Genomic DNA, 144,179 nt, shown 5'->3' with positions numbered 1-144,179 from the left:
TCAGAGTGATGCACTCATCATTTTATGCACCTTTTATGGAGTTGCAAAGAAATGAGCTCATGCTGCTCAGTGGCATTTGGAATAAAAGCAAGCCAAAAACAAAAATAAACATATTTACTGCCCACAGGATATTTCACATTTTTGAAAGAAGATGCTTATTTTGAATTTGTTTGATTAATATTCATTTTAAATTCAAATGTAGAAGTATTAGGGAATGTGTTTACTAAATTGTACGCATCTAAATAGCTTTTTTGTGACTGCCCAAGTAATACCAGTGATATATTGATTTCTTTAAATAAATGTTGTATGCCTGGAAATACAATTTGGCAGGCACAAGTGTATGGATTACTTGCTGTCCAGAGAGCAAACCCATGGGTCAAATGAGGTGTGTTGCAGAGAATAGCAAGACATGCTATACTGTAAATATGCCCATTATGCTGAGCAATAAGCTAAATAATATATATATGATGATCTGTATAAAAGCCTATAATAAATTGATCCTTTTTGGGCATAGTCTTCCCTGATCCTGAAATGAAAGTAGATTCAAAATAGGAATAGAAGAATGGATGAATGTTGCCAAAAGTTAAGAATAAGCACCATTCAATAAGTATATCACAAGTATATCACTGTGGCCTGTGGTGTATGCTCAGCTCACATACTTATTCACATATGTCTTAAGGTTACTATATAGCAGTAGAGCTGATACAGGAGAAAGTAGGATGAAATGACACCTTTTATTGGCTAACTAAATAGATTACAAATGCAAGCTTTCGAGGCAGCTAAGGGCTCTTCATCAGGCAAGGTGTAACAAAGAAACTGAAAAATATATGCTTATATTGGGACAGCAAAGTGATTTTTTCTTTCATCTTAACAACCTTTTTGTTCAAATGTTAGCAAAATGAATACACCTGAGATGAATTAACCCTGAAAGAAGAGAACAATGAACTAATAAAATGTAGTGATAAGATAACCATCACTAGAGAAAGTCCTGTAAGTTTTTTTGAGTGCATTGTCTGTAAGTCAGCTTGTCAATCACTCTGTTAGTCCACATATCTGCTCATAAAACTCTTGTCTATATTAAGACCATTTCGTAGAGTGTTGAATTTAAGTATAAGTTTGTATTCCCATTCTCTCCTCTCCTTTTGAGTCTTGAAATTACCCATAAGCACAGTGACCCTCAGTTCCTTTATGCTGTGGCCATTACTGTTAAAGTGTGCTGCCACCGGAAGATCAACAATGTTCTGATTTATATGAAATCTATATGACTTCATTCGCTGGCGCAGTGTCTGACCAGTTTCCCCTACGTACAGTCCAGTGTTGGGGCACCTTATGCACATGATTAGGTAGGAAGACCACATTAGTAAATTTGCATGTGAACAGACCCTTTATTTTATGCTCCTGCTGGCAATGTGGTATAACTATCTGATCTGTTGTGTAGATATGTGCACAAGTACCACACCTGTTCTGTAGGCAGGGAGATGTGCCACTTGCTGCCGAGCCACACATAGAGTTTCGGACAATCAGCTGTTTGAGGTTTGGTGGTTGTCTGTATGCAAGGAGGGGAGGCTCTGTGAATATATCCTTCAGTTTACTGTCTTTCTGTACCATGGGTTGAAGCTCTTTCATAATTTTCCGAAGTGTTTCCAGATGTGAATGATAAGTTACAACTAGTGGGACCCGGTTCTTGGTTTCTGCACCTTTGTATTCCAGAAGATTTTCTCTGGGTATAGCTATAGCAGAAACAGCTTCAATCCATGGTACAGAAAGACAATAAACTGAAGGATATATTCCCAGAACCTCCCCTTCTTGCATACAGACAACCACCAAACCTCAAACAACTGATTGTCCGAAACTCTATGTGTGGCCCAGCAGCAAGTGGCACATCTCCTGCATACAGAACAGGTGTGGTCTGGCACATATCTGCATACAGATCAGATAGTTATACCACATTGCCAGCAGGAGCATAAAATAAAGGGTCTGTTCACATGTGTAAATCTTCTAATGTGGTCTACCTAATCATGTGCATAAGGTGCCCCAACACTGGACTGTATGTAGGGGAAACTGGTCAGACACTGCGCCAGCGAATGAAGTCACATAGATTTCATATTAATCAGAACAGTGTTGATCTTCCAGTGGCAGCACACTTTAACAGTAATGGCCACAGCATAAAGGATCTGAGGGTCACTGTGCCTATGGGTAATTTCAAGACCCAACAGGAGCGGAGATAATGGGAATACAAACTTATGCTTAAATTCAATACTCTACAAAATGGTCTGAATAGAGACAAGAGTTTTATGAGCAGATATGTGGACTAACAGACTGACAAGCTGACTTACAGACAATGCACTCAAAAAAACTTACAGGACTTTCTCTAGTGATGGTTATCTTATCACTACATTTTATTAGTTCATTGTTCTCTTCTTTCAGGGTTAATTCATCTAAGGTTTATTAATTTTGCTAACATTTGAACAAAAAGGTTGTTAAGATGAAAGAAAAAAATCACTTTTCTGTCCCAATATAAGCGAGAGTATTTTTCAGTTTCTTTGTTACACCTTGCCTGATGAAGAGCCCTTAGCTGCCTTGAAAGCTTGCATTTGTAATCTATTTAGTTAGCCAATAAAAGGTGTCATTTCACCCTACTTTCTCCTTTAGGTACTATAGTAATAAAAGTGTAAGACAAGACAGCCCAACTATTAGGTGTTACACACAAAAAGCAGCAGGCTGAAGCTGTACATATGCAGAATGGATGAATAACCAGCTGTCTTCTCCCAAAGAGAGAGTGAAGAGGAGTTAGTCTGCATTAGCGTATTATTAATTAAGAAATGTGGCTGTGAGGACGATCAGATTACATACAATTACAATATGTCTGAATGCACGTACTGTGTCGTTATGTCATCTGTGTTTTAGAAGCAACTAGGAGATTCACAACAAACATCACATAGTGTAATAATCTCCGACAGGCTGTGAGTCTTACACTAAGGCCCATAAGAGCTTGCTTTGTTCAAATAATCCTACTACTATGTGATCAGAATAAGTACCTGAGCACGTAGCCAATTTCTTATAACCAGAATATGCACAACAATGTAGAATGTCCGCTAAAGAGCCATGTGTAAAAAAAGTTACACAAACTGCTGCAAAATTACTATAGAAATCTATAAAGAACATCAAGAAGAGAATACAAAGTAAATCTCATCCTCTAAAGTTTTAATTCTGTTTGTGATTTTTCTGATCCTTGGCCAGAAATTGGAAAAAAAACCCTTTATTGCATCCTCTATTCTGAGTTTTCCAGAACGTTCGCACCTCTACAATGAAGCCTAATAAAGATGCCTCTCCTGCATTATACTAAACGTGCCATCTGGAGATTTCCACATTTTCAAACATCTTCATTTATTGGCAGAAACCACAGTCAGAAATCAAATGTCTTTGAGTAAACGCACAGCTGCCAACTATTATATCAAATATCTACGCCATGTAGGTAATGTTACATACCATATACAGAGTCTAATAATATAGCAAAACATAAATAGTCCTTACAGGCTGGAAAACAACAACCTAAATATTATCTGTAAGTGTAACAGATAAACATAAGTAAACATTTTAAGGTTCAATTCAAGAGATTTCAATAATGTTTATTCTTATATACCACATTTCTGTTTAGTAGGACAAGTATTATACATACATATTTTTAAAATAAAATAAATAAATGTTAAGCTGAAACAAAAACATGCATTACTTTTTTTGGTTTACTTTTAGATAGAGCCGGTTTGAAATGGCTCATTCGTTTTCACTTACATTTCCAGGACTTGCTCCTTTCATTTTCCATCTTCTACAGTGGCAGCGCTCAATACTAGACTTTTTGTGTTTGGTTGTTTCTTATTTCTTTTAGAATTTATTGTGTCATAGTTAGGAGAAGGGAGGATGTGAAATTTAGTAATTTTTATTATTCCTATATATATTTATACATAGATGTGGGGAAATTGGGAAAAATTTTTGTGTGTCTGTTTATATTTCACTTACTGTATATTGTAATGGAGGGTATACAGGGATAGGCATGCCTGCCAGGATGGACTCCCTTCTCTTACCTGGCTGGAAGACCCATGTGGCAAGTGAATAGTAAGAATGTCAGGGTGTTCTCTGCCTTAGCAAGCAGGTTGGCAGAAGAACCCAGTGCGGAAATGAGTATGCTGGCATCCCAACAGGAATAATACCTGGCCAGGAGACCAATTGGATAGATGAACGGGGAGACCATCTGTCAGGGCTACATGCTCCCACAACATGCTAAATGGCCAGATCTTTGGGCAGCATAACCAGTGTGGACACCCACAAGGCATGTTGGGAACAGTAGTCCCATGAGGAAACCTTGCTGGGTTTTGTGGGTGCTGCCAGGGTGTGCTGTTGGGATCCATGATTCCTACTTTCTGGCTCTTCCACAAGCTGCTCCCTATAGGCTGAGCCTTGGAAATGAAAGTACTCCTGGGTCTCAGACAAAATGAGTCACTCTGCCTCATTCAGATGAGTTGGAGTTGGGTGGAAGAAGGGCAAAGCTCGCCTGGGATTAGTGGAAGGAGAGAGAAAAGAGAAAAGGAGAAGAATACTTGTGATGTCACTTTCTAAGCCTTTTGTAATGTATTTGTGTGAATAAACTTTTTATTTGAACTTGGGAATTGTGTCAGACAATTAGAGTTCTGCAATGCCACTTAGTGGTTAATATTTACTATATGTGTGTGTGATTATAGATATACGCCCAGCACAAGAGACACTATTATTTTACAGTGGGAAACGTTTCCCAAGTATCCCACCTGCTCAACACAGTATAAAAGCACAGTAAACACAGTCCAAAGCACTTTCTTTTCTTTTCTCTTCTTCTCTTCTCTCTTTTCTGTCACCACTTCTGCTCTGGCAAGCTTCATCCTCTTCTTATTAACTCTGGCCCTCGGAACAGTGGCAGCTGGCTACTTTTAAGCAAGAAACGGGAGCACTCAATGTGGCCCATTAGTATGTTCCGGACAAACTCCCAAGTGAGGCAGAAGTCTGACATAATAGGCCTCTGCAGGCACCACAGCTTCCACTGGTGGCACATACGAAACCGAACAAGACTACCATGAACTCCAACTTTCATCATGCATTGTGTTAATCCGTGGTGCCAAAGCAACCCAGGGAGGACTTTCCTCTAGCCTTCCAGGGGACATAATGCCCTGAGCACAGTCTCTTCCCCAGTCCTCCCATCCACCTGCATTCCCGCCAGGCAGGCCCCCAGCCATCTGTATGAGGGGCCGTTCAGGAAAAAAAGATTGGTTCATAAATAGTGATATATATATCGGTTCAGATATATACATTGGTTTTTGATACAGTGGTAACTTTGTTCACGACCGTAATTCGTTCTAAAACTCTGGATGCGACCCGATTTGGTCACAACCCAAACATAATTTCCCCATAAGTAAATATAACTAATCCGTTCCAGACCATACAAACTGTATGTAGATATATATTTTTAAGCACAAAAATAGTTAATTATACCATAGAATGCACAGTGCAATAGTAAACTAAATGTAAAAACTGTCAGGGATGCCAGGGGCCATGACCCGGCTGGGACGACAGGAAGGACCGGATGTGGGTCTGCACCCACCCTGGATCACGTGGGGGTTGCCTTCCGGGTTGTTTTGGTGTGGCGGAAGTGCTGGGGGGAAGATTTATGACGGCGCCCGGAGAGCAGCCGGGAGGACAGCCGGCACTTCCGCCATGCTGGGGCGTGGCCAGAAGAAGATTGCCGGGAACACCTGGGGCTCATCCGGGTCCTCTATAAAAGGGGCCGTCTCCATTCATTCGAGGCTAGAGTTGGGTGGAAGGAGGACGAGGCAAGAGGAGCTGTGGAGGCGGCCCGAAGACAAGGCATTGTGGCCAGGACTGTGACTGTTTTGGGGTTTGTGCACGTGACTGAGGTCTGAGTGACCATTGGCTGGGGTCTTAGTGACCTATTATTGTAAATATTGTGTTTAATAAACATGTGGTGGTTTTAAACAAAATGTCCGCCTGTCTGTGTCCGGGCAAGGTTCACATCTGGCGTAGTCGGCAGGATGCTCCGCCTATTTCAAGGCGGGGACCTGTATATAACAAATTTGTTGTGGACGGCCCGGCGCAGCAGGGGACCCCACCCACGTACAAGGGTAAAGGAACCCCACGGACCGCCAGGGGTTCCTCAGGAGGGCCGTTATTCCCTGATGCGGGCGGGCGGCGTGCACGGGAGGAGTGCAGCGGGCTCCCACAACCGCGCCGTTGCTGGAGGCGCCTGGGACGGCATGGCGTCCAGAGAGGCCACGCCGAGGACGTTTCCTCGGTTAGACGAGACCTGGGAGGTGAGTTCCCTGCCTATCGGCAGCTGGCCCTTGGGGGCCGGGCGTGTGTTTTGTTTTCCAGGCAGGGACCTCCTGGATCCGCGTCAGTGGCGGGTGCATGCTGGTCTGCGGGGCTCCGGCAGGACGGCGGCAGCAGCGAGGGCTGCGGAGGAAGAGACGCTGCAGCTCGAAAGGTTCCGGCAACAACAAGGCTGCCAGCAAGCACGTCGCCGCCGCAGAAGGGGAGCCAAGATGGCCGCGGACCAGAAGTCCCTCCCCCTGACAGGCACGCGATTGGACGGTGTGTCTTGTGTGCCCACCGATGACTGCAGAGAGGCGGGACCAAGGAATGTCCATCACGGGCAGGGGGGAGACCCGATTGGGCCGGAAGAAAAGGCCCACAGGAAGTGGCCGGCGTTGGAGGCTGACAGACAGGTAGGCTCCGCGTCGGTTAACTTCCTGTCTTTGCCAGCTGCTCTGGCGGAGCTGAGGTGTCCCTTCAGCCCGCAGAGCAGCGTGTTTTACAGATGCTATGTGCCCTCCGGGCTGAGGTGCTGGAACTGGAGAGGAAGGCGCTCGCGGCGCTGAGAATGTTTCGATCAACAACGGGACGGCACGATGCTGGAATCTCCAGCCGGAGAGGTACGGCGGAGACGGTGAGTACAGTCGACTCCGTACAGCATGCGGGAGGGTCTGTTGAAAAAGGCTGTGATGATAACGATCAGTTCCGAGTAAGCAGCCCTCCGACAGGAGGTGCGGCGCCGCGGGCTGTAAGCGTGGCGAGGGGGGAGTCCGAGAGGACGCTGACTGGACACGGGCTGCTAAGTGCCCCGGGTCCTAGCGCCCTCCGCCCCGAGTCTGCTGCAGTCTCGCGCCGCACTATAGGGACGCAGACGGGAAAGAGGCGCCTTCTTTTCCATAAGGAGTCTCAAACCGTCATGGCGTCCCAGAGTGAATGGAGGAATAAGAGGCTGGGTGCCGATTCCTCCGATATGCTGGGACGCGGTGCTGAGTGCATGCGTCCGGGTGCTGGCCGCCCTCTGCGGGGGGCGAGGGAATCCCTGAGGCCGGTGGAGAGAGCGCAGGCGGTGCCGGTGTTTCCATCATTGAGAGGGACACGGAAGCCACGGAGAGGGTGCCGAACAGGCAAGTGCCGGGGTGCCGGTTGGAGGGGGGAACGCTGCCCGTGTGTGGCATGGGAAGGGTGCTTTGGCAGCGGTTCTGCCCCTGTCTTCTCTTTTGTAGGGACGGACCCGGGCGAGCCGTAGGAACCCCTTCATTGGGGACCTGCCCTCGGATGTAGGACCGTCTGCGGAAGGATCTCTCTGCTGGTGTGCGAATGCCGCCAGGGCTGGAGGAGGCTGCAGGGGAGCAAGTGGCTCCAACCAAAGGGGCACAGAGGCCTCGGAGGGGGTGCTGATCGAGGAGGCCCTGGGGTGCCGGTAAGAGGGGGGAGCACAACCTGTGCGAGGCGCAGGGGAGCACCAAATGGTGGTGCTCAGGCCGTGTCTCCGCCCCTGACCCTGCTTGGAGTGCGGGGCCGGACCCCAGCTATCCTAAGGTTGGACCCGCTTCGGGGCTGTGCTGCCCTTGCGGGACGGGCCGCTCTTTCCCCCCAAGTGGTCTTCGCTGGCTGTGGGGCAGTGTCAGGGATGCCAGGGGCCATGACCCGGCCGCGACGACAGGAAGGACCAGATGTGGGTCTGCACCCACCCTGGATCACGTGGGGGTTGCCTTCCGGGTTGTTTTGGGGGCCACGGGTACAGGGCATGGAAGCCCTACCCTGTAGGGGCCCGTGGTCATCGCCAGGAGGCGCGCCAGTGCCTTGGGGACCTGTTACCCCAGCACTTCCGCCACACCAGGAAGTGCTGGGGGGAAGATTTATGACGGCACGCGGGGACAGCCGGCACTTCTGCCACGATGGGGCGTGGCCAGAAGAAGATTGCCGGGAACACCTGGGGCTCATCCGGGTCCTCTATAAAAGGGGCCGTCTCCATTCATTCGAGGCTAGAGTCGGGTGGAAGGAGGATGAGGCAAGAGGAGCTGTGGAGGTGGCCCGAAGACAAGGCATTGTGGCCAGGACTGTGACTGTTCTGAGGGGTTTGTTCACGTGACTGAGGTCTGAGTCACCATTGGTTGGGGTCTTAGTGACCTATTATTGTAAATATTGTGTTTAATAAACGTGTGGTGGTTTTAAACAACATGTCCGCCTGTCTGTGTCCGGGCAAGGTTCACAAAACATTGAATAACACTGAGAAAACCTTGAACAACAGAGAAAACTAACATTGTAAAGTTTGCACTAGACCCTTACGAACCACTCGCTGTAAACACTTTTTTTATGAGTTTTAAGCACAGGGAAAAAATGAAATGACACTTCTCTTGCAAAACTTTTCAAACCATCCTCTACTGGCTTTAAATTCCTGATCTTTGCCACTCGAAGGATTTTATTTCAGCAAATCGCCATGAATCTTCCTGGCTTTCTCGCATATGATCGCCTCACTTACGCTAACCCCTAGAAGTTGCTTCTTGTTCAACCACACTAGCAACAGTTTTTACACCTCTTCCAACCCTTGAGGCTGCTGTTTGGTTAACATTGTAACTCCTTTTGCAACATCACCTGCTTTGTTTGGCCCTGTATGCAAACGAAAGAAAATGGGAATCAGAGAATGGGAAATAATTGGCACATACAAACACTCGTAGGGAAACTGGCCACCTGTGTTTTTGTTCGCCACCAGAGCATGTGGTCGTGAACAGATGCAAAATTTTGGCAAACTTTTTGATCATAACCCGATTTGTACGTGTTCGGAAACGTTTGTGACCAGAGGTTCTACTGTATATATAAATTGGTTTGTATAGATCCTTTCTGATGTATATACATTGTCTAAGTAGATCAGTTTAGATATATACAACAGTTCAGGTACATTCGTTCAGATATATATATTGGTTGAGATACATCCATTTGGATATATAAGTCAATTCAGATATATACGTTGGTTTGAATAGAACAGTTGGAATTTACGGGCAAGCATAGTTTAGCATCTCCCTTTTGCTTCATCATTGCTTTAACATTGTTGTCATAATTTTACATATTTTATGTATTTTATATGTATCTGAACTGATGTATATATCTAAACCAATGTATCCCAACCAATGTGTATATTCAAACCAATTTATCTGAACATATATATATATATATATATATTGTAAGATATGGCCGCCATGTACCCCGGCCAATACCTCCAAGCCCAGGTGGAGCCCTCCTTGCAGCATGGAGGTCCCCAGAAGACCAGCAGGGCATCATGGACAATTGAGTTTTTATGCACCGCCCTGCTGGATGCCATGGGGGCCACGAGAGGGAGCTGCAGGGAGGACCAAAGAGTTCTTCGTGCCCTATGACTCGGAAGTTCGTCATAGGAAGAGCGACGGGCTTCCGGGGTGGGAAAAAGCATTGTTTACCCTGACCCGGAAGGAATAAGGACTTGTAGACTGTTGGATTGGGAACACTTCCGGGTCGGGGGATATAAAAGGACTGTGGGAGCTCCCAGACAGACGAGCTGAGTTGGGAAGCAGGGTGGCTAAGCGTCTGGGAGATTGGAGGATTTGGTTTATTGGTTATTGTTTATTGAGTAGTATTATAATAAATATCATTATTGGACTTTTACCTGTTGTCTGACGTGGTGTCTGAGGGTGCAAGGGTGCGAGCAAGCACTGAAACCGCCACAATATATATATACATATATATATATATATATATTGTGGCAGTAGGGGGCAGTAGTGCACCCTTGAACCCTCAGGTACAACTCCAGACACCAGGTTAAAGTCCACGATCTCTTTTATTTCTTCACACAATGTGCACAAAGCACCCTCCACACTACTCATATACAATATACTAATAATAATAATCAAACACTCCTCCTCGCCCAGACACTCGCTCCTCTACCTCCCAGCTCAGCTCAGTGTCTGGACTGAGGCACGGTCCTTTTATAGCCCCTGACCCGGAGGTGTTCCTGTCCCAGCAATCCACAGTTCCTTATTCCTTCCGGGTCAGGGCAATCAGTCTATTATTTCAACCCGGGAGCACGCCATACCTTCCTGTCACGTGACCGTGACGTACTCCCGGGTCATAAGGCACAACAGAGCCCATAAGTCCCCCACAGCGACTCCTGGTGGCGCCCAAGGTATCCAGCAGGGCTGTGTATAAACACCACAGAGTCCATAAGGCCCTGCTGGACCTCGGGCACGATCCCGCTGTCGGAGAGCTCCTCCTGTCGGCCTGGGGTGCGGCCCGCCTCGAAGCCGGCAGTCTTCCACAATATATATATATATATATATATATCAACCAATTTATATATTTACATACCTATTTTATATATATATGAGGGGCCGCTCAGGAATAAAAAAAAATTAAAGGAATACTTTGAAAATACATTAGATCTCAATGGGAAAAAATCATACTGGATATCTATACTGATAAGGACTGGGTAATGTGTTAGGAATGAAAGGATGCCACATTGTTTGATGGTTATGAAAATTATCAACCTACAGAGGACTGAATTCAAAGACACTGTGAAAATCAAAGTGAAAAAATGATGCAGCAGGCTAGTCCATTTTGCCAAAATTTCATTGCAGCAATTCCAAATTGTACTCAGTAGTTTGTATGGTCTCCATGTGCTTGAATGCATGCCTGACAACATTGGGGCATGAGACGACGAATGGTGTCCTGGGGGATCTCCTCCCAGATCTGGACCAGAGCATCACTGAGCTACTGGACAGACTGAGGTGCAACCAGGAACTGCTTGCATACTCTCCCCACATGAGGCCGGGCATTGTCATGCACCAGGAGGAACCCAGGACCCACTGCACCTCCATAGGTTCTGACAATGGGTCCAAGGAGGAGGAGGTCATTTTGTAGGGCTCGGGGAGTGCTCATCCTGCAGATGGGTTAAGAAACTTCTATGGCCCTGTCCAGCTCTCCTAGAGTAACTGCCTGTCTCCTGGAATCTCCTCCATGCCCTTGAGACTGTGCTGGGAGACACAGCAAACCTTCTGGCAATTGCACATATTGATCTACCATGCTGGAGAAGTTGGACTACCCGTGCAACCTCAGTAGGGTCCAGGTATCACCTCATGCCACCAGTAGTGACACTGACTGTAGCCAAATGCAAAACTAGTGAAAAAACAGTCAGAAAAGATGAGGAGGGTAAAATGTCAGTGGCCTCCACCTGTTAAACCATTCCTGCTTTGGGGGTCATCTCATTGTTGCCCCTCTAGTGCATCTGTTGTTAATTTCATTAACACCACAGCAGCTGAAACTGAGTAACAACCTGCCCCCCTGCTACTTAACTGACCAGATTAATATCCCAGATGTTTCATTGACTTGATGCTATACTCTGATTAAAAAGAGTTCCTTTAATTTTTTGAGCAGTATATATACATAAAAGAATTAAAGAAAAGATGTTACATTAATTGAAAACCTTTAAGTACTTTAACCAATCTGCGGTGGGCTGGCGCCCTGCCTGGGGTTTGTTCCTGCCTTGCGTTCTGTGCTGGCTGGGATTGGCTCCTGCGGACCCCTGTGACCCTGTGCTAGGACATAGCGGGTTGGACAATGACTGAGTGACTGAGTGACTTTAACCAATGGATGGTCCAGTGGTTGGTGCTGCTGCCTCTGAATTCCAGAAAACTGCTCCAGACCCACCGTACCCAGTCACAATATGAACTTTGCCTGTTTTCCCTTTGACTGCATGTGGATTTTTAATGGACTTTTTTCTTGAACTAATCTATTTTATTTCACACGATCCTTTTAAAAATGGATTAGATTTTGACTCCTCTGTCCCTTCTTTCTACCCATGTATTTTAATCTGGAATCTTAGGAGTTAACCAATTGTATTAAGCGTCATTTTCAACACAAACATTTAACAGGCTTTTAAAATACCACACGCACCAACTGGCTACTACCTCTTACTTTAATAGGCACATTCTTAAACTAGCAGTCCTTTCTTCCCATGAAAATATTTTCCGTTGTAATCTGAAAAGATATGCCTTTCACTTTACTCATCCACATGCATCTAGCTTTCCATATTGTTGATTGTAAAAAACAACTTTCATCTATTCCCTTATTTTCACATTCTTTTGTTTCATCCATCTCCTCATTTATGTCCATCTCCGTGAAAAGGGATTGTTTTGATCTTTCTCAAATCTCTTTGGCTACTTTGTATCCCATATACCATGGCACACCAACTTTTTTGAGACGCACACTCCAAAGACTTCATGTACTTTTAAACTTTTTTATTTTACATAGATTTTCTTTATATTTAAGATAATGTTTTTTAGACTTTCATTTAAGGTCTGAAAAGGTTTTTGGCAGTGTTTTTTCCACTATCACTTCCCATATTCTTTTGATTTAGTATTATATCTTCTTTTTACTTAATGATGGAAGACAGCATTTTGCAGGTATTCCAAAGTCCATTTTATTATACATTCCCATATGTTTTCGCAAAGGTCTGGAGCTTCAGACTGATTTAGCTGTTCATTATTGATTTTATACAAGGCAGATCAGATTCTCTCCCATCATATCTCACAACCTCAGCTGCTCTGCCACTTCCTTTCTGTATCAAGTTAATGTAGGTAGCCAAATATTTCAACTTTACTCATATTTTCAGAACTAAGAAATATTTTTGAGGTTTGTTCTTTTATTTATCTTTTTTTTACCTTAAAAACACAGTTCCTCGATTACATTTAAAATGTTCTGTAAAAATACCAATGATGAAAAATAAGTTTGGAATATGACTGATTTTAAAAGCAAATTATTACCTTGGAAATTCAAATGTCTTGGATTTTAAAGAGTTCTTAATTGCTTAACTTTGTTTTTCAGCTCATACCAATATTTCTTGTCTTCCTTTTCCTTCCTTTCCAATAATATATGATTATATAATGTCTTCCATCCACCTTTGTTGTAAATTGCTCTCTATTCTTTTTCATATTTATCTTCCCATCGGCTGCTTTGTAGGATTTTTACACTTTTACCATTTCTGATATACATATATCTTAACAAATTATATTGATTTTAACCATAAAAATGTTAGCTCTTTTACATCTGTTTCTGATACTTTTTAATCCTGTCATATTATGATTCTCCTTAAGCGGCTTTGCAGGTACTTAACAAATAATACGGGTAATATTAATATGATGAATAGGAGACATCTTCATATAATCCCTCCTGGTACTTGTGTTTTTCTACCTTATCCCAGAGATATATGTGTTAGATTAGTTAACAGTTCCAAAGTGCCTTAGCAAGACTGAGTGTGTATGGATGGGTGACAGTAGCTTAGTCATCCATAGCTGCTTTCTGCTTGTTACCACTAGAACAGACTTGAACCCCAACAAAACAGAATTGGATTAAAGGGGGTTTAGAAAATGGAGGCATGGATGATTTAACTTTTCTATTACCAGTGTCCCAAAAAATGTATGCACACTTTGAATGATTATAAATAAAAAATTTATTAAGATGCATTGAAGTTGTATAATTTAAATTAAAGAAGACAAATGTAGAATCAGTTATCATAAGTGTTATCATAAGTGGCTGCTCTGGTCCAGGTACTGCTGATAATGCGGACCAATGATTCGCAAACATCACAGATCTTTTCATTTGGTATTTGGACGCTTTCCTTTCCATTATTGTCAATGTATCGATTGTTGTGGTTTTGTGAAATAAACTGCATCTATCTATCTATCTATCTATCTATCTATCTATCTATCTATCTATCTATCTATCTATCTATCTATCTATCTATCTATGTCATGATCCCATTAAAAAAAAAAAACTCCATTATCATGCAGGTTTGGCTAACTTGTCCCTCCAGATTAGCCCCTTGGGGAGCTTGCCCTTTTTGGGCCATGTGTCTAGTGCTCCTGAGATAACCTGAAATGACATACCTGGATTATAACTCTTTGAAGCAAGACATATAGTCTCCTTATTGATTTGAACTTTCATGGTTGATTCTATCCAATCAAAGAAATTTCTGAGTTTCTGAAGCAAAGAAATCAATTCAAATATAAATGAGTAACTGTTCCAAGGCAGTTTGGCAAACATACCCAATGAATAATAAACCTATTGCCTTCAGATGGCTCAACACTAAAAAAGAATGTAAGAATGTAATCTAAAGACTGAGGAGAGCAACAGTTGTAACAACTGGAAATGATTAAAAGGGATTATTAAAGAGATGCAGGAAGTATTTTGGATTAAAGAAATCTTCAGACAAGGATCTGAAGAAGCCTGGAGAACAATGACAAAAAAAGAAGTTATGAAACGATTAGCAGACCTGGTATTGGAAACAGCACACAAAATTTGAGGAAGGCAGCACTAAATGTCCAAAAACAAAAAGTAAAATTATAGAAGTACTGAACATGTGATAGAAGGTTGTAGATTTGTAAAACATATATGATATATGATATAGGGTGGAGCGGTGGTGCAACGGTAGCGCTGCTGCCTCGCAGTTGGGAGACCTGGGTTCGCTTCCCGGGTCCTTCCTGCGTGGAGTTTGAATGTTCTCCCTGTGGGTTTCCTCCCACAGACGTGCAGGTTAGGTGCATTGGTGATTCTAAATTGTCCCTAGTGTGTGCTTGGTGTGTGTGTGTCCCGTGGTGGGCTGGGTTTGTTTCCTGCCTTGCACGCTGTGTTGGCTGGGATTGGCTCCAGCAGACCCCCGTGACCCTGTAGTTATGATATAGGATGGATGGATGGATGGTATGATATGTTACAATGTGAAGAAAAGCAAATGCAGAAAAAGAATTCATTTCACTTGGGTTTCGGTCTGCTTTTCATAGTGTGGGTTACAGCAGCAAAATGCTGAGTTGGACCAACCAGATCACCATGTCTTTAACAACTTTTTACAGCTCCTTCTTGCCATTTACTAAGCCCTTTGAAATTTTTTGAAAAATATAAATCACTACAGTGTGCCTGGGGACTGATTCTGGGTGTATCCCTGTGATAGGCATGTGGGGACATACGAATTACATGTCTAAACCAAATCAGATGGGTTCCTCTTGAACAGTAGTTCTAATCTGAGGAGTCTAGTCACAATGCATAGGCCATTTTGGCCACCTTCACTGAAGTTAAATTTTTTTTCAGCTGTTTAATGGGCATTTGCCAAAAAACTAAAATATTAAACCAAGCACACAACAATGTAATACAGAGGTAACCCCAAATCTCTTTCTTCTGTATTTTGCAGGGGGCACACCAACCAACCATTGTCTAACCCGCTGAATCCGAATGGGGTCACGGGGGTCTGCTGGAGCCAATCCCAGCCAACACAGGGCACAAGGCAGGAACCAATCCTGGGCAGGGTGCCAACCCACCGCAGGACACACACAAACACCAAGCACACACTAGGGCCAATTTAGAATCACCAATCCACCTAACCTGCATGTTTTTGGAAGGTGGGAAGAAACCGGAGCGCCCGGAGGAAACCCATGCAAACTCCACGCAGGGAGGACCCGGGAAGCGAACCCGGGTCTCCTAACTGCGAGGCAGCAGCGCTACCACTGCGCCACCGTGTCGCCCAGGGGGCACACTCTCTGAAAAATAGGTCGCTTTATCTCATTTTATCACAGGGGGTTTCAAGTTCCATCCTGGGTCTCCTTCTGTGGCTGCAGGGTTTCATCCCATGTAACAATCCATTAATAACAAACTGGCAGTGCTAAATCACAATGGTGGAAGTAAGCATTTATAGTGGACTCAGAACATATGCAAAACCCTTCACTTATTGCACACTTCATTGTGTTGTAGATGTAATTTTAAATGGATACATTTGCCCATAAATCTGAACTCGATAACCTATAATGACAACCTATAATGACATGTTTTCACAAAGGTTTACAAATTTATTAAAAATCAATAACTGAATCTCTCATTTATGTAAGTATTCAGACTGCTTTCTGTGGTACTCCAAATTGTGGTCAGCTGGTGTTTGCTTTAATTATCTTGATGTTTCTAGAATTTGATTGGAGTCCAAAATTAACTGAATGGACATTGTCTGCAAAAGCACACACCTGTGTGTGTAAGGTTTGCACTGTTTGGCATGTCGGGACAAAAACTAAGCCATGAAGTCCAAATAACTCTCTGTGACCTCTGAGACAAAATTGTGGTGAGGCATATATCAAGGAAATGATATAAGAGCACAGTGACTTCAAAAATTCTGAAATGGATGAACATTAGAATCACTAGGACTAGGGCTTTGTTCAGGGAGATGAACATGAGCACAATGTTCACTGTAAGAGACCTCTGCTGAGATAGAAGAACCTGTTGGAAGGAGGACCATCTCAGCAGCACTCCATCAATCAGGTGTTTATAGTAAAGTGACCAGATGAACACCACTATTGAGTAAAAATAATATAACTCGGAGTTTGCTATACAGCATTTAAAGAACACAAGGGAAAAAGATTCTCTGGTCTGCTGAGACAAAAATGTAACTATTTTTGGAGAACTCCAAGCACTAGGCAAAATCCTGGCACCTGTCTAATACAATCCCTACAGTAAAGCATGGTGGTGACAACTTCATGCTATGGGGTTGTTTTTCAGCAGCAAGGATGAGGAAGCAAGTCAGGCTTAAGGGAAGGACTGAGGAGATAGTTTACCATTTAGCACAATGACACAAAGCATTCAGTCAAGACAATACTGGATGGTTTTGGGACACGTCTCTGGCTATCCTTGAGCAGTCCAGCCAGACAAGACTTAAACCCCACATAACATCTGTGGGGAGACCTGAAGATGGCTGTTTATAGATGCTTTCCATTCCAATCTAATGGCACTTGAGAGGATCTGCCAGGAAGAATGGGATCTAGGTTTGCACAACTAGTAGAGTCTTACCCAAGAAGACTTGAAGCTGTAATTCGTGCCAAAGGGGCTTCAACAAAGTACTGAGTTAATGGTCTGGATATGTCCATGAATGAGAAATTCCAGTTTTTGATTTTTAATAAATTTGCAAAAATTTCTGAAAACATATATTTTCACTAGGGTTATTGAAGGTAGATTGATTGACAAAAATGGTGTATGAAATTAAAATAAAATCTACAACACAGTATTCAGTGTCAATTACCTTTGTGTCCGCTCCATCATTATTAATTGTCAGTATTCTGATACAATTTTAAGTAAGCCCACCATGAAAAATCAATAACAAAACAGAGTTAAGCATTTAAAGCTATGGGAAAATTCTTTATTTCCATAAATATAATCTGACATGGCTGTACTGTTTTGAATCCAAAAACAAGAAAAAAGGTCAACTAATTAAGCATTGAGAAATGAAATGTAAAAATGACTCACTGACTGTGAAATTGGTTGAAACAAAATCCCTCAGCCACAGGGGAGCTCCACAGGCTGAACTTTAAAACCCCTGGACAAATATTAACCCTCAAAACTTTTGAATATTGTACAAAAAAATACTACATTTTTTACTTTTTAAAATTAATTAACTTCGTGATTGAACTTCTTGAAATGAACAACCATGAATGTTCAACATCAGCATTTGCAAACAAGAGTATCTGTTGCAATAAGAAGGATAATCAGGTTTGGGCTTTCCATGCTGTGTCCACATGGTTTGTTCAGAGAAAAAAGCCCAAAGGTGGATAGCTTGATGACTTCCAAGAAGACAGCACACCCAAAGACAAAATAGGTAGCACCACTGCTGTGTTTTTGAGGTAGGTTCCTTTGTTGTTCCATACAAATCAGAGGAAAAAACATCCAAAGTTTGTTCAATAATTGGAGGATGGGACGAAGAATCATGAAACAAGATTAAAGCTGAGGACTATATATATTGTGAGCAGGTGGGCTGAGCACACCCCTAGAAGACACAGACGCTCCTCAAAAACCCCCTCTTAAAAAACGCTGTTAGACTACCTTCACATTGCTCCCTTACTTGCTGGGCTTACTTGCGGCTGCTCTGTCGCATGATATGCTTCTTGCGCGACGCTACGTTTACTTAAAAGCCTGAACAGCACCTGTCCTTGTTGGCTGATTCCTTTGTTTCTCTCTCCTCCCCCAGACATCCTCTGCTCCTGTTGGGGGTCCCGCTCTCGTTGTGCTCCCCTATGATGTTTGTCTTTTCTTTAATCAAGAACTAACTGTATACTTAGCTTGTTTACTTCTGAAAGAAACATGTTTGTTTGAAGTGTTTGAATAAAGTTCCTGTCTCTACAATCTCATGTATTTCTGTGCAATTCTGTGACCCAAGTGTGACAATATTTTAACATTAGCTAGGAATAATTGGAAAGAAAAGAAGCTTAAATAAGAAACACGAAGAAGTTAAACATGTATTGTAGTATACCTCACTTGTTTAATGCAGAAATGTCTACTGTAAAATACATCAAACTGCAGTTAAAAACAGTTAAAAAGAGAAGATTTGATTGAGTTCATGCTGCAGTAAAATAGGTTTATTTCTTTAAGGTGAGCATTGATCTCAGTTTTCTCATTTGCAACCTTGAATTCATGTTCCTTGTTTATCACCGGAAGTTGAGGTTTTTGCCAAAAAGGAGAGCTTAGATTCAATTTCAGACAACAGTATAAAGTATGGAACCAGAATAATGTGAACATAATATGATTGTGATATTGCAAATAAATTATTTTATTGCGTTCACAACTGTACTAGTTCAAATACAAGAAAGTCGTCATTTTTTTTTGGTAAGTCGTTTCTAGAAAATCTTAATGTTTAAATACTATGAATAAAATTGCAACATGAGGCACATGAAAGAGGAGTTACAAAAGAAAGCAGTTGTGATTAAAGTAAGGATGGGGAAAACATTCAGTTAATAATAATGATAATACATTTTATTCATATAACACCTTTCCCACACTTAGAACACTTCACAAATATTCAGAAGGGTACAACTGGAATAAAATGCACAGAGAAAGATCATGAAAGGTAATATCCATCCATCGTATGGGAGGCATTTTCTGCAAAATAGGAAATGAAAATTTAAATTATAAAATAAAAATGCAATCTCTCTTTTACAATTTAATTTTCAAAGTCTGCACACAAAAATACTGCAAAAATTAAAATGAAAATGAAATACCCCCATTTGCAATTTCATTTTCAAAGTTTGATTTTCATTTCCTTTTTTGCAGAAGATACCTCCCATACCCATCCATCAATCCATCTTCCAAACCCATTTATCTAGAGCTGGGTCATGAGGAAGCTGGAGCCGAAAAGGATAATATTAAATGTTAAACAGAAACTGAAATTATCATTACAGGAAGCACAAAGCTATGAGACTGAATAACAAAGACTAAACAGGAATAAAAATACAAGATGCCAGAAGACTATGACAAAAATGTGTGTTACTGCGCATCATCATGAAGACTCGAGACAGAGAAAGCGAACTTAAGGAAAAGGTAAGAAAGCAGTGAAATTTAAGAGCCTTCCTGAACAGATGCTTTTTAGGCAGCCTTTACACAAATGAATGTAACAGATCTAAATATTTTGGGGTGCAATAGAGTAGAAGGGTCTGTCTTCCATAGAGGTTAGTTTGAGGCACAATAAGGCATCAGTGGACCAAAATCGGCAAACAGGACGGCGGTGCTATAGGAGGTTACTGATACAGTCTGGTTCAAGACCATTAAAAGCTTTGTAGAGTAGCAATATGATTTTGTATTCAATCCTATAAGATACACAGAGACAGTGAAGACTGCACAGAATAAGCATTATGTGCTCGTAAGTGCAGGTCTGAGTAAAGACTCTTGGAGAAGATTTGCTGGAGTTAAAATAATAGATTAGAAATTACAACTGTCAAGTGAGTTACTGGGATATGATAAAAGTACGGACAAGCTTTTCAGCATTAAAAAAGTATAGCAATAAGCAGTCATGAGAAATGAGGCAAAAGTATGAAATACAATTTGTGTAGGTTAAATAAGAAAAGGAGGAATCAAAAAGACTCCAAGATTTCTTGTAGAAAACAAACATCTTTGTTAAGAGTAATTAAAGGAACTCACATTCTTTAACTGAGCTTGAGTGCCAATTAGTATGATGTGACTTCTTCATTTTTGCAGTTTCATTTGAGAAATCCAGCATCTCATTTCTCCAAGGCAGGTTGTGAAGTGAAAGACATCTGATGAATATTAACTTTAAACACTGAAACAGATCAGAATATCATCTGCATAAATGACAACCCAGTTAAATGCTATGCAAAATATGGTCAAGGGGTAGAATGTGTCCAAGACAGAGTCTTAAGGAACTCCTTGTATAACTGGTGCTGAGCTGGATCTGCTTTTGACAAAGCTGACAAAGTGTTGCCTGTCAGATAGACAAACTACTGGAGAGGGGCGTCAGTGATATCCAGGACTGTGCATGGTAGAATGTTATGAGTAGCATTACCGAATGATGAACTAAGGACTAACAGAATTTACAACTGAAGGGACAAGAGACAAAAATGTAATCAATGCATTTTATGTCACCAAATTATGATCCTGCCAAAGTTTATATAAAGCATCCATGAAGTGGTCAATGCACTGAAGCAGCAGTGGTGCAGGGTCATTAGATACAAACAGGCAGCTAATAACCCTGAAACACAGTCTGCATGGCAAATGAAGAAAATAAGAAATAAAGTACGACTATGCAGTTATGATCGCCAACTTACAGCCCTTCAACTCCGACAACATGTAACAGAAATATTAGATTTTGCTACAGGTCTCTCGTAAAAAGAAAGGATATAACACATTTCTTGTATCAAGCAGAAGAAAAACCAACAGCTTGATATAATTTCCTTTCACACAGACATACATCTGCAACCAAAAACTGGGACTTGCTGCATCTCTGCAGTAGCAGTATAGAAAGTCCAACAGAATCATGTGCAGAGGACAAGAATATAAGCTTCTGATGTTCCAGAAGACAATACTGACATACCCAAAATAACTAAAGAATAGGATGTTATATAAAGAAGGGGAAAAAATGAACATGGTGGTCAGTGATCTCCAAATGGCAATTGACTTTGTCTGCCTCCAGAAATTCAACCATGTTACTCTCAGTCCTTCTCTACTACAGACCATTTAATTCATTTCAGAAACAATCCACAGCTAACAAGTGATGAGGACACCCTCTTATTTATCATAATCTATACACAGAAAAAGTAGTTCCAAACTCTAATCAATGCCATCCCTCTGTTCATTAAACAGATAAAGCTGTGAATCAAGTCAATGAAGACTTATGAGATGTAAATTAAGGTAACACAGCAACAAACCGGAAGAGATGGATAAGAAAACAGCAGCAGGCAATTCAGAGTAACAATGTGGTAGACCTGTAGTACCAGTCAGTTCACCCCTTATCCAAAAGTATAGCAACATGGTTGTCAGAATATAGAAGATCAATTCAATATGAGGTCTATGTAATACACATAAATTGAAATAGTAATTTAAATTAATTCTAAAGAAAAATAATTAACCATCAAAATTGTAATGCAAAACTACCGTCAAACTATGAATAGGAGCATGTTAATAGACTAGAGCCATAAAACATGGCAAACTTCAAAGAAAACTGAGTGCATCAGGACTAGAAGAAGCCAATGACAATAAACTTGCATTTAAGTTAAGTTTGTGGCATTGAGTGAGTACGGCTGTTGACTGAGGTCTCTTGATTTCTGCATTGATGGACCTATTGCCCCGCATGAGCTGCACTGTAAAAGAACTAAAGGGAAATGCAAACCCTTGAGCCTTCAGATCAAATCTCTTAGACTGCTTCATCAGAATAACTGTCAGGGATATCATATTTGTGATAGGTCATTTTATATTTTCCCATTTTTGGATGCTTTACCAGTCATTTATTATTTTTATTGTTTTGACACTTACCTTACCTTGGTGCCAATTTTGTTTTTGTGGTTCGCTGGCATTTTTACTTATATCTATGGCGCCTTTTGTCAGCCACATCCCCTTTCTTCTGACTTCACTGGGTTTTGATGATTCGCTTTGTTATAGTCTTTTGGGGTTTTTACATTTCTGCTTGTCACTGTCTAATAATAATAATAGTACATTTTATCTATTCATAAACACTCAAGGACACCGAACAATAGATAAAACACACATTATAAACAAAACTAAAATACGAAGTTTAAAATCAGACAGAACAATTGTAGTAAAAGAAAAAAATCAGTCTTAAATAAATGAGTTTTAAGTTTAGATTTGAAAAGTGAGAATGATTCAATATTTCTAAGCTCCAGAGCTGGGGAGCAGGGCAACTGAATGCTCTGCTCCCCATAGTGGTAAGATGGACGAAGGGGACAGTCAAGTGGATGGAGGAAGAGGATCCAAGGGTGGGGGAGGTAATGGCAACATGGAGGAGGTCGGACAGATATGAAGGGGCAAGGTTGTGGATAGGCTTAAAAGTCATCAGGAGAATTTAATGCAATACTTAACTGGAAGCCAATGAAGCTGCTGCAAGATGGGAGTGATATGGTGAATAGAGAGGGTTCTAGTAATGATGCAGGCAGCTGAAATCTGGACCAGCTGAAGCTTACAGTTAGGTCCATAAATATTTGGAAAGAGATACATTTTTTTTCTAATTTTGGTTCTGTACATTACCACCATGAATTTTAAATGAAACAACTCAGATGTAGTTGAAGTGCAGACTTTCAGATTTAATTCAGTGGGGTGAACAAAAAGATTGCATAAAAATGTGAGGCAACTAAAGCATTTTTTAACACAATCCCTTCATTTCTGGGGCTCAAAAGTAATTGGACAAATTAAATAACTGGAAATAAAATGTTCATTTCTAATACTTGGTTGAAAATCCTTTGCTGGCAATAACAGCCTGAAGTCTTGAACTCATGGACATCACCAGATGCTGGGTTTCCTCCTTTTTAATGCTCTGCCAGGCATTTACTGCAGCGACTTTCAGTTGCTGTTTGTTTGTGGGCCTTTCTGTCTGAAGTTTAGCCTTCAACAAGTGAAATGCATGCTCAATTGGGTTAAGATCAGGTGACTGACTTGGCCATTAAAGAATTTCCCACTTCTTTGCTTTAATAAACTCCTGAGTTGCTTTGGCTGTATGGTTTGGGTCATTGTCCATCTGTATCATGAAACGCCGCCCAATCAATTTGACTGCATTTAGCTGGATTTGAGCAGACATTATGTCTCTGAACACCTCAGAATTCAGCTGCTTCCGTCCTGTGTCACATCATCAATAAACACTAGTGTCCCAGTGCCACTGGCAGCCATGCACGCCCAAGCCATCACACTGCCTCCACCGTGTTTTACAGATGATGTGGTATGCTTTGGATAATGAGTTGTTCCACACCTTCTCCATACCTTTTTCTTGCCATCATTCTGGTAGAGGATGATCTTGGTTTCATCTGTCCAAAAAATGTTTTTCCAGAACTGTGCTGGCTTTTTTAGATGTTCTTTAGCAAAGTCCAATCTAGCCTTTCTATTCTTGAGGCCTATGAGTGCCTTGCACCTTGCAGTGCACCCTCTGTATTTACTTTCATGCAGTCTTCTCTTTATGGTAGACTTGGATATCGATACGCCTACCCCTGGAGAGTGTTGTTCACTTGGTTGGCTGTTGTGAAGGGGTTTCTCTTCACCATGGAAATGATTCTGCGATCATCCACCACTGTTGTCTTCCGTGGACGTCCAGGTCTTTTTGCGATGCTGAGTTTGCCAGTGCTTGCTTTCTTTCTCAGGATGTACCAAACTGTAGATTTTGCCACTCGTAAAATTGTAGCAATTTCTCGGATGGGTTTTTTCTGTTTTCACAGCTTAAGGATGGCTTCTTTCACCTGCATGGAGAGCTCCTTTGACCGCATGTTGTCTGTTCACAGCAAAATCTTCCACATGCAAGCACCACACCTCAAATCAACTCCAGCCTTTTAACTGCTTAATTGATAATGACATAACGATGGACTTGCCCACACCTGCCCATGAAATAGCCTTTGAGTCAATTGTCCAATTACTTCTGACCCTCTGAAATGAAGGGATTGTGTTAACAAAATGCTTTAGTTGCCTCTCATTTTTATGCAATCTTTTTGTTCAACCCACTGAATTAAAGCTGAAAGTCTGGACTTCAACTGCATCTGAGTTGTTTCATTTAAAATTCATTGTGGTAATGTACAGACAACACATTAGAAAAAAGTTGTCTCTGTCCAAATATTTATGGACCTAACTGTATATACTCCTACTCATTCCTTTCAGCATGTTCATCTCCCATGATCTTTTTTCTCTGCTAATATTCCAAGCTCTTACTGCAAACTGAATCAAAACAGTGATTTGGTGTTCTATGAACATCAATAATTAAATGAGTCAACATTGCTAGCAGGCATCCTGTTTACCTGTGTTATTTCCAGGATGAAGTTTGGAAACAAATCCGGCTCGAAGACTAGCAAGGAAGAAGCTCAGATTATCATCTGCCACTCCTCCTTTGTGTTATGATAATGCCTCAGATGTCAATGGAAACTGTCACAAACCCTGCCACAAACAAAACTGTTAATTATTTATTTTAACCATTGAGAACCTGAACTGGAGCAATAAACCACATAATTAATAGAGAAGGCAAGGAGAATGAAAGTAACAAAAGGTAATAAAAAAACAACAATTAACAATTAAAAACTAATTAGCAAAAATGAAACCACAACAAGAAAAAGAAAAATATAAAGGGAGAAAAACAAAGAAGCAAAAAACAAAATATTAGGGAAAGTCCTGAGTGAAACCTTGACACTTTGAGTTTCACATTTCACAGGTTTTCACAATGAGCACAGGGCTCTTTATCAATGAATTTTGTTGTAAGCTCTGTAAATTCATTCCAGACTATACATCTGAGCCATTGCAAATGGAGTGACATGTACAGAAGATACAGTACGTCCATGTTAATTACTGTCTGTCACCTTCAGAGCATCAGTGTGATCTATCAGAACAGTCCATGTAGTTTCTCAGTAAGAGTATTTGACTCTCAGTAAGAGTATCTGCCATCATCACTTCCATGCTGGAGCACTGAGTCTTCTTCACAGAATTAAAGGTGTTGAATATGATCGGCATCCTCAAGTGGGAATAATTGTTATTGCAATATAAGCAGAAAGCTTGGAGATCCTTATTATGAAGAATGCAGAAGGTTCTTCTAGAAGCAGGGCGAAGGACCTCAATCTTTAAGCATTTATCACCATGTTTGTCACATGCTCTCAGGGCTCCCAATGTTATTTTTGACAGACTACTTTTTACAAATTTATAATAAACTTCATTTAAAATATACAAGGAAAAATGAGAAAGCTGTAAACAAGTGGAAAGTAAGTGGCAAAATAGGATTGAGGAACATTAGCATGATATACAGAACAGGCTTACAAGGAAAGATACCTTTATCACAAACAAAAAGTATATGAATATGAGTCTTTCTTAATAAATTCAGGTTTTTAAAGATCAGTTAATATTTTTAGGTAGAAGAAGAAGATTATTTTTATATTTGTGATTAAAAAAATTAAAAAACAAGCGTTATTAATCATAAAATTGCAAATACAGCTAAAAAGCTACAGTATATTAATCTTATTCCTTTTACTTCCCAGGAGAAAATATTTAAAAGCTGAAATGCAAATATTTAAGTTAGCCTATATATGTATCATTAATAAACACTTAGAGGCAATACTGGATCCTTAATTGCATGAGGAGCAGAGTTCCCTGTGTGTGTGTGTCTAAAGGCTGGTAATAAGTACTCTGAGCATAATGAGAAAATCTGGATATGTTCATTATAAATATAATGATGGTGAACTTAAAGACAATGATATTGTGCCCCTTTAACAACATTAAATACATCTTTCTGCTCGATACCCTGAAAACGTTGTATTGTTATGTCTTTTCAAAGTTGATATGTCCAAAATAGAAGAAGGAAACAAGGGAGTTAAGAGGGCATGGAAATGTGAATGACAAAGGAATAAGCAGTATGGGCTAAGAAGGATAGATACTTGCTTCACCATGACGTCTCCCCTGAACTACCTCATTTAAAAGACAGTAGGGAGGCCACCTTTTTCCTTAACACCTTTCAGTAAGTATATACTTCAATAACATGTGAATGGGACTTGATTTTGTGAAACTCAAAATAAATCCATAATACAAATATGCAAGGGCAGCCCAGCAGCACAGATCCAATGGCCTAGGTGGACTTTGCACACAGCTATATTTTCTGCTCTCTCACATCACTGGAGACATTCAGGTTAGGATAATTAACAATTCTAAATCGGCAAAAAGTGAGTATGGGTGTGTGTGTGAGTTGACCAGGTGATAGGCTTGCGCATTATCCAGAGTTGTTTACTGCGTCATGCCAAGTGCTGACAAGATGGTCTCTGATCCCTGCAGACATTGAACTGGATCAGATGGGACTCAGAATGTAATGTGTTACAATTAATATACAACATAAGGGTGACAGTAATTATTGCACCACAATAGCCCTCAACCAAACAGTTCAAAAAGGAAAAAAATACCTGTAAAGTATTGTATTTCCAGCCAAAAGGCCACATGATGCCATTCTCTGATGCCATGATAAACAAGAATGTATTATAATATAGAACCTCATTTTATTCTATACAAAACACAACTTACCTTACCTGATGTATTACTTACTCCAAATAAAATATCCAGAGAGTGCTTGAAGGACATATAATGACCATATATACATGTTGTGAGGGATTGCCAGCCGTATATCCCGGCCAACAACCCCAAACCGGCAGATGGAGCCATCCCTGCAACATGGAAGGACCCCGAATTCCAGCAGGACATCATGGAACTTGGAGTTTTTCACCACAGCCTTGCTGGATACCATGGGGGCCACCGGAGGACGCTGCAGGGAGGCCTAGAGACTTATACTTTCCTTATAGCCTGGAAGTATTTCACAATCGTGGAAACAGAAGAAATGATATACTTCTGGGCTGAAAAAAAAGAGAAGATTACCCGACCCGGAAGTGTTGGATAATCACATGGACTGAGGGCTCAGAAACACTTCTGGGTTGAGGAGTATAAAGGACTGTGGGAGATCCCAGAAAGACGAGCTGAGTTGGGAGACAGGGTGGCTAAGCGCCTGGGAGTTTGGAGGATTGTTATTGGTTATTGTTTATTTGATTATTGGAGAATTGTGGAGAGGAGCGTGCTTTGTGCACATTATTATTATAATAAATAATTATTTGGACTTTTATCTGGTGTCTGACGAGTGGTCTGAGGGTACAAGGGTGCAAGAAAGCCCTGATCTGTCACAATGTGGAGGACAGAAATGCAATGATTTTAGAAAGAAAACACATGGCTTTCTTCATCCATTTATTGCAAAAATTGCCATGCTAAAACGTGATGGAGAAGATTAAAACACTTTCAGTAGTGGACCCGTAGAAAATGATTATTGCTTCTTCTGATTTCTCAAACATTGTTAACTGTCTCAGAAGGAAAAGACTCTGGTAAACTTTCTTATCCCACCGTTATAGTGCTGAGAAGACTGATGAAGATGAACTTGAACTCCCCTACCATAGTAACCATTATTTTCCTTATATTTAATTACAGATTATTTGAACTTTGAGTTCAAATCTGAGTTATGACATTTATTTATGTAGACCCATCATCATTTACCCTTAAAAACATAACATGTAAGGTACTGCATGTCTCAAAATAGCTACAGCTTCCTGAGCTAGATTAAACATAATAAATAAAAAGATCTGCAAAATTAAACTTATAAGAATGGTTTTATTTGTTAATAATTATTTTTATTTGCATTCATCAACAAAATAAAAAAAGAAAATTAGAATGTTTCCATCATGTGACATTTAAGTACAAAACTGAAAGAAATTGTATTAAAATGCAACAAATGCCCTCACTGAGCAGTTTCTCAGGGCCGCCAAGAGAGAAGGGGAAGAGAATGTTAGCGACAACGCCCCTCTCACCCTGGCAGGTTCTCATACCTCGATCAGGCCTGTGAGGAGATCCTCAAAAAATGTCAGGACTGTTCACACAACCTTCAGAGGCCAAATTCTGAATTAAAAATACAACAAAAAAGAAACTCTCCACTGATCATTCACAAGTAAACTGATCAATAGACTGAGTCACACTGACTTATGTTTGCTCCACTCCAGTGAAGTGTATCATTGGTGTGAGAAGAAAAGGTCTACACATGGGTGCTACCTGCTGTTATGAATCATCACTGTGTTCAGTTCTAGCTATAGTCTGAGCTTATTATTTAATAACATATGTAACTCTTTTGCTTGAAACACTGTAGATTTTAATGTAAGAACATATTAAGCTCAAACCAATATTTACAGTAATTAATTATATTGTGAAAACAAGAAAATAACCTGTAATTGACAGCTAAAGAATGTGTTTTGTGAAAAAAAATGTTATGTGATGGAGAAAGCTTTCATTTTTGATTTCATATAAAAATCACATTAAAAGTTTTTTTCAATGTACAGTACAGAATACCTGTGTAATAAAAGCCTGTTTTGGAATTCTTAGAAACATCCATCCATCCATTATCCAACCCGCGGGTCACGGGGCTCTGCTGGAGCCAGTCCCAGCCAACACAGGGCACAAGGCAGGGCGCCAGCACACCGCAGATTCTTAGAAACAGGACCTGAAATTTATATGAAAAGATATGCGTGTAAAAGACTTCAAATGGACAGGACAGACATTTCTGTATGTGAATTGGTAAAACAGTTAAAAAAAAAGTACCTAGATGGCAAAGCGTTAAAATATTTATCACTGCTTTATTGCCATATTTTGAAACAGGTTGTAATAAACCACGGTTCCTCCAGGTATTAGCAGTGCACAGAGGTAAGCAATCTGTCACACAGAAAAACTCGGCACAAGCCCCAGTCCTCATATTTTGTTACATATTTGCACTGATGGCCCCTCTCTGCAGAATTGGATTCCTTTGCTGCTAATAGGCCTGTGCTGTTGTTATTAGCTCAATCAGTTTAAAGCTATCTCTGGCCATCCCTAACAGAAAAAAGAAATGTATATGTGTGTGTGTGTGTGTGTGTGTGTATGTGTGTGCGCAAAACAAATGTTATAAATTAACAAATCAAAGCACTAAATTACAGCTAAAGATGTGGCTGTTTGGTTTTGAATTGTATGAGAAAAGCCTCTGGTTTAACAAAACTCAGAGGCATATGTTTCTAATTATATAAAAAAAAACTTTCAGTATAGATAATTACAGAACAACTGAAATAAAAAAGAAATACAGAATGTAATAGCAAGCCAAACTCATTGGTGCCACCTTTCTTTGAACATAAGCCATCACTTTCATTTGACGGTCCAGAATGGGTGGGTGGAGCAGAGCCAATCCCAGCAGCACCAGGCACATCGGGCACAGGCCTGATCTTTGATAAACTGCGAGTGCATCAGAGAGCACACTGGTACAAAGTGGGCCAGTTTAATGTCAGCAGTTAATTCAAAACGCACATCACTGAATGAGGTTACCTGGAGTGAAACGCTCAGCACAGACACAGGGAGCACATTACAGAGTGGCCAGGCTGAGATTTACAGTAAACCACTGTGCCTCCATGCCACCTCATTCCCATCTCTAGTCGACGTTAAAAACTCCAGGTGTGCCCTTTATTCATATGACTGTGCACATTATAATAACTGAGCCACAGCTAAACACCAACATTATACAATGCTGGCAGGACAAACAATGGAAATGTCTGTTATGACAGGAGGTAATGGAAGGTGAGGGCATTAATCTCTCCAGCATGCAAAGATAAATGAATTGTTTGTGTAATTAGTTTGGCATGAAAGTGCACTTTCAAAATAAATCAAACAGTCAATTAGTATGTCATAATAGGGAATTACCACACTTTAAGTGTAAATGACTCATTTTCCATGCTCTCCATGTAAATTAGATATGCTAGTCGAGGATGGCGCTTAGATTAGCAAAATTAGAAGCTGGTCATGTGGCACATCATTTTGCCAGCACAGGCAGCGTGGTTTTAGCAGATGTGTGAACATGGAAAGCCGCTCTCAGCGCTGCAGTTGTTTGTTTGCAAAGAATGTGAAAAGGGCCACTGTGCCTGTTTGCTAAGTGATTTTAGCAGGTTTCGTCAGCTGCTGACCTTAAATGACAAAGCTTGCTACAATCTTCATTATATTCACCCATTTGAAGAACTAATGTTGTTGAGTCAGGTTATCATTTTTCTTTTTGTTAATATTTTCAGTTAACCATTCAAGAAAATGACAACATTCCAGATATGCAGTACATTATTGACTATAAGCCATTTTCTGAAAAGGCAGACTGTTATCAGAAGAGTATTAGATGAGTTCATTAATTGAAAGCTCAAGTAAAGTAAAGGTGACACTTAAGAGAGTAAAGACACCTATTTCATGGTCCTATGATTAAGGTGTAATTCGGCGAGTTCTCATTATAAATTTTAGTTTCAGAAAAAAAAATGAACACAGTACAGTGGTTTGTACTCCTGAAACACAACTCATAAGGGGTTCCCATACCAGCCCAATTACTGTCTGTGTGTAGTTTGCTCTTCCTGTGAGTTTTCCACCAGAAGAACCATTTTTCCTCTCAGAGACATATAGTTTAAGTTAATTATCAACCCTGTAATGCCCAGGAATGTGTCAGTATGGCTTTAGTTGTCCTGCCCTGGCCTAATACCCTTTTACAAATTAGTTTTCCTGATTTGTAAATGATGCTGTTAGGATCCAGTTAGAAAAAAAAAACACTGTTAATTCTGAAATAAAAATTCTATATGTGTCTATGGATTGAGTATTATGTCAGCCTTGTCATCACTGACCTATAAGATGACCACTAACTTCAGACTGATTCTGCCCTTCTCTTCGCCCTCATCCACAATCACAAGAAAATAGGCATGAAAAGGATTCCATATTTACTTTGAATATGTTGTAAGACCACTTTGAAAATCCAAAATACTAGGAAGGTGGTGGCCGATTTCACTCACTAATTCCTTCACTTGCAACTTCAGTTAACTACATAACAGATAGATAGATAGATAGATAGATAGATAGATAGATAGATAGATAGATAGATAGATAGATAGATAGATAGATAGATAGATAGATAGATAGATAGATAGAACAAAGCAGGTGAAGTGTGGGAGATGCCCTGTTAAACGTCCCACCAAAAAAGTGCAGTGCACTGGTCATTAAGACAAATAGGCTGTAGGTTTCTATAGTATGGGAACCTGTAGGGGTGGAGACTGAAACTTTGGGGTGTTAGTGACCTCAGGAATTTTCCAGTGGTTTCTCCTCCATTCCAAATAAGGACATCCAGTGTAGCGGTTAAGACTTTGGACTTCAACCCCTGAAGTTATGGGTTTATATCTTGCTAGTAATGCTGTGTGACCCTGAGCAAGTTACTTGATTTGCCTGTGCTCCAATTGGAAAAAAAAAAAATAAAAGAAATTTAACCACTGTATCATAAATGTTGTAAGTTGCCTTGGATAAAGGGATCAACAAAAATGTAAATGGTTACTGGCTTTGCATCACCTATAGTCTCCCCCTCATCCACAGTTATTCCAGTACCCATGTGACAGTCAAAATGCTTGTGCAACTGGCAATATATTATACATATATATATATATATATATATATATATATATATATATATATATATATATATATATATATATATATATATATATATATATATATATATATATATATATATATATATATATACACCTGTATATATACTCTGATGAATTAGAAGATTCCAACACAACAAAAAGTGTTGTGGATCATCCCCGTATAATGTCCAAAGGGTAATAATGAAAAAAGGCCAGAAATTGTGATCAAGATATTATATAGCAATTGACAACTTTACATATGAAAGAATGGCATTTTTATACAAAAAAATATGGAGGACAGAAGTAAGTTGGCAGAAGATGACATTATGGCTGTCAGACGGAAGTGACATCATGTCATTGGGTTGGAACCGGAAGTCACGTTGTGACGAGGGTGCCGGAAGTGGCATTGTCTTTGGGAATCAGAGGAGGATGGTTGCCATCTTGGGAACCCGAAAGTATTGCAGGTATTTTATATTTCTTCTTTTTGTCTGAAGAGAGGGAGAGAGAGAGAAGTTATTACCATGGATCAACCCCTTATCTCCTATTTCACTCACCTTCGGGCTTGTGTGACAAAATATAATATATATATATTGTCACAGGTGGCTGGGTGTGGTCGGCAATCAGCCGCCTATTTAAGGAGCCTCCGCCCTGCAATCAAGGCTGGAGTCGGGTGAGGAGGAAGACAAGGTCGTGGCAGAGGAGGCAAGGAGAGGCCCGAGTGTTTGTGTGTGTGGACAGTGACTTTTTGACTTTGGGGAGACTTGGGGTTTGGTGGCGGTGCACTTGACTTTTGTAAATATATTAAATAAACGTGTGGTGATAGATAAAATGGTGTCCGCCTGTGTGTGTCTGGGCCGTCATATTTCACTATATATATAATTTGTTTAACCAATACAGATCTTTCTCCTAGGAACTCTAGATAGGAAGGTACAGGAAGACCACATTTCAAGTCACGTCTGCAAGAAGTCACCAGAGGTTCATGCAGCTTAACCTCACTGAAAAAGGGCATGGTAGGCACAGAAGGAGCACCTGTTGGGGTCATGCCGCCTAAAGCAGACAGCAATATGTTGCATGTTACATGTGATAATACTACTGTTGTGACTGCTAAAAGAAGTCAAGCACCACAAAGGTAAAGTGGCTTCACTGACAGAACAGTAACATTTAAAGCCGCACATATACAACCCCAGATTACAAAAGTTATAAAAAGGTTAAGTGCACTTATTGTAGAGAACACAATACTGGGCTTGTAAATGAATGTACAGTGGTGTGAAAAACTATTTCCCCCCCTTCCTGATTTCTTATTCTTTTGCATGTTTGTCACACAAAATGTTTCTGATCATCAAACACATTTAACCATTAGTCAAATATAACACAAGTAAACACAAAATGCAGTTTTTAAATGATGGTTTTTATTATTTAGGGAAAAAATCCAAACCTACATGGCCCTGTGTGAAAAAGTAATTGCCCCCTTGTTAAAAAATAACCTAACTGTGATGTATCACACCTGAGTTCAATTTCCGTAGCCACCCCAGGCCTGATTACTGCCACACCTGTTTCAATCAAGAAATCACTTAAATAGGAGCTGCCTGACACAGAGAAGTAGACCAAAAGCACCTCAAAAGCTAGACATCATGCCAAGATCCAAAGAAATTCAGGAACAAATGAGAACAGAAGTAATTGAGATCTATCAGTCTGGTAAAAGTTATAAAGCCATTTCTAAAGCTTTGGGACTCCAGCGAACCACAGTGAGAGCCATTATCCACAAATGGCAAAAACATGGAACAGTGGTGAACCTTCCCAGGAGTGGCCGGCCAACCAAAATTACCCTAAGAGCGCAGAGACGACTCATCTGAGAGGTCACAAAAGACCCCAGGACAACGTCTAAAGAACTGCAGGCCTCACTTGCCTCAATTAAGGTCAGTGTTTATGACTCCACCATAAGAAAGAGACTGGGCAAAAACGGCCTGCATGGCAGATTTCCAAGACGCAAACCACTGTTAAGCAAAAAGAACATTAGGGCTCGTCTCAATTTTGCTAAGAAACATCTCAATGATTGCCAAGACTTTTGGGAAAATACCTTGTGGACTGATGAGACAAAAGTTGAACTTTTTGGAAGACAAATGTCCCGTTAAATCTGGCGTAAAAGGAACACAGCATTTCAGAAAAAGAACATCATACCAACAGCAAAATATGGTGCTGGTAGTGTGATGGGGTTGTTTTGCTGCTTCAGGACCTGGAAGGCTTGCTGTGATAGATGGAACCATGAATTCTACTGTCTACCAAAAAATCCTGAAGAAGAATGTCCGGCCATCTGTTCGTCAACTCAAGCTGAAGCGATCTTGGGTGCTGCAACAGGACAATGACCCAAAACACACCAGCAAATCCACCTCTGAATGGCTGAAGAAAAACAAAATGAAGACTTTGGAGTGGCCTAGTCAAAGTCCTGACCTGAATCCAATTGAGATGTTATGGCATGACCTTAAAAAGGTGGTTCATGCTAGAAAACCCTCAAATAAAGCTGAATTACAACAATTCTGCAAAGATGAGTGGGCCAAAATTTCTCCAGAGCGCTGTAAAAGACTCATTGCAAGTTATCGCAAACGCTTGATTGCAGTTATTGCTGCTAAGGGTGGCCCAACCAGTTATTAGGTTCAGGGGGCAATTACTTACTTACACACAGGGCCATGTAGGTTTGGATTTTTTCTCCCTAAATAATAAAACCATCATTTAAAAACTGCATTTTGTGTTTACTTGTGTTATATTTGACTAATGGTTAAATGTGTTTGATGATCAGAAACATTTTGTGTGACAAACATGCAAAAGAATAAGAAATCAGGAAGGGGGCAAATAGTTTTTCACACCACTGTATATTTTATGAGAATAAATTAATTTGAATTAAGCTGAAAATAAATTAATACATATGTCAGTTACTCTGCTGCATGGTGAATGGAGCAATGTCACTTGGTAAGAAGTAACAGTAAAGTAGGAGATACTTTGTTTATCTTTTTAACAGTCAGTCAATCAATCAATTCCTCTTTCAATAAATCAGTCAGTCCTTCTACTAGTAAATCAATAAAGCAAATAATTGGCAACTAGCATTTTGTGTTGAAACCTCCATAGAAAAAACACTCACATAATGGTCTGCAAAACAACCAAAACTAAAATAAAGATGGTAATATTCATTTTGTAAAATGTACAAAATACATGTTTGCATATTTTTGCTATTTAGTTAAAATAATTCCCAATGAATTGAATACTCGGCACACAGGAGTCAATTGACAGTAAGAAAAAAGCCAGATGGCTGATTAGTTAAGGCTGGTTTAAAAAATTCAAAGCGTGAACAGTCAATCTAAAAAAGTGAAATCTTGTGTTTTCAGCTGAAATTTTAATGTTATGGTTAGAAACAGACCCAAAGAGAGTAAGAAAATCAAGGTGCAGCGTGCAGACACTCCATCTAACCTATTGATATTTTGCCATTAAAAATAGAATGGCAGAGATCCAAGCTGGATGTAATTACGTCTTGGTGTACTCAGAGGAACAGTCCTGTATAGAATGCATTGTTACAATGATAGTCATTATGTTTCAGAGAACTAAAATAAATATAATATTAAGTAGTTTGGACTCTATTCACACATCCGAAATACTAAAAAAAATTACAAAAACATACAATTACTTCTGAATCTCATTAATCATCACTGCATCATGCATATGTTTCTATTGTAGAGATTCACATCGTCAAAGAAACAGGGAATTATTTATTTTTTTGGCGGAGATTCCTGGGTCAGTCTCAGCCTTGGCCCGACCCACACACACTCACAAGCAGAGACAAAAAACAACAGGTAATAAAACAATTAAAGAATGTATTAAACACTAATAAACAAAAAATAACTACACGCTAAATATTCCCACCCCAGTCCCCTTCCGGCGATGTACAATAAACACAAACAAACCACAACAATAAACACTCAAGACAATAACGGGAAACAATCCAGGGCACAATTAACTTTTCAGACAACAAATTGGACAGGATACGCAAAAACACTGATCTCCTTCTGCTTCATCAGTCCTCGCTTTTAAACTTTCCCGCTGGTCCCCAGCAGCCCCTACTACCGTTCTCGCCATCCTATGTGGGTTACCCACTTGGGCTGCTGGTAAGTGAAGTTCTCTCCACTGTAGCACTGCTACACTATGATCTTTCAGCTTGGTCCTTTTTCGCCTTTACTATTAATTAAGAACAAGTATCAGAAAAATGTTGTAATGCTAAATGGTAAACTCTAAAAGGTATTGAACATTAAAACAAATAAGTCTCTCTATTATAAAAAGAAATCCTGTTCTGGAAAGCAAAAGCAAGGCTACGATACGTAATGTTCTCAGAAGACATTTAAAAGACCTGCGAGACGAAAGAGACTTGCCACAGTGCGTCTCACGGCTCCAGGGCTCTAAGTGCATATAAAGTGTATAAGGTCAATACGGTACAAATGAATAGGGTAGAAATTAAATGAATAGGGTAGAAATGAAACATCGACGAATAAACGAGGAAGAAAGAATAGCGCAGAGAAAAAAGACCCATGGCCACAGAGCGTCTCGCCGGGGACCTTAAACATGAGACTTTGTGCCAGGACCGTCTCGCGATAACGTGGAACATGAGATTCTTGCAAGACACACTCTACTGTACTTACAATCAATATCAAATAAGCCAAGAGACAGCAAAACATTCAGTCGTCTAAAGGATTTGAGCACACACAGATTCAGGGCTCTCAGTGTATATAAAGTGTATAAGGACAGTACATTATAAATGAAATGTCGACATCTAAGCGAAGAAGAAAAGAGGCTCAAAAGTGGGAAGAGAGACTCAAAAGTGTTGGAGAGAAAAAAGAGCAAAAAAGAATAATCGATGTGCAAATTCAGAAAATAAGGAAAGTAATTATCAGCCTGGAACAAGTGAAATTGGAAAACAAAGCACGTCCAATCCGGCTCAAAATTAAAAGACAGAGTAAAAGACAAAGTAGAACTTTCATAAAGACGTTAACAAACGTTGGCGCTATACACATGCAGAGTAGGTTAGAGATTATGAAAGCAGTAAAATTATAAAGGCTCAAAAAAACAAAAGTTGGAGCTATACATATGTGGAGAAAGTTAAAGGATATGAAAGTAGGAAAATCAGAAAATATAAAAAAAGAAAGTAAAGATCGCAGTAGCGCAAACAAACTGCCTAATTTAACTATGCACCAGTCTAACTTTGGTTGTGCACAATAATCACTGCACTATTGCACCTTAACACTTAATTATACTTTATTCACATTTAACTTATTTATTATGTTCTACTATACTGTTATCTTTCAATGTAAAAAAAAATGTGTTAATAGATAGATAGATAGATAGATAGATAGATAGATAGATAGATAGATAGATAGATAGATAGATAGATAGATAGATAGATAGATACTTTATTAATCCCAAGGGGAAATTCACATAATCCAGCAGCAGTATACTGATACAAAGAAACAATATTAAAGAGTAATAAAAATGCATGTAAAAGCAGAAAATAACTCTGAGTAATGTTAGCATTTACTCCCCCGGGTGGAATTGAAGAGTCGCATAGTGTGGGGGAGGAACGATCTCCTCAGTCTGTCAGTGGAGCAGGACAGTGACAAAAGTCTGTCACTGAAGCTACTCCTCTGCCTGGAGATGACACTGTTAAGTGGATGCAGTGGATTCTTCATGATTGACAGGAATCTGCTTAGTGCCCGTCTCTCTGCTACAGATGTTAAACTGTCCAGCTTTATTCCTACAATAGAGCCTGCCTTCTTAACAAGTTTGTCCAGGCGTGAGACGTCCTTCTTCTTTATGCTGCCTCCCTAGCACACCACCGCATAGAAGAGGGCACTCGCCACAACCATCTGGTAGAACATCTGCAGCATCTTATTGCAGATGTCGAAGGACGCCAACCTTCTAAGAAAGTATAGCCAGCTCTGACCTTTCTTACACAGAGCATCAGTATTGGCAGTCCAGTCCAATTTTTCATCCAGCTGCACTCCCTGGGATTTATAGGTCTGTACCTTCTGCACGCAGTCTCCTCTGATGATCACGGGGTCCATGAGGGGCCTGGGCCTCCTAAAATCTACCACCAGTTCCTTGGTTTTGCTGGTGTTCAGGTGTTGGTGGTTTAAGTCACACCATTTAACAAAGTCTTTGATTAGTTTCCTGTACTCCTCCTCCTACCCACTCCTGATGCATCCCACAATAGCAGTGTCATCAGCGAACTTTTGCACTGATATTCTTGTAACTTTGCACAGTTTTTGATAAGTGGATCAGGATGCATTTCACTGCGTATTGTCCTGTATAACTATGCATGTGACAAATAAAGAATCTTGAGAATTTCAAAAACGGAGTTTAGTGCACATGCATTTATTAGTTACTTTGTAAAAAAATTATTAACTGCTAATGATGTAGATTGTTTTGTCTGTGCTGAAATTCCAAACAGAGAAACCTATCCTGAATTATAGTACAAAGTCATTAAACACATGTCTCACTGACCTCATTAAAAAGATTCAGCATATTGGGACTCGCAAGATTACAAATATTGTTTTTACAGAAATTCAACGAAAAAAAAATCTTAAAAGTGTGTATTTGGAAAACCAAACACAGGGGTTGGCGAGCAAAGCGAGCAGTGGGCAAAGCCCCCTAGTTGAACAAAACCGAAAGAAAGACTTTTCTAGTTGTATTCACATATTACCTTGCTTGACACAGGGGAGATAAGAATACTGGCTTTCCCTAATGATTTCAGTGACATAAACACATTTTGTTGAAGGAGTGTATACTGTGAGTACATTTTTCATTCACAAGCCTAATATTAGGTTTAAAAGAGACAAAATGGTAAGTTTAATGAGACAGGATTTATATGTGAGATCAGCAGAACAAAGAAAACATTTTTGTTTTAGGGTTTGGCAAGAGGAAAATCAAAGACGTTGCTAAGGTCTGTTACTCTGGTACTCGTTATACCTTTTAACCAACATTAAATTGCTTACCAAAACAGTAAGCAAAACAAAAACAAATCCACAATTGTTTTTCCTTTAAGTTGCTTCAGTACTAGTATCTCACACGTCTCCTTGTTAAGTGGTTTGAAAGTTTGGATGCTTGGTCAGCACAAATGATCGTCTTATATAAAGATATAAAGCTCACTGAAGAAAAAAAAACTAGTCACCCTTGGCTAAATCTTATCTAACAGTGTGTACCTCCTCCATGAGTAGAAAGAACAGCATCAATTCTGTCTGGCATGGACGCCACCAGTTTGAGGACATCAAATTTCATCCACTCTTTCATCATTAAATCCCAGAGTTCAGCGAGATAAGTCTGTGGTGTTTCACTTGTTGCTCCAAATAGTCCCACCGATTTAAAATCTGGGGATTTTGAAGGGCCAGTCGAGATGTGAGAATGCTTCAGAATGTTTTTCACGCCAATCACACATAGTTCTAGGCCTGTGCATGTAACACTTGCCATCTTGAAGACTGGTATGGTCATTCTTTGTTCATTGTGTAGATGAAGTACAATATGTAGCACAATGTGTTCCAAAACTGCTTTTGCACAAACAGAGAGTTTTAGTTGGGACACCTGTAGGAATTATTTTCTGTCACAATGGGTTCCCTATACAGTATGTGAACACCGTCGTTCAGTCGTAGTTCTGGAGTCAATTAGATAGATAGATAGATAGATAGAGCCTGCCTTCTTAACAAGTTTGTCCAGGAGTGAGATGTCCTTCTTCTTTATGCTGCCACCCCAGCACACCACCACGTAGAAGAGGGCACTCGCCACAACCATCTGGTAGAACATCTGCAGCATCAAAGAGGTTGACTGCGACGTACACTACTGCTGGAAGACGTGTACAATAGTATGCTTTGACTCACCTGCAAAGTCGGCAGCTTGAACGCAAAAGTCCCTTTTTGCCAATCATCCACATCTGCTGTGTGACCCACTTTTCATAGAGATAACCACACTCTACAAACCTCATTGCACACGACACAGCTATTTGTTCTAAGTCTGTATCACATCTTACACAGGCAGTGATGAATTTTGTGTCCTGTGGATCTTCTCGTGACCATTATATCAGAGGCCAAATGGTATGTGATCATAAGGTTTCATAGCAACCAGCCATACAAAATGGCAGCATCCATAGGAAACAAATACTCAAAATGGAGATGCAATGATGCCACCATGGTAATGAATAAAAAATTAAGAGAGAGAATAAAAATAAAATTAATTAAACATCCAAAAATAAATAAAAGATGCAAACTGTTACCTAACCATTCCTGACAGAAATAGACATCACTAATGTTCAAGAAACCAAATGTCACTTATATGTTCCTGACACATATTATGTATCTGGTTTTAAAGTGAATTTTATTCTCCAACTGCTCCAAGACTATAAAATACAAGCTGAAATACCAGCTTGCTAATTTCATTGATCTTTTATTGAAAATGATGTATTATATTTTCTAAATCATTTTAAAGTTGTTAATCTTAAAGCAAATATTAACATTAAGCAAAGGCTGTCAATACTTGTTTCACCCAGTCGCTAGTCACAAACTCTTCAGTGGGGGCTGGTGCAGGTCAGAGCAAATGTGCACAAGCCAGCGGTGGGTCCAGTGTCAGACCCCGTAGTATTCTACTATGATTATCATTCATTACCCTGCGTGATTCATTTCAGTAATTTTGTGATGCTAGTATTAAAAAATGCTGTCGTGTTTGAACACAAGTTTTGTATTTTCATTGAATATCCTTTTGTGTTACAAACACAATTAATTAATTTTCTAATTAATGTATAACATGCTAGAAAGTAGAATAGTGGTTTATAAAAATATATTAAAACAAATATATAATTTGTGTACCTGGTGTGTGGCTCCCCCATTTTTTCACTTATTTCTTCTTATACCACTAAAGCACTCTTCCTACTCTCCCTTTACAAGTGTGTCATCTCCTAAGAGTATCTTGTCGACTACAGCTTCTTGCCTGATGTAGTCCCTTCTTTAGATAAGGGGAAACAAGGCTAACACTTTTTGCAGCTATTGGCATCTCCAAGCTCTCAGTAGATCTTAACGGTCAAGGTCTCCTAAGCAGCTTTTTGGCTGCCCATTAACGTAAAGAGAACTGTGAACTGCATACCACCGAGTACTGGTCATATGCTACTCCTCCCTGACTTCTTCCTTAAAATAAGCAACATGGTGGAACTTTTCCCAGGTATCAAAACTGTGCTGCCACTTATCATCGAAGAAACTTTATACCACCATGCAAGCCCTTTATAGCCCCCATGCCCTATAGGATCAACCCCAGTGGTACCTGCTGGATCACCTACCGTCTAACAACCTGGGAGAATATTGTATATTTTGCCTAGTATGCAAATCTGGTCATTTTTTTTCATTTTGTGTGCCTGCAATTCTCTGTCATGTCTTTCTTCCTGCTATTGTGAGTCTCTCTCTCTCCCAAGGTTTCAAGGATTTTACCCTCCCATACGTAATTTTGAAGGTGTCCTTGCCCCAGGCAGCCCCCTGAGCACCTGTTTGCGACTTCTTTGTCTAGTGTCTAGTTTTCACATAGCAGTAGTTTTGCCCAACATATTTATTTTCAGTCACTGACAATCTTTCCTGACACACATTTGGGTAGTTTTTTTGTGTGAGAGGGTTGACAGATATTGCCAGTACTATTTGATTTGTTCACAGAAGACCTGGAATAATATCAATTACAAGAATAGCAGTGACGTTTCTGTCTTGGTAAAAAAAAAAACAGATTTTCTTCTCATTTTAAATCATTAAACATTGCTGGAGGAAATAGGATTGTCAGTTTATGTCACCTTTAAGTGTTTATTGCTCCTTTAAAAAAATAAATTATAGTAACAAAGGGTAACAAACAACATAGACACTAAACAAGACCCCATGTGTAAAATGTACAGGAGTTTGTCTTCTGCATATTTTACCACGTCTTCAATGTGTTTATGTGTTATGTTTTATCATGTCTTTTATAATGTTCTGCATTTGAATTGTGTATGCAAAACATGACTTTTGATTTATTTGACCATGAAAAGAATGACCTTGGTTTTAACTGTGTACATGGCACTCAGACTTGCGTTTCCAAGTTACCTGGTGCTGCTTCTGTTTTTTATTTATTTATACACAAAATATAATAAAACATGTCTCAGTTGGATGGATGAGAGTAAGATATGCTTCATAAATGGTCCATAAAGAACATGGCATTCAATGCTCAAATGACAGAATGTAACGTAAATAAAGAGTGCCATCTAAAACAGATGTTTGTATAGTGTAAGCAGCAAGTGGAATAAAGTCTACTTTAGAATTATATTAATAAGCTCTGGTCAAGTTCTGAATAAGTTTTGAACTGAACCATATAAGTGGAATTTGATGTTTTCCAGTTTACGATAATATAGAATATTGCTTTCTGACTGAGTTATAGAAGGTGGATTAGGATTATTCCAGTGGAGCAAATTAAGTCTTTATGCTGATAGGGTGGTATTAAAACGGAATTACAGTTCAATTACAACTGAAACTTAGTCTCAACCTAAACATCTAAGACAATGCTCCGCTGGTAGCAGTGTTTTTTTGTTTTTTTTTTTGGATTTATTATATTTCTTTACTGTATTATAGATATCCCGGTAAGAAAGCATAGAAATCCAGCCAAAGAGAAAAAATGAATGACCTCAAAGATAAGATCCATAAAGAGCTACTGAAATCCATGTCAGTACCACATTGCAGTCTATCACAGTTTGAGGGTGAGCAGAGTCATAGGCTTCAAACAGTTCAAGTAGTCTGAAACTGGTGGAACATCAATCCTGTGAAGAGAGACTTGTCATGATGGTGCAGATCCTATACAAATCTAAAGTAGTTCTGGGTAACATATACACACTTAATATGGATAACAAGGATTCATGCTTAAGGTATTTACAGTAGTTCCCAGAATGAGCACTAATAAACATTTAATGCCTAGAGATTTTAATTGTGTAATAAATCCAGATATAGAAAGGTTTATGACAAGTGCAACTATATCTGCAGCTGCACACTTTTTATGGATCACAATCTATCTGTCCCCGATTAAAGGGAAAATTATTTCTTCTTGCCAGTACATCTTAATTACTCAAGTACTGATTATTATTTTATCAATAATAATTTACTGCCCCCTATTAAATCTTACAAATATGATGCCACTGCCATCTCTTACCATGATCCCCTCAGTTTGCTCTACAAATTCTACTTATAGCTGGTGACATAACCCATTGTTGCTAGCATTTAAGGACTTAATAAAGTTCATTTCCAGACAAATTAAATTGTTTCCAGTGATCAATGATCCCCTGAGGCTTGTGCAGAAACACTTTGGGACACACTGAAGATGGTTTTAGGAAATAAGAAGTAACACCAGAATAAAACTGTCAAAAAGGGTGATTGATTGATTGATGTCCTTAAGCCCTGCCACCAAATTATGGAGAAGTGCGAAATTATGAATTATGATGTATGAAATTTATGTCCCACCCCCCAAATTATGAAGCTTATGCCCCTACATCTAACACATGTGATATGTGGGGGTATAAATTTCATACATCATAATTTATAATTTGGGGGTGGGGCTTAACACTAGAATTCTCAAAGTCTACGAAAAAACTTTTAATCCTGGTCCACCTTAAATTCCTTCACACTTCTCCGTCAGTGTCTTTTGTGTTGTAAATGTGGCGATCAGCACAAGCAGCAAGCAGCCTGCTATTCCATCCCCCCACCCACCCGGCTGCTCAATTCATAAAGAAGGTTCTCAGTGCTCATTGTTTATCTGGGAGTGAAGTGCCTGGAGTTGTAGAGAGTAAATAATATATCAACATTTGGAATACATGCATTTCATATGTCACTGGTAGGGGCATAAATTTTATACACCGTAATTCAAAATTTGGTGGCAGGGCTTAAGGACATCAATCAATAAATCACCCTTTTTGACAGTTTTATTCTGGTGTTGCTTTTTATTTCCTAAAACCATCTTCAGTGTGTCCCAAAGTGTTTCTGGACAAGACTCAGGGGATCATTGATCACTAGAAACAATTTAATTTGTCTGGATATGAACTTTATTAAGTCCTTAAATGCTAGCAGCAATGGATTTTGTCACCAGCTATAAACTGAGCTGCAATACAGCAGGTTGCTTGCTGCTTGTGCTGATCGATACATTTACAACACAAAAGACGCTGACGGAGAGGTGCAAAGGAATTTAAGGCGGGCCGGGATTACGAGTTTTGTTGTGTCCTTCGAGAATTGTAGTGTTAAGGTAATCAATCAATCAATCAATCACCCTTGTTGGCAGTTTAATTTTGTTGTACTACTGAATCTCATATATCTCACTTAAAAAAAACAAACTGTACACTAGTAATGCATCACAGCTGAATATAACTATGGAGATCACCAGAATTGATATCCAGGATTGTGGAAACTACACAGGGATAAAACTGATGTCACACACAATAAAAATTTGGGAAAGGGTTATAGAGAGAGAGCTTAGGGAACAGATGACCAGAGGTGGATAAGTGGCCTGGTTTTATGTCAGGGAGACGAACAACTGATGCAGTCTTTGCATTGAGACAGCTCATAGAGAAGCATCAAGAAAAACAGAAAGGATTGTATATGGTGTTTATTGATTTGGAGATGGCTTATGATAAAATGCCACATCAAGAGGTATGGAGGTGCATGAGAGAGAAATGAGTACCAAAGAATTATGTGAGGATCATCAAAGATATGTATGAGGGAGTGAAGACTTGGGTTAAAGGAATGTTGGGGTAGCACGCAACATCCCAGTTAAAGTAGTTCTGCACCAGGGATCCTCCTTAAGTATTTGATCTGGTTATGGATTTGTTGAGTCATAGGATAAAAGACCAGTCTCCTGGTGCATGCTTTTTTGCTGATGACATTATGCTGTGCAGTACCAAAAAAGAAGAAGTGGAGAGGAAGTTGGAAGAACTGAGAAGCACTTTGAAAGACAGACGGTTGAAGATACATAGGAAGAAGACAGAATATATGAGGTCTGATGATGATCAGGATTCACAAGTTAACCTGCAGAGAGAACTATTGAAAAGAGTGGATAAGTTAAAATATCTAAGATTACTGATAGCCCAAGATGGAAAATTAGATGCAGAGAAAACCCAAAGAGTGTGATGTGGATGCAAGAATTAGATGATCATGTCAGTAGCATTGTATGATTGAGGAATTAAAGCAATGGTTAAAGAAAAGGTTTTTAAGACAATGGTAAGACCAGCAATGACAAAAGGAGCTGAGAAATGGGCAGTAAAAGGAGAGCAGGAGAAGAAGTTAGATGTGTCAGAAAATAAAATGTTGAGATGGATGTTTGGAGTTATAAAAAAGGACAGAGTAAGAAATGAGACAATCATAGGTACAAGAAAAGTGTGAGAGATATCTCAGAAAGTACAGGAAGTATAGAAATGTAGGTTGAAGTGGTGTGAACATGTGATGAGGAGAGGCAGTGATTACATGAACACAAGAGTCATGGGAATGGAAGTACAGAGGAAGAGAATGTGAAGGAGGCCAAAGTGGAGGTGGATGGATAAAGTAAAAGAAGATTTGAAGGAAAAGGTCTTGACTGGCGAGGAGGTGCAAGACAGAGGTAAATGGTGAAGGCTGATCAAGCACATTGACATAACACAGAAGTTAGAAAACATATAGAAAACGAAGAAGAAGAATCTCTCCAGAACTGACCAAGAATACGCTCTATCACCAAATGAGGTACTCCATAGGAAAGATTGGGTCATCAAATGTAATTTAATCTTTCGACTAAAAGATAAATCTATCATTTTTAAGTTATGTTATTAATGTTATGAACATGGAGAATAGGACAATAATGTCTACGTTCAACAAATACATAAACATGAAGTTTGCAATGCAATAAAGAGAATAACAATGCAGGAGGAAAGATAATTAGGGAGTACTAAGAATAGTTATCAATTTAGGAAATACAGTAAGTCCTTAAATTCTTCTTTATGTAAAGAAGACAAGGCTCAATTCAAGAATTTTTTCAGAAACAGTCTGAAGTACAAGATGCCATAAACTCATTGCTGACCCAGATGGCTATCTAGTAGAATTTTATAAAATGTTTTCATTTAGCAACATTGTTGTTATCAACTGTTGTGAAAACTATACACTAAGCATCTCTTATTAACTTTCCAAAGAATAAGAAAAAAAAAATATTTGGTAGCAGGACAATCATTAATAAATAATGATGAAAAGGAGATGAATGCCGTCATCTTCCATTATCTCCTGTCATAACAAACAGTTAAATTTCCACCATCTTGGATAAATGTGGAATTAAAATAACTTCGAACACCTGAACAACACTATTTGGAGTAACAGTAATCTTGTTAAATGTGTCTTATGAAAAAATAAATGCTACTCCTACAGTGCTCCTTGAAAGGGGACGTTATGCTTAGTTTAAGGTGCATTATGGCATCTTCGTTTACATAATGCTTCAGGGGACAAACTGACCAATTGTAACTATGCCAACACTGTGAGTGGCCAATATTAGTTTTATCCTTGCATATGAAGTAGTAAGATGAGAAAATTAATTTCTTTCAATTCTGAAATCATTTTTGAGAGTGCTAGAAGATGGACAGGGTTCCCATCCATCATGGAAATTTGGGAAAGCCGGAGTAATTGGTGGATGTTTGAGGCAGACATGGGTAGAATGTGTAAACTCCAAATAAACAGTGACCAGGAGCAGGATTCAAGTCCATGATGCTAAAATCATGATGGCCTGCAAAACCAGGCCATCAGAGCAAATAAAATGGCTACGTGTATGTGAATGAGAGAGTGGGAATTAATGTTAGTTTACAACCATTGTTTATAGAGGGCTCTTAATACAAACATTCTGCTTTTCCTGCTGGCCATCTCTTTGACCTGTTAGTATTAAAATAAATGGTATTCAGACGGTATTCAGTTATATGCTTATTATAAAGAGCACACACACACAACTCAACCAGCTCAATTTTATATGTATGAAGGTAACATGTCTCTTATACCTGTAAACTCTTTTAGGAGTTAAATTTTCTAAGACATACTGCTAAAGGTTTTTTTTGTGAGCATTTTTTATTTGAATTTCGCTCTGAGTACTATATTAGGTTAAACTACAGGTTTTTCTATCCCTGGCTCTTCATTACCCCTGTGGGTTTGGATTTCTTTTTTCAATCTTTTTTTTCTTTAATCAGGCACAGAGGTTGCCCTTAATTAAACTCCTTGTGTCATTAGATGGCTTACATTTGTTCTTCATGTATAAAGTCAGCAATGCACTGCAGTGTGCATTTTACTTCTCTAGGAAATGTAGACAGATGTACATTAAGAGCTTTAGTCAAAACAAAAATGATATGTTATCTTCTGTTATTTTCCTCCTTCATCATAATTTACTTGATTCCTCAAGTTTTATCCCATGATTGCTTAAGAATTGCAAAAAATGAAGAAAGAGGTTTAAAAATAATTATATTTTATATTTTTCATCTTGTAATCATGAGCACTGAAATGATATGATAATAAATTATGGAAGAATTCCTAAGCCGGATGGCCTAAGTTATAGTTATTTTCACACTTCTACAACAAGTATAACATTTACTTACTAGGTAAATAACTTAGTACATAAACTTTATCTTTTATGAAATCATATGCCTACCAGAACTGCACCACAGAAAAACTTCAGACTGTTCTACAGCGTCTAACCTTTTTATTCCATTACACATGTAATAATAACACACTGCAAAAGGGCCAACTGACAATATTTTTTCTTATATTTTTGTATATCTTTTTAACGTTCAATTCTAGTTTTAAGTATTATAAGCTTTAATTTGGTACCACTATTATGATGCAATTTTATCTGCAATCAGTTTCGGCAATCAGTTTTTCTCACTTATTCTTTGTGTGTCCACTGAATAAGCGTGTTTCTTAAAAAAAAGACAGAAAGAAAATGTCTAGATGTACTTTTTCAATCTGAGCTAACTGAAAAGCAAAAGGCCCATAAGACCGTTCTGTCTTCTGTTTGGGAGATTTGGCTCATTTGTCATATTTTTAAAATAATAATTGATCTGATCTCCTTCTTTTTCTTCTGGATGATGGTAGTTTGTTATCATGACTAATATCCATTGCTGTCATCTGCTGGATGGAGGGCCTAACTTTATTTAATTAATACAACTATACCTATAGCTATATTTCTTACTTAACTAAAATTTCTGGTAAATCTCTGTATCTTTTACATATTTTATAAAGGCTTCATTCTCAGTTATATTGGTAACTATTTATTTGAAGTTATTAAAGGGGTTATTTCTGTAGGTGTGAAACAACGTGTAGCTATAGCAGTAACTTACGCTTTTCCAGTCCTTGGCATCTCACATTTATCCATTCTGTTGTTGTGCAAATCATACAACGTTTATTTTCCACATGATATATTTCCACATTTATAAAATGACACTTAAGGTAGACACAGTAAGAAAACTGTGTGATTCCATGGCTCTATTAATCCTCTTACAAAAAACAATAATTTCCTATTTCCCATTAACTACCCTGCTCAGCACCCCTTCTTAAAGAAATAATACCCCATTAAACCTGAATCATTATTTACCCCTATTCTTAATGCATTAACTAATCCTGAACCATGAAATAAATTTAACATATCTTCAATTTAAAATAGAAAACTCAGTTCCCACAATTTCAAACACCAGATCATGTAATGCTCTAACATTTCTTTAGTACCACATTGTCCTCATTTCATTGTTTTATGTTTGCCAATATAATAATAGTATTGATTTAAACCAGCATGCCAAAGCCTTAATCTTTTAAAAATAAATTATTCCTTTCAATCTCGAGGAGGACATTTATTCTTAACTCTTACAAGAGGTTTTAACCAAAATAAATGACTTCCTTTTCTCCATGGTTTCAAATGTTTTGTCATTCCCTACAAATGCCCTTTTAAATTACACATTTTAAATTCATATTTTTTTAATAAAGGCCCTGCAGGATCAATTTCAGTCTTATTCAGGGTTTGTTTAGCTAATTTATTCGCCCTTTCATTGCCATACATGTGCAGGAATCCCCAAAAATTCACAAGAACTGGTCTTCTCCTATTTCCTATTTCCATTTAAGTCCCTATGGACCATATGACCAGAAAGGACAATTCACCTTTGGGTCTTTATCGGCTAGGCTGGTTCTCTGGAAACTCCAGTGATCTCTACGAACATGTCTGAACTTTTGGCTTATCCATCTGTTTTGTGAAAAGAAAGCAGAATATGTTTTAAGGGATATAGCACTAGCTCATCACTAACCACAACTCATACCGGACCAGTGTATGGTTGCTGATTAACCTTAATTGCACGTCTTTGGAAGTTGAAAGGGAAAATGGAGTTCAGGTGAAAAATCAAAAGAGGCCAAGGAAGTGCCATATAGACAGTGACTGGGTGTGGAACTGAACCCAGTCTCCTAGATACTCAAATCAGCAACACAACCACTGAGCCCTTCTAAACTGATACTTTCCTTCTCCAATTTCAAATAAGCCGCTCAATGGCTACATTTTAATTGTCTTAGAGTCTTTTATATTTTATGTCTAGCATCGTTATCTTAGCTGGTTAAACAAAATAAAATCAAATTTAAACACAATTCCCAGTATTAAAAGTGTCAGCTGTATTAAATTGCCAGTAAGAACTGTTAATAAAGCAAGAGCCCAGGATACAGTCTCATATCTCAGCACTCCTAAGTAAGATGTCTGTACCTCTGCCCAAAGCCATCTGCAGCTGTATATGGTGCTTCATAAAAGATTCAAGAAGCCTGGAGAGCTGAAGCTATTATTTGCCTAAACTAACGAGATTATCAGAGTGCTGCAAGTTGTGTAAAGTGCCCAGGGGAATTCTAAAAGACAGATTAGCATGTGCTTATTCAAGCAGGCAACAATTAACACAGTTGGTGGAGGCCTTGGTATGTTTATAGGTGAAGGCTGTGGCAGCTAAAAATGATCTGAATTAATGAAATTAGAAAGAATGAATGTGTTTCAAATTGAGCAGTAATTTGCAAGATGAGAAAATAACATAACAATCATGACTGATATATTGTAATAAACACTCTTACCATGTTTGGCAGGGCAGGAGTCAATGTGGGCTAATAAATAACCCCTGATGTAAAGAGGAAAAAACAGTGGGAAGTAAGGAATCAGGGTCACTATGACAGGACATTAATTCCATATTATCTAATGGGGTGACAATAGAAAAGGGAGACACCCCACAGTATACAGATGAAATTCAGAAGGCGTATTTTTGGAAAGGTGTAGGACGTGGGAGATTGCATTTGTGAGACGTCCTTACTGTTTATCTTCTAAATGCAAGAACTAAAACAAAACTTGATGAATATCAATTCCAGTCCAATTATCACATCATGAACAATTAGGAAATGTACACGGTGTGACATTTTATTGGTGTTTGTGGTCTGGTTAAGGGTTTTTAAAGTTGGAATAATTTTAACGTTTATTTACATCTCCAAAAAAAGAGGTATCATAATTTTTTTTAATTGAAACCTAGCCTCAGTATCACTCAAAGGCAGGTAATAGAATCATTTAAATAATTTTCTATCTTAAATATATTTTCTATCTCATATCCTACATATACTATCAGCACCTTTCCTCTACATTAGCATATGTTTGATTCTCACTTCACGGACGCTCCCTTTCTCAAGTGCGTTTCTATAAAGCCTGCTTCTCAGACTGGCATGGCGTCTTTCTCACCTCCGGTTCAGTTTCATACTTTCCATCTTTTAAGGCTGTTGCTGAGTGTGTTTTTACTCCTCCTCGTGCATCTCTCGTTTGCACTTCCTCTTCTGTCACGTCACCAAAGTCAAACTGACCGATCTTATTGGTCAAAGGGACTGGACACACAGACCTTAGTGCCTTATTATACAGTAGATTGTAACAATGACTCATAATCAAAAGTAATAGTGATAGTGGAATGTAATTACATGTGTTAGTAAATTACATATGTTTTTAGTAACATTTTATAGTTATCATATAGTTAAAAAGAGAGCCCAAATAGACTACTGGTCTCTGAAACACCCTTCACAAACAGAGGATTCTAACTCTAGTGATGTAAAAACTTCAATGTTTCTACTATTAATAGTTGTTAGTGGTGGAGGGCATGTGGCAAGTTAAACTTTATATTTCTTAATCATAAAACATTCAAGAATTTTACATGATGCAAAGTTGAAATCTGTTTTGAAGTCTGCTGTTTCATTACTTTGCATTGGGAATTTGTTTTGCCATCAGGTGTGTAATTAAGGAAAATATAAAAACTAAAACAACCTCTTAGAAGCTAAATTGGGCAGAATAAATTAACTAGGAATTGATGTTAAACAGAATGTTTGTATAATTTAAGACAGACAATTTTAAAATTCACCAAAAATCTTTAAACGGGAATTTTTGCAATTTCAGAAATTTGAATGTGGGCTCTATTCAAGATATCTCCACAAAAATTAAACTTTCCTAACAATTTATTTGGAAAATAAGAATATTAAATTGTACACAAATGGAAACAGGTATGCAACAAAGCTTAAGGGGGGGTTTCATTTAAAATACCTAGAGGATAAACAATAAACTTCACAAAATTTTAAGTAATAGATCACAGAACTAATCAGATGCAACAAAGTAAATTTTTTCACTCTTGTAGTTTTCATTTTCACACAAAGATAATGCGGCTGAGGATATCATTTAGCGAGGCTCCTTCATTGCAGCTGTCCATTTAACAGCTAAAAGAATCAGTTTGCTAACATGTCACTGCCAACCACCCAGAGGGCAAAGCACAGCTGTGCCCTGGTCTGGGGGAATCCTCACGTGTCCCCCATCAATCCTGTCTGTCAGCAAGTCTTTCCTGGAAATCTTCTTTTGCACTGTCTGTCAGATATTTTAAAAAATATGTGACTCAGTCTTTGTAAAACCAACTCATTGAGGCCAGTAGGGGGCAAAGAGTCCAAAGAAAAAAAAAATACCACAAGAAAGGGGATCAGACAGACAGAAAGACTGATAGATAGATAGATAGATAGATAGATAGATAGATAGATAGATAGATAGATAGATAGATAGATAGATAGATCATTAATTGTCCCATTTTGTTCTTTACAGAAGTTCACTAAATAGGTACTATAAAATAATAAATATATAACTATTTTAATAAGCAAATACATACAAGAATTGCTGAATAGAAAGAAAACTAAAAAAAAGACAATTTTGACTTGACTAAAGATAAAAAGAGCAGTCACAGTCACACATTATGCAGGTGTATTGCCGTTAGTGCAAAGGAGCCCCAGTAGCATATTTTTCACCTAAATAATAACTTGGCTGAAGGCACTCAGTGCTAGCAAGGATGTGCAGCATTGTTCATAATAGCGCTCAGTTTTGTTTTCATCCTCTCCTTCATTTTTACCTCCAGTAGGTGAAGCCAGGGCTATCTTAACAGCATTATAGGCCCCGGGGAAAAGCAGTGCACTGGAGCCCCTACCTACACAACCACTCAGCAAGTCACAATTTACATAGATTAGCATGGGGCCCCTATGCTCATAGGGCCCCCGGGCAGCTGCCAAGCATGCCCATATGTTAAGATGGCCCTGGGTGGAGCGTGAGTCCCATAACTGAGTCTGCCTTTTTCATCAGCTTCTTAATTCAGTGGACCTCTCTTCAAGAGATGTGGCCTGCCCAGCACACTACAGCAAAGAAAGTCGCAATGACCATCACAGAGTTGTAGAATATGTAAAGGATGTCACTACCCACATGGAAGTGTAGCAGGTCTCTAAAATACAAAGTTTAGTTATTTGAAGCTTCACTAAATTCTGATAATATTCATTATCTTGTATGTGTTCCTGTTATATTTTCCTACTCTGTTTATTGTGTTATGTTACGTCATCAGTGTTACTGTGAGGGGAGGTAAGCACGCTATTATTCTCTGTATAATAGAATTAATTTAATTATTTTAAAGTGCTTATGTTAAATGTTTTTATGTGTGGCAATAATGATAATATGATGTTCTCAGTGTATGGTTGTTGTTTTGAAAAGTTCTGAATGACTTTATATTCATTTGGGTTATGTGTTAATGTTAGCGTTCAATGGCCTTTCCACGTGTTTATTGTATTATTAGCAGAGCTTTTTTATGTTTTCTGTTTGAACATTACTGGTATGTTTGTTTATTTATTTATTTTTCCATTTGTATACTGAGCGGTGCATGAATTTGTACATTGTTGTAAATTAGCATTGCACCTAGTGTTCGTTGTGTTACTATGAAAGAAGGAGGTATTGTATCAGCAGAGCCTGAACAGTGATGTTTTTCTGTTTTCTGTTTTAACGTTTCAGTTCAGCCTATTAATAATAAACATCAAAATATAAAAGAAATCATTGTGGTTGCTTTGCTCCTTCATGGCGGATTGTATGACGTGATTTATTGCAAACCACAATGAAGAAGCTTTGGAGTTTAACCGGATATAAAGCCTGAGCACAGCAGTGTGGCGTATGAAATGTGCACTGGTTACAGAAGGAACACAGTCTCCTAAGAAAACAGAGCCCACTCTGCCCGTTCTTATAAGGTTTCCCTGTGTTACCAGTCCAGCCTCTGTGTTCTTCCCCCAAGTACATGTACTGTAACAGTGCACCACCTCCACATCAACTCCCTGAAGATTGACTGGGTATAGAGGCCCTTTGATGTAGTAAAATCTATATCCAGTTCCTTGGATTTGCTGATAACAAAATGAGGTATAAAACTATACATTAAATAAGCAGAACTAAAACTCTAGCTTCCCCACACAGGTCCAAACAGATCTTGCACACTTACAGTATCTGTCTGGTGAGCTGCTTGGAGTACTTATCCATCTAAAAAGCCTCTCAAACCCTCCTTTTATCCCCTTTCTTACCTTTCTTTTACTTTCTGTGGCCTCTCCTCCTGCTAGTCAAAATCTTGCCTCTTCTAATGCCAACAGCTACATTGTCACAAGGGTCTCTTACACTAAATATGAAGCTGCTTCTGGGCATATTCTGGAGATAACTTCATGAGTCAAAATCAGTCCCAGAAACCCTGAGTCCCAACTCCAACTTGAGGTGCCGGGCAACTGCCCATTCCAGTGGGAAGCAGGAGGCCATATATATCACAGAGAGACACTCCAGTGGTGTAGCTCGAGTTCGTGCTGCTCGGGGCTGGGTGGTGCTTCAATTTGCTGACCTCCAACATATCTGAATATGTTAACCTATTTAAATAGAAAATTAAAATGACGTATAGAGAAAAATTAAGATACAGTTTGCCTAGATTTATTCATATATAGAGAAACAGCAATCATTTATCACATAGCATCAACTAGACAACAATATAGTATAGATGCACTGATAAATCATGTCCTGATTATTAGTTTAATATAATTACTCTGCGAAAACCAGAACCAGTGATAGATAGATAGATAGATAGATAGATAGATAGATAGATAGATAGATAGATAGATAGATAGATAGATAGATAGATAGATAGATAGATAGATAGATAGATACTTTATTAATCCCAAGGGGAAATTCATAAGTGTAGTGCACAAGTGATAGGTGGGGATGTTTTCTGCACAAGAACGTATTCGGTTTGATAACAAAACAAAATTATAAATTGTAAATTAGTTGTTTATCTTCCTAGAAATTATTATCGGTGTAATGTTTGTGTTTTTTCTTTTTTGTTATTGCCTCATACATTTCAACTGCTGTGTCTGATGCCGTCACAGAAGGACAGTCTGAAAATTATTTTTGAAGCATTTGTGGATAAAAATCAGAGAATTTTACTTTTTTTATTCATGAGTGATATTTTTCCGAACCCTGCTGCTTACACACAAATTGTACTGAGCCTTTTGTTCAATAATGCCACCCACCAAAAATGTGGGTGCCCCTAGCTACGTCATTGAGACACTCTTCTGCCATCTATCACACTTAGCAAACAAACCAATGAAATAGTATTGTGGATGGGACATGACACCCGCTAGTAGTGGCAACCTTATATCATTGTCATAGACATAAGTGCTGCTAATGGCAGTGCACTTACCACCAGGGCATCTCATGCTTCAATTCCTTTCTTAAGCAATACTAAACTGCCTGCAGCTCAAGTCCCATCTGGGTCCCCATTCACAACTTTGGTCTAAGAGTTGGGGAACAAATGTGCAATTACTAAATACAATTCAAATGAAAGAAAATCCTTGAAAATCCCATAAACATTAATAGAAGGTTCAATTTGAAAATAACACAGCACACAAAAAAAAACAAGAAAAATGCATTGATTCTTCAAGCCCATAACATGAGTAAATAAGTAGATACCTTCCTACTATATATGCTTCACCCTTTAATTCATACCTTCCTATCAGAATATAGCATAGCCCCTGTCTTGTGGCTTCCTCCATGAACTAAAAACCACAATTTACAACTTACCAGCACTTACCTCTTTCTTAGCTGAGAACGTGACTGAGAAAAGAATTGATATTTGGAGGTAAGAGGGAGAACAAAAAGTACAAAAAGGTATCCATCCTCATTATTTATGCGCAGTGAGACAGAAATACATTCATCCTAACATTCATTTTCTTTCCTGTGAATCGAGTTTAAGGTTGCTGGGAACTAGAACATATCCTGTTCCTATAAGTGCACAATATATAATATGCAAGTTTAAAATGGGACACACTCAAACTTTCCCTACATTTATTTTTCAGAGTAAAAGCACAGCTTCTTGTCAGCCAGCATATTTGTGGCAATGCTCCTCTTTTGTCAGCCTTCAAACAAGCAGTGGATTTAAGAATCAATGCTTTTGTAATGCCACAATAGAAAATGGAAAAAAGTACACAAGGATTTTGAAATGAAAACCAGAAATCATTATTTAAGAAATACAAGCAGGGAGCAAAAGTCAAAATTCCCAGAAGGGATTTGAAATTCTTACAAATTATAATTCACTTTTTTGTCACAAATCCATACATTTTAAAATAGTAAATAGTTCACAGATCATGTTAATTAGAAGTAGCCTGATGATTGTTATGATGCAGCAATATAAAACAGTAAAATAGGGTGCTATAGCCTCAAAAATCACACAGGACTTCACTGATTCTAACCCCAAAATAGGCCTTGCCAAGACAGCCAAACCCCAAACTCCTCACATAGCTCACATAGATCCAAAATGAGGAACTGGTTTATCAAGTTTAAAATGTAGTTTAAATGTTCAGAAATGTCTTCCAAGGGAGAGGAATCCAACAAAGATTTGGCTTGAATGACAGGGCCAGCGAAGAATCATTATAAATGAAGGAATTTATTTTTTTATAAACAAAAAGAAGCACAAAAATAGGGTCAAGCAATGGAAAATACAAAATAATCCCAAAAGGGGATGTCTAAAAAGAACCCCAAGGCAAACTAGTATAGTCCATGATTCAGAAACAATTAAATAAATGCAATAAACCATAAGAAGCAATAGAAAGGTGCATTCCAAAACACTCAATGATACTCTTAAGTCAGGGGTCCCCAACTCCAATCCTGGAGGGCCGCAGTGGCTGCAGGTTTTCATTCTAACCCTTTTCTTAATTAGTGCACTGTTTTTGCTGCTAATTAACTTCTTTTGAATCAATTTCAATGACTGGTTTTTTAAAGATATTTTCCCCTGAATTTCTTCATTTTTCCTCTGAATTGCTTCATTTCTTTCCTTAAACAGAAATGAAATGTGAAGTGAGTAAGCCAACTACGACCAACTAAGTCAGGGCCTCAAACACCAACCAATTTCACACCAACCAGTTGCTTAATTAGGTGCGGATTCTTGTCGTTAATTAAACCCGTACTTTAATTTCATGGCTTGTTGCTGCTCTCATTATGCAAGGGCATACATTTCTGAAATTGTTGATTTTCTTTTTCCTAAGAGCACTGTTAAAATGTTTTGGGGACCTGAGCAGATCAACATCTTTGAGACCTTCATCTTTCTTTATTTTCAGATATTGTATGATGGACACACTTTGTTGGTCATGTTTTGGCTCATTTTATATCTCATTATTGTTTGGCAACTAATTAAGGAAAAAGAAACAATTAAGGGGTCTAATTCTTCGAGAGCAAGTTGATTAAAATGAATTAAAAAAAAGTTAATTATGAGCAAACAGGTCACTAATTAAGAAAAAGGGTTAGAATGAAAACCTGCAGCCACTGGGGCCCCCCAGGACCAGAGTTGGGGACCCCTGCTCTAAGTGAATCCATTTCGTCTACCAGAATATAAAGGTAGAAGGTAGAGAGAAGGGGTCCTTCAGAAGTGATCTCCCAACCTCTTGAGATTCCACCAGCAGAATACAAGAAACATGGCCAACAGCCAAATGCATACAACAGAAAACTATTATAAAGAAAACAATATTAACAAAAATGACATAAAAATATGAAGAAGAAGAATTCCAAAAATACCAACAAAAAGGGAAAATATGCATAAACCAGGAAACAAATCCTGGCTGTAACATAACAGTGACATCATGTGATGTGACTTCTGGTAACCACATGGTGGCAACGGGACCCAAGAACAACAATACTGTGGCCGTCAAAACACACACAAAATGGTGGCATCTGTGCAGAAAAACAATAAACAAAGTGATACAATAATGTAATAAAAATGATGATAAAAGCAAAAGTAAGGTATCATTTAAGTATCAGAATAAATTCAACACCTTTTAAAATATCCACATCATTCAAGCATGTAATTCGTATATTCAGTATGCTGAGACCCAACAGTATGAGACTAGTTTGCAGAGAGATAATGTAAAATTATAATTTTACTGATTCAAGCCGATATCTGTCTTGCCTGCTGCAGTATTTGATCTCGTCTCTGGACCATGTCAATTTAGAAGACTGAAAATCACTGCCCATGTCACATTTAGTGGCTGAGTGCCAACCTTCTAGCACAGTGATGCTTGCCCCTTTTTGTGACAGCAAATGGCATGCTGCCTGGCAAAGCCAGTGCTATAAGAAGGGTTCAGGTATGGTGAGTTCAGCCGCAATCCCAGCTGTTTTTTTCTTTTTTCCATTCTGTCATGGTTTATAAAACATGGAACATCAGACAGACGAGCTGCTCTTCTGTTTGTGAGGTACAAAATACCTTTATTTCTTACTCCTCATCACTTCATTATGTGCATTGTACTTCTGGGTAAGCATTCATTGATCGTCAGATCTCTTGTACACAGAGCCCACCACTATGACTAAAGACAAAATCTCACTTTATCTGAATGAGTCATGGACTACTTGGAGTGAGTTGCTGGGCAAGTCACGTTATGTCACTCAAGGGAGTGCCCCGCAAATGCATCTGACATGCTAAGATTATGTAAATAAAGGCTAAGACCGAAAATCACTGCAAAAGTCGTTTAATGTGACGTCAGTTCTAATCTTAACCACTTTTTAGAATGAAGCAAGTTTCTGAGGTAACACAATGCTGTTTTTTCTATTGTTCTTTTAAGTTCATGCTTAACCCACAAAAATAGACTCATATTCTGGGGTACAAGTATCTATTTAGTAAATGCCTTAAGATATTGTTTCCTGCAACCACTATCAGTTTTAAATTTAATGAAGTTTGAGCAATCGACTGTGGACCAAGGAGCTGCAGTAGCCGTTTTGCTTCAGTGGTCCCTTTCAGAAAACTGGGAAAACCTTCTGACTTTACTACTACTACTGCTGCTACTAGTACTACTACTACTACTCATAATAATAATAATAATAATAATAATAATAATAATACCTTGTATGTATATGGCACCTTTTTTATGCTTACGGCACTTCACAGAGTCTTAACAAGTGGGCATTAGCTCTTTTTTTTTTTAACATCAAGGTATATTTAATATTTGGATACAGATAATATCCTTATAGAACACCAAGAACAGACAAATTCATGATATACAAAGTATTAAATAGAACAAAAGACAATAAACCAGAGTAAAATACTGAATACAATATGAAAACAAAACCCTAAACATATAACACACACACACAAATTGTTCTGAGGATCTGGAGAGAGGGATAAACTGAAAGAAGGTTGTTAAATGTCTTCCTAAATAAACGGGTTTTAAGTTGCTTTTTAAAAGAATTTATTTAGAGAGGTCATTACAAAGTCTGGGTGCTATGGAGCTGAAGGCTCAGTCATCCACAGAGTGCAGGTTAGTTTGGGCACAAGAAGATTGCAAGACACGGTAGACCTTAGTGGGTGAACAAGAGCATTGTGATGGAGGAGGTCATTGATGTAGTTCAGTGCAAGCTTTGTAGGTAATTAATGAATTTTGTGGAGCCGAAGCAGGATGGGAGTAATATGCTCAATGTTGCGGGTCTGTGTTAGGACTCCTGCAGCAGAGGTTTGAATCAGCTTGAGCTTTGATAGAAGGTTAGAAGGGAGCTACAGTAGTCGATGCAGGATGTGATAAAAGCATTCTCAGTGTTAGAAAAGGAGAGGAATGGGCCAGCATGTGATATGTTACAGAGATAGAAGTTACAATGTTTCATAATGTGGTTTATGATCATCATACACTAAGAGTAGTTTTATATAATTATTGTGGAATGTCTGTGTGTGTATTAGATTTTTGTCCCAATCATACGCATTTATGAAAATAATGTCATGGAATGGCTTGACCATGTATACCGTGTGCAATTACTTTAGACAATGCAATGAAATAAACAAGGCAGCCACCAGAAGAACTATACACAGAAGGTGTAAACTCAGAATCAAATTAGGGACTAAGGTCTAAAAGCAGAAGCATTGCTTGTTGTACCATGGTGTAGTTGCAAAGCTTTAACTAAATATCTTACAATTGAATTAATAAAATTTTACTTTTCATACACAAAATGTAACTAAACACTTATCAATTACCCTTCTGATGAATTTGTATTCCATCAGCATTTTGGGTTCTTTTGTTCATCTTTTTTATTGTTTTATAATTACGCTGAATGACTTAATGGGATGCTGTATGAGGAGTGCAGTATATATTTGTTTACATGAGAGTGTAAGTGATTCTCACTCGGAGTCTTTCTGACTCTGCCAGCTGCCTTGGCTTTTCAAACATGTAATTTTCCCGGCTTTTATTGAGTGATCTTCTTCTCAGTCAGTGAGTAGTTTTGTTTTTGGCTTGAAGCTCACTTGTCAACTAGGATGTGGGTTCTTTGATCCCCCTCCTTACACTGTCACATGATCAGTCCTTTGTTGGAAATTACTTCAAAAGCCCTGAGGTGGTTATAAGATGCTTCCACCTGTACTCAAGAAATGGTCAAGCCCAGGCATCATTTTTCACAAATGCGAATGACTGTGGGTTTTCGGGAACTCATAAAAGTCTAGACACCAGATTTTGATCAATTTAAATCTTAATTATGGTAGCTACAAAAACATGTTTTACTTCAGTGACTTCAATAGCCACGGCTCAGCATCTCAAGAGAACAAATAAGCCTAACAGTCAATCTCTCACGGTAGTCCTGGGATTTAGTAAACTTTAATCAATAATGCCTTGTCAGTCTCCAGCTACTCAGGGGTTTGTGATCCTCCTCTGACATTTCAAGACAAAGGTGAATAATGGTCGTAAAGAAGAAGTCCTCAGAGTTTCAAGATAAAAAACACTCTAATGAGGAACAATAGATCTTTCTAAAGGAGTTTGTGTAATTTTAGAAAAGCTCATTTTTGTTCCTTCTCTAGTTTGGCTGATTTATGTGTCTGTGCTGTGCTGGCTGGATACCACTTAAGTGGTATCCAGTCTGTTATTTCTAACAGAATTTATTTGCTTGCCCAAAAAGATGATCCAGGCATTACCATCAGTGTGTCCCAATGCTGATAAAGGATGAGCAGCCTAAGCAGGCCATTGGCCACTTTTCTAGTTCACTTTCTTCTCTTTAGTGTGGGTCTCAGTCACATGTATTAGGGCTAATGCCCACTTGGTAGCTCCTGGTTCCGATTATTGGTTTGACAGTCATCTCCTCTTTGCTTTTTCTGTGCTGGTTTTCTCTTCTTAGACTTCAGTCCGTGCCACAACCCACAGTAATGTCCCCTCTCGGCCCCTCTCTGCTGGTTTAACGGCCATTTTATGAGTTAACATAGAGGGTACACTGGTCCCTCAAACTTTGGGAGTTTTACATCTGGATGATCTTTTTGAAACTGACATGCTTTAGTCATATTTTATGATATACAAGAGGGATGATGAACAAGTGTAACCCCAGGTCCAAGGGATTATAGTAAAGTTTACTGAAACTTAATTCCCAAAGCATTTTCTATAAAATCCCACACATGCTCACTTAGAATCTATAGATAATATAAAATATAAAGTAGGCATCAGTTTTAACATTTTAAGAAAACACTAAATTAATTTAGCTTCAAGACATAAAAAATGTCTGCACAGGACAGTCTGTGGAAGGACCCTTCATATACACACACACACACAATGAGCCAATATCCCAGCAACTTAACATATTTCCCCTTGGGATTAATAAAGTATCTATCTATCTATCTATCTATCTATCTATCTATCTATCTATCTATCTATCTATCTATCTATCTATCTATCTATCTATCTATCTATCTATCTATCTATCTATCTATACATCCCTGAGAAGGTGAAGGAGAAAAACCATACAGAGAACAACCAGGATGCAGAATTCAGACCCAAGGCCTGGTGGTTAAGCCACCATATCAATTTTGTTATTATAAATAGCACTTTCATTAACAGACTCAGAGAGCTGCAGAGACCCACAGTAGAGATCTACAGTTAACTGTACTGGCTCCCTTTCTGTTCACTCTGTACACCTCAGACTTTAGCAATCATCTCATATGCAGAGATTTTCTGATAATAAAAGTTGGATGTATCAGCTGTGGCCAGGAGAATGAATACAGGACACTTGTGAAGGACTTTGTTTGAACATGTTGAATGGTGCAGATTAAACCATCTGCACTTCAGCATCAATGAGACAAAGGAGATAATCAAAGACTTCACGAGGGTCAAGTGACAACTAATGAATAGGATGAGTACCATTAAAGAGGCTGTATACAATGGTCAGAGTCACCTTGTTTTCCTGAGAAGGCTAAGGTCATTTCATGCATGCAGGCCACTCTTCCATGTATTCTACCAGTTTTCCTAAGTGGTAGTGTGCTAGGGAAATGACATTAGTGCAGGTGATGCCAACAAACAAAACCAACTGATTAAAAAGGTTAGTTCAATTTTGGGAGACAGGCTGGACTCATTGGAGGAAGTGGTCACTTTGGAGCTGCTTACTATCCTCGACAATGGCTCTCACACCTGAATGAGGGTTTGGTTAAACAGAAGAGCACATTTAGTAAAAGACTGAGACAACTGGGTTTTTCCAAGCAGCGCTATGCGAGATTATTTCTACTCTCATCCATCAAGCTGTATAATAAATCACCCCTCAGTTGGGCACATGTTGTTCCCCGTATGCTGAATGATACTGAGCTGGTCTAACAGAAATCTTAATAATGAATGACGCTGTGCCCAATATACTGTGACAATGACTGACATACTATGTTGTAAAAATGTAACCTATAAGTTTGTGCATTGACTAGAACATACGTTAGGACTACTGTACACTTGGTGTATTTACTTATAGATTCTTGTTATATGTGTATTTGTACCTTGTTACCATACCTTTTGCATATCATCATGCGTGTGCACTTGGGAGACAGCTTAGGGGCTTTTGTGATGGTAATTACCATCTGAATCAGGTGGTTAGCATTGATTTTTCTGTTCTTCACCCTACAGAACAGAGATGCCACTGATGGCACTTCCATTGTCTGCCCTTTTGGACTCACCCCTTCCTGCCTGAAATCCATATAACATGACGTTTGGCCATTTTCTGTTAGTTCTTCATTTGACTCACATCTGAAAAGTCGTTGCTTCTGTGTTAGGAAAAAGACCAACTTGTTTCAATTTGTTTTACTTTATATGGGGTCCCGGATGTGCCCCAAACCTTTTCCTGTGATGTTTCTCTTTTTTTACAATGTATATTTGTGCATTTTCATAAGCTGCTGAAAAACTGCAATTTCCATAATAAAGTTTCTAATGTCATCATAGAGCTTACACACCCACACTATCTATCTATCTATCTATCTATCTATCTATCTATCTATCTATCTATCTATCTATCTATCAGAACAGTTAAAATGAAATATAAAGTAAATACAATGAAATAAACATGTTATTGACAAAAGTAAAAGTCTGCGATACCAACCTGGTTCCATATATTGTCATCACATTGAAGTAATTTATGTGCAGATCAGGCACTCCTGGTAGCCACCAGTGCTGTCTCCAGTGTCTCTCACTCTTTGGAGAACATCTTTCTTCCTCTGTACTTTCCAGGCTGGCAGGTGTCGGCATAGAAGATGAGGGTCCCTTATAAGTGTTGGAATGGTATTAAGGCTCTTCTGCGCCATTTATGAAACAGAGAGTTAAAACAGGGTTGTTACTCCTCAAATTTTGGGCTCTGCCCCTTTCTGTGCTCTCTCAAACCCAATCCTTATAACAATGGCACAATAATCACAGTCCTGACAATATCTAACAAAACAGTCAGTGTTAATAATTCTTTTCTATATATTTCCATATACCAAGAAAATAGTTCATTATTTTAGAACCAACTGATTTTATCTCTCTTCTATATTATATGGATAAAGGTGCCCTGAATATATCATGCCTGCCTGCCTGCCTGGCTATATCCTATATTTTGTAAAGGAAAAAGTTAAAAGTTATCTCCAATTCTGAAAAGTAAAGAAGATTAAAAGCACAATACTTCAGCTGTATAGCCTTCATCCAGTGTGACTATATTTTATATTTTAGCTTACAGAAAATGGACCCCAGTACTCTATAGTGATAACTATTCAAATCCTTAATTTATTTTAGGTAACGCTTTTCCTAGTGAACTGTATTACAAATCGGTTGCCAAGATGATATATATGATAAACAAAAGGCTTATCTACAATTCAAACATGCAGCCTTTATTGTATGTACAGTAGCCTGTCCTTCAAAAGAAAAAAAAAAGCCGAGCTCTGCCAAGTGTACTTGGATTACCGTTGTCACAGCTACCGTTTACCTAAAGGAGACCAACAAAGCACTTTTGAACATCTCTACCATGGCCCACCCACTGTCACCCTTCATCCTGTCTTTCCATGACAATGAACTGTATCAATTTATGAGTTGCCCCGCTGAATTACACAGCAGGAAATAAAAATAAACTAAAGTAAAGTCAATAAAACAGAAAACCCAAATACAGCTGCTACAAAAAGTCATAAATTCCAAAAACAAAATGGTACAAATTACTGCAATAGGTACTTGATGAGGCCTTTCTCTTTTTCATTGAGACCTCCTTCACAAAAAAGTCAAGCCGCCAGTAACTAATTTTTTTTTTGTTTTAATATATATCAACTCCTTTTTATTGTCTTACACAAGTATATTTAGTAACATTAAAGAAACAGAAATACGTCAAACAGGCTTTAAAAATATGAGGGTAGTCAGATTAAAACTTATTAAGAGAGATACCAGTAATCAAAGGCATTTTACTCTCAGTATAATTCCTGTGAACAGTAATACGCTTGTTATCACAGTTACAAAACTTTTTGTTTTGACTTGATTGTGCAACGTCTCCCCTCTAGCTAACTGACTTGCTTCCTTATTGGCATAGCATGCCCTGTAAAGGTAACCTTTCAAATGGCAGAACTGGTGGAAGTCGAATAGGGCTAGGAAAGGGTAGGTGTGGCATTTCTTCAAATCCTCAGTTTAGCAGAGCAGCCTTTACAAACCATGAGGCAGAGTGGGGGCATTTTTGTGTAAAAGAACTCATTGTTTGTTTGGCAGTCACAAACTCAAAGCAAATCAAAGTAATACTAGCTGGTTATATGGGCCTTTTGAAGCATGTCAGCAATATGGACTATATCATTAACATAAAAATTTGCATACAGTATATGATGTTACCAGCACTGGCTTGGACCATGAATTTGTTAGGTGTTGGAAAGGCACCATGCTTCCATTGTTTTATATTGTGTGAACTCTGATTCATAATGGTATAGTCATGTTTCATCCGCCATTATACGGCACTTGAAAAATATCCATCTATCCATTATCCAACCCACTATATCCTAACTACAGGGTCACGGGGTTCTGCTGGAGCCAATCCTAGCCAACGCAGAGCGCAAGGCAGGGAACAAACCCCGGGCAGGGCGCCAGCCCACACACACTAGGGACAATTTAGGATTGCCAATGCACCTAACCTGCATGTCTTTGGACTGTGGGAGGAAACCAGAGTACCCGGAGAAAACTCACACAGACAAGGGGAGAACATGCAAACTCCACACAGGGAGGACCCAGGAAGCGAACCAAGGTCTCCTTACTGCGAGGCAGCAGCGCTACCACTGTGCCACCATGCCACCCTTGAAAGATATCTCTGAGTCTAAATATATTTGCTTGGGATTCTCCTACATTTACTTATTTGTCTGACACCTGTATCCAAGGTGACTTATGGCATTTATGATAAATAAATGTAACAAGAAATTGGTTACATTTCTTTTGGTTTTCTCATTGGTTCACAGGTGGATCAAGTGACCTGAGCATGGTCACACAATATCAGAAGTGGGATTTGAACCCACCTCAGGGTTTGAAGTCCAAAGCCTTAACCACCACATCACACTGACTGCGTAAGTCAATTAGCTATACAGATTCTAAATTTTGAGGGACAACATTCTGGGCACCTAACATATATTTTAATTGCTCCTAGAGAATCCCTAAAATGTTTGTTAACTCCCACACCAAAATCTCTTTGATTCTCTATTATGACTCACTCCTCAGTGGCAGCATCTTCTTTTGTCATTGATGAAGAAGGGCAGTGAGACCATGGAACACTTTAAAAATATATTCTGTAATGGTTGGATTCTTGACTGTAACATACATTATGAATGGATCCAGTCAGTGTAAATGTCAACTAAAGGCCATATCACATTTTCCTGTCACTTTCAGTCACACACTTCATTTACATAATTTTAGCTGGTTTGGGTCAGTCACCTAGTCAAGCATACTCAGGAACACAGTCTAACCAGTCTGCATGGTGACCCCTTAAAATTCAAGTCATAGGGATAGCCTTGTGTGCATGAAAGAGCCTGCAACCAATCAGTGCTCACCCAAAAGTGCAATGCATATAATTTACCATAGAATACTCCCTTTCAGGTACGGGCTCAAAAATATTTTGATCACAGCTCTTATGAAGCATATATAAAAGCATATATAAAAATATGTCAAATGAGGTCAGGTTGGGGGGCATGCTCTGGTACAGCATGTTGCCGCACTCACCACACAATGGAACAGGTAGGGATCAGGCACATGGTCCCGTCCCAAACTCCAGAAATGACCATCTAGCTCCTGCAGGCAGGTGTTACGTGGGCATCTCCTTGGCCTGGTCCAGCCTCACAGGTCTGCAACAATGAGGATCCTGAAAGCCGAATCACCTTGGGGAAACATGCCACATGGCCATACTGCCATAACTGATGCTCCCTCACAATGCAGGTAAGATGCCTCATTCAGGACTCCATGAGCAACCGCTCATTTGGCACAAAGTCAAACAAGTGGTACCCAAGGATTCTCCTAAGAGACATAGTACCGAAGGAGTCCAGTCTTTATCTTTGGTCACTGGATAGCGTCCATGTCTCACAACCATATAGCTAAACAGGAAGGTCCAGGACTCTAAAGACTTGGACCTTTGACCTTTTCCAAATATATTGGGAAGCCACACAACCCTTTCCAGCAATGTCATGACACCCCATGCTCTCCCAATCTGTCTACTGACTTCATAGGAAGAGTCACCAGAGACATGAATGTCCCTGCTGAGGTTAGTAAATCTCATGACAAGGTTGAAACTCTCTCTGCAGACAGACACATTGTTGATGGCTGTGCCAAAGAGGTAATTCAAGGCCGGGATCTTGGTTTTTATTGAGGACACTCACAACCCAAGATGCTCAGACTCCTCGCTCAGTCTCTTAAGAGCCCTGATCAGAGCCTCCAATGACTCTGCGAAAATCACAGTATCGTCAGCAAAGTCAAGATCAATGAATCTTTCCTCACTAACATATGCCCCACAGCCGCTGGACCCTATGACTCTGGCTACCCCGAGAATCAACTGGGAAAAACACACAGGTTCTGCCTTTGCTCTTCACAGCACTCACAGTACCAGTGTACAGGCTGGCCATGATATCCAGCAACTTTGAGGGGATCCTGCAAAGTCTCAGGATGTCCCACAGGGCAGCTTGATCAACTTTTGTTTTACGAAAATTGACAAAGGCTGCAAAGAAACTCTACCAACATTTGCGACTGCACTCCATTAGAGCCCAAAGTGCCAGGATGTGTTTCACAGTAATACAACACGAAAAGACAGTTTCCCCCTCGGGGATTAATTTATTGAACCAAAGTTTGGAAATAGGGCAGCACAGTGGTTGGCTCTGCTGCCTCATTGCTCCAACATTTTGGGTTTGAAGCCTGGTCTGTATGAAGTTTGTTCCGGATTTGCTCTCTTATCCTAAAGAAAAGTGTTCTGAAACAACTGGCTTTCTAGACTGGTTCCAAACTTATGTGTGTGAATGAGCCCTATGTGCAATGGCCTGGCATTTCATCCAGGGTTGGTTCTTTGTTTAGCAACAAATGTTGTGGGTTGGGCACAAAAGCCCTGCAAACCTGAAATAGATAAAAATGGGTTTGAGAAAATTACATTATTGCATTAGCATGTAAACATGGTTTGGTTTATTTGAAATATGTGTTGAGATGGACTGACACTTTGTTTCCTTTCTTGTGAGTAGTGCTGCCGGGATAGGATGACTTCTGAACTGAACCGAGAGTGTGTGAGAAGTTTTATCTTTTGCTAGTGATTGTGTAGCATTGTGTGCAACAATCGAATGGGAAGTGCACTACGGTACATTTTAAAATAATTGGATTATCGTTTTCTATTTAGACTGTCACTTGTTCAAATCATTTATAGACATAGTCTTAAATCTAATTTAGGAGTTGATTTACAGAAAGATTTCCAAAAATCAAAACTGACATACTCTCAATATTCCAAACATTTGTGGAAGCACTCCAAATTTTGGTCAGATGCATCCTGTTTGCTTTAATTTTCTTTGAAATGTATCTAGATCTTGATTGGAACCCACCTGTAGTAAAATCAATTGATTGGACACCATTTAGAAAAGCACAATTCGCACTGCATGTCAGGATAAAACCCAAGCCGTGAAGTCCAAGGAACTCTCTGCAGACCTCTGTAACAAACTATGGTGAGACATAGATCAAGCAAAGGATATAAAACCATTTCTAAGGCTTTTACTGTTCCCAGGAGCAGTGTGACTTCAATAATTCTGAAATATTTGGAATCATCAGGACTTTCCCTAGTGTTGGCTGTCTGGTCAAACTGAGCAACTGGGCAAGATGACCAAGAACCCAATGGGCATTCCAACAGAGATTAAAAAGTCCTCTGCTAAGATGTGTGAACAGTTGGAAGGATGATCATCTCAGCAGCATTCCATCAATCAGGCATACTGGCATAGTTTGCCAAATGGTATTTGAAATACTCTAAAAGCACGAGAGAAAAGAATTGTAGGTTTGAGGAGACGTAAATTGAACTCTTTGACCAGAACTCCAAGCACTATGTCTGGCAAAGACCAGCCACTGCTCATCACCTGCCTAATATCATCCCTGTGGTTTGGCATTGTAGTGGCAGTGTCAAGCTATGGGGTGCTTCTCAGAAGCAGGACCATGAAGACTGGTTAGGACTGAAGAAGGATGAATGCAATCCAATACAGAGTGGTTCTTAAGAAAAACTGCTCCAGGGTGCATGCAACCACAGACTGGGAAGACAGTTCACCTTTAAGCACAATAATGACCTGAAGCATACAAGACAATGATTTTGGGACAAGATCCTTATTGCTCTTGAGTGGCCCAGCCAAAGCAAAAACTTAAATCCTACAGAAACACTATGAGGAGACCTAAAGATGGCAATTTAACAACAGCAACATTTATTTATATAGCACGTTTTCATACAAATGATGTAGCTGAAAGTGATTTTCAAGTTGAAGAAAGAAAAAAGAAAAATATAAAAATAAGATTAGGCAATGCTAAGTAACAATAATAAAGTAAGGTCCGATGGTCAGGAGGACAAAAAAAAAAAACAAAATCTGCAGAGGTAATGAGGCTATGAGACTGCGCAGCCCCTACTAGGCATTCTACCTAATATAAATGATCTCAATCAGTCCTCATGATTTTTAGGCTTTACGTGGAAGAATTAGATGATTATGGACATCTGGCCTTCAATCCATCAGTGTAGGGACCTCATGGTGCCTTGATCAGGTGGTGGTGGTAGTGGTGCAGCTTGCCACCACACCAAGATAGAAAAAGAACAGCAGAGAAAGTAGGGGTTAGTATGAATTGTGGAGCATTGATAAAAATGAAAATTCAATGCATACATAGAATATGAGGGTTACACTAAAATGAAGATATGAGAAAGCCAAGTTAAAATAATGTTTTTTTGCACTTTTTAAAGTGCTCCCCCGTATTAGACTATGTGGAGGACTGTCGGCTTCGTGCTCCAGCCCTCACCCCCAGGCCACCAGGAGGAGCTCTCCTGACAGCAGGATCGTGCCCCGAGTTCCAGCAGGGCCTTATTGACTATGTAATGTTTTTACACAGCCCTGCTGGATACCTTGGGGGCCACCAGGAGTCGCTGTGGGAGGGCTTATGGGCTCTTTTGTGCCTTATGACCCGGGAGTACGTCACGGTCATGTGACGGGAAGGAACGACGTGCTCCCGGGTTGAAGTAAAAGACTGATTGCCCTGACCCGGAAGGAATAAGGAACTGTGGACTGTTGGGACAGAAACACCTTGGGGTCAGGGCCTATGAAAGGGCGGTGCCTCACTCTAGACGACGAGCTGTGCTGGGAGGGAGAGGAGCAAAGTGTCTGGGCGTGGAGGAGTGATTAGTGTACTGTGTGGGAATTAGCTTATGAGTAGTGTGGAAGGTGCTTGGTGCACTGTGAACCAAAATAAAGAGTCTTGGACTTTTACCTGGTGTCTGGAGTTGTACCTGAGGGTTCAAGGGAGCACTAGCCCCCCCTACTGCCACAACTGTGTGAAAAGGAACAGACTCAACACATGCAAAAAGGTTTGGGGCAGCCACCCATATAATATTCCTGGCTGCAAATGGTTTTTTCAAATGCTACAGAGCTATTGACAGTACTGAGTCCAACATAGAACCGACGAGGGTTGGGAAAGATGGCAGCTTTAAGGGATCAGACCAGAAGTGATGTAGGGTAACTGGAAGTGATGTCCTTCTGACATCACTCTGTACGCCGGAACCAGAAGTGACGTTCTTCTGGGCGTCGGAACTGGAAGTGACATTCTTTTCGGTACCGGAACCGTAAGTGTCATCACTGACTCAGACAGGTTTTCCCACGGCTGGTCTGTAGAGATAACACGAGAAGGTTTAGTGCACCCCGCCCGCCACTGGCCTGTCGTGGAATTACCTTTGCTCTGTCCACACAACGTCCATCTACTCACACGTGTGTGACAACTGGCAAATTTAGTGAATTTAGTTTAGTGATGCTTTCTTTTTAATCAAAAGGATCTTGAGAAATACTGCCTAAATCCAGGTGTGACTTATCCAAGAAGACTTGAAGCTGTAATTGTTGCCAAAGGAGCTTCTACAAAGTACTGACTTATGTGTCTGAATACTTATTTGAATGAAATATTTCAGATTTTGATTTTTAATAAATTTGCAAAGCTTTCTGAAAACATGTTTTTACTTTGTCATTATGAGTCAAGTGTAGAATGATGTGCAAAAATCTCATAAAATCTCTTCACGATAATAAAGTGTGCATAAAATGAAGGGGCCAGAATACTTTCTAAATCCACTGTATACAGACAGATAACACTTTATTTGTCCCAAGGGGGACATTTAGCTTTTATAAAAGCTCAATTAATAAATACATATTATACAAACAATAATGCCCCCTTCAAATACACACCACAATAAATAAAAAGGAAGAAAAATGTCTGATTTGGCCAAAGATAAAAAGAGCAGTAACAGTGAGGCATTATGCAAGTGTATTGCCATTGGTGTGAAGGAGCTGCAGTAGTGTTTCTTGACACACTTCTGTTGAATAATTCATTTTCTGAAAGTCCTCAGTGCTAGTGTGTTAGTGAGGGGATGTTCAGCATTGTTCATAATGGCAATCAGTTTTGTTTTAATTATTTCCTTCCCTTCTACCTCCAGAGGGTCCACAGTGCATCACATAACTGAACCTACCCCCAAGTACTTTTGGAGTGCACCATTTCAACATCCACTCCTTGAATAGTGACCAGACATAGATGCTATTTGGTGCGATTAAAGTCAATAACCAGTTTCTTAGTTTTGCTGATGATAAGATACAGACAATTCTCTTTGCACCAAAAAACAAAGTTGTCCACCTGACTCATATACTGTAGTCTGTCTCATCCTCCTCCTCAATACACCCTATTAGTGCCGAATCATCTGAGAATTTCTGCAAGTAACATGACCTGGTATCGTCTGCACAGATAAGAATTTTACAGCACAGGATGCAATAAAGCTGGTAACTTAAGAACTGACTCAGTTCCTGTTTGTAGCCTTACCAGTTGTCTCCTCATTCGGTAATCAGTTATGGACAGTCCATACTGATGGTTAAAGGCAAGAGTTGTTGATGCAGTAGGGGTGTTGTGGGAGGACTGGTCATTGGAACAAGGTGGTAGTGGATGGAGGAAAAATCTATTAAAAAATTAATTCAGGGCGTTAGATTTGTCCACACTTCCCTCTGAACCCTGGATTGTTTGTATCCTGTAATGATGATGAGTTTATTCAAAACATCTGTGGTATACCAAGTGAATTTGTTTTCTATGTCAGTGCTATAAGCTTTATTCAGCCTTTTCTTTAATATTCTCTGTATCCTCCTTAGAATCTCTTTGTTGTCAGATTTGAATATCTCTCTTCTTCTCATTCAGAAGACTTTTTAACTCCTTAGTAATCCAGGGCTTGTTATAAGGGTAGCTGCAAACTATTTTTGTTTGTACAATAGCGTTGTCATATCAGTTAATATAGTCATTCAGTGCCATTTTAGCCATTTCAGCCTCCAGGCTTCATTTTCTCACTATTCTGGTGGTAACACATCACTTTCTAATAACAGGGTTGTAAGTAGGAGTAAGATGGATCACATTGAGGCCAGATCTGCCTATAGGTACCTCAGGTTTACACCTAAAAGCATTTTTAACATTTGAATAAAACAAGTCCAGCTTGTTGTGTCCTCAAGTGCAACATGACATATGTTGGTTGAAGTCAAAAACACGCAAGAGCCAATCACAGGATGAGTACGCTCACTCATACAGGCACAAATTAGAGTTGATAGCAACTCAACCTGCTGTGGTATGGCAGGTCTGCGGCTCCAAAAAAAGTGGCAGTTTTAAATAAATAAATAATTGGACACACTTGTTTTGTCCAATTGTCTGAGAAGACAGCATGTCTCTGGGTTGGTGGAAGGTGGTCAGCCGACCATGCGTTGCCTTGCCAGCACTTGCAGATCGTCTGATTGTCTCATTATCAACCTGGGTTAGCAATCCGACAATCGCACCTAAACCCGCTCCCCGGGGCCTAAAAGGTGAGAGCTGGTAAGGAAAGGAGAAACAGACATCAAAGTGGAGGTTAAAGGAAGGAAAAAGAAAGAGGCAGGAAGACAGGAGAGAGAGTCGGTGCAAGTGTGAGCAAGAGGGAAAGAGAGAACCAGGACAGGGAGTGAGTGGCCACTGCTCAGGTGGCTTTCGTAGAGGATCACTCCAGCTGAGCGACTTGGGAGCTGGAGTGACCAGGTGGTGGCAGACAGCTCGCTACAGAAGTCAAGGAAGGCAGGGGGAGTCAACGAGGCTTGGATGGGGAGCCTTTGGGGACTCTAGCCTTGGGTTCAGAGTGGGCACTTTGCTACAGCAATGGGGTGGCAGGGACCCAGAACCATAAAAAGATGGTAGTCGCCAGTTGGTTAGCTGTCTTCTCGGCTGCAAGGTCCTGGCAGGATAAGCTGAGGAGACGGCCGTTTTAAAGGAGTGCACCTGGGCTCATGTTTTTTTAAGGATAGTTTCCTGTCGTGCTTTAACCTCATTTTTAATGGACTAATTTATTTGAATTTTAACCTCTACAGTTCACTTTTTATTGGGTTATTTATTTATTACGGATTTTGCACAGCACTTTTGAATATTATTTGGATTTGTTTCTTTTAATAAAACCACTGAGCACTGTTTGCTCGGCTCATCTCTTGGAAAAATTATCTGCGGAGGCAGGTTCAGGAGGCTCTGAGTGGGACCTGGTAGCTTGGGGCTGACCCACACCATCACACCATTGGCCTGTAGGAGAAAACCAGAGTGCACCAAAGTGAGAGCATACAAACCCTGCACAGACATGAACCAGGCTGAGTTTTTGATAAAGTCACTTTGTGCAGAGAGGTAGCAATACCACTTTGCCACCATGTCGCCCAAGGCCTGGCACTTTTAATTATTTCAACCATGTAACAGTCACATAGGTGTGTCATTAATACAATTACTAAAAAGGTTATTTCATTGTTAAGCAAAACCATTTTTTATAAGAAATGACTGGAGTTACTGGCTGGATGAAAAAATAAGCATATGGCACCATCAACTTTTCATGAACCTTGAGGTTAACATCTTTCTTTCATTTCCTTTTACAATCTTTGCATTCTATTTTGAAAAATACATAAATGATAGAAATATTTCTGTTTAACTATGAGTATTCACTAATGTCTTCCTTAATTAAAAAATAATAGAAATAATTCAGTGGAAATTATTGACCAAAAATGTTTTTTCAAACAAGTTCTTTTCATGGCTTAGTCAGGGTTCCTCCCCTGGCTGGTATCAAATTCATGATTTATGTTGTATTTATTCATTTTTTGTTCTTTTGTTGTATTAAGTTAATTTGTGTTTAATTGCCATTGTTTGTGTTTAAGTTTCAATGCCTTGGCTATGTTCCAAGTGTTTTGTTTGTGGTCCCCAAGGCAGCAGGGCCACCTGCCAATCACCGCCAGGAACTGCCCTCCATCGTATAAATCATCGGAGGGTCTCCCACAGTTACTGGTGGTTGATTTTGAATGTGCTAGGGAGTTTTAGTTAAATGTTTAACACTGCGCCTTGTGCTTATTGTGATTTATTGGATTTTTAGACTTTCTGCTCTGTTGTTTGACTTTGCCTTGGAAATTCTGTTTTTGGACTTTGTTTTCTTGGATTGCATTGCATTTTTAGGCAACTTCATTTTGCTATTGTGGTCTTTTGAACTTCACCTTATTATACAGTATTTTTGTGAAGAATAAAACATTTTTTATTTTTATGAAGTTTGCCCGTTTATCTAGCCAGGGTTTGGTGGTCTCTCCCCATTGAATGGCGATTGCTGGAAGTGCTTTGGCAAATTTTTTGGATTCACGTGCTTAGGGACTCTAGTTCATCACACTTCTCTACTGATTAAACAGGCTTTTCAGTATCAGTAAGTACATGTTACTATGTCACAGGCTATTAGATTTGAAAAACAGCCAAAGGAAGAATTTTTTTTTTAGAATGAACAAAACACAAAATTTAGTTGAAGTTAAAACATGATGTGAGTTTAAAATTTTTTTACACTGTTGACTTCTCATAGTTTATTCATTTATTTATTTAACTCACAGTTTTGAGTTATGGGGAACCTTGCTTCTAGTCCAGCAGCATCAGACACAAGGCAGAAACCAAGCCTGTGACACCGGTCCACCATAACATGGTATGCTTAAACACACTGGAAAGTTTAGAGTCTTTTAAATTGTGAGTGTAAATGGAACTGATCAAAAAATCAATACGTGCTTTTAAGTATGCCGAAGCACCGCGATAAAGCGGCATTTTGTTGAGGAGCGTCAGTATCTTTTAAGCAAACAGCCTCTGTGCAAACAGCACCTCTGCTCACACCCCTTTCGTCAGGCGCAGAGAATGTCAGAGAGAGAGAGAGAGAGAAAAGCAAACAATCAAGCACCGCGTGGGAAGCATATCTTATATCATTGAGGAGTTTTAGTTAATATGTAATACATGCTCTGAGCCATCCACCAATAGCATCCCTTGTATGAAATCAACTGGGCAAACAAACTGAGGAAGCATGTACCATAAATTAAAAGACCCATTGTCCGCAGAAATCCGCGAACCAGCGATAAAGCCATGATATATATTTAGATATGCTTACATTTAAAATCCGCGATAGAGTGAAGCTGCGCAAGTCGAAACGCGATATAGCGAGGGATTACTGTAATGGCAAAATCACTAATGTTAAATTAATACTAATGATATCTATAAATTTATATATATATATATCTATATATATACAATATATATATATTGTATATATATATAGTCACCCACGTGCGACTAGGAGCGAGCTGAAGGGACCGAGTGAAGGTAATTACCCGCCAGGCCAGGGGGTGGCGGGGTGCTCTAAACCTTTGTCTGATATTTCTGCAGATCAAATACGAGAAAACCTACCTGACCTGACGTCACTTCCTGTCCCGGCACCCAGACTGATGTCACTTCCAGGTTACAAGACATAAAAGCCTCCATCTTGGCTAACTCAAACAGTTCAATGTGGAACTCGAATAAGCAACATCGTTGTACTCAAGATAATACTTTGCAGGTAGGAACAATATACGGGTGGCTGCCCCAAACCTTTTGAAAGTGTTGAGACTCATACTTTTACTATATATATATATATATATATATATATATATATATATATATATATATATATATATATATATATATATACTAGCAAAATACTCGCAGCAGCAAGTACTGCCTTAAAATTTTATTAAGAAGAAAATTAAACCTTTTAAACTGAGGGAAAATATACCAATAATTATTTGTTAAGGATCTCTTTGTATACCACATTGTGAGTTCGGCCCTCCGGTTGAAATATGACCAAGCTGTGCGCTGAGGTTACTCTTGAGCATGCAATGTACAGTTGCCCATGTGATAAAAGTAATCTTGTTTCAAATCTCACAGTTTGGATTGTTGCTGTCATAATCAGTTTGAGTTTCATGGTTTGTTTCAATTACGACAGTATTTGTAGGACTTGTGATGAAGTGACATTCGGCATCTTTAAGCGTTGTAAGCATACAACCGGTTTCATCGATAACTTCACATCCAGCTTTTGAGAGTTTAAACATTCATAAACATCAAAGTGTCCACTACTGAAATCGTCACCTGTGAATCTAAGATGTTTAAGAGGCATTGGCGGTTGTCCAAAGGTGTAAAATATTTGGCCATTTCGGTACACTTGAAAGCGACAACTGAACAATTCAGTGGCAGCCATCAACTCACATGCAGAACCATAGGTGAAGGGCTTAAGCATTTCACTCTTATAGTGCTCCTGTGTAGTATAATTATCTCCTGTACCGTCATCAGTCCACACCTTGAACCTGTCCCAGTCATTCAATACATAAGACACAATGTTCCTCCGGATATCAAGAGTGAGCCTGATATGGCCGTGCAATATGTGACACAGAGAATGGCAAAGGTAGGTGCCATCTCTGGGCATGGAAACCATTCGGTAAGTGACAGTTCTTTGATCGATGGTGATCACCTCGATAGACATGTTAATGGGGGTACGGTTGGAATGATAAAGGAAATGGGTACCTGAACAATGTAAAGTAAGTCTAAAATACCTAAACAATAACTATAATCATAATAAATGAACAATAAAACAGCAGAGAAGCCGTGGATTAAATAAAAAGGCTGTAGTTATCAGCAGGGAGACGTGAATCCCGTGGCGACGCAAGGAAGGGAATGAAGAGACCGGAGCGACGGACGGCCTTATATAGACAGGCAGCCAACAACGTGGGAGGCGTTGGGATGGGGGACCCAACGCCGCCTCACACGGTGACCGAGCTGCAGGCTATGGACGTATATATATGTACGTAAGTAGGATTCAGTTAGCATTAGGAACCCGCGTACCAAATTTCTTGAAGATGGGCCCATAAGTAACAATGACCGTTGAAAAGTTCAATATGGCGGCCGACAGTGGCATCATACCACTGAAATAAGTACGTGCATTGGTTTCAGTTAGCGCAGGGAAGCCGCCTACTAAATTTCATGAAGATGGGACCATAAATAAGAAAGTTCAACATGGCGGACGTTGTCGACCGTTATGACCGTTATGCGTAGAATTTCGAAATGAAACCTGCTTCACTTTTGTAAGTAAGCTGTAAGGAATGAGCCTACCAAATTTCAGCGTTCTACCTACACGGGAAGTTGGAGAATTAGTGATGAGTGAGTGAGTGAGTGAGTGAGTGAATGAGTGAGTCAGTGAGGGCTTTGCCTTTTATTAGTATAGATATATATATATATATATATATATATAGTGACAGTTTAGTGTTTTCTCGAACCCTTGTACCCTCAGACCACACGTCAGACACGAGATAAAAGTCCAATAATATTTATTATAATAATAATAATGTGCACAAAGCATGCTCCTCTCCACAATACTCAATAAATAATAAACCAATAACAATCCTCCTCTCCCAGACACTGAGCCACCCTGCCTCCCAACTCAGCTCGCCGTCTGGGAGCTCCCACAGTCTTTTTATATCTCCTGACCCAGAAGTGTTCCTAATCCTCAGTCCATTTGGCTCTCAATCACATCCGGGTCAGGTACAAGTTCTTTTCTTCACCCCAGAAGCGCGTCATTCCTCTTGTCCACGTGTGCTTCCGGGGCATAGGGAAAACATCCATTACTCTTCCCTGCAGCGTCTCCTAGTGGCCCCAATGGCATCCAGCAGGGCTGTGCATAAAAACTCCATTGTCCATGATGCCCTGCTGGTCTTCTGGTGACCTCCAGGCTGCAAGGAGGGCACCACCTGGCGGCTTGGGGGTAAACGGCTGGTCATTCTCCACAATATATATATGGTCCTGACAACTTCCCCATATGACACGAGTCTATAGAAATCTTGTTACTACGAAGTACATTCAGCAGATACTTTCATTACAACGAAGTGCACAAAAGACCTTGAAATGCCTGAATGAATCATCCACAGATCAGCTAGTTCTGTGGCCGCAGCTCAGTTGTGCACAATGATTCCCAAACAGAAACAACTGGTAAAACACGCCTGAAGAGCATCCCAAAGTGCGATCTCCATGTCTGTACGGGGCAAATGGCAGGCTCACAGATATGCAAGGGTGATGCAAGGCTAGGAGCATGTAAATTGTAAATGCAGATAACAGGATTACTTGATAACTGACCTGCACGACCCTGCCTGCTGTGTCTGTGTATAGCAGAATGGCAGATTACGCTACAATAAATAACTGTGCCGTTCCTATTTCAAGCTGAATAAAGCTGGTTTTGCTAAAGTACTGAGACTAAGCCTCGTGTTTTGGAGTGCAAGACAGGGACTTATAGCGTGACCCTGATCTTTTATGATTTGCTTCTGTGGCGCTTCACTGCAGCGCTGTGAGCCTCCTATTGCCCTGACCAAGAAATGGACAATCTTCCACAGACGCTGCAATCGAGCTTCAGGACGCACTTCAGCGTGTCGTTCCCGTTGAGTGGGGAGTGGAGGGTCTTAAAAGAGTTCAGAAACCTCACAATATGAAGAAGAAATAATGATTTGGCTCCTGATTGATAACTGTGCTGCCCACAACATGCTTCCACATTTAGATAATGTTTGCGTTGAATTCTTCCCACCCAATTGCACGGCAGCGCTTCAGCCATTGGATTTGGGCATCATTCACACCCTGAAAGTGTATTATCGCAAAGAAATGCTGAGAAAAACTCTCATCAGCATAACTTGTAGGCAGCAGGAGATTAAAATTAATGCGAAAGAAGCTATTGAAATGATTGCAAACTCCTGGATACAAGTTTAAAAAAGCACTATAGTAACAAATACATTATCTCATTACAACAAAATTTTTGTTACAACAAAATATTTTTTAGGTCCCTGGGAGTTTATTGTAATGGTATATATATATATATATATATATTTATATATATATATATATATATATATATATATATATACACAGTCTACACTGAAAGAAATAATGACGCCACCCTGACCACAAGTGATTACCGTAAGGAATGCTATACAGACAAGATATTACACTTCGCCAGCAACCACCCAGTATCTTATAAACGGAGCTGTGTTAAAACTCTATTCAGAAGAGTTCACACCCATTGTAGTACGAAGGAGACAAAAACGAATGAAAGACGCTATCTCTTCCATCTCTTCACTTCAGATGAATACTCAAAAACATTCATTAATCGATGCTTACACAGAAGATGCCAAAAAACTCAGCAAACAATCGAGTTGAACCAGAACCCCCACCTCACCTGGTTTTCACATCCTCATGAATGTCTGAAGGTGCAGCACGCATCCCTGCCAAGTCAGGCATCAGAATAGCACACAAACCCACAAACAATCTCTTGTTCTTTAATGCTAAATATATATATACTGTATATATATATATATATATATATATATATATATATATATATATATATATATATTTATATACAGTATATATATATGTTAAATTAACACTTTTCTTTTTGAAGAAGTATGTCATGTTCCTCAAAATATCAAACTTTTTAAATTTAAATCACATCTTCACATATAATTAGACATTCAATATAACTTGTACAAATGTTATTTTAATTAAAGTGTTTTTTTAGAATGTGGGATAGAGTATCACATTTGAAAACAATGAAAATGTGTGGTAAAAGGTGACCAAAACCTGTAATTCATAATGCTTGAGCAGCCAAATGAAAAGTAAAATAAGAACATTTGGATCAATTAACTCTTTGCTAAATGACATTAATTTAACTTATCCTACTTTATTATTATTTTTAAATGTATATTACCATACCTTAGATTGCTGCAAATAGGAGCCTAAAAACTGATAAAAAAGATAACTGAATATATATTTATATATGTGGGTATATACTCTGTGACTGGTTTATTGTGTACACCTGCTCATTAAAGACAACTGCTTGCTCCCTCACACCACCAATCATATGGTTGCAACTGAATATATAAAGAATGCAGACATGGTTAAGAAGTGTAGTCATTTGTTTGACCAAACAATAGAACAAGGAAGATGTGTGACTTCAGAAACTTTGACGGTGGTTTGATTGTTGGTGTCAGATGTGGTGACTCTGGTAACATAAACAGCTGCTCTCCTGGGAGTTTCTCACACTACAGTCTGCAGAGTTTAGAGAGAACTGTGTGAAAACAAAAAACATTGTGAATAGTAGTTCTGAGGGTGAAAGCACTCATTGAAGCTAAATGAATGGGCACAAATACTCAAAAACAGCTCTTTATATATACAGAAGTGCACTCTTGAGTATACAGTGCATCAGACCATAACAGCAGAAGAGCATGCTGGGTTGCACTCCTGTCAGCTAAGAATGGAAAGGTGAGCTACATGTGAAACATGATCATCAACGCTGAGTGAGAACAGTATGGAAAAATGTCCACTGGTCTGACAAATCTTGATTTCTTCTATGGGTTGTAGATGATAGGGCAAGAACTGGACAATGAAGGTGGAGAAAATGGAAAATAGTCTTGTAGTTTTCTTGCCTCTAATTACTAGATGACCATAAATTGAATGACACAGCATGCCTAACTACTGTTGCAGACCATGTGCATCCCTTTATGACCATAATCTACCATATCGAAATGGATATATCCAGCAGACTTCTGTGCCATGTCACAAAGCATGCTTCATTCTAAACTGGCTCCATAAACCCTGACCTCTTTACTCCAATGGGCTACACAGTCTACAGATTTCAGGATGGAAGGAGGTTTGCAGCATGAACACAAAGCCTACAAATTACCAGGAACTGAGTGATTCTGTCAAGTCAGCATGGGCCAAAATTCCTATAGAGTGTATCTAGCACTCTCTTGAACCCATGCCTTGAAGAATTCATGGTGATAAATAGATGTACCTAATAAATTGGCAAAAATGTCTATAAGTACAGGGTATAATCTATCTGTGTTTTGTTCCAATATGTTTTTCTATACTACTGTATATAATGTCGTGATGATGTTATTTATTGTACTTTGCGTCATTTAATTGTATTTACCTTGTTATGTGTATGGCTGTAACACCAAGAGACATTCCTAGTAACTATATGCCCATTAATAAAGTTCATGTTGAAGTGTTTGAATCTGGGATGCAGATCCATTAGGTAGCAAAACTGCCTTCCTGTATTATACAAAAATATGTATATGTATGGGAAATTTTTTAAGACAATGTGTTTCAGTTATAGTGCTGCTCGATAATCAGGTGTATCAAAGGCTACTACTATTAGCAGGCAGTGTGATGCAGTGGTTAAGGGTTTGGTTTGTGGGTGCAAATACTGCTCAATACACTGTGACCATTAGTATATTATTTCACCTGCCTGTGCTCCAATTGAAAAAACAAAAGAAATGTCACCAATTGTGTCTCAAATGTTGTAAGTCTTCTTGGATAAAGGCATCAGTCAAAAAATAAGTAATAATAATATTATCAGGTCACTGGAGCTCCTTACTTCTGAACATGCTATATATAATTGCCCATGAGTGAAACATTCCAGCATTAGATCAGTTCCTGCTTTTCCTTATGACTTTGTTTTTGCTGGTGGTCACTACAACAGGAAACAGGAAAGTGCAGTATTTTGAACTTAAATGGGAAATCAGTAGGAATAATGTGAAATTTCAGTATATATTTTATCACTAGTAGATTTTTATGATTTTCACTTGTTTACATCCTTTACACAAGTATTTCTTGCCATAAGGAGACGAAAAGGTGCTGACACTAAATTAAATTTTAGTTTAACATATTAAAAAGAGCAATGATATTTCCAGGCTGTACATTAAGGCGGTTCATGTAATGAATTGATTGTTTTTACTTTTACTTTTTAATTTTACTTTGATCATGTATAGTATATAATCAGGGGCTGAGATCAACAGATTGAGGATTCAGCCTCTAAATCCCCTATCCCCTTCCCAACACCACTACATCACTCCAGGCTTGTGTTGGATTTGAGTACACAACTTCTGCCTCTATTTCTCTCTCCCTCCCTTTTTGGTTCAGGCAGAGCAACACCTACGCTCACAGTCATAGCTCCTGGCACTGGACCTAAGGTTTAGAGCACACTTTCTAACCATTAAGCTTTGCATCTTCCTTGAGTTTCATGGAAGTATCTGATTCAATTTCAGACCTCATTGTATATACCAAACATAACAATGCCTCTTTGTTCCTGTTCCTCTTTGTTCCTTCAGTTGAATATATATTGTGATCAAACTGTAGTGAAGCCCCAAACATTAGTGCTGCTTGGTTGAGTGGGTTTTGGTTCTTGTAGAGCCCCATTATCTGGATTGGCTTGATTCAAAGTGAGACACTTCCAGGGTGTTCAGCTTTATAGGACCTAGCCCAGAAAGGGGCGGAGTCAGTTGGCCACACTAGGTGTCTTCTTGGAGATGTGGAGGCAGAAACTGGTGATAAGGTCAGCGACAGATAGATAGATATTTATTGTATTGTATATATTGTATTTATTTATTTATTTGTTTGTTCGGTGTCCTTGAGTTCTCTGAAAGGCGCCTTGTATAAATAAAAGGTATTATTATTATTATTATTATTATTGTTATTATTATTTAGATAAATAGACATATTTTTATGAACATTTTCAGTAAATAAATACTCAACAATTTCACAAGAAACACTTAATAATTACTTTATTCCACCCCTACTCGACCAGTACACTCCTCCTAATCTGCACAAAACTTCAAATAATTATCTATGATATTTCTTTTTTTGATAGATAGATAGATAGATAGATAGATAGATAGATAGATAGATAGATAGATAGATAGATAGATAGATAGATAGATAGATAGCACATCTGTAAAGCACTCTGAATTGTGTGGTATATACTTTACTGAGTTGATAAAATGAATAGATGTGGCTGAAAATAGACAAATGTAATAATATGCACTGGTTCTCTGGCTTTATAATGATTTATTTATGTGTAATTAAATTACCCACAGTGCTTGTCACCTTAGCAATTTTTTAAGCTTTGCCTTAAAGTTGAGACTTTTACTTGGTAGGTTAAGTCTGTTGCGATGCTGCATATGAAAAAATGAATGACACTTGCTGTTGATATGTTCAAAAAATTGAATAGCAGTCTGACTGTTTTGCTCCAACCCTTTGAATTGTAAAGTGTCAAGAAATGTTTACATCACATCTATCTGCACAGCAAAAGGTTTAATGTTCTGCCCACGCAGACAAAACACCTTCATGCCAATTTTGCTAAAGTAGTGTGTGTTCTGCATGCAGTGAACTGTATACATCCATCGGTTATATAAAAATGTAGATTTGTGGGAATTTATTTGCAGTAACAAATTGTTGCTATAGAGAAACATAGTGGCACTGCGGTTAGCACGGCTTACCTGACAAATCCAGATGCCTGGCATTACATTTTACTGCTAGCTGTCTGTGTGGAGTCTACATGTTTTTCCCATCTCTCTCTGAGATTTATTCTCTCAAAGATTCTTATCACATTCCAAAGACTTGCTTGTCAGCTTAAAAGGAGACTGCAAATCAACTTAGTATGTATGAGAGTGTGGCCTATGATGGACTGGCGTCCCAACCAAAGTAGGCTCATGTCTGTGGATGAGAGGCCATTCCATAGCTATTAGAAGGAAGAAGTGGATTCAGAAGATTCAAAAGCAATTTAATATGAGGAAAGAAGAAGCTGTTAGCATACTGTATTTATAAAGTAAATTCTAGTTGTTGTAAAGGGGTGGGAAGAGGTAAATTTGGTTTAGTACTTTAATTTTGCCAATCAATATTCTCTTTAAACTGCTTGGTTTTAATAAAAACGTTTTAGCCTTTGATGGGAGCAATGCTACCCTAAACCACCCTGTGTTTGTGGGGTTTTTTTTTCCACAGGAACAGCTCTGAAAGGTTAGATGACTGCTTTACAGTCAAAAAATCCTCCTAAGACTGTTTGGAAACTCCTAAGATAATCCTTGGCTTGCAAACTGAACATAAAAATATACTTTAATATTAAAAGTAATACATTTGAATTACCTAAGTTCTAAACACAACAAAAATACATGAACTGATATTTTGATTAGTATGTTTCAGTTAATCCAGCTCCCATATATGCTACATATTTCATGTAAACTCCAACTTTAATTTTCAAGTTCTGCTATCTGGTGTTGGAAATTGGGAATAATTTATGGCAGCTTGTCAATTTAAGCAGCCATCAGCTCATGTTACAATAAGGAGGCGTCAAAAACTTCAAACACATTTTTTTCTCTTTAAAAAGGGTAGCTTATCAGGTACCTGCCCTGATTGGTTTGCATGATACCAGAAGCTTTCATTTGTGTTCTGTTTATTTTACCAGAGACTTGCTTAATGTTTTGCATTTTATGTGGTTCTTACTTTTGGTCTGCTGTGCATTTTTTAGTTACAGGTTAGGCCAATAAATAATAAAGCTGTAAAAGAGTTACTAGGGATGTTTGATCCTCACTGATTGTATTTCATACACTTAATTCCAGATAAGAGAACAGTTTTGCTCAGTTGGCCAACAATGAGGAAAGAGCAAATTCTTTAAAATTCACAAAATGATAAGTTGAACTTAAAAAAGCTGACAAAATAAATAAAAATGGCTTTGATTTTTGAGTGCTACCAATACCATTACTGTTATGTTGCCAGAGTTATTTCATCTTCCTGTCAGCACCAGGGGCCTGAGTGTGAATTCAGGACCATTCTGTGGGTATTCATGATTCTTCTCACATCCCAGGAACATGCGGTTTAGCTGGACTGGTGGCTCCATATTGACTTAGTGTGGTAGTTTGTATAAGTCTGTCCCATCCTCGTTTGCTCTTGCCCTAATCCTGATGCTACTTAAAAAGGCCCCAGGAGCATTAGGTGCAAGAAAGGAACTAAGTCTGGATGATGGAGTGCCAGTCTTTCACAGGGCGCACACACACACCCACATCCACCCACACACACACACACACACACACACACACACTCAGTGGAGAGGAAGGTGATTTTATTAAGGTACATTTCAATTGCTTTAAAGCAGGGGTCCTCAATCACAGTCCTGGAGGGCCGCAATGGCTGCAGGTTTTTGTTTTAACCCGGTTACTTAATTAGAAAGCAATTCTTGCCAATAATTTAATTTCGTGCTTTAACTAAGCCATGTCAGGTCATTCTCATATCCTAAATTTTCTTCCCCTTTCTAAGAATATCATTCAAATGCTTTGAAGGCTAAAATGGATGAGTAACTCTCAGTCCTTCACTTTTTTCTCTTCACTTTCCTTCCAAGTATTTAATTAAACCAAAGAGTGCAAAATTAACACACACAGGTGTAAATGGAAATAAGCTAAATGGAGAAATGCTGGTCTCTTTTGTCATTTGCAGGTTATTGCTAATTAGGAGCCATTAAAAACCAAGAATACAGCTGTTTTAGACTAAAATGAGCAATAAGGGTTCAAAATTTTAACAAGCGAGACAACTAAAGTGAAGCAGAAGTGTTACTTGAGCAATAAGTGCTTCTTATTAAGCAGCTGGGTTGGAACAAAAACCTAAAACCACTGCGGCCCTCCAGGACCGTGATTGAGGACCCCTGCTCAAAAAGTATTAAGAAGGATTTTTGGATATTTAAAGCTGCATGATTAAACCATAAGTGTACTTTTCCTGGACTTGAATATTTCACCTTTGTAAAAGTAACAAGTTTTAGCTACACAAAAGAGGAAATGTTAGTAGAGGCAGAAGGCACTCTCTTAGAGAGGGGATTTTTCTGCAGTTAGAAAAGCAGAGAGATGCCTTATGCAGACAAGTAGGATTTAGAGAAAGGTCAACACATTAAACTGTTTTAATGTTCATATTTCTTGAATGTCCACACCTTATAGACATGTGCTAATGTAGTCTGCCAAAATGACACTGGAAAGAGAGGAACTCGGGGTGTTCACCTTGGCCCTGATAAGATTTAAAAGTAATGAGCTTAAAGTGGAAATATGATATGAACAGTGTGAAAAACAGGAGAAGCATGGTCACCTAGAAGATTCAGAAATGTAACCTTAAGAGTGTGACATATACACACATATTGAGCATGTCAGCCAGCATCCCCTATGACAATTCTTGAAATACTCAGGTTGTATTATTGGCAATTTGTCACATCCATTTTCCTTTTATTTGCTTTTGCCTTTTTGCACAATAATGTTAGAGTATTATGATTGAATTAAAGATGATGACCTGCTCTACTTGCTTGCAATTAGTATTTGGCCTCTGTTGCCACCCGGGGTATAAATGAATAAATAGGAGACATTTTCTAATAGAAGTGAAGCACATTAGCAATCAGTTCTTAATGTAGTTTGGAACCGTAGTCCAAGAGGCAAGTGCATTGTGAATCCTGGGCTGGCTGTCCTTCCAGGCCAGATAAGTGCAAGAATAACAGAATAAGTGCTGGGGTGCAGGACATATGTGTAGGTCTACATAACAGAGAATAAAAGTATTTATGTTTTGGTCATCCTAAAAGCCTTCGACATAAAACGCTCACTCATACCATAACTTCTCTAATTAACCTCACAGGCACATTATCAAGATGTGGGAAAGAAAGAAAAAATAAAGCATCTGCAGAAAACTCCACTAACATATGGAGAGAACATGCAAACTCCACACAGACAGTGAGCAGGCCACAGACTGAAAACAAAGTCCTGAAGCTGTGCATTTTATGTCAGGTGGTGAACTGGTGTGCAGTGAATGACAACTTACTATACCATCTTAATAAGAACCAGAAACTTAATCATTTAGACTGACAGATCCTAATGCAGGTTCTGAGATAATGACAACTTAATGTCACCACAGTTGAAGTTCTAACATTTACAGTAAAGCTTTCAACAAATGAGTGTGAGGATTTAAGACAACTTTATTTCTGCTCAAGTCATGTAACTCCTTAATTTTCTACTCAGAAATCCCCCTGTGTTTTGTATAAGTATCCCCTCAAATGTTCATTTAATCTGTCCACAGTAAAGACATGCAATGCAGCTTATCCTAGAGTAAAAATCGCTGGGTATTTACAGATGTCTGGTACTCACGGCCACTAGTCTCTCAAGAGGCTTATTAAATAATTATCTTTCTGTCAATCCACCCAAACATGCTGGGGTTAGTTGTGAGTAAGCATATTTTGTAAAGCTTGCCAACTCAATTCTAATCAAGCTATTTCATCTTATAGTAATTAAAAACATGAAGGCTGAAAAAGAATTTTATTTTCTGAACCTCCAGATTAAAGAAAGACAGATATCATCAGTTTGTTGTGTACGTGACTAGCTGAAGTGTATGTCTGTTTCCAGGTGCCAATACCCACTGTCTTGATCACTTCAATTAGAAATAAGTTACCTTTGAAGAAGGCAGACTGAGGCACAACTTTAGCTGAGGTAACGCAGGTAAGCAGCATAAGCCACCATGTATGAATATATGCTTATACTTGATCATGTAAACAGCAGTTTCACTCACAACACCAGGTACACATTGCTATTACATAAAGCACTTCAATGCAACATGAAAGATGGATTACATACAGAATTAGGAGCGCTTTTTAAGATTGCTCAAAAATGATGTACCATGGTGCCCACAATCTGAACAACTGTGTACACATTCCCAACATTCAGCACTTTAGATAGATAGATAGATAGATAGATAGATAGATAGATAGATAGATAGATAGATAGATAGATAGATAGATAGATAGATAGATAGTGTGGGTGTGTAAGCTCTGTTAGGACATCCCAGCCAGGGTTAGCTCTGGTCTTCAATCAAATGCTACAATGACAGAGTACAAATCCAAATTATTCAAAATAGATAGAACTTTTTTTATGCTCACAAATCTTTCAAGTACTTTGATGGTCTCCCTTTCTCCATCACAAAGTCACAGCTGGCAGCAGTGGGTTACCACCCACAGTCTAAGAATTCAACTTCTTATTCACCCCACTAAACAAATCTGTTACTGCTTTAACAGGGCAGACAAAGCCGAATAGCAAGCACACATTGATGCTTCTGTTACGCTTTCCAAGTAAAGTTTCCATACATCTTAAATAAAAACACAAGCGCTGTGGCTTTCTAGTTTTTAGTCAAGCTTCACAGAAGATATTGTCATTTGCCAAGTACTTTTTGAGATGATTGTCTTGTATAGATTTCATCATTCTGACTCATATCTGTAAACTTGAGATGAAAGATTGTTTTTTTTTCCCCCTTTAGGAAATGGTGTTAACTTGAAAGCATTTTGGTTCAACATATGTAACTTTTGAAGAACTAAAGCTGGGTCTTTTTCCCTTCCAACTATTTAATCCACTGTGAGCTTATCACAACAGTTTTAGTGGCACAGAATGCTGCAGCACATTTGGAAGCATTTTTTTTTTCTTTTGATGAAAGCTGGCCGCACCCTATTTGACTCCAAAATTTCTGCTTTTATACAATCTGTGTTGCAGTGATGTCTCCTAAGCCTTTTAGGGCTCTTCGCTAGTGCTGTTTTTTCTAACCTGGTCTCTTAACTCCTTGACTGGTTTAGGCCATGCCCTTTTGGAAGCTTTACCTGTTCTTGCCTCCTTTCTGGTATGCCATTTCAGAACCTTTACCTCTAAACTTGATTAAAACGTTACTCAGCTTGAGGGCTTTACCAATCAGAGCCTACTGTAGGTGCAGGTCTTACTCTCCCTAATGGACCACCTTACAAAGGATAAGATAGTTGTGTGACCTCTCCCTTTGCATATTGCAGGACACAGTTGTTACAAACCTGAAGTGAAATTTTAGCAATTTGAAGGAAAAAGATAAATATTTAGCACCTTCTCCATTTGTAAGTTGTATGTAGAATGTATACATTTAGAAGCAATTCATAACATTCACAAGCTGGTTTACACCAATTTATGGCCCACAGGCCCCAGTGCCAACTTCCAATTGAAAACAAGTGGATAAATTATTTTTTATTTTTTGTGGCGCCACGAAGAGCATGTGTGATTGCAAAAACAGCTTACAGAGAAAATTATCATACAGTATCATACAAAATATGTTACTAAGAAACTCAGTATAAACTATGATATAGAATTATGCGTAAAAGTGTCATTTTTAATAAGCTGTGTAAATAGTGTGTCATTTTGTTTCCTTTTTTTTATCCAATTTAATGTATTTTTGTATTTTACTTAATGTTTCTCTGCAATCCTGAACTGGATCAATTAAGCTTGAAAACAGGCTTCTGGACTTGAAGAACTGAGAAACTTGTTTGCCTCACTTAAACCTTCCGTCTCTTTGTTTTTAAAGGGGATTATGAATAACGAGACATAAGCCATTTCTGGTCCTTTGTGCTTTTATAAAGGCAATCTCCTTAAGTAAAACTATAGACAAGAAAACGATGGAAAAATGTAGACATGACACCTGTAATGGAATTCTGTTTGACAGTTTCTGTCAATAAATGTACTAGATAGATATCCTCGTAACAGGAGGAGGTTGATCTCCACTCACTGACCTCAGATCTGAGACATTTTTTTTTGCAGCTAGGGCTATTTTCACTTCTGCTTTTTAACTGAATCTTACCACAGGGGTTGAGTATCTGTTACATTAAATCCATCAAACTGATGAGCCACATTCTTTCTTAGAAGGACATGGGCGTAATTTATGGAAAAATCAAAATCAGAGCAATGCAAAAGTCAGGCATGTATTTATGTAACATATCTTGTGTTTTGCATTCAAATAATTGAAACTTTGCTTGCTGTTCTCTCAGAATATACACCAGATTTGAAATTTAATTTTTATTATATCAGAAGTAAAAATTAAGATTAATAAGCTGAAAGGAAGGGTAACTGGGCTGTTAATGTGCAATTCATCAAGGTGTTGTGTAGCCCAAAATTGTAATCCATAAAACTAAATAAAGGAGAGGGAGACGGCTTAGTTTCTTATTTTGTCACTGTTAGAAACTCAGTAAATAAATTGTGTGGTAAACCGTGGAACAATGAATACTGTCAATTGGTTTGTTCAGCTGCTTGACATGGTGGGATGTCACACATCTTTTTGTCATGCCATTGGTGCAGAATTCTTACAGGCTATTATTTATCTTCCATTCTGCTCCTCAGCAGGACCCTCTAACAAGTTTACACAGTGACACATATTAACAAAGCATTTGCACCATAAAGGGCCCAATCTACAATATTTGTAACCTCTATTTATCCCATCAGGTGGGACTTTTCACAAGATTTTTGCATTGCATTGCAATTACATTAATATGTGCATCCCTTTCCGCCATCTTGATTGCGTGAAGATAAATTGTCACGGCTTCAGAGGGCTCTTGACCTTTATGATGCCTCAAATAAGCAAACTTTTTTTTCTGTCTAACTTACAACATTTTTTGTACCAAAAACACACGCTTATGAATGTCTTCTAATTTGTGTAGTATGAAAGACAGTACATTCATTTTTTTTCCTTTGATAATTCCTCTGGTGTCTCATATGTTATTTTCTTGTACTTGATGCTGCTTATTATTTTTCTGCTAAATTTGTGTTACATCACCTTTATCTTTATCATTTATATCACATTTACAGTTATTTATTTGGATGATGCCTTTTCTAAGCCAGCTTACAACATTTGAGCTATATTTTGTTACATTTCTTTTGTTTTTCCATTTGGAGTACAGGCAGTTGACGTGACTTGCTCGTGGTCACACAGTGTCAGCAGTGGGATTTGAACCTACACCATCAGGTTTTGAAATCCAAACCCTTAACCACTGTGCCACACTGCCTGCATAATCCTGAGGTTGTGGGTTCAAATCCTGCCCTGTACACTGTGTCATTTCACCTTCCTGAGGTCCAACTGGAAAAACAAAAGAAACATAACTAATTGTATCTCAAATGTTGTAGCTTGGATAAAGGCATCAGCCAAATAAATAAATGTAAATATAAATGGTTTACCACTTGGTCACATTTCTAAGATCCTTCTGTGATACCTTACTGTAGTCATCCATTGTTACCTTCCTCTTGCTGTGTCACATAGCAGAAGAACCCATTTTTTAATGATAAATAGACATGCCACAATGCACGCATAGCATATATATGCAGAATGCAATCTAAAGTTACAGATGTCATATACCATGGCTGCTAATGGATGCAGTTTAATTGCATACTGTCTGTGTTTCACTTACCTCATGTTCACACTCTCTGGAAATGTTAATCTTTCATGCTTCTTTCAGTCATTTCATGTTCAATAAGCATGTGATATGTGTTCTGAGCACACACAGGTACTCAAGAGTTATTGTGAGGAAAGGGACCAGGAGATGATAAGAGATCAGGATTCTAAACGCTGTCAGTAAGGCAGAGAATAAAACCAGAAAGTTAAAATATACCAAGCACCATGTTAAAGAGGAGAAACTAAATGAAAGAGTAAAACTCACGGCTGCTACGATGGAAGGGATCATGAGAAGTCCAGACACTTTAACATAATCACAAAATAATGTAAGTTAATAAAAATGAACAGTATTAGAATGACAAGAAGAAAAAAAGCAACCAATGAAATTGTCAAAAAAAAAGTCTAAAATTGCAACGATTTTATGTGACACTTTAAATCGGGTTTATTTTAAAGCCTACATATGTTAGGTATCATTCTTTTCAGAATTTATCGAATGTTAATGTGATGCAGTTAGATTTTTAAATCCATCCATCCATCCATCCTCTTCCGCTTATCCGAGGTCGGGTCGCGGGGGCAGCAGCTTAAGCAGAGAGGCCCAGACTTCCCTCTCCCCGGCCACTTCTTCCAGCTCTTCCGGGAGAATCCCAAGGCGTTCCCAGGCCAGCCGGGAGACATAGTCCCTCCAGCGTGTCCTGGGTCTTCCCCGGGGCCTCCTCCCGGTTGGGCGTGCCCGAACACCTCACCAGGGAGGCGTCCAGGAGGCATCCTGATCAGATGTCCGAGCCACCTCATCTGACTCCTCTCGATGCGGAGGAGCAGCAGCTCTACTCTGAGCCCCTCCCGGATGACTGAGCTTCTCACCCTATCTTTAAGGGAAAGCCCAGACACCCTGCGGAGGAAACTCATTTCAGCCGCTTGTATTCGCAATCTCGTTCTTTCGGTCACTACCCATAGCTCATGACCATAGATGAGGGTAGGAGCGTAGATCGACTGGTAAATTGAGAGCTTTGCCTTACGGCTCAGCTCCTTTTTCACCATGACAGACCGATGCAGAGCCCGCATCACTGCGGATGCCGCAACGATCCGCCTGTTGATCTCACGCTCCATTCTTCCCTCACTCGTGAACAAGACCCCGAGATACTTGAACTCCTCCACTTGGGGCAGGATCTCTCCCCAACCCTGAGAGGGCACTCCACCCTTTCCGGCTGAGGACCATGCTCGGATTTGGAGGTGCTGATTCTCATCCCAGCCGCTTCACACTCAGCTGCGAACCGATCCAGAGAGAGCTGAAGATCACGGCCTGATGAAGCAAACAGGACAACATCATCTGCAAAAGCAGTGACCCAATCCTGAGTCCACCAAACCGACCCCTTCAACACCCTGGCTGCGCTTAGAAATTCTGTCCATAAAAGTTATGAACAGAATCGGTGACAAAGGGCAGCCCTGGCGGAGTCCAACTCTCACTGGAAACGGGCTCGACTTACTGCCGCAATGCGGACCAAGCTCTGACACGGTTGTACAGAGACCGAACAGCTCTTATCAGGGGTCCGTACCCCATACTCCCGAGCACCCCCACAGGATTCCCGAGGGACACGGTCGAATGCCTTTTCCAAGTCCACAAAACACATGTAGACCGGTCGGGCAAACTCCCATGCACCCTCCAGGACTCTGCTAAGGGTGAAGAGCTGGTCCACTGTTCGCGACCAGGACCGAAAACCACACTGTTCCTCCTGAATCCGAGGTTCACTATCCGACGGACCCTCCTCTCCAGAACCCCGAATAGACTTTTCCAGGGAGGCTGAGGAGTGTGATCCCTCTATAGTTGGAACACACCCTCCGTCCCCTTTTAAAGAGGGGACCACCACCCCGGTCTGCCAATCCAGAGGCACTGTCCCGATGTCCATGCGATGTTGCAGAGACGTGTCAACCAAGACAGTCCTACAACATCCAGAGCCTTAAGGAACTCCGGCGATCTCATCCACCCGGGGCCCTGCCACCAAGGAGTTTTTGACCACCTCGGTGACTTCAGTCCCAGAGATGGGAGAGCCCACCTCAGAGTCCCCAGGCTCTGCTTCCTCATTGGAAGGCATGTTAATGGGATTGAGGAGGTCTTCGAAGTACTCCCCCCACCGACCCACAACGCGTCGAAGTGAGGTCAGCAGCGCACCATCCCCACCATATACGGTGTTGACAATGCACTGCTTCCCCCTCCTCAGACGCCGGCCAAAGTCGCTCTCCATGGCCTCTCCAAACTCCTCCCATGCCCGAGTTTTGCCTCAGCAACAACCGGCAGCGTTCGCTTGGCCTGCGGTACCTATCAGCTGCCTCCAGAGACCCACAGGACAAAAAGTCCTATAGGACTCCTTCTTCAGCTTGACGGCATCCCTCACGCGGTGTCCACCAACGGGTTCGGGATTGCCGCCACGACAGGCACCACCACCTTGCGGCCACAGCTCCGTCAGCCGCCTCAACAATAGAGGCACGGAACATGGCCCATTCGACTCAATGTCCCCACCTCCCTCGGGGCGTGGTTGAAGTTCTGCGGAGGTGGGAGTTGAAGCTACTTCTGACAGGGGACTCTGCCAGCCGTTCCCAGCAGACCCTCACAACACGCTTGGGCCTACCAGGTCTGACCGCATCTTCCCCACCATCGAAGCCAACTCACCACCAGGTGGTGATCAGTTGACAGCTCCGCCCCTCTCTTCACCCGAAGTGTCCAAGACATATGGCGCAAGTCCGGCGACACGACCACAAAGTCGATCATCGACCTGAGGCCTAGGGTGTCCTGGTGCCAAGTGCACATATGAACACCCTTATGCTTGAACATGGTGTTCGTTATGGACAATCCGTGACAGCACAGAAGTCCAATAACAAAACACCGCTCGGGTTCAGATCGGGGGGGCCATTCCTCCCAATCACGCCCTTCCAGGTCTCACTGTCATTGCCCACGTGAGCATTGAAGTCTCCCAGCAAAACGAGGGAATCCCCAGAAGGTATGCCCTCTAGCAACCCCTCCAGAGACTCCAAAAAGGGTGGATACTCCAAACTGCTGTTGCGATACGCACAAACAACAGTCAGGACCCTTCCCCCCACCCGAAGGCGGAGGGAGGCCACCCTCTCGTCCACCGGGGTAAACCCCAATGCACAGGCTCCAGTCGGGGCAATAAGTATGCCCACACCTGCTCGGTGCCTCTCACCGGGGGCAACTCCAGAGTGGTAGAGAGTCCAGCCCCTCTCAAGGAGATTGGTTCCAGAGTCCAAGCTGTGCGTCGAGGTGAGTCCGACTATATCTAGCCGGAACCTCTCGACCTCGCGCACTAGCTCAGGCTCCTTCCCCTTCAGAGAGGTGACATTCCACGTCCCAAGAGCCAGTTTCTGTAGCCGAGGATCAGACCGCCAAGGTCCCCACCTTCGGCCACCACCCAACTCACACTGCACTCAACCTCCTTGACCCCTCCCATAGGTGGTAAGCCCATTGGGAGATTTTTAAATTATAAACTTAAAAATATCAAGAACTCACATCCCGCGAAACAAGAATTTGTGCCAAGAGATTTAACCATGCCTGGGTCTGGAAATACAAGACAGAGTAGATAACAAAGACAGCTGCTATACAGGCTTTTAAATGTTCAAAGCGCCACGCGAGATGCAGATCACACAGCACAACCGCAGCAGCAAGCTAGCAGCTGATAAAGCAAAGAGGAGGTAAAAAAAAAAACGGTATTTGTTTCCCATTCTGTCACCCTTTAAGAGGGGGTTTAGGAGGAGCGACCGCATCTCATTGGGGTATGTTCAACCCCCCTCTTTACAACACGAGCATCAGAGACGCAAATTGGCTGGGCGAGTAGCGCAGAAAAGGGTGGTTGGCGAGCGAAGCGAGCAGGGGGTAACCTAGTATGTCTTTATAAACACAGGGAACTCCAGTTTCTGTATTACATCTTGTATGAAAGAGGGGCCTGAGTTGCCTCGAAAGCTTGCATATTGTAATATTTTAGTTAGTCAATAAAAGGTGACATTTTGCTTGACTTCTCACTATATACAAACTACAAAATACAGTAACACAAAATAAACAAAAATCACAACAGCGTTACCTTGAATGCCATAACTTTTAAAAAGAGAATAATAGAATTACAGTATCTATACTCAATAGCTTAACTGACAACAGGATGCAAAGATGGTTCTTCTTCTTTAATGAATTACCTCACTTAACACATTTCTAAGTTCATCAGGCAGCACATATCTTGCACAGCCTAACAGAACATACTGTATGTCACATGCTCAGAGCATTTCAAAATAATATCATAGGAGTGATCCCGACGGTTAGGAAAAATGCACAAAACCCTGGGGTTTTTAGACCATAGTGGCCTCTAGTGGACCCGGACTCCACTGGACCTTCAGACCTTTGAAAGTCAAGAGTCCTTATCTGCTCATGGGCTGTCCAACTAAATGTATTGGGGTCCTATCTCTTTAAAGGACATGTTTGATGCCCTCTATTGGCTTGGAAATCCTAGTCAAGCTTTCAGGAAGAGACCCTGAACTCCTCTTCTGTGTTGCAGCACTCACTATACTGTATGGCAAACTTTCAATTTAGAATGAACCCCACACACTTTAAGTAGTTAGAAATAAGAAATATGATTTGACATATAATGGTCTTCCATGACCTGTTCCTTCAAAATGGTAAAATATGTAGATTGCGCCATACCTCTTAAATCTGTTCCTATGAGGACATTTGTGGAAAAACTTTTCTAATATTAATAAAATTACTTAAAGGTTGTGGCAAGTTCTTCTATAGTATTGGTAAGATGCGTGTGAAAGAGAAAGAGCTCCAAAACACCTTCCTCTCTGTAAACTGGCACCGAATTAAACATGACACTGCACCCCCAAGTGTCTAGTGATTACACAGCTCTGGAAAGATCAGAATTTACCAGCCTGATACCACAATACTGAAAACAGTGTTGAAGATATAAAGGCACACAGTCTGTTCTAGACATACCAGTTATTAGATGCTTTTGCTGCAATACTATATTATGTTACTGTGTACTTGATGGAAGTTTTCACAGGCATTTTCATCATCATCATCATGAGTTATTACACCTGCTGGTTTATAAGGTAGCAACAAATTGCCTCCACTCCCTTCATGGCTTTGGCTAATTTTGCAACTGTGCCCCACAGCTGGTTTGAGTTTTTGAGCTCCACTTCCACATTGCTATATTATTTTAGGTCAGCCTCTCCTGCTTTGCCCCTCTGATGTTCAGTGAAGGACAATCTTGGCTACTGAGTTTATATTATGCCTTAACACATGTCTAATCCACCTCAATCATTTTTGCATTTTGATGGTGGTCATGTTTTACAAGTGACACAGGGTATCAATGTCATGATTTAAGATACTCTGGTCTGAGGACAATTTGAATCCCACTCAGATTTATGGCAATAAAGAAAGCTTGGCCAGGTCACTTTTTGTCATTTACTAGAACTCTGAGCCATATCTCTGGTACACAATTTAAACGTGTGAACACAGTATTGTGCTGACCTATGCACAATATTCATACAGTAGTTATGAAGTCATTTCTTGCTTTACCAAGACTACTTTTAATCTAATCTTTAGTTCTCTTTTCAAACAATACTGCTTGTGAAAGGCACATCTTATTCAGTAATCTTCAATGACAGTGTATCAATTGTGAAGGTCACAGTTTTTATCATCTTCTAGCTGACCTTCCATTCCACCTGCCAGGCAAAGGCTCATAACAAATATCACTTTCTTTGCATGAAACAGTGAATAATGGACAATAAAGCTGGATCATCTACAAAATTCAGGCCATCCTGTGTTGTATGGAGAGCTTACTGAAAACTGTTTGCAGCTCCAGGTTCTTTTTCTTGCTAGGGCATGATATGGACACAGTAGCTAGTTGGTGGGTCACAATAAGTTAATAAAAATCATACAAATAAAGTTAAGAATACACGGGAAAAACCATCCATAATCCATAATTCTACATACTGCATTACCAAGGTCCAGAGAAGAAATCCATGCCCTACTGTTCATCGCTGTAATAGCTCAGGGTGCTTTTCTTCATTGGAATGTCCATGTTTGGAGACAGTGAAGATTAAGAGCTATAAAATTAGAGGACATGTTTTGAAGTCTTGAACATTTGTTTAGTTTTTAGTGTTAGCATGTGTGGCATCTGGCCGGGGCTGGAGCCTGGCCGGGATGCCCAGGAGGACCGGAGGAGGGCTTGTACCTCCTCCAGACTGCGAGGGGTCGTCTGCCCTGGTTATGTTGGGGGCCACGTGTAAAGGGCTTGGAAGCCCAGCCCTGTAGGGACCCGTGGCCACCGGTGCCTGAAAAACCCTGGAGCCCAGCACTTCCGCCACACCAGGAAGTGCTGGGAGAAGACGACCGGAGACACCCGGACGGCTTCCGGGTGTGCAGCCGGCACTTCCGCTACACTGGGGCGTGTCTGCGGAGGAGTGCCGGGGAGCAGCTGGAGCCCATCCGGGTTCCTATTTAAGGGGCCGCCTCCCTTCAGTCGAGAGCGGAAGTCGGGTGGAAGAGAGACAGAGCTGGAGAGAGGACTGGAGGCAGCCAGGAGAAGGAAAGGCACAAAGGACTGTGAGGCCTGGAGATTGGGAGAACGGTGCAAGAGGCACTGGGGAGTGCACTGTAAATATTATAAAATAAACGTGTGTGTGGTGAACTTAAGATGTCCGTCTGTCTGTGTCCGGGTTCAAGTCCACACATGTAAAACCTTATTAGTTCATAAGAATGAGTTGCTCAAAGAGCTTCTATATGGTGATAGAATTTGAAGATGTCTGGATTCTGAAGCCCCCTCTGTGCAGAAGCTCAAATGACACCAACATGCTTTCCAAAATGCTTTGAACAAAATAACCTTGGTTACACTGTACACAACGGAGGGCACCAAAATGCCTGCCTGCATTGTATGCAACTAACTTTAACTTCCGTGTCTGCGTTTTAAAGAACAATTTTCAATGTGCAAAAATGAATTCCAAAGGGGATTTCTTGCAATAGATAGAACAACCATCAATGTTTTTGCTTGCATTGGAGGTAACATCTTGCATCATGCTGACATGTAATATACAGAATGAGTACCAACCTGATAATCTATGTAAAAAGTAAAAAAACAGTTGCTCTAAAACCTATGCTATGCAAAAATAATGAAAAAAAACTTCCATTTTATGCTGCCTGTTGTTTAATCTAAAGGCAAAATGAACATGATGTTATGGAAAACTGCCATTGTATATGATTATACAGAATGAACACCAATATTTGTTGAAGTGTAGCTGCAGTAGCAACAATAAAATAATTTATATTGACTGTGGACATACCAGAATTCCAGAAAACACAGATAATGAGAAAGTAAGCTGTCAAGATATCACCAGACATTGCAAACACTTCTGTAAATTCTCGGAAGTTGCCCTTACTGCCAGAATCTCTGCTCTCATTATGTCCTCAAGAAGCTAACTCCTGGCAGCGATGTTGCATCTATTAGACACCTGAGTGCAGCCCTGCTCTTTCTCACCATTTCAATGAGCTTTGAATCTCACCCTGTCACATATACTTAGTCATGCACATGCACTAAAACCTTTTTTAGAGTGCAACATTTTATTGGTTTTAAAATTCTTAACACCCACTAACCCTAACCCAAAAAAGAATCATTCACCATAACATTGAGATGTGAGGTGAAAAAAATGATCCTCTTTTACCATTGGTTTTATAATTAATTTGGTTACTTAGCTGTACGTTTGTTATAGCAAAGCACCCACGTAACACACACACATGCAAACATATACACACCACACAACCGCAATGCAACCCTCACGTTAAGAACCCATGACAAATGTTTTCCTTGCATTTTGTAGTCTGCAGAATCATTCAGACATGTCAGTATAGGTACATTGTTACAATGCTAGCAGTGGCAACAAAGCAGTCAGGACCTGTTCTTGTTCTTTGAATTCTGAACCAAACTTTCGCCATTGGCTTGCGGTTGTAATTACTTTTCAGGGTATCGTTATACAGAACTGAAAGAATAAAATTCTTCAAATGTCTATTCACCCGAGTTGCTGTTTCCGAGTTACTTTGGCATACTAACTACTGCTCCCAGGAGTCCCAGTGAAACTGCTATGCTAAACAAAATAAGATTATTTGGAAATTACAATATCTACAAATTAACTTTATATATTTGTGCAATCCAAATCCACTAAGATGCAAGGGCTTTAAATGGTAAAAAGAAGTGGTTCAATTAATAGTGAGATAATGTTCAGCCAATGTAGTGGGGGTGTTGTGCAGAAGTAGTTGGGGCTGAGAAAGACAGGGAGAGCTCAGCTGGTGTCACCAGGAAGCTCTTTGATTGCAGTGTTTAGAAGAAGTTTCTGTGTGGCTTAGGCTAGGAGTTCTATTATTAGCTCACACTTTCAGGAGACCACTTCTGAGCCAGATGTTGTGGGTCTGTTGCTGACCGCTAGCAGTTTCCCACAGTTCAAATCTGTGAACTGAGATGCTTCATCGTGTAAGTTCGCCATAATACACTTGGTGACAAGGATGGACTTTATACTGAGGGTTGGGTGAAGTGTAGTGGTGGTGTTGCACAGAAAAGGTGGGGACTAAGATAATGAGAGAGACAATCTAGCTGGTGTCACCAGGATGAGTTCTGCTCACATTGTTCAGAAGTGGTCTCTGCTCAGCTGAGCTAAGGGAATTCTCCTTTTAAGCCCTGGATCCTGAGCCAGATGTTGGGGGTTCTCAGCTGGACACCGCCAGTTCTACACATTGCATATCTTCAAATTGAGGTGTTTTCGTGATGTGAATCCACAGTGATATACTAGGCTACTATACTATGTTATTGCTTCTGAGAGCCATTGTAATCCAGATGTTGCAGGTTTAATGGCTGGCCATTGGCAGTTACCACAGTTCACATCTTTGAAATGAGATGGTTTGTAGCACGTGTGTGAGTCCATATCAAAATAGCCAGGTAAAATTATTATTCTTTCTGCATAGGAAGTTCCCTTCAGTAAGGGATTTCAAAATCAAGGATGGCTAACCAATGGACATTCACCATTCTGTTGTATTAATTAAAGGATGGAGTCTTCTTCCCCAGTAGAAAACCTTACAGCCTGGTGTCTCCATGCATCAATGGGAATGTCTGCACTCCTAGGCAAGCAAGCTACTTCACTCTTGGCCTTGAATTCTGCCTACAGTGACAAACTCATCCCAGTGCCCCCCAGTGTAGCACTGTCCCTACCGGATACCTCTGAGTGCATCTTCAGTAGTCTGGTGAATAATCCATCTGATGACAAGCCTAAGAAGATCACTATAATCTCCTCCCTCTGTGGACTCCTGTCTGCTCTTTCCTCAGCTTTTCATTTATAACTCAGACATTCTCAAAAAGTATAGTATTGTTTTGTATTTTCTAGTGCTACTGAAATTACTAATGGTGTATGATTGTTGATTTTACATTTTTCATCATTTTTTTTTCTCAGTTGCCATCATGTAACTCACGTAATATTATGGGCAAAGTCATTAACTAGCAGCATTATTTGAGAAAGTACAGTGCATGCAATCCTAGCTTTGGGATACCAACCATTTGTTTAAAAATTCGACTTGCGCTTCTTTGTTTAAGGAAAAATTCTTCTAAGTCTGGTTTTTGAACCTAATACCAATGCTTCTTTGACTATGCATTTGTTTTAGTATCTTGGGTTTTGTTTGCCAGTTCATTGTAGATTCATGGGGTCAAGCCTCTGCCTGTTTTAAGGCTATTTCTTCTAAGCCAAGCCTCTTCTTTCCTGTTTGCACTTCTTTAAAATACTAAGCCTTTAAGCTGCCAGTTTCTATCTTGGCGATAACAGATATGTGCTGTAGAATGACTTTCTAGCTGGGAATGAAGAGGAGTGTAATATTAGACTATTTGTTACTTCCACTGAGAAACCCTTTCTTGGGTATGTTGAAAATATACCCAAATTCCATTTCTCTTCTACTTGTACGTCTTTCCAAATTGCTATGGAAAAATGTAAGTGTCATGTACACAAAGTTACCTCCAGGCTCTTTTAATTTCATTAAGGATTCCACAGTTGCTATCATTTCTACTCTTCTTTCTGCTGCTGTACTAATCTTTTCAAATTACAGATTATTTCTGAGATCTTAACTTTGCATAAATGATTTTGATTATTTTGTGTACATTCCCTTATTCCATTTTACTAGTTCCCACCACTGCATATAATGCAAGGATGTTCATAAAGGTTTATGTCTGCTTATTGTTTTCTTCACATCTTATGGACACCCCTACACTGTTAAACCTTTTGTGTAGCATGGAAAATTTAGCATGAGACTAATTTTGAAATTTCTCAGTTTTTATTAGCCTTCCATGATTCTACTCTTAGTTTCTCTTTCTTTGTTTATAATGTAAAATGTCCTTGCTACTCCCACTTGTTATTAATGTCATTGGTGTCACAAATTTCATTCTCTAGGTATACTGAAGGGCCTGAAACCTCGTCTTCACCTAAAGAAGGGATCCAAATTATTCTTTACTGCCTCCAACTTCCTTAGAATTGAAATGACTTTGTGTTTTGTTTCTTTGGTCTCAGTTTCACACAAGCTAAGTCACTCCACACTTTAACTTAAAGCAGTGAGGGTCTCTAGTTGAGCTAGTTTCTGGCTCTCCCATTTGATGAACACCATTCCATTTGATTTCTTCTATATATCTCTCTTTCTTCCTGATCCAATATATCTGTTCTCACAGACTCTTTGCTTGGGTGTTAACTATACTCTTGCCTTTATGCTGTAATTTGTGTCACCCTGCCTGCTCCATTCTGATTCCAGATTTGCCTGTGTTTTGGGCTTCTCTAATTTAAAAAGTACTTCCCTTAAAGTTTTGTATACTTTCATGCACACAACTTTGTAGATGAGTGTGACACAGCGGGATAGCCCCACACTACCAGGTCCTTCTGGAGGACCTTTTGAACCCGCTACCACCAATAACATACCCGAGGGATGAGCCAGTGGATGAGGACATTCACACACAAAGCAAGGGGTTGATGAATAAAAGTACAGAAGTGCTTTGACTAAAACCATCAAAACTAGAACATTGTTGAATAAGTGCAGTGCATCCAAAAAAGTTCATTAAATAAATAATCCAATAAAATGAAGGTGGAGGTTATCCAGTCAAATAAATAATCCATTAAAATGAGGTTAAAAAAAACACACTGTCCCTAAAAACATGAGCCCTGGTGCACTGCTTAAAAATGTACATCTCTTTAACTTAACCCTAACTGGTCTTTGCAGCCATGATGGTACAGTGGCAGTTCAGCCAACCTTCCACACTCATCCTAGGCTTACGCCCCAGTAGCTGTCTCTGACTCCTGGCAGGGCACCAATCAAAGCCTCCATCTCCCGCTGCCAGTCTCAAATCCCTGTAGGCCATGGCCCCCCTGCAGGCCTCTCACTGAGCTTCTCCTTCCCCTGCAGCCGCACTGCCTCTCTCCGGCGAGTCACTCCAAATGAGCACAGTGTCAGTTACTCCAGCTTCCAGGTCATGCCTCATGCTCCCACCAGTGACTTCCTTCCAGCTGTCTGCCTTTTCTCTCTCTATCTTTTAACCTTCATTCCTCTTTTCTTTCTCTCTCCTCCTTTTGACATGCCGGCTCTTTCTTATATGTCCCTGTGGGTGCACCATCTCAATCATACACCACAGGAAGCCAATGAAGCAATCGGGACAAACCACGCCCTCACATAGGGGTGAGTCTCGGCCCCATAACTCCACCAGCCACAGCTGTGTGACCATGCACACCTACAGAGAGCAAGCTGGCCAATTAATTATATAATTATTAAAATAGCTCTGTTTTTCAGAGCCTCAGACCCACTGTACAACAATGAGACATATGGTTGTACAATATGTCTTCATTATTGTTTCCAAAACAGTATAACTCAGGTGTTTAGGTATGAGCTTAAAAACAAACCTGAAGGACCAATGGGATTAATTGCAGTCTGGTTTCTACCTTATCAGCAGTCTGGCAAGGATGGTCATAAAGGAGCACACAAGATCCAGTCCACATAGTTCAGTTACAGAAGCTTTTCATACACAAATGGGTAATGATCCATCTTAGAGCCTCATAGAAATGGTCAACATTAAACCTGTGATCAAAGCCATGTGTCATTTTTAATGTGCATATTCTCAGGACAGCATACATATGCTCATTTGATAACATTTCCAAGCAGGAATGTCATCATTTTGGCCTTGTGGGTGGAAAGAGGTTATGATTTTGCATGTCCACTCTCAAAGAAATTGCTTGGCTTTTCTAAGACACCAACTAGAACTATAGCCAAGGATTGTTCAGACCAGTGCTCAAGAGGAACAAGGTTCACCACCAATGTCCTAGTCAAGCTGTACCAAAGGGTAATAGAAGCACTCTACACAGAACAAAGACTAGACAATAAATGCTAAAGCCCACTCCTTAAACAGCAACAAAGCCATTCATCTCCTGAGTTACTTTTTTCACATGAATGGTCAGTTCTATTCAGCAGTTATGTTGGTGTTTGAGTAGAAATGGACCATAGAAAACAAGACAGTCAAAAAAGGAAAAGGTCTACTGCTCACATAAAAACTTTGTTCACCAAATCACTCAAGATAGGAACAATTTAGTTTTGTTAAATAGCTCATGCTTAGCTACCTAACACTTTGCCTATTTACCTCATAGATCGGTGATTTTCAGCCAAACCCTTATTAAAAATCTTTGCTTCTGTATAATTGTGTATGTCAAATCTCAAATACAGCTTTTTTTACTGAGAAACTTCTAATTTCCCTGATGCTTCTCAATGAAATCCAAAGAGTCAAATGTTAAAAAGTTTACAAAAAAAAAAAACACAATAAACCTCATTTTTCAGAAATTGAAATTTGTGCCATCAGGTGTTCTATCCAAAATCCATGTGTTTAGACATTGAACAAAAGACAAAATGTGTTAACTGCTTTCTGCAATTGTTCATTTTGAATTAATTACTGTCATAAACAAGCAACAGTACATTAATTTGCATGAATCCAGTACAATATTTAGTTGACTTTCCAGCAATTCAAATGTAGGGCACAGCTTTACAGATGGTTTGAGGGATGTCCCAATTTCAAATGGTTCCAAAAATCAAATTTTCTGTCTCAGTTACTTAATACATGTTCTGAATACACACAAAATTCTGAAATTTTTCCATTTTTTTAAAAGATGATATAGCAGGTGAGAAAGAAAAAAAACATTATTAAGTGTAATGATTATAAGTATTTACCTCACAATACCAATGACTGTATTTTGTATTAATCATTCTGCAGAGAGCTATATGATTTATTACTTCTATATGATTTGTTCTTCATTTAGGTAGAAAAGTATTAAGCTTGTGCACAGAATTATTAGATAACTTGCATTCTTTTGTGAGAAAATGCTGATCTCTTGATACTAACAGAACACCCTGTGATATTATAAATCAATGTGATAGTTTCTGAATTCTTGTATTAAAATAATAAGAAACATGTCCCTTGTGGATTAAAAAATAAATAAGGATTTATTAATCTAACCAAACAAAATCTAATGAAGATATTAAAACTATAAGAATGTAATTTCTTTGTAACTAATGTACTATAAGAAACTGCTTTACACTGGTCTTGTGTGCGTGTGCTGATAATGCCCTAATGGCTCTTTATTTGGATAAGAAATTCTGTGCACTTGTGCATGTAATAATCAGGATGTAATTTAATTTACAGCATTTTATGTATGACCTTAAAATAAACTGTCATGTGTTTTTCTCTTTGGCTAATGAATAAGCTAGATAATAAAAAGAAAGGAATTTTTCTTTCAGGAGGCTGTCTGATCTGACCAGGCTGACTGAGCTGGGGGTCTGCAGTCTCTTTAAAACTCACCAAGAATAAAGAAATTGCTTTTTATTTTAAATTGGTATTTTTGTCTCCCATCGTTTTTCGACTTCTGTGTCCACACAGGGTAAAAGTATTGTTAGTTTTAAAGGTTAAAAAATTGACTATTTTGTAAGATATAACCTGTTACCTTCTATGGCTGTTCTTCATTTGATTATTGTAAATATATTTCTTAAATCTAAACCATTGAATCTGCAAAGCTCAACTCTGTCTGTCCCATTGTTTATGTTTATTAGACCAGTTTTGCGTTTTTTTAACTGTATATGCAAACAAATTTTGTTAAATGCATCCAAGAAGATTAGAGCTCACCAGAGTTTTCATTTAATGAAAATGTTTTCAATTTTATAAAAAAAATTTTGTTTTGTAAAATTTGTAAAAATAGATAAAAATAAATCTGTAATAATCTATGTTATGTTGAGATTATTGTTAATAACAGTTTTTTTAAATAAAATATTTTTAAAAAATTGTAAAACTTCCAAAGTTCACTCCAGCCGACCAACTGTTTTAGTGCTATCAGTTTGAGAGGCTTTAAACCAGCTATATGCTTTTGAGTGATGCCCTCAGAAATATAAAATTCTTAATTTCTCATATGCAGTATAGAGCATGTAGACATAAATCTTCATTACAGATGACATCATACAGTCAGGTCTGTAAGTATTTGCATAGTGACACAATTTTCATAATTTTGGCTCTGTAAACCACAACAATGGATGTGAATCATAACAATCAAAATATGATTCAATATAGTCTTTCAGCTGAATTTAACGGGTTTATTAAAAATAATTAATGAGCTATTTACAAAAGAAAAACATTTTTATACATACATCATAAAAATACAGTAGGTCACTCTATTTTCAGGAGCTCAAAAATATTTGGACCTTTGACTGACAAGCTGTTCCACAGCCAGGTGGCAGCAATTCCCTCATTATTTCATTAACTATGAAGGAGGTAAAAGGTCTGGAATTGATTTCAAGTGTAGAATTTGCATTTGGAAGCTGTCACTGTAAACTCTCAACATGAGGTCCAAAGAGCTGGCCATGCAAGTAAAAACATTTGGCTGAGAAAACAAAACAACCACTTTAGAGTGATAGCAGAAACATAAGTTGTGGTCAAATCAACCTTTTGGTCCATTCTTAAAAAAAGAGGAACACACTGGTGAACTCAGCAACACCTGAAGGTCTAGAAAATCACAGAAGACAACTGTGCTGGATGATCGCAGAATACTGTTCTTGGTGAAGACGAACCCCTTCACAACATTTAACCAAACCAAGAACACTCTCTGGGAGGTAGATCTATCCAAAGATCTTGCCAAAGTCTACAATCAAGAGAAGACTTCATGAAATCAAAGAAAGTAAAAGCAGAGGGTTTATCACAAAATACAAACCACTGGTAAACCCCAAGCATAGGAAAGACAGATTAAACTTTGCCAGAAAACATTTTTTAAAAGACTATACTAGAATGTTGGAAAGAGAAGAGCATTGAGAAGAGAAGAAACTGCTTATGATCCGATGAATACTACATCATCTGTGAAACATGATTTTTATGGCATGATCATGCATGGTTGCAAATGGGAAGCAGTCACTAGTGTTTACTAATGATTATGACTGCTGACAGAAGTAGCAGGATGATTTATGAAGTGTATAGGGCTATACTATCTGCTCAGATTCAGCCAAATGCTACAAAACGGATAGGACAACACTTCACAGTACGGATGAACAATGAGTCAAAACATACTGTGAAAGCATACCAAGTGCTTATCAAGGCAAAGAAGTGGAATATTCTTCAAAGGCCAAGTATATCAACTGACCTCAACCCAACTGGACATGCATTTCACATGCTAAAGACTAAACTGATGACAGAAAGTCCAACAAACAAGCAGCAGCTGAAGACAGCTGCAGGCTTGGCAAAGCCTCACTATTGTGGAAACCCAGCACATGGAGTTCCAAACTTTAGGTAGTCATTGACTATATTTTAACCAAATATTGACAGTACTAAGTTTATTTATGATTAGGTTAGTTTGACCAAATACTGCACTTTTGAACCTCTGAAAATAGGAGGACCATATATAAAAATGTCTGTCTTTTCTAAACAGCTCATACAATATTTTTGTTAAACCCTTTGAATTAAAGCTGAAAGTCTAAACTTTAGTCACATCTTGAATTCTTTGTTTCAAATCCATTGTGGAGGTTTACAGAGCCAAAATTATGAACCTTGTGTCACTGTACAAATACTTATGGATGTGACTGTATTTCTGCAATGACGAAGTCTGCATTCTGGGAAAAAAAGACCACCCCCTCCCCCTAACAAAAATAAACATAACCCAGGAGCCATCATACTTTGAACAGTATAGAAAATCTTAATGCTGCATCCCAGTCTTTTCAGGAAACCACAAGGAGTGAATGATTTTTTTAGCAACACATTCAGCACCTTTTTACAAAGAAATCCTTGATGAATAATAAAGTGGAGACCAACCGACTCCTTTGACTTTGTCCATGTCACATTATCTTGGATTTGTTTTAGTAGTACAATCGTATTCTCTGTTATATTTAGGGATTCATCACTTGTTATATTAATTAGTTTAATCTAAGGAAGTGTTATGCTTCTTCAAGCACAATGCTAATCTTTCATACAATCCGAATCATATTGTTCTTCTCATCACTAACTACATTAACTGGAATTCCTCAGCTATTTTAAAGTTCTCATTTATTCCCCTGACAAAAAAATTTAAAGTTGAGCTATACCTTCAATGTGTAAACTTTCATTCAGCGTAATTGAAACCATGAGTTTTTTTTCTTCTAAATTTCACAATCGACAGCTCATTTCCATTCAATCACCTAGAGATGGAGACTTTTAAGAAGGTAATGTTTTCAGATTGGCTTTAATTGTCCAAGCACACTGTGCTAGATATCTTCAAACTTTCGTCTTTTGAAAACTCTCCTTTCATGGAAGGTTTGCCATCATGTCTTACAGTATGTACCAGTAGGTAACACGTCTTCAGTAGTTTCTGAATGTTGAAGCACCTCGGATATGTGCATACACAAGGCATACTTTCTTCTTGATTAGGTTTTCACTCACTTTTCTTTCGATTTTAATTTGTAAATGTGCACCTCTCTCAGAAGGTCCACGGTAGCTGAATGTGTTATTTATTACTTGCCGGGATTCCTAGCCAAACAACACTTTATGTTAAGAATTCATTAGAGCTATTTTTGTGATGTTATCATGTCACCATTTTGTTTTCCTTGTTCATTTTAAGTTTAAAATGAGATTCCATCCATTTACCTTCATTAGCTTCACTTATTTTACCACGCAGTACTATACAATCTTATTCACATTTCATTTTTTTCTTTTTATCAGTAATGTTAAAATACTTTTCTTAGGAGACAGTAGGCAAAGTATCTGCATTGTAATATTGAATTTTATTAATTACTAGCCAACCCGCGGCGTAGCATACGCCGCATATAATTATTTATTGATGAGTGAACACTTCCTAAAAGACACAGTTTCATGCGTAAACCATGGGCGGGGCTCTGTTAGAGTTGGCGGGCGGGGCTCTGTGAGTTGGCGGACGTGGCTCTCTGTCTAGCATGTGGTGAAAAGTCAACGTGGCTCAGAGGTGCATGTGGACTTTTGCACAGACGAAAGCAACTGAGGCTGTGTTTGGTGAGTTGTTGCAGTGCACATGCCTCGAGAGCGATGCTGGACACGGGAGGACGGTTATAGTTGGCGTGCGTGGCTCTGTCGTGCGTATCCCATGACATGGTAGGAGGGTTAGAGTTGGCGGGCGGGGCTCTGTCAAGCGTATCCCATGGTTTTAGAGTTGGTGGGTGGGGCTCTGTGAGTTGGCAGGCGTGGCTCTCTGTCTAGCATGTGGTGAAAAGTTAACGTGGCTCAGAGGTGCATGTGGACTTTTTGCACAGACGAAAGCGACTGAGGCTGTGTTTGGTGAGATGTTGCAGTGCACATGCCTCGAGAGCAACGCTGGACGTGGGAGGACAGTTACAATTGGCATGCGTGGCTCTGTCATACGTATATCCCATGACACAGTAGGAGGGTTAGAGTTGGCGGGCGGGGCTCTGCCAAGTGTATCCCATGGTCTTAGAGTTGGTGAACGGGGCTCTGTGAGTTGGTGGGCGTGGCTCTCTGTCTTGCTTGCGCTCACTGTCTTATGTGCCCTTAGTGAATTATATATATATATAGATTGTTTTGCTTCAATTGAATTAAATTATAATGCAGTATTTACTAAAAAAACAAATTCCATTTAAGAATGCATAACCATACAACAAGCTAACCTTAACAATAAAATCAGGAGTGGGAACTTTATCTTATGTTTCAATTGCACTGTAAACCACAGTCTTTATACAGTCTTTATTTCACAAAATGCAATAATAAACTAATTCATTTTAAGTGTAAAACTATAAAACAGTGGTTTATGAAAGAGTCTCATTCCAAACAAAAGAGGATGATGGAAAGGCATGTTACTTTGATATGAACATTACTTCTTAAAACAAACTGTGCAATGCTTTTACCATAAAAAAACCTACAATGTACATTGTCTTTTCCTTGAGACAAAAGGAACATGAAAATATTTTCATTACATAGAAAAGATAGCATATTCATTTATCTCAAGCACAACTGCACCACTATTTGCAGGCTGTTCACGTTGTTTTTTCTAGCCTTAATTTACAGTGTTCATGCAAGAATCATTATCAGAATTATAATTATATTACTTTTGTTTTTAGGTCTGTATTTTTAGTTGTGGTGAGGGCCAGTTTCAGAACTCTCCTTATACCATGAATATTGCTCTTAGTCCTGCTAAGATTTTATAATCATAGTGCCCTATTGCTTTTAATTTATTCTGAAAAGAACAATTTTTTTATTGTGAAGGTAAGGCTCGACAGGCACTGTATGTACTGTATTTCAACATACAGGGATTAGTTACTTCTCTATGGTAAGTCATTTTGAAAATTAATGAGATTATTGTGGGCACATTATGCACTTCCCACAATGCCATGTTGTTTTTCTATTGACATCATCATTACATAGTTCAATTGCTACTAAAGACACCTCCCGATGTTACACTCATTGTGTTTTTTGCAATGTGCTAAATAACTTCTGAATAGGACATTCAGTTGTCCAACTTTGTGACTTCCTTTTCAAAACATTTTTCTGTTCTTTGTTATTTTAGCCCTGACCTTGTTTTTATTCTTGCTTTAATTCTGTCATGGATCAGCTCAGAGAGTTCATCCTCTGGCCAGGGTTCAAATTCATGTGTTGTGTCATTTTAAAGTTTGATTCATTTGATTGTCAAGTTTTATTTTGTTTGTTTGCCAGAGCTTGTGTTTAAGTTTCAATAACTTGGCTAAGTTCCGTGTGTTTTGTGGGTGGCCCCCCAGGGGGTGGGGCCTCCTGCCAGTTCCTGCCACCTGCCAATTCCTATGGGGTCTCTGGTGGTTCATTTCAAATGCATTATTGAGTTTTGGTGAGTTCTTCTGCTTATTCTGTGGCTGTGCTTTTTTACATCTCTGAATTTTTGACCTCTGTGTTCTGTTTGCCTCGGGATTTCTGTTATTTCTGTATTTGTCTTAGATTGCCTTGTGTTTCTGGCTAATCCCTTATGTCATTTGTGATCTGCAGTGCTTTACTCTGTACAGATTTTCTGTTTGCCCTTTTATCTATCTGGGGTTTAGCAATATATTCCCCTCTAGTAGGCATTTTTGGAAGTTCTTTTTGGGACTTACATGCCCCGAGACTCCTAGTACACAAATAATTCTTATCTTATCATTGGCTTATTTGCTTGGCCCTTCTGATTTCTACTTTCAATCCTTACTTGTTTCTCTTCACTCTGTTTTTGATCCTTCTGTTTAATCTCAGTCTTTCCTTAAAGGCAGTTCACATGGCAGTAAAGAATGTGACCGCCTGTTTTAATTAATCTTCACTTTCTTTTTTAGGAATCAGCTCAATAAGTACTCCTCAATGCTTAAGTCACTTTCATTTTCTGACACTTGTCAAAGTACTCTGTAAAACAATTTTAGGTACAGCTCACCTAGTAACCAATTGCAAACTGATTTTCCATTTTTACACAATATGAATACACTTTGTTTTGTAAATCATCACATAAGTATTTTGATGTTCACATCATACAGTTCCTTCAATGCCTTATAAAAATTTTTGCCACCACCTTTAACTATTGTTCTTTCATAAGATTCGCTATAAATTTGTGCACATAATTCTACCATTTTCATTTGCAACTCAAGCATATTATGAAAATGAAAAATAGAACAACAATTAACACCCAACAACAGCCTACACATCAGCATTTTTTTCTTAATTAAAAAAAACTATCTAGAATCCCCTCTAGCATTCTATGAATTAGTGCTTCATGTGCTAAAAATCTGAAAAAATGTAAGTTTACCTTAACATGAATGAATGAAAAAATTATTTTACATATAAAAGGTTTACCCTTTATTACTACTGGAATTGTCATATTGATCAGACTCTGAACCAGGGAGAGTTAGCTTCATAAATGTAACAGATGGCATGTTGGGAACTGCACGATGGAAAGACAGTCCTGGTTAGAATATCGCCTCATAGCTACAGCAGGGGCAAAACAATAACAATATCCACTAATCGTGAGAAAAATAATGACATAGTTAATGTGTAATAAATAATCATTCATCACATAATCCATGTCAGTAACATACTAAATAACAATGGAACTTCTTTGTGGCCTACAATAACCTTTATTGTGTTTCTCAAATGACATTTATTTAAGTCCTTTCCCTACCCTTTTATGAACAGAAACTTTAAAGCTATGCTGTGCAGATCAACAATTTATGCCCAATTCCTTATTTGAGTTTGAGAGTGTCTGGAAAGATCAGAGGTTTAATTTGGTCAATGTTATTAAATGTAAGTTTTTCCTTCCAAAATGTCTCATCTATAATATCTATATACTGTATATAAAATAGATAGATAGATAGATAGATAGATAGATAGATAGATAGATAGATAGATAGATAGATAGATAGATAGATAGATAGATAGATATGACATCACTATAGATAGATAGATAGATAGATAGATAGATAGATAGATAGCTGGCATATTTGGTGAACAGAGGTTACTAAATTCATAATGTAATATGCATTGAAACAGACAGACTTAACATTGTACCATTGTGCTCATTTTACTAAACGGACATCTTGCTGTGCTATTATTAAAATATTCAGTATTACATAAAATCTATTCAGCAATTAAGAATTGATCTACACCAAAAGATAAGTAGTGTCTGATCAAAAAACCTAGAACTCTTTTTATATACTTTTCAGTGGGCATACGTACTGTGCTGCTAGCCTGCAAAATGACTCTAAAATCATAACAGATGTTTGACTTGTTTCCCAAGGTCATTTTTATAGCACTAAAAATGCAATATGCTGTACTTTCTTAGTGTCATCAGCTTTTGAATAAAACATTTTTGTGGCTAGTAGGTGGATTTGTAAACTGTAGTATGACATTTTTCAGGTAAGGTAGACAAATATTAGGAGGTACAGTGGTTATAATGACTGATTATGTTAAAGGAGAGTGGCAAAGTGTTGCATTCTGATTTGTATATGCAAGTAAGAATTTCAATGTATACTGATCATAAGAGAATAATGAACCTGTGGAAAACAATACTTTCAGTTCTACAAAATATCTATTTGTTATGATCTAGCTGATTTAATGGAAAGCATGTGGACTAACAACTATTACCCCAGAAAAAAATATTGATAAAATGATCAAGTATAAAATTAAGCTCTTAAAATAATTGTGAAGTGCAAATAATACTCTGAAAATTCTAATTATTATTAATCTAAAGGAGCAATTCTAAATGAGAAAATTCCTAACAAATGTCGAAATGTTTACTAACTGTGAAGCTTCCTTTCAAGAAAACCAAGAAATGAATTCAACAATCATAAATTAATAGATAGATAGATAGATAGATAGATAGATAGATAGATAGATAGATAGATAGATAGATAGATAGATAGATAGATAGAATTTTATGTGTCCTGTACATTTTAGACAACCATAAGTATTTTCTGAAAAACATGAGAATAAATCTCAGACTTTAATCAAGGCTATCTTAAACAATCCTACAATATTTGCCACTTGAAAGGGGAACCTAAACTCAATGTCACAAATCAGAAAATCTCGATTTATCAACTGGAACTGCAACATCTCATTAAACAGGACAGTTCCATCTGGATTGGTCTTAGGTGGGTGGCTGGGAGGCCCTACCCCCTTAGGTTAAATTAACAGAACACAATTACTTAAAATTTAATTAAGAAAAAAATGTCAATAGTTAAATCAAAACAATTAACTAATATTAACAAGGGCAAATGACAATATTAGGGACAGATGAAAATGGGTTAAAACAATTAGCAAAGTAAAAGACTAGAAAAGCAAGAGATAAACTAGAGACTAATCCTCAGCTCAAACCTGGCAATATTTCTGCAATTCCACTTTAGTATAATTTATTATGTCACTTTGTAAAGCACTTCAACTGAAATACTGACTGATTATTTAAAATGAAACAAGTCTTCAGACATGCTATTTAAAGAAGAGTATAATACTAACTGTTTTCTTCCAGTAAGGTATTTCTCTTTCCCAGTACTCAGTAAAACACCCAAAAAAAAAAAATAGAGTAAAGAACTGGAAAAATAAAAACATTAAAAATAGTCAGGGATTTCTAAATATAGAGCTATATCCAAAAAGCATTACCATATTATGTAGAATAGCCAGGTTCATCCCCTTTCTCTGAATGTTTTACAGTCTCAAAGCAACATAACATTTTCTTTTGAAATGTAATTCTTTTACTTGAGGAAATTGACACTTTCAAGACTTAAATACAACAGTTTTGCAGGTGATGATTTTTGGATAACACGAACCAAGTGCATTGTATTAAGTACATTGTTGCATTCAACTCTTTTAAAAGCCTTTTTGCATTCAGGAGTTATGGTATCGCAGAGTGCTAAGGTGGGAAGCATATGAAATGCAGTCAGCAGCAAAGATACAATATTGTCAAAATTCAACAGAGAGATTATAATAATAAAAAATACACAGGCAGAAGAATGATCAGTGTCAAAGTGAAATGTCTTACCATAGAAAAAATAAACACTTGGATATATGCCTTAAAATGTATAAAAATAGATAGGAGAATAGAAACAAAGAAGTATATAGATTAAGCCTTAATAATCTGACAATGCACTAACATGCAAAGGAACAGAAAATGACAATTTCTGTTGGCCATGTCTGCATGGGTTCTGTACTGTGTCCTCTGTTTATCTCACACACACCCCAAAGCCATGAGTATTAGGTTAATTTATGGATCTAAATCAGCCCCTTGTGAGTGTGGATGTGTGCATAAGTGGGCCCTGTAATAGACCGATACTCCATTCAGGTTAGGCTCTGCTCCACAACCCTGAATTGAATGAAGCAGTATGGTTTCAGCATGCTGTTCTACTATCCTAGGCTGAGTGGTCTATTCTTATCTAAATATTTCTTCTGTAGACACATCTTCTATAACCTATTTATTTAAGAAAGATATACTGTATATTGATAAACTTCATACTTTCTGTTAACGCATTACAACAAAGAAGAAAAAAAACTAGAGCTTGTTCAATATAAAATCAGTGAACGTGTTTTTTTTAGGTAGGTCCATGTACTACAGGTGATAAAGACCTCAAACTGTTTTGGTATAGAAATTATTTTATTTTAATGGAAATTGAAAATGCACAGTCTTTAGTTGTACTCAAGTAAACAACAAGTTAAAATTGCAATATTAGATACTGATTGCAGTTCTATTGAGTTCAAAGTGAAAGAACTGAGCTGAATGGAAAACAAAACTGGGTTTTATTTTTCTCACAGCTGCATCTCACTCTAATCTGAGCTTTTTTGGATTTAGAAGCAGGGAAGAATATGCCTTTATCCCGTAACAGCTGTGTGACACACTGCCACATTTGTGGTATGGGATACCAGACCAACTTTGGTTAGTTATAAAAAGCATGTGTCAGATGTGCACTGTGTCTGCTACCACCAACTATAAATAAGACCATGCCATACATAATACTCACTGAAAGTTCCTACTGTTCATCATATTGCGCCACAGATATATTTTTCTGGGTGCATTAATCTGTAAGTGTAAAATTAGACAGTGGCAAAAGGATTTAAATAAGAAGTGTACTAACTAAAAGGCAGAGCACTACTGTGTCCATGGCTAAAAGTCATTTTGATTATCTGAACAGTGTTAAGCCGGAGGAAAAACCTAAACTCCCTTGGAGCATTGTCAACCCTGATCAGCCTCTTAACTGATTAAAGACCTGCTCTTAATCCCGCTTAAAGCTTAAACAAAAAATAACTTCCTAATGTTTTCCAAATGAAAAATCTTGGACAAAAAAATCTCTTTTCCGGTCTTATAATGTCAACGTTCTATTAACATTTCTATTGACAAAAAAAAATGCACAAGCAATTCCTATGGTATCATCAGATCTTAATCTCACAAACACCATAAGACAAACAAAAAAAAATTCCAAAACTCTAAAGTAAGAAGATGGTTACAATTGTGTTAAAATATAAATTCCTATTATGTTAGACTGCCTCTCACACGGATATAGTTCTTCCATTCTTTTATTAATGTTGGAGCACTTACTCTCTACTATGTTTGTTTAAAAAAGTGTTTGGGCGGTCTGTGAACAAAGTCGGATCATTTTTATCAATCATTTTAGGTGCTATTCTCAAAGTTGTGCATTTTCTCTTAATTAATATAACAAATAATACCATAGGCAATCCAAGAGACAGAACGAGGAAAAAAAATCAAGAATAACAATAAACAAACAATATCTTTGCAGTGTCATTTACAGCATGTCACAAGCTAATACAAAAATAAAAACCCTGCTGAGGCGACTACAGGTCAGTCCTACTTAAAAAGAAAAGAAGTAAGTCCACTCTTTCATTTCGTAACCCCTCTTTAATCCTCCACTGGACTCAAAAGTGTTTAAGATGAACAGTAATACATGCAAGGAATGAACTAACCCAGAGGACAATCCTCACCCATACTACCCTCCAAAGAAATTTACTAACAGGATGTCTTTTTATCATGGAGGAAAGCCTTCATGAATGTAATTTTATATCTTGGGTATCATAATATTTAAAAAGTAAGAAAATGTATGACATAACATTCATGTGCGTTTGAAGACTTTGTCAACTGTTTTGAACGTTGAAGTATTTTCAAAATGTCATAGTTACATATTTTGTTTATTACATTTTTTTGTGATTTTCAGAAATAACAGTAATAATAGAATTTAATTAAATGAGTTAGTAAAGTACATAAAATACATGTTTTTTAGCTGCACTTTACGGTATCATGTAGCTGAAAACGTAACCCAAATAGGCTTTATGGGGGCTGAAATAACTTTCATAAACAACAGCTGAAGTGATGAAAAAGTGGCATTCATTGACTGTGCATTCACTGTTGTTAGTTTTAAAGGATCTATATATTTCTAATTCTAATAACTAATCAATAACAACATTTATTTATATAGCACATTTTCATACAAAAAAAATGTAGCTCAAAGTGCTTTACAAAATGAAGAATAGACAAATAGAAGACACAATAAAAAATAAAAATAAGTCAACATTAATTAACATAGAATAAGTAAGGTCCGATGGCCAGGGTGGACAGAAAAAACAAAAAAAAAAAAAACTCCAGAGGCTGGAGAAAAAAAAATAAAATCTGCAGGGATTCCAGACCAAGAGACCGCCCAGTCACCTCTGGGCAATCTACCTAACATAAATCAAATTGTATTCTTTGTATTTAGGGTTTTCATGGAAGGACCTGATGATGATGGTCACGTAGACTTCTGGCTTTCAGTCCATCAATGTAGGAACATCATGGTGCTTTGATTAGGTGGTGGTGGCGCAGGCCGCCACCACAAAGAAATCAGAAAAAGAAACAGAAGAGAGAGTTGGGGTCAGTATGGATTTTAGAGACACTATGAATAGTTATTATGATGAATTGAACATACAGAGTATCAGGATTAAGTTAAAGTTCTGAATAGTTCCAGTTTATTTATTATTTTTACTGGTTTTGTTTATGTTTTGTTTTAACTGTTGTATTTGTACTGTATTTGCTGTTCAGAGCTCTGTGACAATTTGTCTGTGAAGGGCGCTAGATAAATAAATTACCACCACTACTACTACTAATTGTAGTTCAAAGCTCTTAAACATACCCAATGGAAATTTAAAATCTGTTGAAGCCTCAAGCTAAAATTGTTAGCTGCTTCCAACCAGACTGAAAGAGAGAGAGAGAAAAAGAAAGGAAGAAATAGAGGAAAAAAAAGTATTGTTTTGTGTTTATTTGTACTTGGTCATGTTTGTGCTTGGGAAACTTTTATAGAAAAGAGTTTCCCAAATGAAAGCTGTGTGTTGTGCTTGACTTGTACCTGTGTCTGTCTCTTTCGGGTTTGGGCTTCAGGCCACAACCTGTAATAAACTACTTATAACAATAAATATGGTCACTTGTCTGTGTTCTTCAGTGGTTCCTGCTAAAATATAAGCCTAATGTGCAAGATATTTAGGTAGTTTGTGTTAAGAAATTCGGAGCCTTATAAGCTTGTCTTTGAAGAGCACACAATATCATTTCCTGAAATCATGGGGCTTTGTGCCAGTTTTTAAAGTAAGAATGTAGACGTCATGGAAAGAAGACTGAAAGAGAAACAAGAAGAAGGAAAATGCCAAGGAGATGGACAAGCTGGAATCTACTTAATAAACTGGTATGTTGCACATTATCTGTCAATATGTGGATTAACTGAAGATATTGGGGATTGTTGGGAGTGAGATTTGTTCCCAGGATGGCGAGAACTGGTGAGCCATAAAAGTTCCCCTTCTTGGAGATTTTGCTAACTGATTTAATCTTATCCCATGCTGACCTGTTCATGTGAAATAACAATAGAGAACTGAATGGGACTGTTTACGTGGTGTATTTGATGATTTGATGCATATGTAAGTGTCAATAAAAACTGTATACAAATAGGTGTCTGAATCTGTCTATCTATCTATCTATCTATCTATCTATCTATCTATCTATCTATCTATCTATCTATCTATCTATCTATCTATCTATCTATCTACAGTAAAAGATCAGGAAAGCTGAATAGTAGAAGGGTCTCCTTTATATCCCAGGACCACTCTGTCACACACTCTATGGTGACTTTTTTAGGTATGCCTATTTAATAACAGATAGGGTCAACTTTGAACTCCAGGACAAGACCTGACACTTCAAGGCATTGATTCAAGAACAAGCTGGAAAGATTCTTTACATATTTTGGTACATGCTGATTCAATAGAAGCGTACACTTTCTGCAGATTTTTTGGCTAAACTTTGATGCTAAGCCTCACACTCCTCCTCATCTCAAAGGTGGACTACTGGGTTATGATCTGTGAAATAAACTGAATCACTCTCGTGTTCATGGAACCAGCTTGAGCTGCTGTGAAACTTTGTGATATGGAGAATTTTTCAGCTGAAGGTATTCATTACAAAATGGTGAATTGCAGCTATAATGGAATTGATATATCCAGCATTAATACTTTGCTAAACTAAGATATTTAGATGACACTCAGTTAGTATTAAAGGGCCTAACATGTGCCAAGAAAATGATTCCCTCACTATTACATTACTACCACCAGCAGTAATGCACAGTCTGACTTACACCCACAGGTTGCATATGCTCTTGGTTAATTTAAATTGGATCTAGATTGATATTGTTGTAACCTGAAGCTGCATCCATAACTAGAAAGGACAGAGGCCTCACATGCACAGGCTTTACTGGCCAGTAGGCTTTAATCCTTCTAAGGCTTAATACCCATTTTACAGGCCAGCTTTTTGACCTAGGAAAAAGCTTTGAATAGTTCCAAAATCTTCACAAAAATCCATAAGGAGGAAGAACCATCATAAAGAACAGAAACAAAGAAAGTATTTATTAATAAAATAAGAAGAATGCAAGAACAAGTTCAAAAGAACAAAAAGAGACAAAAAGATATTGCCCAAAGATAAGCCTAAAGAAAACAAGTTTCAATACGTTAATCCTATAACAAAATCCTTGGTCGGTAGCAAAATGGTCAGAGAAATCCAGAAACATAAGCAAAAAAAAAAAGACACTACTCATAAAGCAACAACAAAAGCAAAATGGTTCCATGCTGAGTGCTCCTTGATCCTCCTCTTATAAAGGCCAAAGGAGTTCTCAGCAGCTGGTGAGGTCACGATGGGTCAGCCTCTTTTGGTACCACCCACAAAATACATGAAACATAAGGACACTTAAAGACATAGTACATAATTACTAAAATCACAGAAATTATAAAAATATGACAAATAATTCATAATTAACAAAAACAACATTAAAACACAAAACTAACCAGCAGAAATACTATATGACCAAAATCAAAGTATTGTTGGAAACTGGTCATTTGTACTTTAAATGAACATGATTTGTAGATTTAAAATTAACATTTTATGATAGCCTTAATTGGTTGTTTCTCAGTTCAAAGCAAGAGAACACATAAGAAAATAGAAAACAGTGAATTACCAAGAAAAAACATAATTGCAACCTCATTAGACCGCATTAGGGCACATCTCAAGAGAGAGGAACAAAAGAACCATACATGGGAGAAGGTTGGAGATAGAGAAGACACTGGTTACATTCTCACACTGAACTGTGAAGCACTTTAAAAATATGACAGTCACAAGACAGGGACCCTGCAGCGGGGTTTGTTTCCTGCCTTGAACCCTGTGTTGGCTGGGATTGGCTCCAGCAGACCCCCGTGACCCTGTAGCTAGGATATAGCAGGTTGGATAATGGATGGATGGAAGACAGGGACCTAACATGTGGTTTGCCATGTCTTTGGCTATACCAAGGCAACAGTTCTGGCAAGTAAGGCAGACATGTCAGTGTTCATCAAAAGTGAGAAACATATTTCTTGTCAGACAGGAAAGTATTATCTTCCTTATATCCAAGTTTGATGATGATTTTGTCAAATTTTACTATGCTCACGTGTGTGTTAAATGTTGTAAGTGGACAAGGACTATCAATCTTTGGCTCAGGCCTTCATTAACACATATGATAGACAGTTAACTGTGGATGCTAATTTAGTTAAACTCTAATAGCAAAAGTTTTGTGACAGGTCAAATCAAAAGAGAAACGTACAGAAGGTAACACTAGTGGAGTATGTGAAAAAGGCATTGGAAGAGTCAGCACTGCTGCAGCTACAGATAAGATGACTGAATTCAACAAAACAGCAATCAGAAATACACCAACATTTTATGTTGGAAGACTGGAAACTCACAAGTCATACATATCAGCCACTGATTTTGAATTCAGCTTGAAAAAAAGTTTAGACCACATCCATGAACAAATAATTTGGGAACTGAAGATTGGTTCATCCGAATTGTATTTGTTAGAAGCCAAAGTTCAAACATCAAAGCAGTGCTATGAAAGTATAAGTAGATTCCTACACACTTCTCTTGTCACCGACACAATTTTAAAATACACCTTGTCAGACAATGTGCTTAAATGTGCTTAAGTGTGAATGGAATGATACTGATTGACACTAGCACACATAAGATCAGAATGTTGCTAAATGTTCTTCCATATGTAGAAAAAGTGGCTGAGTATGATCAAGTGTGAGACCGATGGGTATTCCTACTCTAGACATAACAACAAACACAAGATAGATTATTCATTTATCTATTCATTCAATCATTCCTTTAAACATTCTTGAGAAAACAGCCTAAAAGGATGTTAGGTATATTTCAAGTCAAAGTTATTTCTTCACAATCATGGTATAGCGTAAATTATTATTACACATAAAATTGTGCTCTAAAGTAAAGGATTTTTTATTTTACACCTTATAATGGTGCTTAAGATAACCCTTGTTCAAACATGAAAAAATGCTTAAATTTACCAAATGATCCAATCTCAAAAGCAAGAATGTTATCGGATTTTAATCTGCTTTTTGAGATTGAACAAATATTTTAAAACAGTATATCCACAGTGATTTAGAAAGTAATTTAAAAGTAAACAAACTATTAGTGAGCTTCAGTCATTTTGATAGAAAATCGTCTTTGCATCTCATCTTGGCAAACTTCTTTCCCTCCACGATAACCTTTCACCTTGCAGAAGTATGCTTTCCTCTAGCCAGTGTTGGCCCAACTACTTCTTCTACTGAAGTCTGTGAGGAATTCTTCCACTTTTTCCGTAACAAAATTAAAGATCTAAATAATTCAACTAACATAAATACATCATCTGTTTATATCTTTCCCCTTTTCCCACTCCATCCAGCTCCTCTAAGTTGTCACCAGTCAAATCTGCGTTTGTTAATAACCTGCTTTGTAAAATGAGGCTAACTACTTGTGTACTGGACCCCATCCCCAGCATACTACTTAAAACCCGCCTTCATGCCATAATCCCGACTGTTACAACAATAATAAACTCATCCCTTGACACTGGCTCTATGCCGCTCACTTTTAAAGTCGCTTCTGTAACCCCAATGTTAAAAAAGTCTGGTCTTGATGCTGACAATCTTAACAATTTATGGCCTATTTCCCACTTACCTTTCCTGTTAAAAGTTCTTGAACGTGTTGTATCCTCCCTGTTCACCAATTACTTAACCACTAATAACTTGATGGAACCCTTTCAGTCTGGTTTCAGGGCATGGCACAGCTGTGAAACTGCTCTGCTACGGGTAACCAATGATTTGTTTATGGCAGCAGACTCTGGACAAACCAGCATATTAATTCTGTTAGACCTCAGTGCAGCAATTGATACTGTCAGACATGACATTCTACTGTCCAGAATGGAGAACATGCTGGGTATCTCTGGCACTGCCCTCCAGTGGTTCAAGTCCTATCTGACTGATATGCAAGAGTTTGTTAGTCTTGGCAACAGCAGATCTAGCTCAGCGCCAGTCACACAAGGAGATCCTCAGGGCTCTGTCCTCAGCCCTCTTCTCTTCTGTATTTATATGCTTCCCCTTGGCCATATTAATTGTACCTATGGACTAGGCTATCATTTTTATGCTGATGATACTCAACTCTACTTCAATGTTAAAAGTGGAACTTCATCAGAGCTTTCTCACCTCACAACCTGCCTTAGTGAAATTAAAACCTGGATGGAGCAGAACTCATTAAAATTAAATTGCAACAAAACTAAACTCCTGCAAATTGGGACTAAAATTCAACTTAATAAAATGAGCTCCTTCCCAATCCATTTTGGCGGTGATCTCATCAGACTTGCCCGTACTGCAAAGAATCTTGGTGTCATTTTCGATTCCTCCCTCTCTTATTCTGCCCACATAAATCACATTAAGAAACTTTCTTACTTTCACCTCTGTAACATATCCCGTGTTCGCTCCTTCCCCTCATTTTTTAATGCTGAGAAACTTGTCCGTGCTTTACCACATCCCGCTTCGATTATTGTAACTCACTGCTGGCAGGTGCCCCTTCTAATCTTATATCACAGTTCCAGTTTATTCAAAACTCGGCTGCAAGAGTCCTTACACAAACCAGCAGCAGTGAGCACATGACACCCATCCTGCTTCGCCTTCACTGGCTCCCTGTGTCCTACAGAACTGAATATAAAATTCTACTAATAACCTACAAAGCCTTAAATAACCTTGCGCCAAACTACAACAGTGACCTCCTCCGTCACTATGTGCCTGCCTGCTCACTAAGGTCCTCTGATTCTGTCAATCTTGTTGTGCCCCACATTAATCTACACTCCATGGGTGACAGGGCCTTCAGCTGTATAGCGCCCAGACTCTGGAATGACCTACCGAAATTAATCAGGTCAGCTGACTCCATGAATTCTTTTAAAAAAACAACTCAAAACTCATCTGTTCAGGAAGGCTTTTAGCTCTACCTGACTTTATTACCCTTCTTTCAGTTTACCTCTGTGTCAAGATGCTCATGTAACCTGTATATGTGTGTGTACTAAACCATCAATTATGTTGTCTGTTAGACTTTTTTTTTTCTCTGAATTCACTGTCGTAATCTTCTTTATTTATTTATTTGTTTTGTACAATGCTATATACTGTATACCCTGCTGTTCTTTCTTATATTCTGTAAGTGTCTTGAGCATGGGAAGGGCGCTATATAAATAAAATGTATTATTATTATTATTATTATTAATGCTGCACACATAATTTTTATTTTGAGAACCTACTGCTTACCGGTTATATTTTCTTTCAAGATTTAGACAAATAAGCCATTGTTTAAAATCTAATTATGAAGATGAGGATACATTTAGTATTATTGCTGGAGGAAGAAGTAAGAACAGAGAGAAGGGCAGAATTGGAGAGACAAGCAGAGCAAAATATGCAAGTGGAAGATACAGCGATACAAAGGACAAGTGGCGATTGGGGGTGCACATGTGGAAAATGTGAAGTTATGACCACTCAGGAAGAGTGCTCTGTTATAGGGAGTGGGACAAGTTGCATCCACCACTGAAAAACTGGGAAGTGTCAAGGAATAAGCCCTCTTTGTTACATGAGGCTGCAGTTAGTGCAACTGATAAGGATAACATTTTCTGCTATCAATAAGTCTTATTTTTGAAGTGTTCAATGCTCACTTAAAATTGATGTGTGACAGATTTGACTGAATATGAAGAAGTTATTATTATTTACACATATAACAACAAAGGAGACGATTCAAATATATGATACTAGATCTGTGAAACAGCATCAGTAATGATTGTCCTACCTTGCCATCCTACATAGGAGCTACTCATCTATACAGTACAATTTTCAATCAAATGACTCTATTGAAATATGTTTGGAACTGTAGATGGCTTCAATAATGGGTAATCAGGAGCATATTTTTTTCCTCTTTCGCTGCAAGTACTCGTCCATGGAGAAATTAACACTATAAACTTGCAGGTTCACTTTCAGCAGGTTTTCCATTCGAGTGCTCACATCCAACTTAAATACTACAAGCCATAACTTTAAGGTATCATGGTTGCTAACTAATCATCATATCCTGGATAAGCACTTTTTCTAATCATTTTCTCAAAAGGCAAACTTGCACCAAGCAGCTTCAGACACATGTTTGGAATTGTGTTGATCAACTTCCTTATTTACGTCTCAGCTCCACTCATGATGGCAGCTGTGAATAGATGAGTGAACAAGATATGTATTCTTACCTCAGGGAAAATTGTTCTAAGAATCAGTGATAAAAAACTGTTTATAGTTTGCTTTCATTATTATAAGGATGTTTCTTAAACTGAAACCTTTTGTTGCTTCAAAGTGCACATATTTGGTAAGATTAAGCCTTTTTCTGATTCTTGAATCTAGGTTACCATAAACCTTATTGCAAGTTACATGAACAGACCAGGATTTAAAAAATATATACTGCATTATTATATATATATATATATATATATATATATATATATATATATATATATATATATATATTGTCACAAGAACGAGACATGACAGATAAAGAGTTGGGGCAGCCACCCGTATATTTTGGTATCCTGGCTGCAAAATCGTTTTTCTTTAAATACAGCACTGAAGTGCTTACAACAGAGTCCAAAACAAGACTGACACAGAAGGGAAAAGGGAAGGCTTTTAAAGGGGGAGACAGGAAGTGAGGTCATAAGGGTCGGCACGTGTTCATCGGTCATTGGTTTCAGTCCCGGATGTGACATCAGGGGCGGAGCTGGCAAGGTCTGTCTCCATTGGCTCGGTCCCAGAAGTGACGTCCAGAGAGACAGGTGGAACCTCCCGGGTTAGGTCTACAGGGAAGTGAGAAAGAGAGTTAGTGCGCTCTGCCACATCCCGGCATGGCTCAGAACTGCCTTCACTCGAGCCCTTTAGCTGCCTCCCATGCGGCGTGTGTGACAAGGCCCCCTCAGCCCAGACCCGTCGGGTCGGGCGACCTAACCGAGAGGTCGAACCCGAGAGAGCATCGGCGTTGGCATGGAGAGCACCCGGCGATGAGCGGCGAAAACTGGTACGGCTGCAGGTCAAGAAACCACCGGGTGACCCGCGGATTCGACTCCTTGTGCAGGGCCATCCACTGTAGAGGTGCATGGTCCGTGACAAGGGTGAACTCACGCCCAACAGGTAGTACCTCAGCTGAGTGATCGCCCATTTAATCGCCAGAGCCTCCCTCTCCACCGCCGCATACCTGGTCTCCGGTCCAACAGTTTCCGGCTCAGGAACATGGCGGGGTGTTGACACCATCGACACTTTGGCTCAGCACGGCTCCCAGGCCTGTGTCCGGCGTCCGTCTGGAGGATGAAAGGCAAAGAAAAGTTAGGTGCCATCAAAATAGGTGCGGACGTAAGGGCCTTCTTCAAGTCACCAAATGCAGTGTCTGTTTTGCAGTCCATACCACAATGTTGGGGCCCTCTTCTTTGTTAAATCAGTCAAGGCGCGCTTTCTCCAAAACCGGGTACAAACCGGCGGTAGTACCCGCTAACCGAAAGGCTTGGACCTGCCGCTTGGTTCATGGACGGGCCATTTCAGAATGGCATCAATTTTGGAGCACTGTGGCCTTACGGTACCCCGACCCACCAGGTAGCCTAAATATTTGGCCTCGCTTAATCCAAAGAAACATTTCTTGGGATTAATCCGAGCCCGCCTCACCAAGTGTCCGTAATACCGCTTGGACATGCTGTAGGTGTTCCTTCCATGTGCTGGAATAGATGACCACGTCATCTAGGTAGGCAGCACTGTATGAGTTATGAGGCGAAGCACTTTGTCCACCAGGCGCTGAAAGGTTGCTGGAGCCCGTGTAACCCAAATGGAAGGACACGATACTGCCAGTGTCCGCTAGGGGTACTAAGCGTTTTTCCTTCGGAGTCCGTTAAAGGAACCTGCCAGTACCCTTTGTCATGTCAAGTGTGGTCAGGTATGGAGCCTGTCCAAGCCTCTCGAGGAGGTCGTCCACGCGTGGCATTGGATAGGCATCAAATTGGGAGACTTGGTGCCGACGGAAGTCATTGCAGAACCTCCAACTCCGTCAGGCTTACCGACGAGCACAATGGGGCTGGACCAGGGACTATAACTCTCCTCAATTACACCTAGTTCCAGCATGCGCTTGATCTCAAGCTCCACTTCAGCCTTTTTGCCTCGGGAAGGCGATGCAGGCGTTCTCGGACAACAACCCCGGCTCTGTCACAATGTTGTGCTCAATCAGAGAGGTCCTTCCGGGTGTTCACTGACGACCTCTCGAGCGGTCCGGATAACTGTTTCCAGCTCCTGCCGTTGCCTGGGTCTCAAGTCTGCGCCAAAGTTAAGGTCGTGTGTGTGAGCGAAGAGTGAGCGGGGCTGGCGGAGGAGGGATCGGGGTCCCTGTCCTTCCACGGTTTCAGCAGGTTCACATGATATACCCGCTCCTTTGGCCGGCGATTGGGTTGACTCACCAAATAGTCGACCAGTCCCTTCCTCTCCTTAACCGTAGGGGCCCTGCCAGTGGGCAAGCAACTTAGAGTGGGAGGTAGGCACTAGGACCATGACCCGATCTCCGGGTGGAACTCCCGAAGAGGCGTGCAGCGGTTGTAGTAGCGAACCTGTGCTGCTTGAGCCTCCTCCATGTGACTTTTAAGGACAGGCGAATCTTTCCAAATCTATCGCGTAACTGCGCGATATACTCCAGTATGTTAGTGGTGGGAAGAGCCTCTTCTTCCCAGCCTTCTTTCAAAATATCAATATGCCCGAGGTTGTCGCCCATACAGTAGTTCAAAGGGGAGAACCCGTGGAGGCTTGTGGGACTTCCGATAGGCAAAAGGACGAGGGGAGGAGCTGATCCCAGTTCCTTCCATCCTCGCTGACCACCTTACGTAGCATTTGCTTGAGAGTTTGATTAAACCTCTCTACTAATCCGTCGGTTTGAGGATGATACACGAGGTTTTAAATGCTTTATTTTCAGTAATCTGGCAGTCTCCTTGAACGTCTCCGAGGTGAAGGGGGTCCCCTGGTCTGTCAAGACTTCTTTGGGGATCCCCACGCGCGAATACCCTAGTAATTCCCGTCGCGATGGCTTTAGAGGTAGCTGAGCGCAACGGAACAGCTTCGGGTATCGTGTAGCATAATCCACGAGGACTAAAATGTACTTGTGTCCTCGGGCTGAGGGCTCTAGAGGTCCCACCAGGTCGACCCGATTCTGTGGAAGGAGCGTCAATCAGGGAATAGGAACAAGAGGAGCACGGTCCCTCCTAGGAATCTGTCGCAGTTGACACTCCGGGCAGGAAGCGCCAAAGCGGCGAACCTCCTCATTAATTCCTGGCCAGTAAAACGAGCTTGATCCGCTCCAGAGTTTTTTCGGTGCCCAGGTGGCCACCTAGGAGGTGGGCGTGTGCTAGCTCGCAGACCTGCCGCCGGAAGGTACGCGGCACTAGCAGCAGCCTCGTCTCCTGCCCGTCATGCATTGCTACACGGTAAAGGAGGTCATTATCTAACACAAAGTAGGGGCCCTGTGGCATCGACTGACTAGTGCGTTGGCCATTGACAAGGACCACTGCATTTTTTACAAACTTCAGGGAGTCGTCATTCCATTGCTCCCTTTGAAAGAAGCCGGCGTCTTTTAAATTGAAACCGCAACACGGAGAGAGGGTCAGCGCCGACCTCAATGGGCGTGGTTTCCTCCGCCCGCCGCGGCGTTGGTGGATGACGTGTCAGCCTGCGACGGCCCGGCCCCGGCTGATTACACGGCGTGGAGGCAGCTTGAGACGGTTCATCTCCGTCCATAACGAGGCCCAACTTAACCCCGGAGTGGTATGTGTCTCACCGCTTTAATGTCAGACCAGTCCGCCCTAGTATCACCGGTGTGGAGGATCAGGAAGGATTGCCACGGTTACTTTCTGGACTGATCCTCCGTAGCTAATGACACAAGCGGCGGTGCTGTACCAGCGGGTTTCCCCGTGGACACAGGTTATACTGGTCTTGAATTTTAGCCATTGTCGCGGTAGCACAAAGCGGCGGGCAACAATGGAAATGTTGCTGCCGGAATCGAGCAGAGCGGAAGTTTTAAACCCGTTAACGATCACCACGCCTGTATGCGGGACCGTCAGCGGGTTTGTCAGAGCACACCAAGCCCTCCTCCCCTCCACCTGCATTCCTCCTCGCCTCCAAGCGGTTTGCGTGCCCGCGGCGCCGCGGACGCCGATGCAAGCTCCGGGTTATACAGGGAGGGGCTAGGTCTTGGGACATACCCCGGCTGAGTTTGGCAGAAGGACGGTTCTGCTCTCCCAGAGTGTGAGGCCGCCCTCTGTGTTTCCAGAAGCTCTATGAGCCCTGACATGTTCGTAAACTGCACGCCCCAGACCGGCTGGGTGAAGCCCTGGGGAAGTGCTTTCAGGAGCAGATAGCACGCTACCTGCTCAATGACCTGGTAGGGCTTGTTTTCCAAGGGCCGTAGCCACTGCCATACTTTTGCCCATAAGGACCAGGCTTGTTTACTGGTCGGCCTCTCAGGGTCCAACCTCCACTTCGTTATTTTACTCACCTGCCAGTCTGGGGCACCCCAAGGTGGTAAAAGGGGCTGTGGTTTCACTGGGGGGCAGGCACTCTCCCCCAAGAGAGCATACTGAGTCCCTCTTGTCTCCCCCCAGGGCAGCCCAATTCGGTGAGCCCCACCCGCACACTCCCTGGCCTCTCTAGATGGCCTAGTTCTGCGTGCTGGGAGCGGAGCCCGCACCAGGTCTCGCCGAACCACGGGGCACCCTCCCCGCCTGAATACTCGGCCCCGGCACGCTCCCACCTGGGTGTTTTGCAGGTCCTGTCCCCTTCTCTTCTGGGACTTCTCCATCCTGCCGACTACGCCACTGTCACAAGAACGAGACATGAACAGATAAAGAGTTGGGGCAGCCACCCGTATATTATGGTATCCTGGCTGCAAAATCGTTTTTTCTTATAGAAATACAGCACTGAAGTGCTTACAACAGAGTCCAAAACAAGACTGACACAGAAGGGAAAAGGGAAGGCTTTTAAAGGGGGAGACAGGAAGTGAGGTCATAAGGGTCGGGCACGTGTTCATCGTTCATTGGTTTAGTCCCGGATGTGACATCAGGGGGGCCGGAGCTGGCAAGGTCTGTCTCCATTGGCTCGGTCCCAGAAGTGACGTCCAGAGAGACAGGTGGAACCTCCCGGGTTAGGTCTACAGGGAAGTGAGAAGAGAGTTAGTGCGCTCTGCCACATCCCGGCATGGCTCAGAACTGCCTTCACTCGAGCCCTTTAGCTGCCTCCCATGCGCGCGTGTGTGACAATATATATATATATATATATATATATATATACAGTGGTGTGAAAAACTATTTGCCCCCTTCCTGATTTCTTATTCTTTTGCATGTTTATCACATAAAATGTTTCTGATCATCAAACACATTTAACCATTAGTCAAATATAACACAAGTAAACACAAAATGCAGTTTTTAAATGATGGTTTTTATTATTTAGGGAGAAAAAAAATCCAAACCTACATGGCCCTGTGTGGAAAAGTAATTGCCCCCTTGTTAAAAAATAACCTAACTGTGATGTATCACACCTGAGTTCAATTTCCGTAGCCACTCCCAGGCCTGATTACTGCCACACCTGTTTCAATCAATAAATCACTTAAATAGGAGCTGCCTGACACAGAGAAGTAGACCAAAAGCACCTCAAAAGCTAGACATCATGCCAAGATCCAAAGAAATTCAGGAACAAATGAGAACAGAAGTAATTGAGATCTATCAGTCTGGTAAAGGTTATAAAGCCATTTCTAAAGCTTTGGGACTCCAGCGAACCACAATGAGAGCCATTATCCACAAATGGCAAAACATGGAACAGTGGTGAACCTTCCCAGGAGTGGCGGCCGACCAAAATTACCCCAAGGCGCAGAGGCGACTCATCCGAGAGGTCACAAAAGACCCCAGGACAACGTCTAAAGAACTGCAGGCCTCACTTGCCTCAATTAAGGTCAGTGTTCACGACTCCACCATAAGAAAGCGACTGGGCAAAAACGGCCTGCATGGCAGATTTCCAAGACGCAAACCACTGTTAAGCAAAAGAACATTAGGGCTCGTCTCAATTTTGCTAAGAAACATCTCAATGATTGCCAAGACTTTTGGGAAAATACCTTGTGGACTGATAAGACAAAAGTTGAACTTTTTGGAAGGCAAATGTCCCGTTACATCTGGCGTAAAGGAACACAGCATTTCAGAAAAGAACATCATACCAACAGTAAAATATGGTGGTGGTAGTGTGATGGTCTGGGGTTGTTTTGCTGCTTCAGGACCTGGAAGGCTTGCTGTCATAGATGGAACCATGAATTCTACTGTCTACCAAAAAATCCTGAAGGAGAATGTCCAGCCATCTGTTCGTCAACTCAAGCTGAAGCGATCTTGGGTGTTGCAACAGGACAATGACCCAAAACACACCAGCAAATCCACCTCTGAATGGCTGAAGTAAAACAAAATGAAGACTTTGGAGTGGCCTAGTCAAAGTCCTGACCTGAATCCAATTGAGATGCTATGGCATGACCTTAAAAAGGCGGTTCATGCTAGAAAACCCTCAAATAAAGCTGAAATACAACAATTCTGCAAAGATGAGTGGGCCAAAATTCCTCCAGAGCTGTAAAAGACTCATTGCAAGTTATCAAACGCTTGATTGCAGTTATTGCTGCTAAGGGTGGCTCAACCAGTTATTAGGTTCAGGGGGCAATTACGTTTTCACACAGGGCCATGTAGGTTTGGATTTTTTTTTCTCCCTAAATAATAAAAACCATCATTTAAAAACTGCATTTTGTGTTTACTTGTGTTATATTTGACTAATGGTTAAATGTGTTTGATGATCAGAAACATTTTGTTTGACAAACATGCAAAGCGAATAAGAAATCAGGAAGGGGGCAAATAGTTTTTCACACCACTGTATATATATATATATATATATATATATATATATATATATATATATATATATATATATATATATATATATAGTATCATTATAATAAAGAAATAACTTTGACTTAAAAAATACCAAACTTATCTTTTCATTTTCAACCAAGCAAAACTTTATTCATTTGCACTGCAGTAAATCATGAGACTGGTGTTAAAAAAATTTTCATTGAGTGACATTAAGAATATGAGCAAGAATGGAATTCAGCACTATGCTCAGATGTATTTCTTCCACAAGGATTGTGTGGTGGACAATCTTCTTGCATTTAGAAAGAAAAAGCAAATCAGCTTCCCATGTATTGCCATTGATTTACACAACGAGCCATCTCAGTTTGCAGATTCATGCTGTGGTAACTGTCAGTGGCCGGCCACAAACCCGCAACATCTGCATTAAATCAGCCTGTAGAGACAGTCTCTTATCATCCTGAGCTAAAAGGAAAACTCCCAGCTTTGGTTGAGCAGAACTTTGTAAAGCGTGGAACAATTTTTTGATTTCCTGGTGATGTCAACTGAACTTTCTACTTAGCTTCCTCCTTGCTGAGCGACTCCTTCACAACAGACACTTGTCTGCACTTCCCTTGCAAAGGCAATTCTTTGTATATCCGCAACAAGCACCAGAGGTGAGTGCAATATCAGCAAAGCAGGTCTTGTTATTGAAATGAGGCATAGCTGGCTGAATCATGGTGCAGTGGACTTAAAAAGTAATTAAAAACACACTGTTTAGTCTAGTGAAAGCAAGACTAAAATAAGTGAAGGTAAAACCTAACCTCACTTCGTCTCTTTAGACCAATTTTTGGTAAGATACCGTAAAAAGGCACCACACGAAGGTTAAGAATGGTGAACAATTGATTAATCCATTTTAGGAAATTGAAACAGTGTATTGCATTATTGGAAAGATCTTTCAGTTAGTCTAATAGACTAGGCTATTGTAGCCTGCTTAAGACTATAAACTAGATATGCTGTTTCAACGCTGTTGATCAAATGAGTGTTCAAATACTGTTGTGTGTGATCTCTAGTGGACTAGGATCATACGAGGTTCAGGTCAGCACTTTTGTGATTATAAATTGGTTTGGGTGTGCGTGGGTTTCTTTTGCCCAAACGTGGGTGGATGCAAGTCAAAAAATGTTAGCACACACATTATTAATCCAGCAGCTAGTACCATTGACACTAGTCAGGATGTGGATTAAAGGTATTTATGACATATTATTTCCCTACCACTTGTATGCTGCAGCTGAAAGTGAGGCTTGTTAGACCAGATGATGCTTTCCTAATCTTTATTAATCCGGTTTTAGTTAGTACATGTACAGTACATTGGAGCCTCATATTTCAATTTTAATTTGACAAGGGTTGAACCAAATATGGCCTTCTATTGCTGTAGTCAATCTATTTCAAAGTACTATGCACTGTGCATTTAAAGATGCCTTTCTACGACTTATTGTGGAATGAACTGTTATTTGAGCATTTGTGGCCTTTTGTAACCTTGAACAAGTCTCGCTGTTCACCTCAGACCTATCTCATTAACAATGTATTTTCAAACACAGATTAGCCATTTTCTGGACTTTTATTTTTTACTTACTTCACCATTCTGTATAAACCTTAGAGATGGAGGTGTGTGAATATCCCAGAAGAAAAGCAATTTCTGAGATAGTGGGAGCACTATAACTGGCATCACTAATCAAGCTAAGGTCACAATTGGAGCAAGATATTTGCAGAAGTGAGCAGGTGCATCAAATGAAGTGGCATCTGAGTGTTTGCCAAAGGTTTGTGATAATTAGTCACTTTACCCGAGAACAACAACAATCTAAATCATTAAGAAATGAATTAATACATTAAATAAATCAACTATTTAAGCAATGTTATCCGGCTAAAAGTAGTAAGTCTGTTAAAACAATTAACAATAAATGTTTTTTTTTAATTTAGATTTTTAGTTACAACATCAGAAATTTAGAAAAATTTTGAATGAATGGAGACAATAATGTATTAGAAGAAGTGTTTCATTTGCAGCTGAATATGAGGTAAGTGTGGGCCAATCATAAACATTTTCTGTGTACTCAAGCATATGTTCTTGCTTTGTGCTAATAATAAATGAAGCTCAACATGTTTTACTCATTGTGTGTATAATATAAGCAGTTTAAAAGTCAGTCATTATCCAACCCGCTATATCATAACACAGGGTCACAGGGGTCTGCTGGAGCCAATCCCAGCCAGCACATGGCACAAGGCAGGAACAAATCCCCGAGCAGGGCACACACACACACCAAGCACACACTAGGGACAATTTAAGATCACTAATGCACCTAACCTGCATGTCTTTGGACTGTGGGAAGAAACCGGAGCACCCGGAGGAAACCCACACAGTCACGGGGAGAACATGCAAACTCCATGCAGGGAGGACCCAGGTCTCCTAACTGCAAGGCAGCAGCGCTACCACTGCGCTACCGTGCCACCTCAGTTTAAAAGTAATAGTCCAAATTTCTAACATAATATTACTTGGTGAGCATCTGTTTGCAAAAGAAAGAATTACTTAGATCATTAGTGCTGATCTTGCATTGAAACTGATTTAAGCATTCAGTTATTTATATCACATAACATAAATTGCCACCCCTAAAATATTCTTAAAATTAGAAATACTACGTGGTTAGGTTTTAAAATATATTAGTATGTTAATACTATAATCATTTAATGCTCTCTGATCCATCCGTACATTTTATAAATCTGCTTTGTCTTATTCCAGGCCATGGGAGTTAGAAGCACTCCTAAGTACAACTGGATCAAAGTAGAAAGGCTGCATGACTTTCTACGGCAGACCACCATCACTTATACACCCTGAGTGAATCGAATGCAGACCAACTAACCTAACAATATTGCATTCAAGAAAACTGAACAGAGCATGAGGAGAATATACATTCCTCATATGGAAGGCAACCACACTGGGAAACTAACTGGGTTCCAAGCACCCCAAATTAGCAACAACACATTCATATAAAACACAGCATTACTTGTAATATTAGGCATTTAAGATGCTTAATGCTTTGATAATTGTAGGATTTATAATTCTATGCAATGCAAAAAACAATAACTTTCTGAAAATGTACTTCTACTTGATCAAAAGCCTCCTAATAATATAGTAACCATATGTAAAATCCATTCATATAAATAAAATCATGTTGCTTTAATCTAGATTGTGCATTTCAGTTTATCTGGACTTTTTTCTGCTTGGAATTCTAGGATTTGCTGTCATGGGCCTAGGTCATGTTTATGCTGTAACTAAAACTGAATAATTTAAATGTACATGACTTTTCTTCCATTACATGTAGCATTAACACAAATGCATTAAAGGTATCACATTTGTTTGTTAAAAATATAGTTGAGTTCTTTCTAATTTAAATATACTAAGTGAATAATTGCTAATCATCATAACAAACAAGGTAACAATTCAACTGTGATCTTATTACCAAATGTCTTTTAGAATTTTAACTTAGAAAGTTTATGAGCATTTGGAAGTTAGTCAGTTATTTTCTAACCCGTTTAGTCCTGAACAAGGTCCCAGGGGGTGCTGGAGCCTATCCCAAATAGCATAGAGCACAAGGGAGGAACAATCCCTAGACAGGACGCCGCCAGTCCATCACAGGTCAAATACTCACTCACACACATATATACCAACCATACACTTGTGGCCAGTTTAATATTGCCAATACACCCAACCTACATATCTTTGAACTGTGCGAGGAAAGACGAGAAAATGGAGGAAACTCACACAGACATGGGGAGAACATGCAAACTCCACAAAGGGAGGACCTGGGACATGAACCCTGACCTTCTTACTATGAGGCAGCAGCACTAACACTGAGACACCATGCTGCCCTGCATTAGAAAGTGCATAGGAGAATACCTTAATAGCTTTAGCAGTATAATGTACGTGGAGTTTCATATTTAACTGTAAAATTAATCATCTCAGCACTTGGGAATAATGAACTCCAACTGCAGACATTCCAATGCAGAGCAGATCCAAAAGTAATTTAATTAAATCTAGAGATTGTTCCTCATAACACATGGGGAGTTGCAGCTCTGCTCTCTTCTCTATCCAACCAACACCAGTGCATAGCTAATAGTCCAGTCCCAACACACAACTTCCTGAATGGAGAAAAATCACTCTGCACTTAATTATTTACAACTGTATCTTGAAAAATTACTAAATAATAGTCTGAACTTTCCCACACATATCCAATCTTTTGTGTTGTGGAACAGTCTGCTTTTTGCTTTCCATTCATAAATTCTAATATCCTGCAAGTCTGCATGGAACAGATGAATAAAAAGAAGCAAACATAACTGTTGTCAATTATTGCTATCTGCATTTGTTTTGACTGGAGAGAAATTTAGCCATCAGTCTATAAAATGAGTGCTTTTGTTCTTGTTTGCTTAAGTGCCTGTTGCTGCAAAGCACAGAGAATTATGATCTGGATAAAATTTATGGAACAGGCTTAAGTTATTATGGTACTAATGGACTGTGCTACTAAAGTACACAACATAAAGTCTGAGACAGAAAGCATACAGTATCTTTTTAATATTTTACAGTAATATGACAGAAATAAGTTTTTATTTCTATAAAATAGAGTAATATGAATATTGAACATCACAAATTTCATTATAATATAGTAAAGTGATAGGCATCTATAAAATACTTTGCAAAGTATTTAAAAAAATAAACTTTCCAAAACGTAATAAACGTGAAAGTATAAAAACATAATACTGCATTCAAATTATGTGTTTTCTACTGTAATCTGTAGAAGCAACACTGGTTCAAGTGCTGGCAGCTTTACCCTCATTGACCTAAATGTCCTTTTTTTCTTACAGACAAAAAGTCGAGCAAATCAGCCAATTTCAATATCTATTTAGTTATTTATTTGAAACTTGAGTATGTTGGTGTATCAATGTTTAATATGGAACCCCCTCTATGACCTAAGTGATTTCTTCAGAGTACAAGTAATTGCCGCTGTAAAAAGAAAAAAACAAAAACAACAATAAGCAATGAACGATTCAACACCTGCGGAGGTTGTTTTAAACATCTGAATATTCATGGTGATAAGAATTATAAGATGTATTATACCAAAGTAGCATTCCCTGGGGTGTAATACTGAGCATATTTGCAAACTTTAAAGTAAATTAAGGAAATCTGACAAAATGTTTTCGACAGATGTCTTTAGCTAGTTAGGTCTGTTACCCAAGCCTGACTGAGCCTGACAAACTATTGGATTTTAGAGTAGGTTTAGGTAATTTTGTACATACAATTAGAACTTAGAATAAGGTTCAGATATGTATTCTAATAACTGAAAATAAATGATAATTTTATGTTTTAAATTAATATTTACTAGAATACATTTTTATCTCATTTTGCATGTTAACTTGTTCACTTTCTCTTGCATGTGTGTAACAGAAAAATGGGTAACACTTTAGGTACTGCAGAAATGCATCTATGATTCATTTACTCTCATGTATCATTATTATTTTTTTTTATTCTTCTTGCCTCCAATCTCGCATCAATTTCTCAGACGCATCGAAATTTAATTTCTTTCGCCACTTTAACAACGTTTAATTAAAAACTAGCTTCATATTTTCTTCTGATCAAAAGATCATAGATAAGGGATGCTCTTGCGATAAAGGTGTATGAAGGTGTATGAAGGTGTGAGATACAAAAAACATAAAACAGTGCAAACACCACTTCGGAATACAGGTGCCGATCATAAAATTAGAATATCATGACAAAGTTGATTAATTTCAGTAATTCCATTCAAAAAGTGAAACTTGTATATTAGATTCATTCATTACACACAGACTGATGTATTTCAAATATTTATTTCTTTTAATTTTGATGATTATAACTGACAACTAATGAAAGTCGCAAATTCAGTATCTCGGAAAATTAGAATATTGTGAAAAGGTTCAATATTGAAGACACCTGGTGCCACACTCTAATCAGCTAATTAACTCAAAACACCTGCAAAAGCCTTTAAATGGTCTTTCAGTCTAGTTCTGTAGGCTACACAATCATGGGGAAGACTGCTGACTTGACAGTTGTCCAAAAGACGACCATTGACACCTTGCACAAGGAGGGCAAGACACAAAAGGTCATTGCTAAAGAGGCTGGCTGTTCACAGAGCTCTGTGTCCAAGCACATTAATAGAGAAGCGAAGGGAAGGACAAGATGTGGTAGAAAAAGTGTACAAGCAATATGGATAACCGCACCCTGGAGAGGATTGTGAAACAAAACTCATTCAAAACTGTCACAAAGAGTGGACTGCAGCTGGAGTCAGTGCTTCAAGAACCACCACGCACAGACGTATGAAGACATGGGTTTCAGCTGTCGCATTCCTTGTGTCAAGCCACTCTTGAACAAGAGACAGTGTCAGAAGCGTCTCGACTGGACTGCTGCTGACTGGTCCAAAGTTATGTTCTCTGATGAAAGTAAATTTTGCATTTCCTTTGGAAATCAATGTCCCAGAGTCTGGAGGAAGAGAGGAGAGGCAAAGAATCCACGTTGCTTAATGTCCAGTGTAAAGTTTCCACAGTCAGTGATGGTTTGGGGTGCCATGTCATCTGCTGGTGTTGGTCCATTGTGTTTTCTGAGGTCCAAGGTCAACGCAGCCATCTACCAGGAAGTTTTAGAGCACTTCATGCTTCCTGCTGCTGACGAACTTTATGGAGATGCAGATTTCATTTTCCAAAAGGACCTGACATCTGCACAAAGTGCCAAAACTACCAGTACCTGGTTTAAGGACCATGGTATCCCTGTTCTTGATTGGCCAGCAAACGCCTGACCTTAACCCCTGAGAGAATCTATGGGGTATTGTGAAGAGGAAGATGCAATACGCCAGACCCAACAATTCAGAAGAGCTGAAGGCCACTATCAGAGCAACATGGGCTCTCATAACACCTGAGCAGTGCCACAAGTTGATCGACTCCATGCCACACCGCATTGCTGCAGTAATCCAGGCCAAAGGAGCCCCAACTAAATACTGAGTGCTGTACATGCTCATACTTTTCATGTTCATACCTATCAGTTGGCCAACATTTCTAAAAATGCTTTTTTTGCATTGGTCTTAATTGATATTCTAATTTTCCGAGATACTGAATTTGGGACTTTCATTAGTTGTCAGTTATTATCGTCAAATTTAAAAGAAATAAACATTTAAAATACATCAGTCTGTGTGTAATAAATTAATATAATATACAAGTTTCACTTTTTGAATGGAATTACTGAAATAAATCAACTTTGTCATGATATTCTAATTTTATGACTGGCACCTGTAGTTTGGGTATTACCGTGTGGTCACGTAGGCACAATAGAGAGAGAGAGAGATTAGGAGCACGCACTGATACAGCACATTGCTGCACCCACATAGAAAAAAAGGCAGTGTGCTCCGTGGTTACTCTCTGAGGTGTGCATTAGCATATCATAATCCATCCATCCATCCATCCATTATCCAACACGCTATATCCTAACTACAGGGTCACGGGGGTCTGCTGGAGCCAATCCCAGCTAACACAGGGCGCAAGGCAGGAAACAAACCCCATAATCCCTTATACCTATAGCATGAGTTTTCCGCATTCAACCTATATGACTGACATTATAAAATACCAGAAATTATACTGTAAAAGCAAGTCTTGACTAATCCGTGGGAAAACTTATCCATGAGTATATAACGCCCTGCCCGAGGTTTGTTTCCTGCCTTGCGCTCTGTGTTGGCTGGGATTGGCTCCAGCAGACCCCTGTGGCCCTGTAGTTAGGATATAGCGGGTTGGATAATGGATGGATGGAAGGATGGATATACGGTAATTAAATTGTTTTTACAGATTGTAAGATGGATAAAATTGCTGTTTTTCTGTGTTAAGACCTCTTTTGAAATGCTATTTATGATGAAACCTTTAAAATGCCATAAATTCTGCAACAAAATTTCATGAACACACACTCAGCTGTTTTGGAGTAATGTGTGGTTTTTGTGGAGCTCACCCTCCCATTACAACACTCCAATGAAATTCTTGAAACCTCTATTTTTAATTAGATGAACAATAATGTAAATGCAAAACTTAGTGAAAGTAAACGTGGTTGTTTTTGAGTGATGTACAATTTTTGTGGTCCTCCATCACATTTAATCCCCCTCCCCAACCCCCACCAATATTTCCATTAAATTACTGACATGGAACGTAGATTTTAATTTAGATCCAGACTTAAATTTTAATTTAAAATTTATTATCATCTGTTATACAGTACCTACCTACCTACCTGGAATATAATGTATTTTTGGCACTGTGTCAAAACAAACATACCCCCCAAAAAACATTACAACCCCATTTTTCAATTGAACTTTCGAAAAGCCTTAGAGTCTAGATTTAGTAATATGCAGGTAAAACATAATGAATGTCAACTCCGGTTTGGAGTGATGCATTTTTACTACATCCAAATCCCATTGCAACCACCCTTCTTGATGAAATTCTGAGATACTCAGTAGACTGGGTTTTAAGTCTTCAGCTTTATTATACATGCAAAATTTCATTAAGATTGGCTCAGCCATTTTGGAATAATGTGCAGTTACAACTCTTCTCCACAGTGACATTTTTTGAAATGCCATATGGCCTACATTTTAAGTCGGAGCAATGACAACCTACATGCAAAACTTAAAGAAAATCATTTCAGCAATTCTTCATGTTTGGTGAACAAACAAACAGCCAACATGCGATCTGAGTGTGCAATCAATTAATATCAAAAAAGCTAAAAAAAATCAAAAGAAAGAAAGAGGGCATTATACAGTATACTATATTATACTGTATAAGAAATATGACAAACGAGAGAAGACTATTCAGTCCATTTAGTCCATTTATTTGGCTAAGCTGTCCCATATATCACTCAGATACTTCTTAATGGTTGTCAAGGTTTCTTAGTCAACTACATATCTACAGTACATGTTCCAGAGTCACACAACGTTTTGAGTAAAGAAGTGCTTCCTGGCAAGTTTTACATGCACTTTCACTTAAATTCCATTAGTATGTGATTCACCCTTAAGCTGAAAGAATGTTGCTGGTTCTATGTTCTCAATGCCTTTGAGGATTTTAAATATCTAAATTAGGTCCATACATAATCCCTTCTGCTTGAGACTAAGCAAGTTTAATTTTCTGAGTCTTTCAGAGTAGGACATGTCCTTACATCCTGGGATGCACCTGGCTGCTCTCCTCTGCACCACTTCAAGTGCTGCTCTGTCGTTCTTGTACTGTGGAGACCAGAACTGCACATGATAATCCAGAAGCAGTACTACTGGTGCATTATATAGTTATATAGTTTAAGCCTAACATACCTTAAATTACATTCAGTAGTTTTTAAGATATAACCTAACATATAACCTGTTATTTTTTTTTATTTCCTTTGTTAACATGACTTAATCTGTGAAAATGATGTGTCAACATATACTCCTATTTCCGTTTCAGAAGTTGGTTCCTGTAGGACAGTGTCTTCTGTCTTATATTTATAATTGATGTATATACTGCTCAAAAAAAATAAAGAAACACTTTTTAATCAGAGTTTAGCATAAAGTCAATGAAACATCTGGGATATTGATCTGGTCAGTTAAGTAGCAGAAGGGGTTGTTAATCAGTTTCAGCTGCTGTGGTGTTAATGAAATTAACAACAAGTGCACTAGAGGGGCAACAATGAGATGACCCCCAAACTAGGAATGGTTTAAGAGGTGGAAGCCACTAACATTTTCAACTCCTCATCTGTTTTTTCACTAGTTTTGCAGTTGGCTACAGTCAGTGTCACTACTGGTAGCATGAGGCAATACCTGGACCCTATAGAGGTTTCACAGGTAGTCCAGCTTCTCCAGGATCACACATCGTTATATGCCATTGCCAGAAGGTTTTCTGTGTCTCCCAGCACAGTCTCAAAAGCATGGAGGAGATTCAAGGAGACAATCAGTTAATCTAGGAAAGCTGAACAGAGCCGTGGAAGGTGCTTAACCCATCAGAAGGAACAGGATGAGCACTGCCAGAGCCCTACAAAATGACCTCCAGCAGGCCACTGGTGTGAATGTCTCTGACCAAACAATCAGAAACTGACTTCATGAGGGTGGCCTGAGGGCCCGACGTCCTCTAGAGGGCCCTGTGCTCACTGCCTGGCACCGTGGCACTCAATTGCATTTGCTACAAAATACCAGAATTGACAGGTCCACCACTGGCACTATGTGCTTTTCACAGATGAGAGCAGGTTCACCCTGAGCACATGTGACAGTTGTGAAAGGGTCTGGAGAAGCCGTGGAGAATGTTAAGCTGCCAGTAACATTGTTCAGCATGACTGGTCTGGTGGTGGGTCACTGATGGTCTGGGGAGGCATTTTCATGGAGGGACGCACAGACCTCTACATGCTAGACAATGGCACCTTGACTGCCATTAGGTATCGGAATGAAATCCTTGGACCCAATGTAAGACCCTGTGCTGGTGCAGTGGGTCCTGGGTTCCTCCTGGTGCACGACAATGCCCAGCCTCATGTGGCGAGAGTATGCAGGCAGTTCCTGGAGGATGAAGAAATTGATACCACTGATTGGCACCAACACTCGCTTGACCTAAATCCAATAGAACACCACTGGGACATTATCTTTTGGTCCATCCAACACCGCCAGGTTGTACCTTAGACTGTACAGGAGCTCACTGATGCCCTGGTCCAGATCTGGGAGGAGATCCCCAGGACACCATCCATCGTCTCATTAGGAGCATGCCCCAACGTTGTCAGGCATGCACACAAGCACCTGGGAGCAATACAAACTACTCAGTACGATTTTGAGTTGCTGCAATGAAATTTCAGCAAAATGGATTAGCCTGCCTAATCATTTTTTCACTTAGATTTTTGGGGTGTCTTTGAATTCAGCCTTCTGTAGGATGATAATTTTCATTTCCATCAAATGATGTTGCATCCTTTCGTTCCTAACACATGACCCAGTCCATATCAGTATAGATGTCCAGCATGATTTTCCCCATTGAGATCTGATGTGTTTTCAAAGTGTTCCTTTACATTTTTTGAGCAGTTTATATATACCCATACACAACAAAGTAACCCTCCCTTGTTTCCCCACAAAATATTGACCATATACAAGATATACAAAAATGCCATAAACCAAACACATAGCAGGTCCAGACTGAAACAGTCACTAATAATGATGTTGTTAAATGGTAGCAAATACTGGTACAAATCCTCAAAGAATAACAAATTAAAAAGTACCTAACCTGATGGTGCTATCCCAAAGTGAATAAATCAAAACAATGAACAAAAAATATAATAATAATAATAATCTGAGGGCACTATTCCAAAGTGAGCAAACCTAAACAACCTTACCAGTTTCAATCCAAACAGAAGTGAAGAGAGTTCAAGTGTGGAGTAAAGAGCTGGTCTTTCTGTGGATCTGGTAACCTGATGAGATGAACTCTGGTAATTACTCAGCTCTGGCAGTGGTCATCAAAAACTGAAGTCATTGTCACTAAGGTCAAAGATAGGAGAGAATTCAGATGAAGAGATAGAATCGAACTCTGCCGTCCTTTATATACTGGTATAGATAGAACCTAGACTTATATGACTAGAACAGGAAGACCCAATTGAAAGCTTCAGCAACTTTCACTCATTGTCTTTTCCATTATATTTCAAAAGTTTGTTACTTTTACACCCAGATCAATTTACAAATATATAAAAGGGAAACAGCCAACAGCAACTGAACAAATTAAGTAAATGACAAAAATCACATAATACAGCTAGAGTATTATCATCATGATAATAGAGGATACACTCAGGTTAAAATATCTTATTCATTAATGAAACTCAATTCAGCACTTACAAACAGCCATTTTTGGCCAAAGTTGTGAATATTATAATCCCTCTAAACTTACACCCAAATATTCTGTAAAATGAAAAAAAATAAAAAATCAGAAATGCAAGTGGACACTAGTTTGCATCCAGAATTTTCAAATTTTCGGGGTATTTTTGAATTTCTAATATAAGATATGCTGCTTTGGACAGAGCCCTTTCCCCTTTTTGGAATCACTGCCCACAAAATGATATCTAAAAACCTCTAATTCACACTAATAGCAGTTTATTAGGCTGTCCCTTATGGGTGTCATCCTTTACATTTTAAAAGCATATTCTAATACATCAAACGACAGACAACATTAAATAAATTACTGTACTTATTAGCTAAGCTATTGCATTGAGCTGTGGGTAGTACTAACATTATTTTATTTAATGTAAGTTATGACTCAAAGGGCTTTTAAACAGTCAACAGACATAAAGATCTAGGCATTGCTTAGCCTCTAAATAATAGCAGACATATCTTAAAAAATTGATAATGCTTGATTAGTAATGTCAGATTTTATTTTTTATGGGAAATCAAATAGAGTGTTTTAAATTCTTTCTTTTTGGTTAAAGCTGAAAGGCTTAGCTATTGGCCAATATTTCATAGATGGTGTACCATAGTAGTAAGCATTTTGCTGTTTCATATGACAATGACAGGAAAAAAGGAATTTGTTGTTAGATGAAATGTTAACTTCTTTTGTGGTCTCGAGAACACTTCTTCACCTCTTCCAAAAAGGATTAGGCCTTGTATTTTGTGTTCTTTGAAGAGTGTTACATAAAATAATGATTGATTTACTTATTATTTCAGATGTAGGTGATTTACTGTCATGTTCACTAGACCATCCTCTGGAAGCTCTGGAGATCACTTCGATTGACACGGTAAGCTACAGTCCATCAATTTTGGGCCACAGTTTCCCACATGTTACATATTTTGTCACTTTTAGTGTGTCTGTCATAGTTAATGTGCTGCACTGCTCTTCACCTTAAAATTTAAATGGCCTTCTCCTGTATTTCTTAGAAACACTTTTCTGAACAGTCTTCTACTTTAAGCTCTAATGTTATCTTTAAGCTATGACCACATAAAATGACAAATAGTTATGGATCTTATACTTATACAAATAGTTAATCTCTATGTATATCAGTACTGCTTAAAAGCTGATCATTGTCAAGTATTTTTCTGTGCAGATACATGTATTTACATAAGTCACAAAATTATTTATTAATTCATTTTCATAAAGTCAGCAACACCACTGCTGCCCTTCATACTCACAAAACAGCTATCCTGCAAA

At 39.3% G+C, this 144,179-nt stretch overlaps 1 long non-coding RNA gene across 1 annotated transcript; it reads right to left on the bottom strand.

Annotated features, from left to right (window-relative positions):
• Positions 1-54,092: 54,092 nt before the first annotated feature.
• On the bottom strand, positions 54,093-142,507 carry LOC120524647. Its single transcript, XR_005632802.1, has 3 exons — positions 142,384-142,507; positions 63,114-63,306; positions 54,093-54,133 (listed from the first exon to the last, which is right to left on the bottom strand). It is a non-coding gene; the product is annotated as an uncharacterized LOC120524647 (long non-coding RNA).
• Positions 142,508-144,179: the final 1,672 nt, after the last annotated feature.

This window comes from Polypterus senegalus, chromosome 2 (assembly GCF_016835505.1).
Source record: "Polypterus senegalus isolate Bchr_013 chromosome 2, ASM1683550v1, whole genome shotgun sequence".
Classification (NCBI taxonomy): Eukaryota; Metazoa; Chordata; class Cladistia; order Polypteriformes; family Polypteridae; genus Polypterus; species Polypterus senegalus.
Note: the sequence above shows the minus strand (reverse complement) of the source record. Positions and strands in the feature narration are given on the sequence as shown.